Source organism: Symphodus melops, assembly GCF_947650265.1.
Source record: "Symphodus melops genome assembly, chromosome: 12".
Taxonomy (NCBI): Eukaryota; Metazoa; Chordata; class Actinopteri; order Labriformes; family Labridae; genus Symphodus; species Symphodus melops.
In genome coordinates, this window is record NC_136702.1 from 8,249,830 (window position 1) to 8,359,076 (window position 109,247).

At 41.3% G+C, this 109,247-nt stretch overlaps 6 protein-coding genes and 1 long non-coding RNA gene across 13 annotated transcripts; 3 read left to right on the forward strand and 4 right to left on the reverse strand.

Moving 5' to 3' along the window:
* The first annotated feature begins 397 nt into the window (after window positions 1–397).
* LOC306832850 (nectin-1) lies at window positions 398–22,861 on the forward strand. Of its 4 annotated transcripts, XM_079357859.1 has the most exons (9): window positions 398–570; window positions 5,231–5,560; window positions 5,655–5,957; window positions 7,750–7,843; window positions 9,092–9,246; window positions 10,346–10,442; window positions 11,472–11,580; window positions 11,741–11,794; window positions 22,746–22,861. In XM_079357859.1, exons 1-8 carry the CDS (start codon window positions 453–455, stop codon window positions 11,750–11,752), a joined length of 1,218 nt encoding a protein of 405 aa, XP_079213985.1. In that variant the 5' UTR covers window positions 398–452; the 3' UTR covers window positions 11,753–11,794; window positions 22,746–22,861. The 4 variants fall into 4 exon arrangements, with proteins under 4 accessions (XP_079213985.1, XP_079213984.1, XP_079213986.1 ...); XM_079357858.1 differs by lacking the exon at window positions 22,746–22,861 and having other exon boundaries at window positions 11,741–13,196; XM_079357860.1 differs by lacking the exons at window positions 398–570; window positions 22,746–22,861 and adding an exon at window positions 2,277–2,445 and having other exon boundaries at window positions 11,741–13,196.
* LOC306832849 (gap junction alpha-8 protein-like) lies at window positions 22,748–26,423 on the reverse strand (the record flags this gene model as incomplete). Its single annotated transcript, XM_079357857.1, has 2 exons — window positions 24,554–26,423; window positions 22,748–24,010 (listed from the first exon to the last, which is right to left on the reverse strand). Exon 2 carries the CDS (start codon window positions 23,993–23,995, stop codon window positions 22,748–22,750), a length of 1,248 nt encoding a protein of 415 aa, XP_079213983.1. The 5' UTR covers window positions 23,996–24,010; window positions 24,554–26,423.
* On the forward strand, window positions 23,035–47,573 carry gja5a (gap junction protein, alpha 5a; the record flags this gene model as incomplete). 2 transcript variants are annotated; one of them, XM_079357865.1, is made up of 2 exons in its annotated part: window positions 23,035–23,116; window positions 46,350–47,573. In XM_079357865.1, exon 2 carries the CDS (start codon window positions 46,440–46,442, stop codon window positions 47,571–47,573), a length of 1,134 nt encoding a protein of 377 aa, XP_079213991.1. In that variant the 5' UTR covers window positions 23,035–23,116; window positions 46,350–46,439. The 2 variants fall into 2 exon arrangements, with proteins under 2 accessions (XP_079213991.1, XP_079213990.1); XM_079357864.1 differs by lacking the exon at window positions 23,035–23,116 and adding an exon at window positions 45,085–45,290.
* On the reverse strand, window positions 46,054–50,983 carry LOC306832853. Its single transcript, XR_013780275.1, has 3 exons — window positions 50,916–50,983; window positions 47,473–47,594; window positions 46,054–46,186 (listed from the first exon to the last, which is right to left on the reverse strand). It is a non-coding gene; the product is annotated as an uncharacterized lncRNA (long non-coding RNA).
* On the forward strand, window positions 50,177–57,421 carry acp6 (acid phosphatase 6, lysophosphatidic). Of its 2 annotated transcripts, none has more exons than XM_079357855.1 (12): window positions 50,177–50,462; window positions 50,898–50,972; window positions 52,670–52,895; window positions 52,989–53,117; window positions 53,900–54,030; window positions 54,176–54,255; window positions 54,473–54,563; window positions 54,727–54,859; window positions 55,621–55,721; window positions 55,827–55,919; window positions 56,000–56,165; window positions 56,250–57,421. In XM_079357855.1, the coding sequence occupies exons 3-12, from the start codon at window positions 52,677–52,679 to the stop codon at window positions 56,382–56,384; spliced, it is 1,278 nt and encodes a 425-aa protein (XP_079213981.1). In that variant the 5' UTR covers window positions 50,177–50,462; window positions 50,898–50,972; window positions 52,670–52,676; the 3' UTR covers window positions 56,385–57,421. The 2 variants fall into 2 exon arrangements, with proteins under 2 accessions (XP_079213981.1, XP_079213982.1); XM_079357856.1 differs by lacking the exon at window positions 50,177–50,462 and adding an exon at window positions 50,482–50,774.
* Window positions 57,422–57,770: 349 nt separating this feature from the next.
* Window positions 57,771–85,806, reverse strand: bcl9 (BCL9 transcription coactivator). Of its 2 annotated transcripts, XM_079357854.1 has the most exons (11): window positions 85,525–85,806; window positions 85,131–85,298; window positions 83,333–83,498; window positions 67,766–68,248; window positions 65,600–65,913; window positions 64,676–64,783; window positions 64,345–64,531; window positions 63,305–63,401; window positions 61,020–63,201; window positions 60,266–60,538; window positions 57,771–60,130 (listed from the first exon to the last, which is right to left on the reverse strand). In XM_079357854.1, the coding sequence occupies exons 4-11, from the start codon at window positions 68,050–68,052 to the stop codon at window positions 59,091–59,093; spliced, it is 4,488 nt and encodes a 1,495-aa protein (XP_079213980.1). In that variant the 5' UTR covers window positions 68,053–68,248; window positions 83,333–83,498; window positions 85,131–85,298; window positions 85,525–85,806; the 3' UTR covers window positions 57,771–59,090. The 2 variants fall into 2 exon arrangements, with proteins under 2 accessions (XP_079213980.1, XP_079213979.1); XM_079357853.1 differs by lacking the exon at window positions 85,131–85,298.
* Window positions 85,807–99,401: 13,595 nt separating this feature from the next.
* On the reverse strand, window positions 99,402–108,611 carry LOC306832338 (uncharacterized protein). Its single transcript, XM_079356940.1, has 7 exons — window positions 107,146–108,611; window positions 106,877–106,950; window positions 106,418–106,646; window positions 102,660–104,617; window positions 102,136–102,354; window positions 100,481–100,621; window positions 99,402–100,357 (listed from the first exon to the last, which is right to left on the reverse strand). Exons 1-6 carry the CDS (start codon window positions 107,492–107,494, stop codon window positions 100,517–100,519), a joined length of 2,934 nt encoding a protein of 977 aa, XP_079213066.1. The 5' UTR covers window positions 107,495–108,611; the 3' UTR covers window positions 99,402–100,357; window positions 100,481–100,516.
* Window positions 108,612–109,247: the final 636 nt, after the last annotated feature.

Sequence of the window (109,247 nt, forward strand, 5' to 3'; positions counted from 1 at the left end):
TGTATTGGTATGGTCATGATATTAATAATCATAATAGTAAGGCAAATATTCATTATGGAGTAATGGAAACTTGCTTGGCTTTCAAGGGGAAAAAAAGAAAATTGCTGATGCATACCTGACCCACAAGAGGGAAGTGTGTGATCCTCACTAAAAGCAGCAGCATGCGAAGGCGGGGACAAAGGAAAGGAAATATGTTAGTAAAAAGTGGGACTTTTTTTTAAAACAACAAGACTTCATGTAACAGGGTCATATATGTTTGTGCATGTTTTAAATTTCCCAACGCAGATTTCCACCGGTTACACTCACAAATACGCACACCTGACTACAAGAGGGACTTAAAGATGGATACTGTAAATTCAGATTCCCACTAAATGCAGCACGGCCTGTAGTTCTACACTTGAGCAGGCGGGCAGACAAAGAGGAAAGATGCGAGAAAAACTGTGCGCTCACGGATGAAGGGAAATTATGAAACATTTCGACGCACGCTATGGATAAACCGACTATGTTGGAACAGGAGCACAACTATGCATTTTCTTTTGTTAATGTTGATGGTTACCACAGCTACAGACGGTATGTTGACTCATCACTTTAAATACACACCATGGCGTTGCCGTTTTCTAAGCCATTTAAGGGTAGATAGCCTACTTAAGGAAATAACAGAAATGTGAGCATAACAATTAGACTACAACATTATCTCTGTCCTCGAAAGAGTTAACTGTGTGTATAAACCTATTCTTTAAAAAGCAATCTTTACAGACCTTTCTGTAAAGATTTGGATTTTTTTTTTTTTTTGGGATTTTTTTGCATACATGTCATGCAATTAACACAACATGATATTTCTAAAAGTCAATTTGAGGGTTTGGAAGTTAGGAGGGATGTTTTTCAATCCATGAAAAAATAATACAAAAGCAGATAAATCAATGATAAATACAATTTAGCCTATATGTTTTATATAATAGCTTATATTAGCTCTTTTGTTCCTTTGAGTACATTTGGCAGATAATCTCCCTTTTACATTCGCTCAAGAAGGGTTCAAATGTTTTTGTATTTTTTCAACATGTTACATTTATGTGATATTCAGTAAAATACTTCAAACAAAGTTGACTTTGGTAAAACATCGTATTGGAAACAGTAGAATTGTGCAATGGATCAATATTGTTGGTTCTAAATCCCTTCAGGAAAAGCAAGAGCTGGTCCCCAGACCTGGACTTAACTTGCAGCAGAACCTTGACCTATGTCATGGTTCAAGCTGAGTTTGGAGGAGAGGTCAGAAGAACTTTACTCAAACTAAAGTGCTCTAAAATCTCTCAAACATTTTGTAGTGTGAGTTCATTTTCCATGTTTTCCCCCTGCTACAGGTGCATCTGAATCTGCCCCAAAGCTGTGTGGAATACAAGATGATGGATGCTTGCAGGGACACAAGTGTTGAAATTCAAACTGAGTAAGAAACAAGAGTTACTGGAAAGGAATAATGAAAGGACACATTTATGATATACTGTATAAAAACCCATTTCATTAGGAAAATCAATGCCCTCAGTTTTCACCTCTTAAATGTAACATGTTCACAACCTTACATCTTTGAAATCAAGGGCAAAATTCTGTATATCTTTAGCAGCAATGTCATTTCTAAAGCCCATCATATCATCTTATTGTCTTAACATTTGTAACATCATTGTACTCAAATTTTTTTTTGGGAAATATGAACTGAATAAACATTTTGTTCTATTATATTGTGGTTCTATTTCCTTTTTGACGTAAAGAACGTTGGATCGCCTTGTTTTTTGAATGTACAGTTCACCAATGAATGTATTGGTATGGTCATGATATTAATAATCATAATAGTATGGCAAATATTCTTCAAGTTTAAAAATCAGAGTTTTTATTATCATCAGTGTTCTATGTTGGAGCAAAACGTTGTATTTCATGGAATGAAACGTGCTTTTCTTTCAAAGAAAAATAAATAAATAAAATTGCTGATGCATTCTTGACCACAGGAGGGACACAAAAACGAATTCTTGCGTACATGGATACTGTAAATTCTGATCCTCACTAAAAGCAGCAGCATGCGAAGGAGGAGACAAAGAGGAGAGATGTTAGTAAAAAACATGTTTTGACTTTTTTAAAACAACAACCAGATTTCACAAAAACGCACACCTGACTGCAAGACGGACTGAAAGATGGATACTTTAAATTCTGATCCCCACTCAATGCAGCACGAACCGTCTGTCTCATTGGCTAGCCTACTCCATACACCACAGCAGGCGGTGCTGTGGTGTATGGAGTAGGCTAGCCAAAGAGAGACAAAGAGGAAAGATGCGAGCTCCTGGATAAATGGAAACAATGACTAATTTCGACGCACGATATGGATAAACCGACTGTGTTGCAACAGGAGCGCAACTATGCATTTCCTTTTGTTAATGTTGACGGTTACCACAGTTACAAACGGTACGTTGACTCTTCACTTCAAAAACGCATCACGCCGTCTTGCCGTTTTACCAAGCCATTTAAGGGTAAATAGCCTACTTTGCTTAACAGAAATGTAAACAGAACAATAGCCTACAACATTATCTATATCCTCGAAAGAGTTAACTATCTGTATAAACCTATTACTTAAAAAGCAATATTTGCAGACATAAGCTGTTTCTGGTAGGCCACGTATTGTTTAACGTCATCCTTTTCAGACGGAAGATTATAAATTCAGACATGTTCCCTGTCTGCTGATCTTCAAAATGTTTTCATTTATCCAATCCAATCCAATCCAACTTTATTTAATTAAGCACTTTAAAACAACCACAGCTGACCAAAGTGCTGTACAATAAAACAAAAGTTAAAAAAGGCATAATACACAGTACACAATAATTTAAAAGATATAAAAATGCTATAAAATAAGTAAAATACATAAAATAAATAAAATCATCTTACTCGGTGACAAAGGCCAGGGAGAAGAGATGGGTTTTAAGACACGATTTAAAAACAGACAGAGAAGAGGCCTGTTTAAGGGGGAGAGGAAGGTCGTTCCAAAGTTTAGGAGCCGCAACAGAAAACGCACGGTCCCCTCTGAGCTTCCGTTTAGTTTTGGGCACCCTCAGGAGCAGCTGATCAGCTGACCTGAGGGTGCGGGACGGTGTGTACGAGTGTAGAAGCTCAGAGAGGTATGGCGGGGCAAGACCATTTAGGGATTTAAAAGCAAATAAAAGAATTTTAAAATGGATCCTAAAATGCACAGGCAACCAGTGGAGGGAGGCTAAAATGGGGGTAATGTGGTCATATTTACGAGTGCCAGTTAAAAGACGTGCAGCCGCATTTTGTACCATCTGGAGACGGGCGATGGAGGACCCACTAACCCCCACATACAAAGCATTACAGTAATCCAGCCGAGTGGTCACAAAGGCGTGGATTACTGTCTCGAAGTGCTGCCTCGGAAGAATGGGCTTTATTTTGGCCAGCTGCCTTAAGTGAAAGAAGCTTGACTTGACAACAGCCTTAATCTGATTGTCAAGCTTTAGCTCAGGGTCCATTTTAACCCCTAAGTTTGTGATGGACTGCTTGGAATACTGGGCCAAGGAACCCAGATCCACATGAGGGGCCCCAGAGGTACCACCAAAAACCATCACTTCGGTTTTATTGTCATTAAAATTTAAAAAATTAAGAGCCATCCAGGCTTTTATGTCCTCAAGACACTCGAATAATACTCGAAGAGAGTATTCACTGTTCTTTTTAAGTGGAACATAAATCTGACTGTCATCTGCGTAACAATGGAAAGAAATGCCATGTTTCCTGAGTATAGAACCGAGTGGGAGCAGATAGAGAGAGAAAAGGAGAGGGCCAAGAACTGAGCCCTGTGGGACTCCACATGTGAGAGGAGCAGAGGAGGAAGAAGAGTCACCAAGGCTAACACAGAAGGTTCGATGAGACAGGTATGACCTGAACCAATCCAGTGCTGTGCCCCTGATGCCCACCCAATTCTCCAAACGAGAGATCAGGATCTCATGATCCACAGTGTCAAAAGCAGCAGTCAAGTCTAAAAGAACAAGGATAACACAGTCACCGGAGTCTGTAGCTAAAAAGACATCATTAAAAACTCTGATAAGAGCTGATTCAGTGCTGTGCAGGGGTTTAAAACCGGATTGGAAAACCTCTAAAATATTATTTTGCTCCTCCAGAAATGCCATCAATTGAACGTGAACTACCTTTTCTAGGGTTTTAGAAAGAAAAGGCAGTTTGGAGATCGGCCTAAAGTTAACAAGAACTGCAGGATCCAGACCAGGTTTTTTAATCAGAGGTTGTACTACTGCATGTTTAAACAGTTCATTTATAATATTGACACTTTTAGTTGTAGCTAAAAAAAATAAAAAAGTCATTTTACGTTGCTCATATGGACACAAAGGAAGTTGGTGAGCTTATTGATGCCAGTCCATAGAATAGTGAAAGAAATGGAAACATTAAAACTCAAAATGAGTTATACTATGCTACTAAAGTCAGAACATTACAAAATGTATTCTTATCATAGGCTTCTTAAATTTACAACAATAATGCATCCACTTCTGGTCTAATTGTGGTCAAAAATGAATACCAAAGGAATCCAAGGAATCGTAATATTAATTTAACAAAAAACAAGAATAGTGTAGTGACCAATTTTAACAAATCCAATTATGTTTAGAAAGGCCACTTTGGTGTTGAATGTGGAGGCTGTTTTCAAACGCGTGCTCAGCTCTTAAAAAACATAAGAAGGCTGTTGATATACTTTTTGATATATTCATCCATTTATTGTTCAACTTGTAAAAAATGATCAAAACAAACAAAACAATAAAGATGAACCACTACGTCCATTGGAATTAAATAAACCCAAAAAATCCACTTTCTCCTTCTCTTCTCAGGCTGACATGGTGGAAAAACTTTTTGCTCTCATTCACACACCTGTCCACCTCACCTGGAGCTCTCATTAAAAACACTTCCCCAGGCTCCCCCTAGTGCCCAGTAAAGGGACTGCATATATAAACAAAGAAAATATGCAACACATAGTTTGGCTCCAACAAATAGAGTAAGGTGTAAGGTCCATTTCCACTCAAATTGAGGTTTCCTTTGGTTTGGAGGGAAAAGAGGGAGTTAGATGTATGGGGGCAGCCCTTTATAATGTTGTGGCAATTAAAGGCAGGCATGGTGATGCACATTGAGCGGAGCTTGGGATTTTAACAGTTGTTTTGCAATAAGCCTGTTTATTCTATTACAGCTCTGGAGATCATTGGAGGAAGCGCAACAACAATCCATGGAGGGACATCTGTCTTATCCTGTAAACTCATTGACACCACAGAGAGCCTCACACAGATTTCATGGCAGAGAGTGACCAGAGGAAAACCTCAGAAGGACAATTTCGTAACAATCTCGTCCAAGGGGCCAATTTTTTTCAATGGACGGTTTAAGTTTGTTGGGAATTTTACAGACAAAAACGGTTCTCTCCAGTTATCGAATGTCACTCTGATGGATGAAGGCACCTACACATGTATCTTCACTTTGTTCCCCAGCGGAACCCATGAAACAGAGATACCTCTTACTGTTCTTGGTATGTCAATTCAAAATGCGTCATGAACATCTTAACAGTCTTGTTTTTAACTTTTGCTGGCAATGTTAATTTTTTTGTTTACTCGCTCTCTCAGTGCCTCCAGTAATAACCCTGAAGGATTGTCGTCCTGCTTTGGGTAACAACGAGGTCCCTCTTGTTAACTGCACGGCTGCTGGTTCCAAACCTCCTGTCGATTTGAGGTGGGTCACTGGTACTCTGGAAGAGAAAGTGAGGTCCTCAACCAACTCCAGCCTTCATGCCAACGGTACAACTACCATAGTCAGCTCGCTGTTTGGAGTGCCTACCAGAGAGCTCAACAATCATTCGGTCCAGTGCGTCATCAACAGTTCCGCCCTCGAGAGAGATGAGACCCGGACCTTCACCATACATATCCACTGTGGGTATACCAACACTCTGCTACATCAGTTGTTTTATCTGTGGGTGATGAACTGTGTTTTTCACACCATTTTTTAAGCTTATGTGAGTGACTCTCACAATCTCGTTTCATAATGGAACATTTTTAGATCTTTGATCATATGCAGAAATCTAAACCTGTGTTTCACAATGTGAAAAGACGAAAGACAAAGATATAAATCTGGGTCAGTGTTTTTGGATCATTTCTGTCAAAGCCTCATCAGGCAGCAGACTTGTTTAAAGCTGAACCTGCTTATGTTTTGTTTTTTAAATAGCTTGACATGTGATGCTCATAAGACTCACTTCTTAAATTTGGCAGGAAGGTCTTTGTAAACATTGTTACGCAAATATTTTATTCCATGTTAATATGTCTGTTTCTTTAGGCTTTAAAGAAGGCTAAGGCTTTACTGTATTGATCCAGAACTGTGATATTTACTGTACTCTTTTCTCCTCTCCCCTTGTCTCTGTGTTTCTCCATTAGTGTCACTTTACTGTTGTTTCCTCTATCAGACCTTGAAAAGCACATTCATCACTGTGAACTGAACTGTGAGGGAGAAAAAGTGCATGTTCATGCCATTAATGAACAGTGTAGGCAGTATCGGAAACATGCTTGGGCTAGTTAGTTTGAATGCAAGTAAATTACGCAGTACTATGATCACAATCTTTCCATATTTCAACAGCAGATGTTGCCTCAGGACTTTGGAAATATTGGACCTTACTTCTTTTCCTTTGGGATTGAGCAAGGCACTCTTTTATTCCATTGAGCTGTTTATTTGGTTTTGCACTACTGCAGGGTTGATGTGGATACATTTCATGTCATTCATACTTGTAAAGTAAGCGACCTTCAACAGTGTGTAGGTAGGCTATCCAATATCTTCATTCAGCCTCAAATAAAAGGTAGAACAGACTTGTTTGTGTTAAGATTGAAGCGTGGGAGTCGTCTCCTGGTCTTTAGAAACAGTGATAAAGGTCACAGATTTTGGGCCACCTAGTTACTGCTGCTTTTGACTATGAACTGCATCATGTGAGCCTGAATCAGCTGACCTAAGGAACTATTTTTGAATGAAAGCACTGTATAAAAGTCACAGACTACCAGTATTCCTGTCTCATTTTCTGTGAACATATCATCAGAGCTTTTTCTGGGTTTGATCGTCACAGTGGGCCTTTTTCCAAAAATGTTTATAAATCATTGTCATGCGAGAATAAGTCTGATATGAACTTGTAGAAATGGTTTATTAGAATTTTTTTTAAAGTCATCTAGAAAAAAGGAAAAATTGCAACATTTATATAGTTCCTTTGTACGGATTTTGTTTCCATCTCTCCATATGCAAGGAAAGCTGATCTCTGGCTTCAAATGGAATTCCCCTATCAGCCCACATGTGATACTCAAGTGCTCCACCCAACACCAACACCCAAAAAGTCAGTACATTTGTCAGCAGGTCCCTCTCAGGCTATATTTAACATTCCAGTGGGAATGTTTGACCCTGAGTTCTCATAGTCCTGACAAACAACAGCCTCTATCTAAATTAAAGCGTTTTTCACATTCTGCTGATGAACTGTGTCCTGCTATTCCCAGTTTTAATTATGAAGGCCATTCTGGGTTTTCTGACTTGAATGGATTTTGAGTATGATTCATTTGTCATTCCTGTAAACGTTCGGTTGTTGTGTGAAGCCATATAAGACAATCCAAGCTGGAAGAGGTTCCAAACATGATGAATGTGTGTTTCACTTTTTTTGTTAGAGTAATAACAAACCTCCTTCTGTCTTTGTCACAGCTCCTCCTCTGGAAGTGAATATCACTGAAAGATCGGAAAACTCCTTTGAATGTCAGACAGAGGCATATCCACCGGCGAACTTTACTTGGACGAGGTACAGACGACAGAAAGTTTGCTGTAGGTTGGAGGTTTAGTCCATGGGTGGAGATACCAGGGGAGGGGAGGAGACTGTCTTCCCAACTTGTGATGTCACAAACTTAGGAAATTTGAAATGGAGCACTTTTCTCTGTGAAGTAAGATTTAAGCAGACCACACACAAAGCACTGGATGAATTTATTTTACATTTTGTGGTTTGAGAGACACCCAGGTTACTCAAATAAATGTTCAAAAACCCTGTAAAAGTGGGTTTATTCATTTCCATGTTCATTTTCCGGACGAGTGCTCCTGGCATTGAAACAAACCAATGTCTAATACTCTTTTCCAATAGAGTCTTCAATCTGTTTATTGTAGTTCATGATCGGGGTTCAATAATGCACAGAAACATCTTAATCTGTCCAATACATCATAAGCATAAACTGTTGCATCAAATCAACCCGACACGCCGACATTGTCAAAAAACAATATGCTTCCAAACAAACCTGATACCTAATTACCTGGCTTTAAGCACAGCTTAAGTCAAGACTCCACCCAGTGGCCAGTGTTGGAACCACACAAACGCAAATACAGAAACAAGCATCTTGGTTCCTTCATTAGGTTTAAGAAATGTCAAGGGAAATGCTAGTTTAGTTACAGAAATGCTTTCTGTAAAGAAGCATAGTAGTCATAATGAGGCTTTTTTAAAATTTGTATCTAAACGGTCAAAATTTGTGACATTGTGACAGAAGAACAGTCTGGGCTTTTTTCTTAATAGTGCTGTGGCAAAAGTTACTTTCCTACTACTAATTTAAGCTCCTGTTGTTTCGCACTGTTGCTTTTTGTTTGTGTGCACTCTGCTCTTTTGCTCTCAGCGCTACTCCGCAGCGAGCTCAGTGCACACTGCGTCTTTTCTGAAAGGCCCTTAATGGCCTTCGTCATGGTGGCACTGCATTAATTACATTAAATATGTGCTTCTCCTTTAAAGATGAACTGTAAAATACACATAAATGGATACCAGTTTCATATTTAAAAGAAAAACGCAGCTCCAACATGAAATAGTTTAGCTTAGCTTAGCATAGAAGACTAGAAACTGTGTAAAACACTAAGCAGTGTTCCCAGCAAAGTTTCTGACATTTGAGATATTGGTCAGATTAAACAGATAACAGGTGAGGTTAACAGGTGAGATTTAGTGGCAGAGAGCAAACTATGCCTTTAGAAAGGATTCAAGAATTTGTATTTGAAATGATTTCTTTGTTCTGACTTTCAGATCTGGACAGTCGTGGCCTCAGTCTGGGGTTCAAGTTGACGGTGCAACTCTGCAGTTTCTGAGCAAATCCTCCGAGCTGAATGGCCTCTACCAGTGTGAGGCATCAAATGAGTACGGAAGTCAACGTGGCTACCTCTATATGTATTTCACCTCAGGTGAGATCCCTTGTGATTTGTCTCCAGCTATTTGAGAAGCCACATTCGTTTTTTTTTTTGTTTTTTTTTGTTACAGCAAGTTGTTCTCATGGAATCCTAAAGGACAAGATGAGGGCTACAGTTACTGTATATGTTTGCTCAGGATTTCTCTGAGACTCCTTCCTGTGTGTAAATATTTCAGCTGTTTCCAATTGTAACAAGATGGTCTAGGACCAGCTCAGCATGCCATGGTTACACAACAATAACTGCTGCACCAGACACAGGAAGGCATTTCAAGCTGCTTTAAGTGCCCTCTCTGCAGTGCAGAAAAAAACACAAATGCTTCAAGTTCTCAGACTAAAAACTACAGCTACTTAGAAAAACATTTAGCTGGGTCAATGTTTTTTAACTGAAAGGCTTTAAAAACTGAAAGTGAAAACCAGCTCATGTTTGTAAAACAGTGGACCTTTAATTGCCAAACATTCCAACATGTGAGGCCTGAAGATTAGCGACTGTTACTGTCAAGGTCTTAAAAATACAAACTGGTCTTTCACTGGCGATGATGAGGGGGTTTTAACCCTGACTCCTTCTGAACAACAAAGGACCCTTGATCAAGAAGCCAAATTGTAGCTTTTGTGGGTTGAATCCTAGCCTCAAAAAAGGTCATTCTCCCAATCTCTCCTTCCGACATCTCCTGTCTCACTTCAACTGTCCTATCCAATAAAAGCAAAACGGCCCAAAAAATAACGAAGAAAACCTGTCTGAACTCTTATTTAACTCCACACCTGTGTGCAGGAAAGAATAGGTTGTTTCACATCTTGGTTTCTTCAGCTGTACTGTAAGTCTCTCGACCAAAAGCTGTTCTCTCATAAATTTGCATCAGCTGTGGATTGAAAACAGTAACTGTAGATTTGTTTTAAGGTTATCTGTAACGTAACATATTGTCTAACCTGAAATAAAGGATCCTACCATTTTAAAATCCCTCTTTGTTAAAGTATCAGAGGATTAAAAATGCAAAATAAATTCCGTATTGGGCCGAATTGGATTTAATAAACTGGTCGTGCAAATCTATAATTCCTGTCACTAATTTACATGCTATCTTTGTCCTGTCTGTCTACAGGATCCTGCAGCGTTGGTTGGATCTTCTTTGGTATTTTGTTCACCCTGAATGTTGCTGCTGTCTTGTATTACTTCTACAAACACCCCGAAACTGCAAGGTAAGAAATATAAAAGTATCTCATACAGTCCCCTCCAAAAGTATTGGAACAGCGAGGCAAATTCCCTTGTTTTTGTTGTTCGCTGAAGACATTTGGGTTAAAGATCAAAAGATGAGTTCAGTTGTTATTTCTTGGTGTTTACATCGAAATGCGTTAAAGAATTAAGGATAAATCCCTGTTTGTATTACACCTGCAATTTTAGATGATCAAAAGTAAAGGAACAAATCATTTTAAAGTAAATAACATTTAATATTTGGTCGCATAACCCTTGCTTGCAATTACTGCCTCAAGCCTGCGACCCATCTACATCACCAAACTGTTGCATTCTTCCTTTGTGATACTATTCCAGGCTTTTACCGCAGCTTCTTTCAGTCCTTGTTTGTTTCGGGGGGTTTCTCCCTTCAGTCTCCTTCAGGAAGTGAAATGAATGCTCTATTGGGTTAAGGTCAGCTGATTGCCTTGGCCAGTCGAAAACATTCCACTTTTTTCCCCCTGATAAAGTCCTTTGTTTAGTTAGCATTCCCCCCGATTAGTTTGGATGCATTTATCCATAATTCGGCAGCCAAAATGTTTCTGTAAACTTCAGACTTCATTCTGCTGCTACCGTCATCAGTTAGATCATCAATAAATATTAATGAGCCTGTTCCAGAAGCAGCAATGCACGCTCAAGCTGTGACATTACCTCCACCATGCTTCACAGATGAGCTTGTATGCTTTGGATCATAAGCAGTTTCTTTCTTTCTGCACACTTTGGCCTTTCCATCACTTTGGTAGAGATTAATCTTGATCTCATCAGTCCATCAGATTCTGTTCGAGAACTTTTGCAGCTCATCTCTGTAATTCTTTGCAAATTCCAATCTGGCCTTCCGATTCTTAATGCTGATGAGTGGTTTACATCTTGTGGTATGGTTTCTATATTTCTGCTCGAAGAGTTTTCTGCTGCTTAGAAATATTTCATTCTATTACATATAAAAGCTTATAACTGTACATACTGTGACACTTTGTAGTTTTTTTTTTATTTCCTTGTAGTTCTATACCATGCTATGAAGGCACAAGACGTGGTGAGATGCATGCGGTTCGAACGACTTCTAACTCGCCAGAAGTAGCAGAAGAGGAGCATGAAGAAACACCTGCAGAGGTAAGACGTGTTCTATGGTACGCCTACACCGAAACGTGAAACTCCACATGTAACCTTTGTCCTTTTTTTCTTTTTCAGACTGTATTATTTCAAGATTTAAAAAAGGCTATTTGGATATAAACCAAGTTTTAAAGAAATGTTTTTGCCTTCTCTTCCTCAGGAACCTATTTGAAGTCAGTTGTAGCAACAAAAGAGGATCCCAGCGGGACTGAAGGTGATTTGCAGACTTCCAACACTTAGGGCGCGATCACACTGGCAATCTGTGCCGTGCTGTGCTCGAGCACGACTGCCCCTTCCCCATTCCCCCGCTGGCCGGCTCAGCCTGCACCTCACACTGCTCTTGCACTAATCGGGCCTAAACACGGTACGGAGCGATCATAGTGGTCGAACTGGACTTCAAGGGAGAAGCGAGCCTCGGCACGGTACAGATAGCATTATCAAAATAATAATAATAATTTTAAAAAAAACCTGTTACTCAGAACAGTCAGAAAAATAGCAAAGTCAGTTACAATCTTGAAGTAGAGCAAAACTGGGAGAAATATTACAGGAAAGAGTGTGAAAGTGTTTCCAGTGTAAAGACAACATGGACTGTGGTTTTGTGGCTTTAACTGTCAGCTTGTGCCTTATCTGCTACCAGCTGGATGGTTCTCTGTTTTGCCACCTACAGTATTAACTGCTGATCATGGCAGAGGATTATGAAGCATGCGTACATGTACACAGAACAGGTTGGAAAGGAAAGAAGAGGATTCAAACAAGATTTTGACCGTTGATGGGTTTTTTTTTTTTTTTGCATCTCAAAGTAGTGCCTATAAAAAAGCTGTTCCTTAAAGCAAAAGTTAAAACACTAACAGCCTTGTTGAGCCCTTTTAGTCTATCTGTTGTTCTGCAACTTTTCAGAGAGTTAAACAACTGAAATACACATACACATTCAAGCATTAAAATACATTGTTTACAGGTCATTAATACCTCAGTTACAAAGCTGCAACAAGGAGCGTTCATTTTGTCTTTCTTTATAAGTCCCCTCTGAACTAAATGACTACTGATTTTGTCCCTCTTCGTATCATATTTAAGTTGCATTTTTCTGTATATTGCAGAAAAATCTTTTTTGAAAGATTGGTGTTAAGATGTTCATCCTATAATGGCTATTTATTTAGTTTTTGGATCTCAACTATTAACTAACTTAGTATCTCAACTATTCACATAACGTTCCAGTTGAGCGGGGTCTGAGAAAGCTTTTTAATAGTGTGGTGCTAACCTGTAGAGTGTTTGTTTTGACTGAGAGCTACATAGTATTTTTGATTGGAAAAAAACACTCCAGCATCCTGGAGGCCTATTTGGGTTTTTTTGGGGTTTTTTTGTTCTGTACTATTAATCATCAGTAAAAGATTAGATTTTCCATTCATGCACTAGGGCTTTTTTTCTTTGTTCTGCTGTACATTTGTTATTCTTTTTGCAAAGTAAAAAAAAAAGAAAAAAAATGATGCTGTAACCCTGCTGGTATTTGTTTTTTCTTTTTTAGTTGTAAAATATTTCATTTCCTGCTTTACAGTTATTTATTGTGTATTTCAACTTTTCTTTTAACTGTTCGATTATTAAAGCTTTTAGAAAAATGTTAAGCCCAGGTTGTTTATTTGTGTACTCCTCACATGCCATCTCTTATATGTACCTGCTGTTAGCTGGGTATGTTTTTCCCCCTGTATCACACACTGTGAGGGCAAATACAAAAAAAGAACAGACCAAAGCTTGTCTTTGTGACTGGATCAATGGAAACAGCAGATGACAGGAAGCTGGGCTGAAGAAAACAACTGTTCACTCTTTGTTGTGATACAGGAATTAATTATTGTTTAATGGGCTGGAATCCTGGAATCCGAGAAGTACCTTTTTCTCAAGGTTTGCACAACTAAAGTGAAAACCCTGTTACATCTTTACAGTTTTATTATTTACTTTTGTATCACTATGCTTTGATATCAGCCCGATTTAAGGATATGTATTGCTTTGTTTTCTTTAACACTGAAAGCAGTGTCTGGTAAAAAAAACATCAATAACACTAACCCTGTCTTTGAAAGCAACACTTTTTCTCAGTACCTGTAGGTGCTGTTTGAACCCTATTTTTTCTGTCCTGGTCATAACTCATCTTTCAATCGGCTGGTTGAGGACCAGTAGAAACACAGATCTAAAAACGTACAGCAAACTTGCTCAGAATTAAACTCCAGAAAGACTGACTTAGTAATTTGTAGGTGGACAGAGTGGAACACTTTAAGCACATTAAAGGAGTAGAAAATATCAACAACAGGAAGTAGAGTCACTCAAAAGAATTGTTGAATTGTTAATGCTAGGCAAAAAAAAAAATGTCTCCGCAGCTTTAAAGAAATTATGTACAACTTTTTGATCCAGTAGATGTCGCCCTTGAGCACCAGCATTAAACCAAAACAAACACCGTTCTCCTTCAGCCGCACACCTCCAACCCTTCTCTCACGTTTGCACCAAGGAATTATCAATTAAACCGCACCAAAATTAAGCAACATTAAGAGCAAGCAGCGTATAACATTGTCCTTTGCTTGAGCTGCAACCACCTGTGGCCTGCAATGTTGTGTCAGCAGGCTAATGTGAGCACACTTTGCTTAACTCATAGCTTCATATTGCCTATATAATGACTGATCTACAGACACACACGTGACATCCAGATCAGCAGTGAGTAGAATGTGTTCTTTTCTCTGGTACTTGACTAAAACAGCTTTATAGGCAAGGCTGTCCTCTCCATGTAAACATGATGTTAACACAGCCCAGACAACAGTACACCTGGCGTGACTCGCGCTTTGCACTCATTGTAGACAGTCATGACTCCGAGAGACATTTAAAGAGGAGATATTTGATTTGTGTGTAAAATGATGCACATTCTTCCTTAAAGAAGGATTATTGTCTTTATTAGCTGTAGTACATAAATTAAGTGAGCAGTTTAGAATTATGTTTTTGCTTTATACTTTATTTCAGACCCACATGGCCATATACATAAAGCACATATATAGTTTTATGTACGTAAATTAAAGTCCAAAGTAGTTTGGGTGTGTATTTTTGCTTTTGTGCACGGTTTCACACATCTTCCTATCACTTCTCATTTGACAGTCACCTTGTTCTTTACATTTCCGAGCAGCATGTTATATCAGTGAGCCCTGTGTTTGCGACGGCTCTCCAAGCAATTTTCATAGATATCCTCTGTTTGCTCGTGCTGAAAAAAAAGAAAAGAAATAGATATTGTTCACTTTTGCATGCTGCAGCTCAATTGGATATCAGTGTCCACAAGTCCTAATGAATCTACAGACCGTATAAAAGATGTCACTGCACAATGAAACATCAGTATATTTACCATATCTCTTGGGAGCGGTTGAGTGCCGTTGCTGTGAAAGACAATGACATGTTTCTTGTTTTGGGGATATGACGTCCTTAGCTAAACATCTTTACGAGCATGTAGAGACGTGTTCAAAAGGACTGAGGCAACTTACTCTGAACTCTTTTTGCAGACTTTTAGCATAATGGTCAACGCTATTATAAAGATCAGGATGCAGACACAAGGCACAGTGGTTGCCACAGCGATCACACGCTTATTCCAGTGTTTAACCTCGTTTGGGTCTGTGAAGAAAAGAAGCGTTATAATCACTTTAAGTCTAACATGTGGATGCATTGTTCTTTAATTTATTTGACTTAACTCGTTTGACTTCAATGTAAATAAAATCAAAGCAGCATTTAATGCACTTTTTAATGTAAAGCACAAAGTTATGCATTATTGAGGGCATGCAGCTTTCAGTGCCTGGTGCATGCTGCTAACTTGTGAATATATCTAATTTGCTTTAGTCTTATCAGCGACCGACTTATTTTACTTTGAAATGTTACGATTAGCTAGTCTCAGTGTCTGCGCTCACTGTACTCAGCTCTTTCATTTGTTAACTCACTGGACTCATGAATTATCCTTGTGTATTGATTCCTTCCAACTCTACTTTTTTCTGGCTCTAAAGAAAGTAAAAATAAAAACTAGAGTGACTGTTTTAGTTGGTTTTAATGTCAAATTTCAGGCTTTAAAACAGTCCTCTGCAAATCAGTTGTTGGAACATATGATTCACTGGCTGTTTACACTATTTATTTATAAATAGAGGTGAGGTGATTTTTTTTTTAACGGAAATGAGTGGTCTCTCGAAGTTTATCAGTCACTACCACTAGAAGCCTCTAATAATAATAATACATCAGCTCAAAGAGAATAATAAATCAACAATGGCTCCATTGATTGTCGTTCATTTACAGTACTCAGATGAGGAGTCATTGCCCAAACATCCATGGCTGTGTGGCTCTATTGTGTGTGTGTCATGATAGTTGATGAATGTGTGTGCTGGAGTCAAACCTGTGTTTGTTCTTACAAGCAACCTTAATGCAAATATTAGCACTGGTTATCTGTTAAAACCTATCTGTTGCGCTCCCTGTCTCCCCGCTCCTACTATGCTGTTGAAACAGGTTTTCCTTAATCATTCTTATCTTATAATGAAGGATTGAATAGCTCACCTTTAATTATCAGTTCCCACTTCTGTTCCCAGACTCCTGTAGCTGTGGTGGTCTGACAGGTGTAGTTTCCTGTATGAGACTTCTGGGCTCTCTCTATGAAGAGTCCATACAGCTGGCTCTCTGATTCGGACATGGTCATGTTCAGGCTCTTAGCTTCAGGAGTGATGTGGATGGGTAGCTGTGGGCTAAAACTGAACAGTTGCTGAACCTGGTTCATATTCCACGTTAGCTGTGTAAGATTGCTGATTGACTCGTTGTTACACGGCAGGTTCACTGTCCTGCCGGCCTCAGCATAAATGCTTTTTCCTTCTGTAGGGGAAACACGAATTTCAGTAAATTTTCTTAATACTTTAAACGTATTTCACCATTAAACTAAACTCCAGTTAAAACAATCCTGTCTTGAAGATAATGTGAGGAGAGGATCAGCCAAACTCTGACTCTTGATTCTTAAGCCAGCAGCCGGTTAACTTAGTTTAGCAGAAACAAGAGAGACTGTGGAAAACATGTGACATGGGTCTTGCGTGGGTGAAAAGAAAACCCCCAATCTCACTTCCTAATGCCTAATATATTCCTTTTTTGTTCCACATGATAAGAATGAGTATAAAACCATTTAGTACTTTATGTTTGGCTTCCCATGAGAGTGTTGTATAGACTCTCTTGGTCATCTCCCCCCAAGAATTATTATTTTTCACAATGACGAGTACACACAGTCCTTGTCAAAGTAAAAGTGTTATAAATGATAATTACCTGCTGCTGAGAAAATCCAGAACATGTAAAGTATCAGGGACACGTTCTCCCTGATGCCCATGTATTTGTACAACTTGTCCATTGCACCTAAAAAACATAAACTGTGTCGTAAAGCTAATATGTCTGGATAACTGTGTATATGATTTTCTCAGATAAGAAATCATTAGCCCAACAAGATTTTGTTATGAAATCACAATACTGTACTGGAACGTGTGCATTTATCATTCATATTTAAACCTCACAGAAAACCACAACTTCTTAACCATTAGTCCTGTCCTAGTTATGCGTTGACTCACTTTAACTTGTAATGTTATTTGCAACATAATCGGGTCAAATATAACACAAGAAATTCAGTACGAGATTATATTACTGATGTTCAGGATTAATTTTTTTTTCAAACTGGTGTGAAATTATAAAGAATCCAAAACAATTTATAAAGAAGATCACAGCCTCTCCTAACCCAGTTACAATATGATGCATAAACTTCCTACCTGTACTTACCCATAGTGAGTATCTGCGTCTGCTGATTTTACCTGATCTTTAGCCCTAAAATACAGATTTGGCTTTAAGGCAACAAAACAGTATGTTGTCATATATAACAATAAGAAAAATGAAAAGTAAAATACCTCTTATTGGTAGAGTAGTTTGCACGCATTAGAAGTCTTAAGATGTAACCTCCCCAGACTGCCCACATAGTGCTTCCTCACAGGAAGTTGTGATGATTTTGGTTTGCTAGCCCCCAACAAGTAGCATGCTCTGTATGTGTGTCTGCCATAGAGGCTGTAAAGCATGTTGCGAGCTGGCCTTATGCAGATCTTGTTAAGAGACACTTTTGCAGATATGTAGCAAAAACTCTTTGCTGTACTTTTCTACCTGTTGTGTAGAAGGCCTTTGATTGGATCAGTTAAGTTTGAAAATGCTCTTACAATCCTTCAGTGGGCTATCAAGTACAGTGTAAAGGCAAACTGAATGGAAAATGAACCTTGCGTCTTTATTTTGGCAGACTCTGAACCACAAAAATGAAAATGCAAACAGGGCTCATATCAAATGAAGGAAGTTTGCATTATCACTTTAACAATGCCAGCTTTCTCTTCAGTTTGTCATGTGAGGTTACCCATCAGTCGTAGAGAGCTGAAATAACCTAGATATGAGTCGCTGTGTGGGAATTCAAGCTGCTCTGACATGTAGGTGGGGCCAACCAGTCAGACAGAGCTCGAATAGAGCTTCACTGTTCGCCAAAGCCACATCACCATAAATACAGACACACCCCATTCCACAAGATGTGTGTGTGCAGTTTTTAAATATCCGGTAATAGAAACCTAAAGCCCTCTGTTTTACTTATATGACTTGGTTTCAATTTGGACAGACACTCAAAGACTGCAGCCACTGCCACAAAACTCCAAAAGGACTTGGATTTTAGCCTGTCATCTTTAGACAGTCCAGTCATTTGTTAAATAATTGTATTTTCCCAGGCAACATTGAAGGCATCAGCAAGGGAAGGACTATTATGGGTCTTAAGTCCCCCGCAATGAAAAATATTCATGATTTAACAAGTGTTTTATACAAATTAAGTAGTTAAGTTGGGATATATATATTTAGAAAATGAATGACTATCAGATTGTTGACAAATTCTTTTTTGTGTAGTGATATAGTTGTACTTTTATGAGATTTAAGTTGTAAATATATATGATTAAAGTGGTAATTTACAAGAATAAAGTTGTGTTGAATTTTCCATTAAAATCTAATCTTTAATTGACAATAACTAAATGAAACTGTTTTGGGGGGTATCAAACTATTTTGATACATACAAGGCTTTATTGAAATATATTTGGCAGATAATGTCAGACAAATGAGCATTTAACACAGGAAAACTTGATAAAAATTGTTGAAATGTATATTTTCATTTCATGGGGACTTTAAAGCAGAGAGCTATGATTATCATTGGTAATTTGCAAATTGTTGGTTTATTCTGCCTGTCCATTTTTATATATGTTAAACAAGTTATTGTCATTGTGATGGATTAGTTTCAACTAAACATCTTGAGCATCATGCAGTAACATGTGTTTAGTGTCTTTGGAACAATTATGATTCTGGTCACACATTACATTACACTTATTAAACCTATAGGCCTACATAAAAAGGTGTGACAAATAGCAGCCTTCTTGCATGATCTTGATAGGCTACTTGTGAAAATGTGTTGCTGATGCCGAAAGATTAAGTATCTTTTTTTGTAAAACCTATTTCGAGGAAGGCCATAATCTCCCAGATCTGTACTCTAAAGCACAACTGCTGACAAGGCCTATAACCCTTTAAAAGTACTTGTTTAATCTTGTGTATTTTCAACAAGAGACTATAGTTTGTTTGTTTTTTTCTTTTTTTAATCTATTATTTGGATTTTGATGTTTATTGTTATTTTAGTAAACTTAAGTATTCCTTTAAGTCTTTTATAAGGAATCGAATGCCAGACTAATTTGCATATGTTGGACAGAGCTGATTCTCCTTTTAGTTATAGGTTGATTAAAACTGGTGTTTGGATGCCCACCAAAAATCAAAATGAACTGGGTTGTATTTCCCCAGTTGAAAGTTCTTAGTAAGTAAGCAGTTAAAGGTTTTCCACTTTTTTTTACCCCTAAGTTCGTTCTTTCAACAAAGTTTAAACTAATATTTACAGTTTTTGTTCATAACTCACCTAACCCCAAACCTTAAAACTTAATGGAAAGGCCAATCACGGAAAATAAATAGCTTTCACAATACTGCCCTCTAGTGGTCTTGTAACTGTAATTCAAAATCGCCATCTGAATCTTTCATTTAAAATTATCAACGTCTTTCATTATAGTTTTTTATTATTAATATTTAACCAGGAAAGAAAAAGGGGAGGGAAAAAAAACTAATAGAGATTAAAGATCTATTTTTCAAGAGTGTCCTATAGTTTTATTAACAAACCCTTTTTGAACTTTATGTCAGTCACTGTGCTTTTTTCCCCCTCACTCTATCCAAAGACTTGCAGATGGTTTAAAGTATAAAAACGATTACTCTTGGATATCAATATAGTTACGTGACATTTAAGTAATCACTGAAGTCATAAAATATAAAATCATAAACTTCTCTGAAACTGGCCACAATATGAAAAAATATACAATGTGTGATAATGAAGTGCAGTAACTGATAAAAACTATAGTCGTTCAAACAACCAGTTTTTATCTCTATATGCCATTCTACAATTTTAGCACAATAATTGTTTGCAACATTTTTCTTCTGAGTCTGAAATAAATCAGAGATCCAAACGGGCACAAATGAATCCAAGTGTAGCTGCTGTATCGATAGATAGATAGATAGATAGATACTTTATTGATCCCGAGGGAAATTCAAGCCTCCATAACAGCCTCCATCCCGCAGACCCCAGGAAGAATGGCTGCCATGTCTTTCCACACTTTGTGTGTGTGTGTGTGTGTGTGTGCAGACTCTGCAATAAAACACCTACACAACACTTCTTGACCACGTGTGACTTTTTATTGCGTTGGTTCACATTTCAAAAGAGGATACTGCCAAACATCTATCAGCAAAGAAGACTACAAGTTAGTAAAAAGAATCTTTTTTTTTCTTTCAAAAAATTAATTAAGTCTTCTTATAAACATACAGGCAATTTAACAATACAGAAAAAAAATTCATATGTTAACCATTTACACAAGGACCAGCATAAAGTTTGAATTGTGTCACTGCTAAATCCAAAACAATGTTCAACAATTTTATATATTTGTTGAAGGCTCTCTTTGGTTCAGATTCCACAGCATTGGATTATGGGGGCCTGAGGGATGGCTGGGGGTCACAAAGGGGTCAAAGCTGCCTTCTCTCTTAGAGTTTCTCCAGAGCCGTATGATCATACCCCCAAAACCAACACTGCAAAGTGTGTGTCTGTTCACACAAAGGCACATATGAGCAGAAACCTCCACTATGTGTCTCCATGTCTGCAAACATGCAACAGACTACCCTCATGTTTCTTTTACAAACATTAATATAAAACCTTACTTCAAATTCTTTCTTTTTAACCACTTGAGCTACAGAACCTAAACGTGTTGTCTTTGTGTTTGCTGGTGGAGGTGGCCAAAATGAGAAAGTCTGATTTCTTTTGTTAAAGAGTTAATAAAACATCAAGTTCATGCAGGTCCCAGAGAAAATATAAGCATTTGCTACAATCGTAAACATTTCGGAATTTACATTTACAGATAAGGCACAGAAAATCACACAGAGGTTTCAATAAACAAAGCCAGAGAATGTGAGAAGATTTGTGATAAACTTATTGCCTACTTGCAGGCGTTATGATCTTTATGTTAAAAAAAAAAAAAAAAAAGAAAGAAAGAAAGAAACATTTGTAAGGAAATAAATTCGTTTTTGTATAGATTCATCATTTTGTATTTCCTCTGTTGGGATTTTAGGTTAAATTAATGGTAAATCACACATGTATCTTGTGTGATTTCCCATAGACAATGAAAAAAACTGCACATTATGTACATTATCACACACGAGATAGGGCATTATGTACAGCGGGAGTCGCCCCTGGTTGTTTGTTACCCTCAGAATTCAAAAAGCTGTCATGAGAATTGTGTTTTCTTGCCATGTAAGGACCCACTATGGTTACACAAATTCAAGTCGAAAGATTTTTTTTCACAGCTAGGTCAAGGATGCTTGTTGTCATTGATTAGCGTGGTTTCTTTTATTGTCTCGCCTCAAACAATACTTTGTGCTGATGGTGCATGATCTTTATCGTCCGGACGCCTGTTTGTACAGCACGAAAAGAGAGGATTTGGCCTGAGGTCGCTGCCGTAGCTCATTCTCCGTTCGGACCGAATGAGCCCTGCTCTCTTGCATGGACGACCAATATCACAGTACACAGTTCTACTTAAAGGCCACGAAACATATGCGGATCTACGTTGAAGAGAAGCAGAATCACATTGAAAAAGACATTCAACATGTGGTCTTTTTTTTGTCTGTTTTTCTCACTATCTCAGCTCTGGCTCTGCTACATGGTATATAAACATGAAAAGGAGAGAAATGCTGTGATATTGATGCACGTCTCTCGTTACTTGAAAGAATCCTTACCCAATGGATGCATAGATGAAGTGTTATGAGGGTTTAAGGCCTTGCACAGAGTCGTTACCTCTAAAATTAAAAATAAGCTCTTTTCTGTCTGAAACTGGACTTGTCCATTTCAAAGAGTTCCTTACCTTTAAATATAATGGCACTTAATCGTGTTGTGAGTGTGAGCAAGAGCCCTGCCAGCTCCGCTTTGTGCAGCTATTTACTGCATATGCAACATGTCGCTGTCTGAATAGAATTGAAAGTCGATGCCTAACTACAGTGAAATATCAGGTTTGTAGACACACAAGTATAATCTAACTCTCTTTCCCCTATCTACTCAAACCCCTTGTAAAAATGTCTAACCCCTCCATTGCGTATGATTAAAACTCTTTCAATAGAAAAAGGTGTTTTAAAATTAAACATTGATTTTCATCAAGTAAAAACATTTCCCCCCCCTGCATGTGTCCCTTACACATTTTTAAATATAAGAACACGCTTAATAAAAAACCTACTCCTCCTGTCTTTAACCTCTACTAGATGTTTTTATTATTATTATTATTTTTTTATTATTATTGATTCGAGTTGTCGCCGGTGTTTTAAAACTCTTAATCTCGGCCCTTTTGCTTTGGTTTTTGACCTGCCTGTTCAACAATGTGCATTGTCTTGAGCTAGGTGTGTGTGTGCGTGTGTGTGTGTGTGTGTGTGTGTGTGTGTGTGTGTGTGTGTGTGTGTGTGTGCTCTCACTTATGTTGAACAATAGCTGAACGCAGGTGTATGTGTGCTCCCTCTCACAGGTTCATACGGTGAGATCGTCTGACCTGGCCCTGCTGCTGGCTTTGCTCAGTCGGCTCAGCGGTCTGGTGTCTTCTAGTGTATCCGTGGCCTCCATCCCTGCCTCCGCTGCAGTTACCCCCTCGTCGATCCCCGCCTCCTCTACCTCCACATCCTCCTCCACCCTCTCTGCTTCCTTCTCTGCAGGTTGCTGCACCTCCTCATGTAATATCACCCCCCCTGTCTCAGTGGTCTGAGCATAGGAGGGCAGAGCCTCATCATACACCTTAGAGAAGTCCTCCATGGGCAACACCTTCTCTGACTTCTCCTCTAGCTCCTGGAAGGGTGGGGTCCCCCTGCCTGCCTCCATGCCAACTTCAGCCAGCGGGTAGAGGTGAGTTATTTGGGGTACTTTCTCCTCCTCCAGCAGCCTATAACCTTTCACTCGCTGCAGGGAGGGCACAGCCAGGGGGGGCAGGCTCTTCCCTTGTAGTGGCAGAGGTGCTGAGCCCTCGCCTTGAGCCGGGGCTGGGGCTGGCTTGCGAAAGACAAAACGAATCTTTTTCAGGCCCAGGTGACTGATCTCCACAAAATTGAGAAAGAGCGAGACACAGGCCACAGCCAACATGAAGATGATGAACACAGTTTTCTCGGTGGGACGAGACACAAAACAGTCCACTGTATTGGGGCAGGGCCAGCGGCTGCATTTGTACAGGGGCAGGATGCGGAAGCCGTACAGGAAGTACTGGCCAACCACGAAGCCCACCTCAAAAAGAGTCTTGAAGATGATGTGGCAGATGTAGGTCCTCAGCAGAGTGCCCTCCAGCCTGAACTTCTTGCTTCCTTTTGTGCTGGTCTCCTTTGTGGTGCGGACACTGCCCTGGTCGGGTGCCAGAGGGAGACGCTCTTCGCTCAGCTCCTGCTGCCGGCTTAGTTCCGCCTCCTCGCGTTCCTTGCGTTTCTCCTCCATGTGGACATGGTGAACAGCGTGGCCCACGTACACCAGCGATGGGGTGGACACAAAGATAATCTGCAGCACCCACAGGCGGATGTGGGAGATGGGGAAGGCCTCATCATAGCACACATTCTCACAACCAGGTTGCTGGGTGTTGCAAACATAGTCGGACTGCTCGTCGCCCCACACAAACTCTGCCGCCGTGCCCAGGATGAGGATACGGAAGATGAAGAGCACCGTGAGCCACACCCGGCCGATCACCGTAGAGTGCTCGTTAACTTCCTCTAAAATATTACCCAGAAAGCTCCAGTCACCCATGATCGGTCCGTAGCACTGAAAAATGAAGGGTGGGGTAGAAAGGGACACAGAGGGTGCAGAAAAACAGAGAGGGTGGGGTCGTAGGGACAGACAGGGAGGGGAGGGGAGGGGAGGGGAGTACAAAAAAAGTAAGAAATGTAGAAGAGGAAAACTTAAACATGAGAAAAAAATGAAGCCAAACGCTAATTTAATGCTACCACATTTTATTTTAGTCGAAAATTGTAGGTAGGCCTATTGGAAACTTCGAAGGAGGAGTGTTTAAATCAACTCTGTTTTCATTGATATAGAAAAAAACTCATTGAATAGAATAATGTCATTAAACACTATCTTAACTATAGTTTTGCATTTGACAGACTGCTTGCGCTCATTGTTAACACCTTTAGCAACAATTAACATTTACCACGTAGCAAACCAAATAAATGTGCCTCTAGCTCTATAAAGACCTCCACAGAATAACCCCTTCATGGAGATTGATAAAAATAAGATCGATTATTAACAAATAGTTCCATCTTCTTTCAGGTATCCTATCAATTAAATGTTATCAAATGGGCAACTTGCCACAGCTGCGGCTCCGGCAAAGTTGAGTCCTGTCCCGTTCTCTTGGCACCCGGCGGAGAAAAGTGAACTTTTTTCTGCCCTCTTTCCCAACTAAAGCCCCGTCCTTGTCGCCCCACTGAGCAGATGTGAATGAATCGGCTCTGATGGTTGGTTTTTAGTTTGCTGCAATATTTAAGCTTGGAGCCAGACAGCCTTTATTTGCCGGGCGACGTGTGGTGACGCAGGAGACAATAGGATCAACAGGGCCAGAGCAGGGATGTATGGGAGCAGGCCTCAGGCTCCCACACCAACATGGACACTGTACTGCCGGGGCAGCGAGTCCACAGCAGAGCAGCCCAGCTACATGCATCCCACTTCCTCACACATATATATATTGTATGTAGAAGCACTGATACTGTGGATGAAAAGCAGCTGATTTATTTCCATCCTCTAGTCATGCCAGGCATTAGAGCAAAGAGGCAGGTCAGGGACGACCTATCGGCTCGAGCAGGGATAAAGGAGAAATTGTTTCCTGATGCGTTAACACTGCCCATCATTGTTTATACAATTATTCAGAACAGGCAGCAGTAGGTTCATTTCTGCTATGGGTAAACATCAGATTAATGCTCTCATGTTGAGCATTGCATTGACTTAATTAAAAGGTGGCGGTGGTATTCTGAACATTCAAGTTTTATCAGTGTGTCATACACACAGCTGGCTGTAGTTGACACATCCGAATCATTACAGCTATGCATGCATTTACAAGAAAAAGAAGGATTTTTGAAATCATCTGATCTAGAAATCCCTCACAAACGTAGCAACATCCAAATATGCGTCAAGGTTTCGTCATCAGTGCAGCAGGAAAAAAAAGTACATTTACAATATTGCAATTCCTGATTATGTGAAACAGCTCACGATATTCATTTTACATTGGTCAAAAACACACTGCTCACATAATATATAATCCTCAAATATAAATCCTCAAAATATCAAACACCAAAACAGAAGCTGACCAGAGTATTATTGTCAGTAGAGATGAGATGTAACGGCAGATTTGTTTCACATTTTGTTAATAGTTGTGCTAATTTATAAATACAAGTGTTATGTTTGTGACAAATTATTCTAAACAGCGCAGTGTTTGCATTCAGTTGATTAAGGTGTTAACTGTAGATGACTAAACACTGTTTGTGTGTGTGTGTGTGTGTGTGTGTGTGTGTGTGTGTGTGTGTGTGTGTGTGTGTGTGTGTATCATCATATCCGTGTCACTTAGCTGGAATTTGAAGAATGTGGGCCATTGAGTGAAAGAACATAGTGAAATGTCTCTTAACAGGTTTGTTAGTCAAACGTTCCCGGCTCGGGGAACAAAAACAATAAGCAGCAATCTTTGATCTTTGAGTAATTCCACAGATGTTTGAACAGATGAAAAGCTGCTGCAGAGCCCACAGAGGCTTGTTATCACTGTCTAAATAGCTCCAAATCCCACCATAAAATAACCTCCAGCTTTGCTCAAATATAATCAATTGCCCTAAATAGCCTCTCAAAAGTGATGTATAATTCAATCATTCTTGCATTTTGGCAGAATGATACATTGATAGTACTATATTGACAGGTTTGATTTAGCTATGTTTTTGTGAATGTGATGTGATGAACACAGAGGAGCAGTAATAAAAGTCTGATGCACGTAAATGTTTATCAAGAGGTTACTTGAGAAAAGGTCATTCATAATCATCCTAATGCTAAAATACAATTCAAGCTTCATGTTTATGTAAAAAAAAATCATGTTTAATGAAGCCTTTGTCTAAGACTAAGGCTGTCTAAAATGCAGAAGTGAGCTCCATGAAGTAAAAATTGCTGCTGTTTTATGTGCCTGTCTTAAATCAAATATAATGTAGTTCCTAGTTTCGATCAAATATACATAATGTAATATATATTTATGTATATATAATATATTTTCATGTGTGTGTATATATATATATATATATATATATATATATATATATATATATATATATAAATATAATATGCATCTATATTTATTTATTTATTTTTTCAATTGCATTAAAGAACATTATTTATCATAGATATAGTAAGTATATTTCTATGCAATCTTTGCTGAACTGTAGAGATAAAACTGGTCCACTTTGTGCTCGGCCAAGAATGAATATGGCTTTCTTCACCATAGAAGTGTTTTCATATGCCTGTATCAGCATGTTAGCAGCAGGAGAGACAGGATGTTGGTGTTCTATACATCATAATGCTACACATTGTGTTGTAATGCAGAACCTGAAAATTATGAAAAGCCATGATGTATATCAGCAATAATATTTCTCTGTGCTGGCGTTTAATACATTCATTAAACACTGAACTTGAACTTTGTCAAAGTTTATTTGAAGAGCTCTTTTGTTTGTCTTTGTATCTAAACTGTTGAAACTTTCTCTGCCGGTAAACCATTGACGCACCAATTAAAGGAAAGAACAAAACAAATACACCGCCGTCTGGAACAGACTGTTTAGTTACAATTAAACAACTCGTTTCCCTTAACACAAATCTAATTTCCAAGTTCCACACTTGTTCTCTTCTTCTTGGACCCGGTAAAGTTTGAACAATACATTTTTCTGTAAAGGCTGTAAAAACTCACCACTTGACATTTGAAGGCAAATTCAAGTCGTATTCTTTGAATATAAAAATAAAGATTCAACATTGATGAATTTATGTTAATGTTTTTTTTTATTAAAACAATAATATTATTCAGCTAGTTGCATAGAAATGTGTTCAATGTAACCAATATGTTTGGTATATTGTGAAAAATGTTTTCTAAGGAACGAATTGCCAAGAAAAGATATTGACAATTTAATTATCACTCTAGCTAAAGAAAGTAGTACAGCATCTTCTTTTAATTATGGTCTTAGGACATTTTCAATTATTTCTTTCTTGAACAATGGATTTGACCTTATACGGCAGGTCAAATAGGAATAGGAAAAACTATCACTCAACAAAGGCTCCTATTTTCAAAGTGTCTGCCCATCTTATGGCGGCCAGCCCGAGTTTCTCCTCCTAGCCAATGGAGTTTTTTGTTTCAGGTGACATCACTAGGCTGTAGAACTCCAGCCTTCACCTCCTGATGTCTGCACTCTGACCTGTTGGTTTGTGGCAGATTTGGCCTCCACACTGAGCATCACTGATCCCACCGCTTTTAGCAAATGGATGATGTAATCTAAGAGCAGAAACCAGTGTGCGGCACTGTCCTGTCATGTTGAATCATTCGTCAAGTTTTCTCTTAATGACATGGCGTCCAAGAACATCAATCTGATTGTTAGCTGATTGGATAGCTTTTGCTTGTCCCCGTACTGAATATCCGGGAGCATAATGTCTCCACCAAAATGTTTCTCTCAAAAAGTGCTCTCCTCTTGGCCTTGAAATGCACATGGGCTTATCCCGTTATGTAGAAGGATAGAAGCCATGTTCTGAGCACTGTATAGCATCAGGGTGTATCCACAGAGCTGGTGGACCAGAGGACTCCCTTTAAAGACCTGTGTGTTGGTATAGTGGATGCTTGCACGCTAAGCCCTACGGTGGGCCCGTGAATGGCACCGGGATTTCACACAAAGACATGATGTCATGATGCAGGGTGCGGACTCTATTGAGCACGTGCAGTGAGGCATGAGGCCAGATAAGACCTCCGAAGCAGGGCACCAACTGGCTGTTAATCAGAATGCTAACACGCTAACAAACATATCGTGTGTCGATCTGCCTACGGCGCGATGGTGCCACGCGCTTCCTGCACGCAGGGCCTTAGAAAAGCAGGAAGTAACTGAAATCATAAGTTGTACTGTGCCTTATCAATGTGATTTGATTTCATACATGAATTTTATCTAACAATATGTATTATGTGATTCTGGCAAATGTCGGCTTGGGGTTGGTTTGAGTTGGCCTTTTACATAATAAACATCTCCCACTACTCCCTGAAGAAAACACTTTGCCAGGGTCCGAAACATGTTTATGAGAAGAAAGGTCCACTATAGTTTCTGAAGGCTTTCTGATTATGGATTTAATTCTCAGCATGGTCCTTGTTGTTGAAGATAAAAGAAGAGAAATGTCCGTCTTAAAATTTTAAATAAAGTACAGCTTCAGTCCGTACAACTTTGCTCTACTTTTAGATGGTTTGCTGTGAAATTTTTAAGGGTTTGGCTGAATGCTTAAAATGCTGAGTTCATACAAAACTGCCAGCCTTCTTGCATTACATCCTTTCAGCTTGATATGTATAATCTGTTGAAGCTGATAGGGGGCATCATTTACTCAATAGAGGACTTAGAGCCAGCAGATTTGAGCCTGTCCACTAATACAAAGGAGAATAGACATTTTGAGCAAGAATAAGCAGAGAGTAAATGTTAGTTTACAGCTTCAGATGACAAGACTAAGATTACTGAAGTCAAAATAATTTGTTGCTTTTCATTTACATTTGGATTCACTCCAGGGCAAACACAGAGTGCACACTATTAATGGCAACTGACTCTACACAAATCAGTGCACATATGCTTAGGGACAACAGATGGAAAGTAGCACTTCTGCTATTATTTGGCATTTGTTACAGCTGTTCATTAATATGCACTGTCCCTAAGAAATAAATAAATAACATTTACAATATTTCAATTCCCGATGAAGTAAAACAGCTCATGGTATTCATTTCAACACAGGCCAAAATCACACACCGCTCACATATTATATAATCCTCAAATATATGTTAAAAATATAATTACATATTTGTAATTATATTATATGTATACTGTTACTTTTTCCCAATATCTAATGCTCCTCATAACATGCAAAAATAAATTTTTCTGTTTCAATGATTGGGTGACATTTTTTTTACCCTGATATATATATATAAGAAATTTATTGCAACTACACTGTATGGAAAACATGCTCAGTTAGGCAAATATTAAAAGAATACGTATTTACAAATATATTTATATTCCAACATAATATAGCATGTTTGCTCAACATTGCGCTCTATTTTCCTCTCATGAACATCACATGAATTGTCTGTGTCATACATAGGTTCACATACATAGACAGGAGACATTCACAGTGGGTTTAAAGAGATGGTATCAGCGATGCCCTTCACAGATACAGCATGACCTGGGGGCAGCGCCGAGTCCCATGACATAGCACAACGCTAAGACCTCAATGGCATAAGGCTTATGCTTAAAGACAGAGATTCACTTGTTTCTAAACTCTTGTTTGTTTAGACTGCAACATAAGTCCATACATATTTTCACCCATATGTGTGAGTCCCATCAATTCTCTTTGTCTTCCTGGTGACCCACTGCCTCAGTTACAAAGCCCTTTTTTTCTTTTTTCTTTTTTCACGAGTCATCTGTTCAGAGCCATTTCTTTTGTTTTGAGTCGAGCTAATAGACGCCAAGATACTCACAATTTACCAGCAGGTTTGTTTGTTTTATATGACCCTTGTCTTTCATTTTCAAGTGTGAACATTCTTCTCCGTCAATTTCTCATTTCCTCTGAGAACCGACAAATCGTTTCTTTCCTGTGGTGGTGAGAAAGTTTTAAACCATTCACCAAGGCATCCAAAAATCGCTGAGTAAACATCTGTGACACTGCGACTATTCACTCCAGTATCAGTTAACGGAAACGTATGATGAAGGTTGATAAAAGCTGCAGTTAAGGAGCTTAGAACCTGTGATCTGAGGCATATATGTTTCTTTGTCAGTTAGGATGAGTTAAATATGCTTTTATGTACTCACACAAGAAACACAGACTTACACTTCGATTCAAAAAAAGGTGTCACATCTGGTCATAGGCCATAGCATTGTGTCAATGAGGGCAGAGTTCTTGTCGCCCAGCTGGACTTGGGTTCCACCATTGTTTTCAGATTTGTTGAATTTGGACCAGGCCAGTGTCTCACAGACGATAGTCTCATGGTTCAGGGTCATTTAGAGCTGGTACGTGCAAATCCAGGCCTGTTAAACACACTTTACTACAGGAACTGGCACACAAAAACAGTCACAGACATGAACATTTAAAAAGTGAAATGCGTCATTATTGAGAAAAGTGTTGGTTGAAATTTTTTAAGTTTGACCCTCTGTAAATATTTTTTACCGGCCATTGTAGAGCAGTTTGTTAAAGAGTTAGATACAAATTGATTGTTAGCAAGATTACAAAAAAAGGAGCAGTTTGTTTAAATGGTGAGAATATTGGACTGTTTGGACTGACTACCTGCATTTGTGCTTAAGGTTTCCCCTTCCACGTCCTGTTACCGAACCAGCGCACACCAGGAAAACTGGGATTTTGATGAACATTCGGTTCTCATTCGATTCTTTCTTTTTAAATCGCTTTCCTGGAGCCTGTAGCTAATTTGGATCTCATGGCCAAAAAAAGTAATATTAAATTTTTGAAAAATAGGTAATTAAACTTGAACAGTACCTGGTACATTGTCATTGAAGCGTGTGTAATAGTACTTCCCACATTCGAACTCCACCCATCATTGGTGTATTTTGCTAATATACTTGTACATGTGTTGTTCCTGTTAACAAATATTTGTTACACACAAATTATTTTAATTGCTGATAACTTCGCACATGAGGAGAGATTTTTCATTTAATCTATGGCAATAATAAAGTCAAAGCCAGGGTTAGGTTTAACTGTACTTTCTTTTGCTTTGTCTTTGTGATCATTCATTTTTTAACCTTATTGACTAATCACAAATAATCACTTTGCATACACTGTACGTGCACAGTAAGTATTGGTCCTCGGTGCCTTTATCGATGCTTGCATCAGTGCAGTAGAACAAAAAGAAAAAGAAAAGTGTTGTTTCACCTGCTATCTGCTATAGCTATGTCACTTTGCCAAGCGCATACTCATTGGAAGGATGGATTGTGCTCCAACACCAACTGTAACTGAACACATGCAAACTGAAGAGATGTGCTTACTTCTGTTGCATAAACAAAAAAAAGGTAAAGGCTGCCTTTGACCTTCAGGGATGACTAACTTAGAACAAATAACAGCATGCTTGAGATTTGAGATAATCTTTTGAAACTCTTTCGAACTGTCACTGAGAAAGTCTTGTCCTGTTTTGAATATTTCTTATATTTATAACTTCTCAGAAGATAGTTTGAGAGAAGCCATCATGAAACAAAGTAACTGGCAGCTTCAAGATGTCTGGCTTTAGAGGAGAGAGACACAGGGGTGAGAGACGAGGCACGAATTGTTCTCGCCAGTGTAAGGAAGTGGAAGGGCAGCTTCCTCCCTGTGTAACGCCTGGCACGATGGGAGGGGGTGGAGGAACGTCATGCACACAATGGAGAAGCGGTGGGTGGGGGGCAGACAGGAGGCATTACTGGAGGGAGAGTATGTGGTGTGTGTGCCTGGACATCAGAGGCTTGTTGAGAAGGACATAGAGTTAGGATGACTACTAAGGCATTAACATGTTTATTGGAAACAGGCAGGACGTTAAAACACTACCTCTATTCTAATCTGATATATCAGCATTGTATTGTTTGATGTTTCCACTTTCCCACAGCTAGCCTGATAACAAAGTGAATACCTAGATGTTGCCAAACATGACACATGATCTTTCCTCGAATGCAACACAACAGTGACGGCATTGACACCATAAAATCGCTCTATCCATGATGATTTGATAGATTTCTCCTAAAAGAAATTATTGATTTTACTGGCTTCTGAATTGATGTAAAAATCTGATATTAAGACTTTGCTGGAAGCCCGATAGTGCTATTCAGTGCTAAAGACTGTGGAAACCTATTTGCAGTATTATCTTTGTGACCGTAACAGGTTCCCACTAATCAAACTAATTTCCAACCAGACTAATTGTTGCATTGAAAATCTAAATCCCAAAATAAAAACATTGCTTATGTTGTATGTCTGAGGTTAGAAAGTTGGTGAATAGATCCCAGCTTATTCAGATGTATTGGACTTGTTTATAGGCTTTTCTTTCAGTCTGTAGGGATTTTTCTGGAACTTTCAGGCGGAATATTTCTGGAATATTTGTGCATTTTTTTCTGTGAACTGTTCTTAAAAATGTTCACTTGAACTTTTGTCATGTTTATGGACAACAATCTGAGAAACTGGTTTTCTACTAGAATTTTTAGATTCGAGATATTAGTCAGGCACTTTTAGGAACTTTTTAAAACGTCTCTGTAATCTTTCAGGAATTTTCCTGTAAAGTGTAGGGACATGTTTAAAGCTAGGACTTGTTTAGGACTTTGGAAAAGTTGATAACTGTACTTCAACATTTTTTGGTAGAATTTTGGAAGCTCATGGAAATGTTCTGAAAGTTTTCCACAAGAAAAGCGGTGGGTGTACATATTGCCCAGTGCAGGAAGAATTAAATGCAAGGTTGGAGGTTGATTTCATACTAGAGTTACACCCTCCCTGTCTCTTTCAGGGGAACACTTGGCCAGACACAGGATGATTTCATGCTCCCAGGTCCTTCAGTCAACCAGTTGCCCAACACAATGTTATCTACGGATAGGAGGGAGAGCACACACGGTCAACCGTCCACTGCCAAAGACCTACAAGAGTTTCTCACACATTTTCAATGGCAAGGAGAAATGATTTATAATTTAATGTTTCCTCAAATGAAGTTGAGTCACTTTAACAATGACTAGGACAAACAGGAAGACATAAAACATTGCCAATGTAAGACAGAGAAAGTGCTAAGCTTCCGCACAAATCTAAATCCACCATTGATGAATGAATTTAATCTAATGAGCTTTTAAACTAAACCATTATATTTTCTGACACTTGATTTTAAAATTTGTTCCAGTTAAGTTCAGCAGTCAGGAAAAGACAGAGTGGTCTTTTTCCTTGCCCTTGGCAGGAGACTGCAGGTCAAATGTATACTAGACCTGATGAACAATGCAGACCTTTCATACATTGTTTGTTTTCAGGGATGTATGGTGGGTGCATAAACATACATACACCCCTTGTCTGTCTTCAGTCATCATACACGGACAAAACATGTATGCTGGACAAAGTCAATCTGTTCACACACGGCTCCTGTCTGCCCTCATGTCGGATTTAGTTGGTTGTCCTTGGTACGGGTCCTTGTAGATATCCGTCTGCCTTTTTACAGTTGCATACGAGGCTGTTTTAATTCCACCTTGGTGAAGGGGGCAAAATATGGAATTAAGAAACCATGTTTTGCTCTGGCTGTCTCTACATCTTAATAACCTTGTCCTTGGGACAAATGTGGAGTGGTTAAGTTATACTGCTCTGAGCGTGCTTTCATTTAGTTAAAAATCAATTTCTGACCATTAATAACAATTTACAAATGGCCAGGTCTAAGCAGTTAATCAATATGCAGTACAGCAATAATACTAATATCAAGTGATATGAGTTGTGGTTACCCCTCAAGCATCTTTTTGGACACTGCTGTCTTGCTCATCGAATATTTGGTTAAAGTCAGTAGATGAAGTATGAAGAGTTCAAAACCCATCTTAAGTATAGCATCGGTTTTGGTTAGGTCAGACAAACAAGGAATTTGATCCTAGGTATTTGAGATAGATTTCAAACAAATAACCAATGTTGACTTCTCTTAAGTGACATTTTGACCTTGAGTTATGTTAATATGTTAGCTGTGTCACATAGACTGCTTGAAGTACTTTACCTACACTAGTGATCCAACTTTTGTATCCTGGTACTTAAGAAAAAATAAGCTCTATTTAGAACAACAACACAGAAGTTTGGGTGGTGAAAGGAAACCAAATCACCGTCTTTGAAGTTAAATTCTTGTGGAGAATGTGTAAAATGTTGTGGGTTTAAAGTTTCATTTTGGAAAATTGAATTAGATATCACTTTTTAAAAATGACTAACTTGGTAGCTTTATTTTGAATTTACTTACTTTATTTACTTAATTTATTTAATATATACTTTATATCTGTGATGTATGGATTTGGCTGTTTTGAATTCCTTTTATCATAATTAATGTTTCTGACATAACTTAAATTAAAGGCAAGGTTGATAATTTTTTCCTGGTGCACAATATTTTGGTTGAAATTGTCTTTAGTTCTGGACAGAAATTAATAACTAATGTGCACTAAAAAAAAAAGGGATGCAGAATATCCGTCATCCATAGCAGTTGTGAGCTTTGACCAATGTCTGCACCGAGGTACCAATTTAATTAACCAATCACACCTCCCTGTCTCTCTGCTCATTCTCTACCATTTGTGTGCACTAGCCCACAGTCAAAGCATGAGCTGAGATCTGCTTCTGGACCAATGGTGCTTGTGAGTGAGGGGACTTTTGATGGAGCACAGAGGGGAGAGGGTGGGTGACGATGACTGAGGGAATGCTACTTTCAAAATCATGCTAGTTTTCAAAAACCCTGCCTTTAACTCTTTTTTTTTTTTATTAAAAAAAATGCTGCAATGAAAATGTGAATTTACAATATGAGCTTTAAAACACACCAATGATAAAATGTAATGCTTTGTGTTTTATTTCCACATTCTTACCCGGTCAGTAGAAGCAGTCCATTTCAGGTAGCAGAAGCAAACTTTAAACAGATATATATTTGTATAAATTCCAGTCAGAAAAAGCCAAGTGAACTATGACTTCTTCTGTTTATCCTATAAAGTTTAATGAAATTCTTCTGATGTCAGTATCAGTTGTATAATGATCGTTTCAGCGTATTGAGCCAAAACAAATTTAGAAAATTAAGAAAACGTTTATGGTTGTTTTTATTTTCTGGTTTAATGTTTTTTAATGTTAGCAGTCATTTACATTTGGCTGGAAGAAAAACAAATATAGGGAAACAGCCCTCCTTGACACACATAATAACACACGCATGGCCCATACAGTATATGCTTCCACCACCAGTGCTTCCAATCTGGGGCAGTATTTCAGAACATTGTGAGTCAGAGTTCAAATGGCAAGAATAGCATCAGTCCAAACATCTAAACTTAAACAGTGTTGGGAACAGAAGGAGTATAAAGTGTCAGCAGTCCGAAATACACAATGAAAACCTGAACGTCAACCATGTCGGCTTCCCAGAATCCCTCACCTGTTGCCTCAAAGCTTTGTCCCCCTTTACCAAGCAAACACTGTGAGTAATCATTTACTGCTTGTCTCGACGTGTTCTGTTCTCTGGGTCAGTTTTTCAAGAGAACAGTGCTGGTGTAATAATAACATAGTTCCTAGTTCTAATGCCAGAGATGCTGATGAGATGAGTATAATAGTCAATTTTACTTCATATTTACGCTGTATAAATGAAAGGAACTCACTCATTCAACTTGAGTCAGATAGAGATGCACTGTTGAAGTTCAATGACACATTTTGGTCATTAATGACGAGTTTCTTCATGATAGGAAATAATAAATCAGATGTTACCTAATAATTTATGAAATGTGGGAAATTTAACAGCAAAAGAGAAATGTAGATTTTATTCACGTTTTTTTTAATGGAACCAACCTGTAATTAAGAATTAACTAACTTTGTTTTATAAAATGTTTGAATATATCACTACATTTCAAAGAAATACATTTTGTTTAAGATGATATGCAGCTTAACAAATGTAAAATAAATGTATGTAATAAACAAAGTAAAGGAAAACATCAAGAGAAGCAAAGAAAATAGGGTCACAGTAAATGAATACCACTGAAAAGAAGATATACAGAAAACGAATGACACTTGATGACTGAGTGCATGTCAACAGTCAATGGTATGTACAGTGAATATGTCTGAGTGACAGGGAGTCTGCAACAGCAACATGCCATTGCTGTGGATCATTTCTGCCAGTGACGTTGACATAGTTTAAGCCGAAATACACAAGTGACAAGTGACAGTATGTATACGTGTGTGTTCGCTCAGCTAAAACAATCTTCATTTTCTCTTCTCAACCTATAGAGGAGTTTAAAGTAGCATTTTATTGTCACAATCTCAGGCAGGCACTGGTGCACTACAGAAATGAGCTGGCGGCTATATACAAGGTTGTGATGGCTGCTCAGTAGCACGTGTCCATCAAGCCTGGACCCTCTCAGACACAGGCGAGGCCGGGCTCATTGGAATCATGAGCAGGAAAGCAGGCAGAGGTCAGGCTGCTGGGCGGCCAGGGTGGGTTACTCTAATGCATCCTGCGGCATTGTGAGCATTTTCCATCAAACACTGAAGAACACACACTCACACATTAATAAGGCACATTAACACATGCAGTCATCACATCCTTTCGCCTGCTCTTGATCTTTCTGTAACATATTATGGCCTAATCCGTGTAACTGCTGAGATCAGGGGAAATCAAGGAACGTCACTTTTCTGTTAAAAAGCACTTAATGCTGTTATTTTGTGTGCATGCTGTTCCATCGCTAAATCCAGCCTGATTTGCAGTACAATTGAAACTTCAGAGTCATTTTTAACCAAGAAACGCAGCCTAATTAGGAATTAGCAACAGCTTTTCCATCATTCAAATGCTCCATTGATCGTTGTCACTGAGGCCTGAGGAGATGGTAGCTCCATGGGCTTTTTTTGGAGAAAGTTGAAAATGACTGAAAACTTTTTAAGCTGCATAAAAAAATAAATGGCGTTTTTGTCTCAATATGAAGGTGGGAACCTACCTGGTCTTTACTGTTTGGTTTTGTCTTGTCAGACTGGAAGGGAACCGAATTAATACAAGATCAACAGACATCCAGAGAAATGTTTTTATAGGAATACAGCAAAGCTGATGATGTTGCAGGGTTTGTCAAGTGATCCTTAATACTGGTTTCTCCCACTATTTATACATGTAAAACACGCTCTCTACTCTCTGGTCAAAGGCACAGTTGTTTAAAAGAAGAAATTGGCCTTTCACACCACAGGTTAGGCCATAATATTACCAGGAACAAGAAACTTGCACAAACCAGCACAAGAGCATGATGGATGTATTTGATTGCACTTAACAACAGTTCAGTGAAGTTACATATTTAAGTGACTTTGATAAGATTTTTTATTTTTATTTTTTAGTTCAGCTCATTTAGACCACTCTTGTACAAAACCACTCTTGTACAGTTTTAAATATAAATCTACAACCAGGAGCCATTTAGCTTTTCATGACTCAAATAAAGACCCCTGATCTTATCTCACAGAAGGCGCTCTCAGACTGCAGGAACTTTTTAATCTTTCTAGGAACTGTTCCCCCTTTTTTTCATACGGCACAACAGGAACTATGAACTATTTTAGTTCCTGTTCCTAGCCAGCTGTTTAATAATCTCTAAAAGTATTTCCTGCCAACTGACTAGGTTAATGTATGAGATGTCAGGTTCCTATCAGCCGTCACCATGGCAGTGTGAATGCAGAAAGAGAATACACCTACTGTATTGCTATTGGGGATGTATGTTAACGTCAACTAACTACTTTGGTAAAAGTAGGGAAACTTTGGTTGAGGTTTATTGACTTTTCCCATCATCCAGGAGCTACACTGGGGGTGGCTGTGGCTCAGTTGGTAGAGTCGTCACCCCTCAATCAGAAGGTTGAGGGTTCGATCCCCAGCTCCTGCGAGCAACATGTCTGATGTGTCCTTGGGCAAGACACTTAACCCCAAAATGCTCCCCCTGCTGCGTCTGGGGCGTATGAATATGGCATGAATGTATAGATACTGGATGGGCCACATATCCAGCCCATCAGTGTGAATGGGTAGGTGTGATGGGTAGGTGTAAAAGCGCTTTGAGTAGTCGGAAGACTAGAAAAGCGCTATACAAGCTCAAGTCCATTTACCATTACACTGTAACTTTGAAATCCCATCCCATTTTGCTGCTTTAAGGGCTGTTTCTTAAAATCATCATATAGGTAGCCACTAAAAGACAAAAATACTGGACGTTAAATATTAGCCCCGTTTCCACCAAACGGTCTGGTTTGGTTTAGTACAGCTTGGTGCAGTAAACCCTGAACTTGCTTGCATTTCCTCAGCCAAGAGCAAACCCTTATTTGATAAGTGGAGTTTAAGTCAGATGATGATAGCCGCGTCATTTATGTTATAGTTTTACATCATAGCAGCCCAACACAATGTAGCCAGCTATTAATTAAGTTAAACATCCAATGAGAACAGGGACACAGTAAAAAGAGGGAACCTTTAGGGTCCGATCGGTACCCTTGCCACCCCAACAAAAGGGTACAACATTTGATGGTGGAAACACCAATAATTGGGTACCAAACCGAACTAAACTAGACTGCTTGGTGGAAACAAGGCTAAAATTTTACATTAAAACATTTTGTAAACGTGACTGTTTTACATGACCTGGTCTTTTCTGGTTGCAAGAACTTCTGAACTTAGCAGCATAAAACAGTTTAGTCATCTTAGTGCTAATATAACAGGATAAAAATTCTGAGAATGGATAAGATGCACCGTAATAAAAAAAAAAAAGTTGTGATTTGTTTGTGAAAAGAATAATGCAAATGCAGGATTTAAGTCACATTTGTCAGTGAAACTGCAATTCTTTGTTGATTTGTTAATTCCATGCATATTATGTGCCCAGACTACATGACTGCATTTATGTGAATGTCTTTAAATAAGCATTGACCATTAAGCAAAGAGGAATCAAACCTAAAAGACTCCTAGTACATAATGAGGCCAGTAACAGGCAACACCTGCAACAGGTGTGAAAAGTACAGAGATCTTCCAGGGCTTTAACTGGATGTAGAACAAACACAGTGAAGAAAGGAAGGAAGACAAAGAGAAGAATAACTTTATTTGATTTTTTTCTGTGACTCTCACATCCCAAATCCGTAGCAAAAGCTTCAAGAGGAGAAGAAACGCCAGCGAGTCGGAGTGATGAACAAAGTGTTAACTGTATCACCACCCAGGCCTTTAAGGTATCATGTGACTTTATGACTGTGTCTTCTGTCTATTGGGGGTTTTTTAGGTTTTAATGTGTCTCTTAAATCTCATTTGTCTTACATGTATCGCTTTATTCATTATGATGCACATGCTTGAACCAAAACATCTAAAAAACAAAAGCTGATTTATTTCAAGATTTACTTGTTTAAAAAAAATAAAAATAAAGTTGAATTTAGGATGGACTGGTCTGAACGACAATAGAGCTAAACAGGACCTCGAGAGAGAGCACTGTGGAAGTTGATTGTGAGCGGAATTGCCATTGATCCTAGAAAACAATTCCACTTCCCCTCCTGTTGCCGGAGAATGCTTCCCAGCAAAAAATAGAGCACCAGGGATGTAAGAAGAAAGGGGGAGTTGTGGGGGAGAAAGAGGAGGAGGAAAGACAGAAGGGAGGGCCACTCTTGTGATGCCCCTGCTTTTCTTCTCATGCCCCCCTCTGTGGACTAACAGTTTGGTGTTGGACACTTAGTCAGACGAAGTTCTCGACAGCCAGATCCTGCTGAGACTCAACAAGACAAGAAAGTCATCCCCTAATCGCACTGCCGAATGCTGTGATTGTCTGCTCATCTCCGCATCATCACCTGCAGCTTCTTGGTTGAATTAAAGGAAGACTACTCCCCTCAGGAGGACGATACTGAGCCTCTACTTGATCAGTAACATCCTTCCAGACAAGAGAAAATCAGGTAAGCCTCTTCATGAACATGAACTGTAACAGTTAATTAAAAGTGAGAACTTTTCCTGAAGTCAGCGTCTAAGGATGCAGAAATGTTGGTACACTCTCCAATATCCTTCAAATGCAGTTTATGATAGAGCTCTGTACGTATGTGAAAGAGTGCCTTTCCTCCCCTGTCACTCTATCCACTATTTCTCCTTTCACTATTACTCATAAGAGACAAATACATTTGAACAAAACACTGTACTGGACGGGTTAAAACATCAATGACAGAAGCCAGCTGTGTGAACAAACTGAAGAGTTTGAGAAGCTGTATATCTGTTCTCTCTCTGAATGGTTGGAATTCTGCTTAACTTTTTAATCATAGTAACTGGTCTCTAGACAGAAATGGCACAATGAAAGAGAGCAAGATGTTGTTGTTTTTTAAAGACATACTGTTGATTAGAATCTGAAAAGCCAAATGTGTAAAGCAAACAAGTTAATTAAAGTGTAAATGACAACTGTTCTTTTAATAATGTCACCAATGATAAAAGAGAGAAAGAAGTACTCAGATTATTTTTTTTGACTTAACATGTTAATGTCATAGAGTGAAAATGCAACATTACAAGTCAAAATATTGAAATTCATGTACAGCAGCAATAAAAGATAAATAGATAGATAGATAGATGCTTTATTGATCCCGAAGGAAATTCAAGTTTGGTACAAGAGACCGGTTCTGCAGCGATACAATTCGCGTTGATTTGGCTTCATCTCGGGAGCTGAAGCAAATAGGTTTTTTTTTTGGGGGTTTTTTTTAGAAGTAACAGTAATTTGAACCTTAAGTTTAAAACAAGAAATACTAAGTAACGTAATTCGAATTTTCTCATTGTTAGGTTTTTATTACAGCAGAATTATTCTTTTTTTTTCTTTTTTTCTTTAGCAACTGTGGTGTGGATGAATCTCCCTATTTTATGCTGTGTTCTGAAATCATAGATTTCAATATCTTTATTATAACTGATAACTATGAAACAGCAGATTAAATAAATGGAAAAAGAGGTATCAGTGTTACTAATATTCTGGGACAAACGCCATGGGTTTGAACCTTCTGTGTTTGTGTTTGAAACAGGACGCATCAACATTTAAAATACATTGCATGATCTCATTTGCGTGTATCCAAACTTTCAGGACGGTCATTAAAGAAGAGTTAAAGTGGAACTCTAACTCACTAACAATAAAAAATTAACAAGCTAATCTCCCGTGGAGATTTGTATAATGAGACCTCATATTAAAAGACAAAAGATTACAGGCTGACATGTTGAGTGATATTTTTGTTGTTTTAAAGTAACGATTAACTTAATTGATCAAAAACATAACAGATCAAATTAAGCCAAACATGCAATCCACCATCTTCCCCAGAAATAGCAACTGTTCAGGAATCTGAATCAGGAGTATGTTAGTCAGAATTTTCCTCCATGAAGCACCTTGCAGCTGTCCTATCTGACAGCTCCACTGTAATGCAGCTAAACAATAGATCATACCAGGGCTGTGGGTCTGTGTACAATAGTGGGCAGATGAAGAGCCATGTAAGGTAGCAGGCAGCACATCGGCCCGCCGCCTTCTATTGCTGTGACTGATATATGGTGGCCGAGGTCCATGCTGGTCTGTTGGTGGTGGCAACAGGTGACCCACATAAGTGGGAAATATTCTCCCTCTCATCCCGCATCAGATCCACTCTGTAGGTCACTCTCTCTCACCCCTCCACCAGGCCACTACTGCTAAACTTAAACACGCTCATCCTTGATCGTAATCCTGACCCTCTTGGGAACATTGCACACGCCACCACCCCTGCAGACCTGCACATAAACAGCTGCTGCAGTGCAGACTGTGATTGACCCTTAACGTGTCAAAATTCAGATTTAAGCCCATGATTTGAATTCAACACACTTCACATCAGCAGATATATTTGCCAGTCCTTCTGATCAGATAATTACAACTTTTTACTCCCATCTATCACTCTGTTGTTTAGAAAATCGCCTCATGAAACAGCTTCATCACCCAGAGAGTAAAAATAACAATGGCTAAGCTGAATAACTGCAGACTGGGTATGTTTGGCATCCTGCATGCAGCTCTGTTGATGTAAACTGAGACTGATGACAATTTTGTATTGGTAGAGCTGTTGTCTGGTTGGTCTGACATTTTCCTAATGCTCCACTGTGGCTTTTCCACTAAGATGCTGGAGATCCTTTTTTGGGTGATGTGGTTTAAACGAGTAAATTAGTGGTTTTAATTTTATTTTAGCAGCATTGGGGGTCATAATGTTTGTGGCTTTTGCTGACAAAACTTTTTTTTTTTTAAATTTACCAGATACTGTACGGATAAATGAGATCAGCTAATGAAGTCATAGCATCTATGACTTAAAGGGATAAAGACGTCCTTTACAGGCCTATTAAATTTGGCTCCCAAGAACTTTTTTCGACATCAACAACTTGTCCCTCTAGATTGTGTCACATACTGAAGACATTTTTCTTTTATAGAAAATGGCTTACAATGTTTTACATCTCAATAAAAACTATGACTAAGATTTCCAGGATTTTGGATTTTTCTTTATCCTTGTGTTGAGTTCCTTGTCGAATGTACCTAATTTCCAGCAGTATTCTGACAATACAATGAGGACTACAGACATAGCCACATGTTTACTTTACCTCCACATAGTCTAAACATGCCCTGTTCAATGGAAGAAAGCCATGAAAATGTACATCCTGGCAGCTAATTGTCCCGAGTGTTTATGAGGACAAAGCAGAGCATGCACTGAATCTTGCTCCTCTATTAGGGTCCAGAGGCTGTCAAACACGGCTCTGTGCTGATGAAAGGTGAAGATCACTGACGGTGAGTTTAAATCAACCCTGCCCCCTGCTGTTCCTGACCTGGGGATACACTTAAGAGGGGGAGACCAGGGTGGTGTTAAGAGACAATGGAAAAAACATAGACAAAAGAGTCTAGTATCTAGAATCAATGGTTCAACCGGAGAGGAGAGATCAATTTAATTTTTATATTTTAAGCCTCTTATATGTTCTGAAGGTCTGTTTTTCTGGAAGTAGAAAATAAAGTCTACAACCAAATTATAGGGTCATCTAAATCTACATCCATTGTTGTTTTTTTTGCCATCATGGATGGATGGATGGATTGAGATGCTGCCTCAATCCTCAAGATCCTCAGATTTTTGAATCTGACTCACTGCCCGCTAAAGCGACACTGAAGTTGTTGCAGCAGACTGGAGGAATTACTGTTGTGTTGCAGCACAGCGAGAACATGCAGCATTTTATTATTGTTGCTCTGCAGCAGCCATCTCTGCACACTGATGCTTTTTTGTAACTGATATTTCTCCCTGCACTCCTCTGAGCCTACTGGCTGTTGTCCAGAACAACTCAGTGTCAATGCATGCGCGTCTGACTTTAAAGTAAAATAGAGCCACATTTGGTAAGACCAGCAGAGAGGTGGTGAAATAAGTGTTTTATCCACACAAACTCACAAGGAAAGAGAGCGCTCAGAGAGAAATAACTCATAACATAAAAAATACTCAATTTGTATAGTTTACTGTCTGAATAGCTCTAAGTTAAATTGTCCATAACTTTTCCATTACTCTGCCACAGAGATTATCAAAAAAATATGCCATGTTGGTCTACAGGGAATCAGGAGCGCAGGTATGATAAGCAAAACGGCAAAGAAGTTCACTGGAGGAGCTCTGGCTGGAACCTCACTGTCCCATAAACACCCCACTCCTTTTAATGTCTTGTTCCTTTTGTCCTTCGGAAATCATATTGTTTGAGATTACTTCCTCTGAGAATAAGAAGAGGAAGTCAGGGGAAGGAGACACAGACTCAGAAGGTTACTTTTCCACTGTGCAAAGAAGAAAAGCTTCCATTCCCATAGAAGACCCATGGAAGTGAGTTTTTATACTGTATTACTTTATGACCACAATTCTACACAGTAAATACAAAGTACTGTTGTGTTGTGTTAGGCTACAGAGAATTTCTACTTTGGTACTTTGTATGTCAATCCATTTGCCTTTAAAGTAGAATATTTATGGTCCACAGAGGATAATTCCTCCTGGCTTTGGTTACATCTACTTCTCCAACACGAACAGGATGAACAAGCCCTAAAGCATGTATTTCCACTCAGGAGGACTTGTATCAATTTGTCATTTTGCCATGCTGTTTACATAATGAAGTCATTGACTAAAAAGCAGCAAAACCTCAGCTAGCTTGAACCGTAGGCCTACTGTTAAGTAATAATTGGCTGGTCAGCATGCTAACAAGCTAAAATAAGATGGGAAAGATGGTAAACAACCAGTTGAACGTTAGCATGTTAGCATTAGCTGTTACTGTTACCATGTTAGTGTGCAAGCTAAGGCACAGCAGTGCTCTCAGCCTTATTCTTTAGGGTTGCTTCATGCTTGTCTACAGAGATGATAATAGCGAGATTATAATGTGGCATATCTCAAAAAGAATTGTTTGAAAAATTAGCCTACTTTTCATGAGGTTTTTGCTTATGACAGAATATTTCACTGACATAGCTTCTAAATGATCTTAATATCACTGTGTTTCAACAGGAGTTTATTGCCTTCCAACTCAACCATGTTGACTGTTGATGATGTTTAAACACGTGGATGCATTTATTGGGACAAATTAAAATTATGTTCTTTACGTGACCTTGACTTTGACCAGTACTCTGTCTGTGAGAAAAAGTGTTTTCAGGATTATCTGATAAAACATGGCGGTTGTAATATGTACACCCTGCTATTGTGCTGGCTGGACTTTTGACTCCCTTCCTCATCCAGCTCACTGCCTGTTTGTGATTTATTTTCTGTAAAGATCATCAACTTTACCTGAGGGCAGCTTTTGGCAAGCTCCCTGAGTGGAACAAGGACCCTTATCACAAATTAATGATCCAAGTGTCAGACCACAAACTCCCACATGTTGTCAAGAGGCTATTTTGCTCTCATCTCTCCCTGCTTTACAGATAAAGAACACAACACCCTGATTTTCCCTTTTATTGCCTTATATATACTTCGCAGAAGCACTAAGGGAGGGGGAGAGACGGACAGAAGGACAAATGGTCATGGTCATTTAGACTCTCTCTCTCTCTCTCTCACTTCGGCATAACCAGCGTCAGTATCAGTAAGGCGTTCAAAACCCTGCACAATGGGAATAACTTATTATGGAAGCGCCGGCTCATGGATCACACTCAGAGGAACATGAAGGATGGTAAGAAGGAGTTTTAACTCCTTTTTTGGCTTTTTTTTTTAACATACAGTGATTGTAGAGATTATACTGTATATCCTACCTTGCTCGCCATTAAAATAACAGTTTGTGTTAAGGCGCAGCTTCTGAGGAATGTATACGTTTTATAAAAGGGCAGCAGCTATGTATATTTGACGTGTTGAAAAAAGCCCTGTCAAACTGTTACTTTCAGCTATCCATATTTGAATTCTATAACTCAGCTTTGATGTCTAATTGCATAGAAAAAGCTTGCAGTATGCATACTTAGCTACACAGAACCCATAGAAGTCAGAGGTTACCCCTGGATGAAGTTTGATGGTCTTTTGTAACCCCTTAGTGACATGGGTCATTTATTGCACCCATAAAGCGGTCTGCTGAAATGCCTTATAGGGTCTTTCTTAGCTGAGACTTGCCGGCCTTTCACTGCCATGTTTGGGTCTCGCTAATGCCATAGTCAAGAGGTGAAGAGATGGAGAGATGTGATTGACAGATAGGTTCAGATCTGCAGTGTGTGGGAGGTTTTCTCCACAGAGGACAGAGGACATCAAAGCAGTTGTTGTGTCATTTAGAGTGAAAGTGCTGGTGATGGTCCAGAGGCGAGATGAGGCCAGGTCACACAGCATTCAGAGGACAGAGTCTCCTGGCTTTGACTTGCCCTGTGGTGGCCTGTTCGCCCCTCTGTCTGTTTTTCCTACAGAGCTCGGAGCCAGACATAGGGAATGTAGACACACATTTTAACATTTTCAAGGATTTTTCTGAAAAGACCTCTTTATTTACTTTAGCATGACTCCTGAACTTCCTCTCTTGGACTCTGTCTCTGACCGTTTCTCTCCCTCTGGTGGGAAAATTGTTGTTCTCATGCCAGCGCCCAGCGTCCAGTCCTGAAGCAATTCACAGACAGAGAAGCTATTTTTATGCATATTATACCACCCACACACCCACCCACACACACACACACAGGTCATTTCATCATCAGAGGACCTAAAGCTTTCTGTGACTGATAGTGTACTTTTTTTCCCCTCCCCTCTTTTGTCTCCATCTCAGTGACCTCATCCTCTAACTCCTAGTTCCCCTCTTCATCTCCTCCGTCCCCAGTCTTCGTGTCTCAGGTGTGTGTTTGCGCTGTGAGCAGTGATGGGGGACTGGAGTCTCCTTGGGAATTTCCTAGAGGAGGTCCAGGAACACTCTACCTCTGTTGGGAAGGTCTGGCTCACTGTCCTCTTCATCTTCCGCATCCTGGTGCTCGGAACGGCGGCAGAGTCATCTTGGGGCGACGAGCAGAGTGACTTCCTGTGCGACACCCAACAGCCTGGTTGCACCAACGTCTGTTATGATAGCGCCTTCCCTATTGCCCACATCCGTTACTGGGTGCTGCAGATTGTTTTTGTCTCCACACCTTCACTAATCTACATGGGCCACGCCATGCACACAGTGCGCAGGGAGGAGAAGGAGCGGAGGAGGGAGCAAGAGGAGAGGGAGGCACGAGGGGAAGGTGGAGGAGATCTGGAGGGGGAGAAGGAGTACCTCCAGCAGAAGGTGAGCATTAGAGCAACGAATATAGATGCAGGTGGTCGTGTTCGCCTCAGAGGAGCGCTGCTGCAAACGTACATGTTGAGCATCGTGATCCGCACAGTGATGGAGGTGACTTTTATCGTGGTGCAGTATCTGATTTACGGAATTTTTCTTAAAGCGCTGTATCTTTGCAAGGCCTGGCCATGTCCAAATCCGGTAAACTGCTATATGTCCCGGCCCACAGAGAAGAATGTCTTCATCATCTTCATGCTGGTGGTGGCTGGTGTGTCCCTTGTCCTCTCTGTGCTGGAGCTCTATCACCTCAGCTGGAAGAGCATGAGGAGGTGTGTACGCAACAAGATGATACAAAGGAACAGCCAAAAAGCCGTGACAGTGGCTGTGTCTGCGCCTTTAGAGCCCAACAGTCCCCCTAGGGCCTTGGCCTCCTGCACCCCACCCCCTGATTTCAGCCAGTGCCTGGCAGCCCCGACCCCCATGACCTCTCATCCCTTCAACAACAGGATGGCGCTGCAGCAGAACTCAGTCAACTTAGCCACCGAGCGGCATCATAGCTGCGACAACTTGGAGGACGAGGAAGACTTCCTGAGGATCAGATATGACCAGGGGCCTGCAGAGCTTTCCAACACTTACTCACCATCGCCTCAGCTGCACTCCGGCTTCGTAAGGGAGAAACGCCGAATGAGCAAGAACAGTGGGAGCAGTAGTCGAGCTCGCCAAGATGACCTGGCAGTATAGACTCAGAGCCAGGACGTGAGGCTGTCAAAGGAAGGGAAGGGACAAAGAGATCAGTTTATAAGACGCAAAAAGGTGCCAGAACATGACTGCACAGGCTAAAGATGCAAACCACCACTGAAGCCAGGCACTTGAATACAGAAAGGGGAAGAAGTCCATTCTAAGTGGAAACACTGTGATCTGTGTGTGGACATTGCAAACTTGACATCCGTTAAATCTTTGATAGATAATGTGTGTGAACCAGTACGTCTTGAAAACTTATAACCAAAATGCAAAAGAAAAAATATATATATTTTGAAAACCGAGACCAGGGTAACAGATGTGATACCAAAATATTGTAAATTTTATGTTTTGGTTAACAGTATAAGCCAAAGAGTAAGATGTGATTTGTAGAGATTAGAGGTGCAGAGACTATTTCCTCATGAGCAAAATACAAAAATAATTTAAACTATTTCATCCAGTTATAGTTACAAAGATATAAAAGATAGATTTTACAAATCAGGGATTTGCCGTTCATATGCAGTAGATGTAAAGAATCCTTTTATGCAGTAAATGTTTTTTAGTGAGTCGAGGTAAAGTGCCTTACAAAGGAGGAGCAATAATTTCACATCTTACATTTTTCAAAAGGCTATGGCAAATACTGTGACTATAAACAAAGCCATATTTTGCTTTTTCAGACTGTTAAAACGGGTCAATGGCCATAAAATGTAACACAATAATCTCATCACACCAGTGTGTTACCTTATTTAGAAGTTATATAATTCACAGGATGATTTGTGTGCAGCACTGATGAGAGAATGTAGCCTGTTTCAGGATTTTCCTTTTGAAAGGGATTCAATGGAAAAGAGAAAAAAGAGCTCCTGCTTGGACACAGCTATGAAGAGATCCAGCCACTGGGTGGCAGCATTGCACTTAAATGTTTTAGTTTCTTTCCTTGAGCCATTGTGTAAATATTCAGTTTGTCCCTATGCAATGTATGATTCTGGTGATATCGTTGAATGTATTTTATTCCATTTCTGGTGTCTCATTATAACTCTTTGCAGATTAATATTACATGTTAGTATGACATCGCCATACACCCAGCCTGCCCTATCACACACTGTAGTTTTTATGTTGTTGTTCATTTCACACAGACCTGTATGCAATAATTGTCACTTTCCAGTCAAGTCATTAAATCAACCGTACAATCTGTTTTGTTGTCCTCAAGGTGTGTTATCCATTCAAGTACTCCCAGATCTTTCTGCTTTTCAGATATTAAGATTTTTGCATGCTACTGAGGTGTTGTGTTGAATATAGAACAGAGTAGCTAACACTGGGTTAAGAACATCAGAATCTATGTGAAGCAAATAAAAGAAAAACCAGATTTTATTACGATTGAGGAACATGTTTAAGTGAAGGGTGTCTTGCATTTTTTTAGATCAGTGTCATCTCGCCATTTGCATTTTTTCCAGTCTGTTCTCGGAAAGAAAGGACCTGCGGGAGACATGCTGGGAAGAGATGAACAGTATAATGAACAGTATTTACACAAACACAGACTGTCACAACATCTCTGCCAGGAAGCTGAGCGGATGACATCCAACAATTTGGTCTGTCTCAAGCTGAGGAGCTGAAAACAGTTGGTGCTGCCATTTTGTCTGTTTGTAACAGATCTGATTCAACTAAAAAGATACTCCAAATAGTTTTTAATATATTTTGAGTATTTTGAATCCATGATGATGACTTCACTATTCAATAAAATATTTTGTCATGAGAGGAGGTGAGGTAATGAGTCCGTACAGGTCAAATTCCTTGTCTTATATTACAAATACAGAAAACATCCTGGATTTTATATTTGTCAGGTGTCAATTTTAAGTCTATTAACTCAACTCAACTCAGCTTTATTTATCTAGCACCTTTCATGCATAAAACATGCAGCCCAAAGTGCTTCACAGAAGAAAAGAGCACAGAATATAACACACAGAATGCCAATTATTTGTATTGACAAAAACAAAAACAAAAAAATTAATAATAATTATATATATATAAAAAACGTTCTTGTCCAGATTGAAGTATTTAATTGGAATATAATAATCTTATTCTTTAATTTTTTGGGGGATAAGTTGGCCGTAGCAACATATTTCCTATGTTTTCATGCATAATATTGAATCAGTTGCAGTTTTATTGGATTTTTTAGAGTCCAAAATGTCACTCTGGAATTTTATGAAGAAATAAATAAAAATGAGATGTGATAAAAGGTAACCGTATAAGCAAATAAACGTTTTTTAATTCCTAAAAATTAAGTAAAACATTATATGACTACATTTACCATAAATAATTATATATGCATAATCGGCATACAAATTCTGAATTTTCAAATTATTGTTTTACTTTAAACAAGATAGTTGGCTTTGAACTTAATTATGTTTGTCTAGATTTAAAAAAAATCTTAAATCTTAAACGAATTCATTTTAAAAAGTATAAGAAAAGTATTATTATGTAAGAAATAATTTCTGTTTGGATTGCTCAATAATCAAGTTGCATAAAAAAACATGTTGTTTACTTCAGAAAGCTGTATGAAGCATCGCATATTACTTACTCCATCTTTGTTATGTAAAGTTTCGGCAGCGACACTCACACCCTGAGTAGGGCACGAGTGCACTTGATGCTCTTATCCTCCACCGCAAATCGTTATGAGGAAGAAGAAAGTCCGGCTCTAATCAGGATGCTGGGAAATGTAGTCATTTTTTGCTAGCGTTCACCTTTACTCATATTGTAAAGTGGCCTCTATTGCCCTACAGTTCCCAACATGTCTGCGACAGCAGCAAGAGTTGCCGAATGACAAGTGAATTTGGCATTTATTTAACGCTCTGTATTTTCATCTGAAGAGACAGCCAAGAACTTCGTTTGCGGAAAGTAAGCGGTTTGTTTGTAGTTTTTTCATCCGTAGCTAACAGTTAGCTCAGTTTACATGGTACAGTAAGCTACAGTAGAAAGAGTTAATGCTAGCCGTGTGTCAAAAACTGGTTTCATAACGTGCTAAAGTTGTCAATCGGTCCATGTTGAACGACTTGAGTCATACCTGTCGGTTAACCTGGGGTTCTAGATGTGTGAATAGCCTTTATCTTTAAGTCCTATCATAGCGAAGTAGAATAGAGTCGCCTACATTTCACAACAACGAAGCTTTTGAATGGGGACACTGATAATGTTTCATTTCGCCCCCTGAAGGTCTCGTTGCAGCAGTGCTCCCTCTGTTAGCCTTTCTCTGCTCTGTCACAATGTCAGTCTCGTCTTACACAAGTTATCACACCAACTATTTGAGGGTCTTTTTCTCCCATCTACTTTTTGCAGGTGTTAGCTGTGCCTTACCTCTACTACTGGAGTCTGCTGCTGCATCAGGAAGTTTAATTGTACACGTTCAGGAAGGTAAGTAAAGTCTTAATATGTATAATGTATTTGTCAAATATTAATTATTGCCAGATCTATTCATAATTAGCCAGGAAATATTAAAACAATCTGTGAATAAATGCCATATCAAGACATTTTCTTCACCTATGTGTTCCTAAAGGGGTCTTACAACACTTCCAATTCAACTCCTCCTGAAAGTTTGACAGCTCAGAACCTTATTGGTAAAAAAAAAAAAAAAAAATGTTAACCTCGGTCTAAGGCAAGGCAAGTTAGTTTCTATAGCACAACAAGGCAATTCATAGTGCTTCACACAAGACACCAAAAGCATCATGACAGGGAAGAAAAGAAAAATGAAAACAGTAGCTTGTGAGGAATCACACTGAGTCTTTCAGGATACTGAATCCTGTGCAAGCCTTTGTTTTACACAAAATCCACTCCTTGTTGGATAAACAGCAATGCTGACTTTCGTGCCTTAAAAGTAACTTCATTTGTTTTATTTTAATATACTAGTTAAAATTGTGCTCCACAGTGTCAGACGTTTAGGTCTGAGTTTACATCAGTGTAGAGGCTGGGGGGTCGTGAGACACGCAGGGAGGTCTTGAGATGACTTCTATAACCAAATAGACATTTTAAATTACAAACATACTAACTAGCCATCACATTTAAAATAAAACTACACTGGAGACAGTGCTGTGCAGCTGCACCCTCTTTTGGAGGATGAATTTCTTGTTTCATCAACCCAGCCTCTGCCTCCTGCAAGAACATGTATCAAATTGCAACTAAAATAAAACCTAATACTGGTGCATGATATTTGTGCTGGAAAATTGCAATACCAGGTCTTTAATGTCTACAGATAGAAGCTCGCAAAAACGTCACAGTGACATCCGGCTTACCAAGACCTCCTGCTTTGATTTACAGATTTGACCAGATATGATGCATTTGGCATGAAAGGCTAAATTACCTGATGCATTCATGCAGCAATCTCAGACTTTTCTTGTGAAGGAATTTATTCCCAGATTGGCTAACTATCTGAAATAATTCCCTGATTCAATTGGGAATGTTCTCACCTAACCAGAGTTAACCACCAGGCTCTGAGAAACATTTAATTGATCCAACCATGATTCACTTAAACAAGAAAGAAACTGTTAAGAAACTTAACAAAAGAGAAAATGCCAGCTGAAAGAAGCTGTTAGGAAGCATTGTTGTTATTCTATCGGTTGATCAATTGTTGGTTTGGTTCAGAAAAAGAGACAAATGCTGACCAGTATTTCTCTAAAGACGACATCTTTAGATGTTTTACTTTTGTTGACAACAACAAAAAGGATCTGCAGGCCTTTCTTTGACCTGGCTCTTTGTCTGCTCCTCTTTGTTTAAAGGTTCTCTGTTGTAAGGGTTCAGCTGGTTTCAGTTAGCAGTACATCATAATAAACTGAATAAACGTTGTGTTTTTTCATTTTAAACATTGGTCCACTCGAATAAAGCTTTTTTGGATGTGCATTCATCTGACACCTCCAGGCCACCGTACTATCACGCTGCATGAATGTGTCAAAGTACTCATCAGAAAACTGAGATTGTTCTTTTTTACTCTTCATTTAACAGACAATAACAATGACCGATCAATCAATGAAACAATAATAATAAATCCTCCTCACCTTCTATGAACCATAATGCACTTCGTATGTATTCTAACACATTTTGTCTTACTTCGTTTACAGCACCATCATGAGGTACCTTTGGCCCAAAGTGTGTGCTTTAGGTTCAATGTCAGCGGCTTTCGGTTCGCTCCTGTTGTCCGAGGAGAACACTGAACCAGACCGTGCTACACTGAGCAGCTGCTCCGCTGACACAGAGAAAAGCTCTGCCTATGAACTGAAGCTGGTCCAAGTCTTGTTCCGTCATGGTGCTCGAACGCCACTGAAGTCCATACCTGATGTGATGGAGGTAAAACCTTTTTTTTTGTTTTGTTTGGTTCTGAACTCGTTTGGTGTTTGATTAAAAGATGTGACAAACATAATGTATAATGTCTCTTCAAAGGTCCAGTGGGTTCCAACTCTATTAAGCCCTCCTGCACACTGCCACATCAACTATGTGGTGACAGATCTTAATGGTGGTCCCAAGCCCCCGGCCCCTATAGAAGACAACTATCGGAAGAACATACTGGCTGTGAGTAGGTGTGTTTATGTCGTTGAGATTGCAGTCCTTAATGAGAAGTGTTGCAGGGATATATTCAGGTGCGGACACGACCAAAGTTGTGTTCTGTGGGTGTGATAATAACTACAAATTAAAGTGAACTGGCTCATGTTATTCTATTTTGGTGTACCTTTGCCAGAGCTCGGATATTGTGCAATCAAACATTGTTTACTTCAATGACGGTCATCAATAATATCAGTTACTCATGTGGCTTTTCTGCTGTGACAACTTTATATCTGCTGTGGTTAAATATCTGTAGTGTAAATGTCATTAGGGTAACTGTGTATAAACAATATGTACAAAGTCATTTCTGATAAGATAATTTAAGTATGTCAAGATATTCTGTGTGCGAAATGAGTTGAGGATTTGGAAGTTACTTTGCCCATTTGTTCAGATAGATCGCCTCCCTCTAGTGGCCACTTGGATTAATTACAAAGCTGCGCAGATGTCACTAAAGCTGTTCCTTTCATTCACCTTCTCCCTTGTCGTGTGGTTGAAGTGTGTGTAGAGCTTTCCAGTAAGATACGGTGTCCTGTTTGGCACCCGCGGTGTCCATGGAGATGAAAGTTCCCTGTGCAGAGTTAGCTGTTTTGAGAGAGAATGAGAGAGAGGTTTACGGCTCCGGATTTAGCTCAGAAAAAAAAAAAATCCCACAATATGGGCTACTGCCACCCTTGTTCTCTGACTTTGGCAAGTGTGCGTCTTTTCGGCCACATCTGTGAGTTAAAGTTGATCTTGTTCGACACACTTGACAGGGTGGCTCGTTCCCCGGTCAGCTGACCACAGTGGGCATGCAGCAGCTGTACGAGCTGGGCAAGAGGCTGAGGCGGAGATACGTCGAGGAGACTCATTTCCTCAACTCCACATTTAGCCCAGCCGAGGTCTAGTAAGTAGTGCACTTTAAGTGACAAAAACACTTCTTTTAATCCACAATTGCTGTACATTGAGTTGAAGAGTGCCGTTACAAACGATATCAGACTTTACTATTTTCTAGCTGGCTGCCCTCAGTGACCTATTTTTTCCATTTTTAGTGTGCGCTCCACTAACATTGTGAGGACCATTGAATCTGCCAAATGCCTGGTAGCAGGGCTCTTCCAGCAAAAAGAAAAAGGTAGGGTTTGCATCCATCCATATATGTGTGTGTGTGTGTGTGTGTGTGTGTGTGTGTGTGTGTGTGTGTGTGTGTGTGTGTGTGTGTGTGTGTGTGTGTGTGTGTGTGTGTGTGTGTGTGTGTGTGTGTGTGTGTGTGTGTGTGTGTGTGTGTGTGTGTGTGTGTGGTATGTATTCCATTCTGGGTCTTGTCTAATCTTTTTTTTCTGCTCCACTAGAAGACCCTGTGCCAATATTTACAACAGAGGCAGAATCTGAAATCCTGTATCCTAACTACCATGGATGCAAGCTGCTCAAAATCCTTGGCAGGTATGTAGAGGAAATTTGCCTCAAACATCCTGTGCACTTGCTCCACAAAACTGGAGAATTTAATCATGTGCTGTGCAAAATTATAAGCCGGGCTGAGCCGACTCTGACAGGTTGTCACTGTGTGTCTGTGTTTTGTGCCCGACAATGTTTGTTTTCCTCACAGCCACCGCTGGGCAGAGTCGTCCACTCTGCCAGACATTGCAGCAGACCTGCAGAGAATCCAGAGCGCGCTGGGCATCGCTGCTCACCAGCACGTAGACTTCATCCTCATTAGGGACGACATGGTTGCCAGAGAGGTGACAGTACTGCATCATGATTCACCACAAGCTATCAGAAAACATACCACTGGAATCAACACTGAGCCTCAGCCGAGGCGACAGCTAGCTGTTTGCTCTGTGGGATGAAGTTCCATAATATAGCATCACCTCATCATCAAGTATCCAGAGGTTAAAGAGCAAAACAAGCAGAATCTGGATTTTAGAGTGTCAGTGTTTACTCATTGCAGTAATTGAAGATGTGTGGGTTTTTTTAAAATTAATTTCCCATTTGATTCATGATTTAATTGATTTTAACTCTAAAGAGTTGTTATTGTGTATGATGGAATTTGCCTTTAGGGGAGAGAGACTGAGATCCTTGTTGTGCTTCGTCGAATCAGGAGGGTAATATTCCACTTCAGAGGGGATTCCCAAGACAGTTTTTGTTTTTCCCTCATCAGCCAAATTCAGAAGCCCCACCTAACGTTTCTTATCTGTTTAACAAGTCATTCTAAAACGTCACAGAAATGAGAGCAACACACGTCTGAGTCAGTACAGCTGTTATCCAATTAAACAAAAAAAACAAAACAGAAAGCTGTGAGAACATTACTATATCGAGGCTTAAAATTGACTCCCTCTTCTCTGTCAGTTGCAAAAAAAATAAGACCACCTGAGAAAACAACTGATCAAAGGAGAAGCAGCGTTTTTTTCCAAATATAAAAATCAGCTCTGAAAAAAAACAAAAAACAACCTTAGGTCAAGAATAATATTTGATACCGTGTTAAATCTCTGCACATTGACAGACACATGGCCTGCCCTGTCCACCAGCGCTGGACACCTGGAGGAATAAAGTGGAGCAGAGAGCTGTGGACATGATCTGTCATGTGTACGAACCCAGCAAAAGGTTTGAATACACAAATACAACGGTTTATCAGCCACAGTGAGGAAACGTTACCTCACTCTTAAGGTTTGAGTTCAACATTTCAACATTGCGGGTTCTTTTTGTCAGTTTGAACTTGCAGCTGTGCGTGGGTCCCCTTCTGCACACATTGTTATCCAACATAGACGAGAAACTGCAGGGTACCTCCTCAGAGCTGAACAGGTAGGACACTTAGCGCAGTATTGTGATGTGCACATACTCGTTTGAATTAGTTTCATTTTTTGAATTCTTCTCTCAAACAGAAAGCTGTTTTTGTACTCTGCACACGATACCACTTTGATTCCCTGTCTGATGGCTCTGGGGGTCTTTGACATGCAATGGCCACCTTACGCTGCTGATCTCACACTGGAGCTTTACCAACACCATCAGACCAGCCAGGCCTTCGTTAAAGTGTCATACACAGGCAAGGTAGGGGCCACACTGCTTATATATCAATGTTAGTTAATAGTCCATTTCCTGATGTTTGACTCTACAATGCTTGTCTTTCTGCAGGATCTACTCATACCTGGCTGTAGTGGGCTCTACTGCCCCCTGGAGGAGTTCAAACAGGTCCTCTCAGGATACTCGCTGAGCTCTGAACATTATAAGTCACTCTGTAATAACACAGAGGGCTTGACGAAACCATAAACCTGCAACAGAGCAGCACAACACCGACCGTTTCTATCACTCATCATGTTTTTCCATCCTCACTTCTCACTCCATCCAGCAACCAGCGGTCATCATACCTCACAGGCACACTTTAGCAGGAGAAACTGTTTTTATGCACACATCATGGATTACGGCCTCTTTTAAATATTGCTTAGTTTACATCACTCGTTTGGTTTATGATTGAACATGTGTTACCATGGCAATAAATTGTGTCATATAGATAATTAATTGCAGTTTGACATGTTTTGAAGGATTTTGCTCCACAGTACATGCTTTACATCCAATGCTGCTTGGATAGAGATAAATGACTTAATGATAAAGGCCGGAGATGTTAATGTTTCTCTATTGTTGACAAATCTCAAAAACTGAGAGTATAAGCCTCTTGAAGAAGATATCATTTTCTAAAAATGGCTAAACCAATAACTCCTTCTGGAGTCATTTGTCTGGGACGATTTTTAGTGTTACATTTACACTTTGCTTTTCAAAGATTTTTTTGGGGACTTCATTTGTTAGGAGAGATGCTCTATAGATATACAGTAAGTGTATGTTGATGGGGGGTGGGAGTGATATGCACCAAACAGCTTCAGGTTTGGAAGTTGAACTTGCAACTAGTGCAAGGAGGAGTGTGGCCTCTTTTTATCTATTCCTGCATCTTAATACTGGTACATTTACTCAGTTTGGATTTGTTTACAACAGATCTGTAATGTTCTACCATTTCATTCCTCAGGGGAGTACTTCTAAATGAATGTGCTGTATTACATGTTAATGACCAACTGGGAACAGCAAGTAGATTGAACTTTAGTAAAAAGTTGAATGTTTTCATAACTGTGCCGAAAGGGATCAAATCTGTGGCACTTCTGAGAAGTGAAATATTAGGATGGCTTATTGTGGGGATAAGACTACAGTGATTATAAACTGAGGGGTATGGTTTTACCATAAAACATTCAGGAGTAACTTGCTTCTTCAAACTTTATGGGTTTAAATTGGTAAAGAATAAATAATGATATTCAAATTTGTCTCTTGGCTGTTTTTTACCGAGCTCTGTACTCATCAGCTAAATCCAAACATTAAACATGTAAGGAAAGCAAAGTCGGCAGAGAAACGATCAAATGCATTTACTTGCTTGGATATATATCTGAGATACGGCGTCCTCTGATAGCTCTCAGTAAGTACCTGGTACTACAGCATGTCAACTTTACAGTGCTTCTGGTTTTGCCTTTCTCTCTTTGTTCAAGGTAAATGTGGCTAAGCTGGTCTGACACGAACAATGACAAAGACACCACCTGTCCCCATAAGGGACTAGATGTGAATAGTCTAGAGCCATGTGGACACACATGCACGCACACACACGCCATAGACAACATGTATATACCAAAACAATATCTTTTATTTGTAGTCCATCACCACAGCCCTGGTAGGCTATTTTTGCACCAAAGCCAATGGAGAAACACATGACAAGCTTATACAATAGAGAAAGAGAGGAAGTCAACTGGATGGTAAGCAGTACGCGTTTTACATTTGTGTCTCTCTTTGGACACCACACCTGTCTTACTAAATTTAACCCAATCTACCTAGCTCTAGTTCTATAATACCTGGCATACCTGCTGTGCCACTCCTGTCGCAATTTGCTGACCTTTTGGGGGATTATTGCTGTGGGAATGATTATTACCCAGAGTCAACAAGAGTCAAAACAAAACAGGAACACAACAGGAACAAGAAGAACACACATAGCACATCTGGGTATTAGCAGTATTAATCACGCTTGGGCGAAAGTTGAGTCCTGAAAGAAGGATCCTCACACTAAATGTGTTGCTCTCAATGGTAAAAATAGAGAAAGAAGACGCTCTCTGCAGACGGTCCATGTTTGTGCTTTTTTTAATAATACTATTATCTTAATGAGGTCATAGTTTGGTTTGTTATACACTGGAGTTACAAAGGAAATTAAAATAGACTAAAATTCGAATAGCCCACCAATGGTAAACAGTACAGTATTTTTAGGGGGCGTTCCTCCCCCAATGAAAGTTGGGTAAGAGGAGTTGAGAGGTCACTGATAGAATGCCTATACAGACAGACACATACATACATACCACACAAACATACAGGTCTGTCAAGCACACACGCAGTCTCACACGTATATACTGTACAGAAACAGTCAAAACGATGGAGCGAGAGACAAAATGGAGTTCCACTAAAGTCTTCACAAAGCACAAATTCGTATTCCTTTCTCTTGTTTCACACCACTTTTGTGACAAATTTTGTTTTTTTGTTGTTTTTTTTTTTTTAATTTGAAAAAAGTAGACATATACTGAAGCATCTCCACGCTGACTTGTTAGGTTGATTCCTCTTTGATGTTGAAGTCGTCTTTATAGTCAGATAATCAAAAAACACAAGAACAGTTTGTTTGCGAAAATGATGCACAACAATCTCATACATTCTGAAGTTCATGAGTCAAAATTCAATGTTTTTGTGGCAAAAGTACTCCAATCTGGGCTTGTCCGAGTCTCCACTAGAAGAGTTCCCACAGGACATTACTATGTGACTGGTATGCTCCATTTTGTTCATATCTGGGTAAATCCTCCTCTACTATTATACTTCCTTTGTTTAAGTCCATTTGAGTTCTCTCTCCACAACAAGGGACCTTTGCTCCATCCTATGTACTGTCCATTGACATTCTAGATACAAGAATTAGAACATTCCAGGGCCTGGACTGAACCCCATGTCCATGTCACGCGGCCTCATCTGACCCCCCATCATCATTGTCTGCTGAGGGGGGCCACCCATGCCTTGCAGTGACATCATCATGTTAGGTGAGCCGCCAGGGCCTGGGTGGGCCATTTGTCTCCCCTGCATCATACCTCCTGGTCCCCCAGGGGACATCATCCGGTGTTGGGGTCCCATCATGCCTTGGCCCATAAATCCTGGTGGCCGCATAGAGTTGTGGCCAGGGTTGCCCATTGGCATGTCTTGAGGACCCATTCCCCCACCAGGGCCCCCTGGCATCCCCCCCATCCCCTGCATGGACATTCCCATCCTTGGTGGGCCGTCTCCCATCATGCCCTGCATGGGGAAGCCAGAGGGGTGTGGTGGTTTTCCCCCAGGGTTGTCTCCACCACCTCGAGGGAAATACGACAGAGTCTGGCTGGGCTTCTCTGACGGGATTATCCTGGACAGATCAAACTCAGGAATGCCTGACGCTCCCGGTCGCATCACCTCATGAAGGTCTGCATCACTGAATCCACCTTGCATGTTGTTGAACTCTGAACCTCCAGGAGTGTTGGGCTTGCACATAACCCCATCACCCCCACCTCCATGAGGCATGTTCCCCATCCTTCCACCCAAAGGCCCTCCCTCTCCCTGGAAGCCCATTGGATGTCCGGGGAAGCCCTGGGGACCAGGACCATTGTGCGGGGAGAAAGGTCCTTGCTGGGATGGGGACTGGGTGAGGGGGTATGGTTGACCTCGATGAGGATAACCCATGCGTCCCTGGGGCATCATTTGAGGGTTTCCCATAACGGGGTCTTGGGGATTTGGTGGTATCATCATGCCATGAGGCATCATGCCTGGACCCATGTTTGGAGCATTTGGAGAGGGCATCTGAGGGGGCATACCATGAGAGAGGGGCTGGGATCCCATTGGATTCATCCCCAGGGGGCTGAGTGCAGACATGGGTCCGGGGTTTCCTGGTCCCATCATACGAGGATTGCCTTGGTGATTCATTGCCATACCTGTAAGTGCAAAATAAACAGAAGTCATTATGGATTTAATTTCAATACACTGTGTATATATCTTGAGTTGCATGTTAAATGTAGGTTAAAATAGGTATGGATTTCAAAAGCTTAAAGATATTTCAGATTGCATACCATTGTTGTTCACTGATGGCAAGTTTGGGGAGCGGGCCGGGGGCGAGTCATCATCAGAGCTGGCGACAGTCTTTATGGCATCATGGTAGAGTGGGGTGGAGCTGGGCATTGCAAATTTGGACATGCGTGACATCATGATGGAGAGAGGATTCTGAGAAAGAGTTGGCTCAGGGGGGATGGTGTACGGACTGCCAGACGGGACATTGCCTGGGTGGGACATGGAGCCAGATGGAGCCCCTGATGAAGGAGGGACTGAGGGAGGACCATTACCACCTGGAAGAAAAAATGATGAGGAAGAGATGACACAAAACTGAGATAATAAAAGTCAGAGCATGAAACTTAATGTCTAGTAGTTTGTGTTAATCTGGGATCATGTATGCAACAGTATATGGTACTCTATGATTATTAGGATCAGAAACACATTGCCACAAGAGGGAGCCACTGGACCATAACCAATTCAACCCCACCCCTTATACAGATGTGTTGACTTGAATGAGTGTTAGATTTAACAGATAACCTTTTCTGTTATTGCATTTCCTTTTGTTTTTCGATTAGTTATCTAATATCTCAGAACTGAAAAGGGACAAAGTCATACAGTTAAAGATGGATATTTTCATGAGATCCGTCATTCAAATTGCAATACAAAAGATAAATAAATACAATAAATATAATAACTATCAACTAAGCAAAGATAAAGAAGAATCAGTAACATCTTCTGCTTAATACAGAAAGAAGCTGAAAAAAAACACTATACCTTGCTCCATGCCCCCCATCATGTTTGGTGAAGTGATACTGAGGGGAGGCTTGCCACCCTGAGGTGGTACTCCAGGACTCTGCATTGGTGGTTTTGGAGAGGAAGCCCATCCCGGAGAGGGGTTAGGAAGAGAAGGAGACCTCATATGAACCGGAGAAGCACCAGCTGAGCCCATCATGGAGTGGGGGGACTTCATGGGTGCTGACGACGGAGGAGCCGGAGGGGCATTGGGACCTGTGGGACCAGTGAGCATGCCAGCCAGCTGGGACGGTGTTTGAGGGGATTTCAGGTTTCCAGACGGAGAACCCATCATGGGGGACTGCACTTGCCTCAGAGGAGGCGATTTGAGTGGGTTGACACTGGGAGAGTTCCCGCCTCCTGCTTGGACATTCAAATCTGCTGGTTTTCGGCCTCTCTGACCTTGTGATGGTCCACCAGTAGAGGGAAGATGGTTCATACGGCCATTACCTCCTGTTGGTGTAGATCTGTGCTCTGGACCAAAGGCTGGGTCTGCATGTGGACCTCTCATTCCTCCAGGACCACCTGGAAAGGGCCGCCCAGGCCCCATGGGAAAGTCTCCAGGCTGCGTCTGCTCAGGGAAGGGAGGACCCTGCATGGGTCTTCCCTGAGGAACCATGTTCTCCATCGGTGGTCCTCCACCGCGCATTCTCATTATCTCGTCAGGACTCATGTTCATTGGGGCATCGCGTAGTTTTGAAGCGTGCATATGAGGCCCAGGTCCAGGCCCCATTCCAAACTCAGGTCCCATTTCCCTGCCCCCAATTCCCTGGAGCCTAGAGGAAGGACTCATAGGACCATCTCCGGGCATTCTGGGAAACATGCCCATACCATTGCCAGGTTCCATTCCTCCTCTTTGGTGACCCATCATCCTTTGCATGTCCATCATCATCCCTGGAGGGAGGCCCTTCTCTCCTCCCATACCTTGGTGAAACATTGCCTCTTGTACAGATTGAGGATTTGGGAAACGCTCACCTCGCCCACCAGGACCAGCAAACATTCCCCCAGGTCCTCCAGGGAAGCCTCGAGCATCGCCCATCCTGGGTGGCATATCATCAGGCCAGCCCATGCCAGGCCTCGGAGGTCCCTCCATTTCAGGGTTCATCATCCCAGAAAAGCTGGGCATCCTCTGCATATGTGGGGGCATTCCCCTGGGGCCAGGAACAGGCCCGGGGCCCATTCCCATGCGCTCCTGGTAGGGCTCTGGTGGACCACCTGGCCCTCCCCACATCTCCCCTGGACCCATCTGGTATGGAGGAGGGGGGCCTCGCATTATACCACGTGGACCATGGGGGTGCATCATCATGTCCGGAGGAAGAGGCCGATGTTGCAATTCTTGTTTCTTCCTCTTCTCTTCATAAAACTCCTGCTGCAGCTTCAACCAAGCTACCTGTTCTGGGGTCATCTGATCTCCATCTCCACAGCCCCCCGGACCCCCCATGTGTGCACCCATTTCATCTTGTGGAAACGGGGGCATGTCCCTGGGACCGTGGGGTGGGCCAAAGGGTGGACCTTGTGGACGTGGTCCTGGCCCACCTGGTGGTCCGAGGCTCTGAGACTGCGCCATCATAGCTTGTAGAGGGCCCTGCTCTGATCTTCGGGGTGCACCATCAGGGCCTCCGTCATGGGGTCCACCATGAGGCTGAGGGGGCCCAGGTGGTGGTGCATCACGGTCATCAGGAAAAAGCATGCGCTGAATATCTCGCAAGGTCTGCAGAGAGCGCTGGCGATGCTCCAACTGTTCTTGGGAAAGACCCTCTGTGTTGGCCTCCATGTTTAACAGCTCCTGGGCCAGTTGCTGCTGTTGTTGCTGCTGCTGTGGTGTCAGACCTGCTCCACCAGAACCTCCTCCCTGCCCTCCTTCAGCTACTGTTGGAGGGTTGAGGCCTGCCTCGGGTTGGGTAACAGGGGCCTGGTCAACCGGGGCACTATTGTTACCGGGGCTACTGCCAGGAAGATTTTTTGACTCCACGCCTGCAGAGGACGGCCCCTCCTGTGGAAGAACACCAGACTGGCTCCCCTGGTTTGAAGACTGGGATGGAGTTGGCTCTGACATGCCAGGTAAGGACTGCTTGGATCCAGGCTGGTGGGTTGGGTCTTGGGAATGGGATGGGGGCTGCTGGGGAGGCTTGGAGTCATTTCGGAGAGCGCTAGCTGCATTGTTCTTAAAATGGAGAGAAATAGAAAAAGGATGTATATACTGACACTTTCTCAACATATTTTAGTGCATGACAGTAGGTGTGCAATTATATTCCGTTTGTATTTACCAGGAGGAGGTGAGCTTTGTCCTTGCTGTTGGAGATGTTTTTCATGTGGAAGGCGATGATGTTTTCTGTGTGGCCAGTTAAAACCGAATCAGCTGCCCTGAGGACAAGAAGGCAGACAGTCAGATATCAGTCATCAGACACAATAAAAGTGTTTGTGCAGCAGCGTGTGTGAGTTTGGATGTGTATACTTGAGAGACCATGGGCTGGATGAATGAGTACTAGATGGGACCATGAAGGTAAATTCAAGGTCAATCGTCTGAGTAAACTCCTGCACACGTGCCTTCTACGGAGTATCCACATCTTTGATCTCTAACTCCAAACAGAGTGTTAATCTAAGTTGAGTTTGTGTTCCCACTGAGAAAAAACACTTGTGTTTATACACACAATGGATTTAGGCCATAGCTGCAAAGGTTTTGGCAAGAAACAGATGGGGCTGGGAAGCAAAAATCTCAGCTCAATACACACAAACAGCTTCAACAAACATCAAAGACAATAACAATCACTAATGAGGCAATTGACATTGTGAGTAACTTAATCAAAATTTTAAACGCATCTCAACAGAGGGTTTCTCTGTGGTTGTTTCACTTCTGTAGAACACAGTCTAAATATTGAGATTATTAAATAAGCCTGTCTACAGATAGATATTTAAAATAATAGGTAGAGATAAACCAGCTGATGTCAACTTAAAAGTTGAAATATCTTTACGTATACGCTGCCTGTTCTAAAAGGTAAAGTTGTCAAATTACATCTAGGTAATAATTAATCAATCTGTACTGTATATATTTGTATAGCGGTAAATCATAAGTAATACCTCCTGACACTTTACAGTAGAGCAGGTAGAAACACCACACTCATTGTAATGTTTGAATTGCCCCCCAGGGACAAATAACGTTTTTTGAATTGTTCAAGAAAAATAAAAAAGTAAAAAGACCTCACTTTTCGCTTAATAAAATGTATCATTCACAAAACTGAAGGTAAGTATCGAGGTATTTAAAGAACATTAGAAAGGAACAGAAACATGAACTTTTCCCCTTCCTTACTTGTTGGCCATTTCAGTTGTGAAGACATAGACGAGTTTTGAGCCCGGTTTCTGACCACCAGTGGGTTCCGTGGTGGAGCCCTGGCCTCCCAGTGTATTATGGGAGGGTGTTGAGGAGCGGCTGAGTCCGGTGTTGGAGGTAGAATGTGTGACAGAGTCCTGGGGCTTTAGGTCACTGGAGTTACAGTCTATAGTAATACAAGGAAAAAAAGCATGTTTTTGTAGGACCAACAGAAGCTCATGGGCAATGTAGTTCTACTAAAGCTGTCATAAGTCAAGTTGATCAACGGAGGGACTGGTACATGCTTGGATGCATGCGTTAAACCACTTACTGAAGAATCCTTTGTCATCTTCGTCACTTTCTCCCCCAGAGCACCAGTCAGCTCCACTGTACGGCTGCCTCTTCTCTGCCACACACATCCTCTTCACCCGGCTGCTGTCTGCACGCACACAAACACACACACACAGACACACAAATGAGTGACAACAAGGGCCTGCAAAGAGTATTTCTTTGAGTCTCTTCTTAAAACATTATTTTAAGAAAAAACATCCTTGTTTTACTTACATCTCTAATTTAGTTTTCTTTATTGTGCTTCTCTCCTCCATCCTTGTCTTTCGAAATATAATTTCTTAATTGCCCCCTTACTTGAATTGACTATTTTCTTTTAAAACCGCTGGATTGTAATAAATATCTCTTTGATTTTAAGACCTTTGTGAAGCAGCTTGGATTTTTAAAAGAGAAGAATCGAGAAGAATACATTTTTCAGAATTGCTTTACTGATCAGATCTTTAGGTAAACTATCCTATGCCACTAACTACCATACAGCACACGACTAAATAAGTTATACAGTGGCACTTCGTGTATTTTGTATTTACGCTTCATTGCATAACCAAGGGATTGTTTTGACACACAGAAAAATCTAAGATAAAGCATATCATGCCTCAAAGTCTGTCGGCCCACCGGGAAAATGCCCGGTTTCCTGGATTACCAGTCCAGCCATGATTTGCACATAAACACAAAACACAAGCACAACAGACACTGCAGTACCAACAACAAACAGAACCACAGCGGGAATTCTAATGCCAAATCTACAATGCCCCCCCCCCCACATACCGCATCTTTTAAAAAAAAAACACGAAAAAACAAATAGTGCCTAATAATTAGTCACTAAAAACATCACTTACTCGGGTATCTTTTACCTACCTAGGTTGATATTGTCACACCTCAAGATTTGCAGGAAAACCATGGTTCTTACCTTTTTCTTCACAGGTGGGTGTGCCGCCCTCTGGCTGTTCAAACGACTCCACTGAGGTGCTTCTCTCCCTTTTTACTTTAACCTTGGAGCTTTGGCCAGAGGTCAGGCCCTGCCCATTCTTCAGCCCCATGCCCCCTGCCACGTTTTGAGTCCCTTTGGCACCCAGGGTCTTGGCGTCGCAAGGGGAGGGCTGTGATTGGCTGCCAGTGCTCCCTGGTTTACTCTGATTGGGCATTTTAGAGTCCATCTGTGTGGCAGTGGAGGGGGACATAACGGGAGGTGAGCGTACCATGGCCTCCGTCTTGGGTTTAGGGCTGACAGAGAGAAAGAAGACATAAGATCAAAGACATATTTCATTACACCTCCCAAATACACTCAGAACAAAAGACTTCTTTGTTATTCAAAACATTGCAGAATGAATACAATATATTTTGAATTAAAATAAAAGGTATTTATGTGAATCTTAGATGCTACAACACATTCAGCAAACTTACAAAATGCTATATTTTGTCTTCCAAAATATATTTATGTACTTGTTTGACTTATAAAACATAAATAGCTGAGAGGAAAGGGGGAGCATCAGAAAAAAAAAATCTGGGGCTTGAAATCTAGGCAAAAATCAGAGGATGGAGGGGTTTCATACTCAGCTTGTCTGGTATCCACAAGCCCCCCACAATAAGATTTACCCATGATACCATCTGGTTTACCCATGACAACAATTAAGAGGAAGGACAGAAAATAAAATGTAATTATTCTTTTTTTCCCCCTTTTTCTTCCTTTGCATTTCCCCTAGCACAATTTGATTAAGTCATCCAGCAGTTGGCATGGAGTTTTTGTGAATTCAAGATTAGGTTAGCGGTACAAGAAAATTCCTTGCAGCTAAACAGTAAAACCTAGAGGAACAGACAGTAGAAAGGTGGGCCATCTACAAATGACTGCTGCTTACAAGTTTTGAGTTCAGTTCAGGCAAGCAGGACACATCCAACTGGCAGAGAACAGCCTTACCACACCCTAATCTCTGCTTCTCTCTCTCCTTCACAGACACACAAACACACTTGTACAAGTAGCATGAAACAAATGCCAACATGTCCAAAAAGCACAGCCGCAGCCTCGCACACTTCATGTACACACACACAGAATCCCTGTTAGCAGAAAAAAAAAGGCCAAAGCCAGAATTTTGGCAGTCCAGGCAGCAGTTTCCAGAGGCTCCAGAACCATGAGTCAGCAGGGAAAACCTCCAAGCTCAGTGCACTCTCTGACCCTGGAACAGCCCTGGATCAAAAGTCAAAACCTTTCAGGTAGAATAAAGACATGGTGAAGCTGATCTCAGGTCGGTATTATACTCAACCTCCATGTTTGCTCTTAACAGCACAGAAAGTAAATGTCCAAAGTGACTTGATAGGGTTTGTAAACATCTTAACCACACTGCATGGGACTCACCTCTGATCCCATTCATTATACATGCACACAGGAACAACTTGCCATGGCAGCAAAAAAACACACAAATAGTCAACACCAAAAACAATAATTTCATGGCGCGTTCATGGCATATTCGACACAATTTTACGCATTCGACCAATCAAAAGTGTGCATGTTAAGCAATACGAAAACATTCTGCAGAAACTGACCAAGCAACTATGTCCATAAATTCTTGGAATGATGTGTCATTTAATCACATCAATCTGTTTGAACAGAGGGATGACTGTCTGTGTCTGTTCTCTCTTCACAACTGTTGAATCAACACTGACACTCGGTGTTTATTCATTGGGACATTGTGTGAGGTTTCTAGAGTATTTTAAAACAGGTTAAAGTACGAGAGAGCATCTTGTAACTGTGAGACATTACTAAGTACTGAAGTCATCAGCTGTTAGTAGCACATAAAAACAATACCCTGATTAAAGCATTCACTGACACAAAGTAAAAAGTACAAAAGTTGTGCAGCTGTGAGAAAAAAAAGTGTTAAACAAGGAGCAGATGAGAATAAATGTCGACTCTCTGTGCAGTTGTGTAGCTGTTCAGAGAACGACTGAATTAAATGTATACATTTAATCAGCATCAGTCTTCGACTAATTAGGCTGTAAACGAGTGCTTGTTTAATACAATCACAGTCCTGCGTGACTAAAATAGCAGCAGATCTACAGGTTAACAGTGTGTGAATCCACTCACCTTTGTGTGTTGGTGGACGGAGAGTTCTTTAACCTATTGGAGTGCATTGAAGGGGCTCCCAGAACTACAGAACAGGGTGGAGTGATGAGCTGGTGAGGACTGCCTGTGTGTGAGAGAGGCGCTTTTGTGCGCACGTTCCTGGAGCCAGGAACTGGATTACCGATGTTGGAGAGGTTTCCCCGACCGTCCTTGGCCTCCTCTCGCTCTTTCTTCCCTCGCTCCTTCTTGTTGAAATGTGTCGCTGCTGTACCTGCCGCCGCTGGCCTCTCCTCTTGGACCTCCAACATCCTCTTTATGTCCTTGTATGTAGGTGAGGGTGTGGGCGCCTGTGTGTGCGTCAGTGTAAGTGAGTGTATGTGTGTATGTGTATGTGTGTGTGAGAGAAATTGTGTGAAAACAATAATAATATTCTTGGAGTTTCTTCTCGTTCAGAGTGTATTTCTTAAACTCCCCCAAGGGGGCTTTCAACGGCCCTCGGGCACACTGTGGAGAGAACAGAGGGGAGAAAAAGGACAAAACTGGTTAACAAAAGTGGAAAAGAGGGACCCAGTCCGAACACATTTAAAGAAACAAAACAGCTCCTTTTAATTCCAAGAAATCCACAAGTGTAGGCTTGAAAGGTGGCTTTTAAAAGTTGGAGATTTCGTCTTTTGTAGAGCTTTGGTCCACTTTAATCCATGTCAGCAGGATCGGATTCAAACAGGTCCTTTTTCATAGCAGACATTTTGACATTCTCAGAATGGAAGAAAGGTTTATAGAAAAAAAAAACTACTGGACTTGAATAAAAACTACATTGATATTGTTATGAAGAGGGAGAGTCAACATGTCAGCAGTGAAAATCCCCACAGTGAGAAATGTTCGCTGCACATGTGGTATCGAAATGCAAACAGACTTTGATCAAAGCTCCCCTGAAGCATCTTCTCAATAAGCGCTGTTGAATTGTGTGCTATGTGACTAGCCGCCAACAGCTACTGACCTAAAACAGTGTGTAGAACTGTATTAGTTATAAAAAATGTACGTCTGTCGCATGCTGCCACATTAAAACGCCACCTCTGAAGTTTATTAAGGAGCTCCCCTGATAATTTACATCCTTTGATTTCAGCCTTTTTCTTGTAGTCTTCTATTATTCCTTTTAATTGTCTCAACTTCTTAGAAATCTCCCAGTTCGTTGATTTGAGCGGCCTTGTATTCATCTTGTTCTTTTGGGGAGTTTTTTGTTGTCCGTCAATTGATTCTGTAAATGAGGGTTGCCCCTCAAACATCTCTCGTGCATACTGTAAATAAAGGTTGTATGTTGTATGATGAGCACTTTAAAAATCACAGTAGCAAGATACTAAATATGTATATTCTGGCCCAGGCAGAGTAACCATTGATTCAAGTTTCAGCTGTCCTACTTAGTACATATTGGCATTTTTTTCTAGCGGGTAATACATTTAAGACCATCACCAGATGGCCTGAAGAAAAAAAAAAGGTCCTTTCAGCCTCAAACATCCCTATTCCATTAACTAACAACATGCGCAGCCCTTTAAAAACCTCCATGAGAGGCTAATTATGGTGTTTTCACACATGCATAAAACTCCTGAAAGTTTCCTGAAGCTTTCAGATGGACCTGCATGTGTGAACTCAAACGGCTCCATTTTTCAGACATTTTCCAGCCAGCCAACAAGTCGAAGTCGGGTGAGTCAATGTGAGAACACCGCAGGGAAACATTCAGGAAAATTCACCTCAAGCAAGCAGACGGGGGTGAAGAAGTTTATATCACGCCACCAGTGCAATCGTTACAAACAAACAGAAACTGCTTTGTGATCTTTTCCGCTGACTGAAAACCACTTCAGACACTCTCTTACAGTATCTGGAAAGCTGCATTTCATTATATGTTTTGGGTACATTTACTGACTTATGACTCCACTAGATTCGGAGGTGTGTCTTTCTCTAAATGATCATTTCATGATCAGATGTATTATAATATAAATATCTTCACTGGTATTGGCTTAAAAAACCTCAGCATCAATTACGTTTTGTCTTTGATAAAACAAGAGATTTTAGTTGGGATATCATATTAAAATATTAAAATACACGCTCCATTGCAACAACATAGAAGTGTGCTGGTGGAGTTGGAGAGTTGTGGTTTTGTTGTAAACCCCACCACTGTGCGTTTCTGTGTGCTGGTGGGAGAGCAAAGCAATCGCATGAGAATCGTGTTTGCAAGACAGCGGCCCAGTCAGTCAGATTACATTGTCATCCTGAAAATATTTAGGAGCTCTTCCAAAACACTCAACATTGTAACTGGCTCCAGAGTTCCCCTGGGGAGAAGGAGGTGGAGTGTTTGGGAGGGGGGGGGGGGCTTCACTGGGAAACCAGACAACTATACAGACTCCTGCTACAGCAGCAACACTTGTCTCTCGCTGGTCTACAAGAGAAGTGATTTACAGCCGTGGGGGCCACAGATCAGTGCTGCACACGAGCAGAGGCTGGCTTCTAGACAGGGACAGAGAGAGAGAGAGAGAGAGAGAGAGAGAGAGGGAGAGAGAGAGAGCGAGCATGGAGGAGTCGTGTGTATCCGAACTACAATGATTAGACTACTACTATAAAAAATACACTCAAACAGAAGCAGACGGCCGATTCATTCCAATGACTGTGCATATGACTGTAAATTATTTAAACACAGCGAGCTTGTATACAGGACTACAGCCAAATACAAAAACGTGAAAATACATACATGTGTAATTGTGCAGCAGTGATGTACGACAAACAGAAATGTCCTAAAAAAGAATTAGCTTTACACAGTGGTGGTTTGAGTGAAATATAAGACCCTTCCCCTTCGAGCACTCAGAGGATTAAATAATGTGTGGCATCTCTTTTCACTCTACAACCCCCCCCCCCCCAAAAAATAAACATAATAGAAAAATCACAGAAGAGCCAAAATTTCAGCTTAAATAAAAGTGCATAACCACCGGTAATATCCATTTATTACAATTTGTTTTAATATGAAGCCATTTGGGGCTTTTTAAAGAGTGAAGGGAGTTTGATATTTAACATGTATTGTGATGCGTGCACTATACGCAATTTATTTACATCTAAAATACACTTTACGACATCACTGAAATGACTTTGAGATATGTGTCTTACATTGAATGCACTACTGCTATCATGAATATTTCATGAAAGATATTTGAGAAGAAAACATTGAGCTGCTTTATTGCAATATTCCTACATACAAAATTTCAGAAATCTTACAGTTAATGAAGCGTAGTATCAGCACTCCACCGCTCATCTGCTGCACTCTCTCCCTCTGTCTTCTCCGTCTTTATCTATAGCCTCATTGTGTTTCTCTCTCGACTCTATTTTTCATCTGCGGCTTCCTGTCTGTCTGAACTGATCACAGAAAAGCAGGTTGAGTGCGTTGGTAAAGTAATGGCATGCTAATTACACAACAGTGTCGAGGATCACGATGAAGAGAACATGTTCTTGAGCCGACTTTTTTTTAGGAGAAGTTACCTCAGCGTCTGACTTCATACTCTTAACTTTCTACTACTTTTGGACCAGTTAGAAGAGGCTGACTTGGGTTTTTTTTTTCTGCAAGGTCATGAAAGCTTTAACATGCAACTTCTCCTCCTGCAGTTACTGGTGTGTGTGTAGATCGGAGTGTTCTTAACACAAGTGATGAGTGAGAGAGAGAGAGAACACTAAAGTCACGTTGAATAAAAGGAGAGGCAGAGAGGATTTGCCTAATGGTAAAAAACGCCTATGGCTTTACCTACGGACCCTTGGACCTTGTAAAAAACATTTGCAGTTTACATTTATGCTGCTGAAATAGAAAGTGTGTGCAGGAGTTTGCACTTTTTGGCAATTAAAAACAAGAACTGGCCCAGTATTGGATGCTTAGATTTTTGTTGCTGTGGTATCAAAACAGGGATTGATATTCTTCAACTTTTAATAAAAAAAATATATCCACTGCAAGTTTAAAGATCTGGTATAGTGGAAATCTTACTGGCTTGTTTAACTCTCAGCGGAAAGGAAATGTATGTCTCTCTGAATAAAAGGCATCTCCTAAATGAATCAACACTGTAACCTGCAGACAGATGCATTAAACAACCCGTTTTCAGAAACACCGAAAATGTGAAGCAAAGTGGACGGTGTGCAGAACCCCACCCCCGAGTCAGCACACAGAAATCCTTTTTACACGACGTACACTTCGCTGATTATTTTCTCCAATGCAACTAGTATCTCATTTATCTCTTCAAAAACTACCAACAGCTGATTATTTCTTCCGTAAAGGGAGAGATCCGACTTTTTGGGCTGCTGGTGTGGATGGGCAGTGACCCTGCTGTCCTGTATTAGGAGGAGGTAGACAGATTATTCCTCCTCTGTTGGGCAGACATCGGGACCATTCAGCCATTGGAGTCCACGAAAATCTATTTGGCTCTTCCACAGTGATTTTGTTTTATTTCGCCAAAATAGCTTGCCTCCTGTTTCCTTCAGCCGTATATATCGTACATGATCTCAGGGGACGATCTCTACCTTTAAACCCCAATCATACACGCGTGTGCAAACAGCGAGTATGTGCATGCATACAGACACAACAGCAGGACCTGTCAATCACCTGCTCCCTCCAATCGCATGCTAACGAGACACTAATTGGGAAGCTTGCTGACATGACTGTCATAAGGAAAACGCTGACACAGAAACACACTTCAGGGGTGCACACTAAAGCCGACCGCACGCACACAGAAACACAACAAAGCAGTGTGCAGGTAATCACAAAGATTTTTACTTCTATCTCCGCGAAAGATGCTGAACTGTCTATCATAGAACACATGAGGAGCTGCAGCGCGTGCAAGTTAATGTGAAGACAGTATAATGAGGCTCTAAAAATGAGCTTTTTTTGCCTCTGCTATCAACACGAGGTTCCAGATGAAAAAAGGGCAGAAAATAATGCAATTCAATTAGATTTGGGTTTCAAATACGGGTGGCACTAAAGAGAAGCATTTTCATTTCATGCTTATGTAACAGTCATCGTACGCTGGCTGAGCGCAGGGGAGAGAGTAGACCCTTTCCTGCTACGTCACCCAAATTCCTCTGTAGGGAAGATGGGTGCTTTATGGCCGGTGGAGGATCCACTTCTATAGGAGGGATTCAAATATGCAAGATCAAAACACATGAGAGGATCCCCAACCTGACAACCAACCAAGGATACCAGATTCAGTTCTTAACACAACAAGGCTGAGGACGCATTATTTTCAAAAAGAAGGGGGAAAGGCATGCTCGAGTGCAACACACGTGCCAACTCTCTCCCCTCGTCTCAGCCCTGCAGTTGGCTGTAAAAAAAAAAAAAAAAAAAAGGGCCTGCTGATGTTTCAGCCTTATTTATGCAAATCCCATTTTGCAGTTCAGTCACAATGGAGTATTGCTCCCTCTTCTTCGCTCTCGAGCTCCCCTATTCGCTCTGTGTCTGCTCGGCCTCCATCTCAAATTTTTCTTTACTCATTTATGTGTTTGAGGCAATGATATTAATAGCCACCTTATATCCATCCCTCTTTTTGCCGAAACAACTAAACAATCCATCGCCATCAGAAGGCAAGCATTGTGTGTGCAGCTGATAGACATATCAAACACAAAGGATCTCTAACACGGAGCCACAACGTACATGTACTTAACATGCCCTCTTATTTTACACTTCTACTGATGAGGAATCAGGTCCAAGCTTTCCAAACCACATTTATGTGAAAAGACGATGTATAAACTGAATGGTTAGTCCAGACAGAAATGCTTTACATTTTCTCTGATGCCTACAGTTTCTTCACACTTTTCCAAAGCATTGCTTTTAAAGTAATGGACAACAAACAGAACCTGAGTTGAAGAAGGATTATCGATATCTTCTTTGCGATATTTTGAATATGCTACCTGCTCTTTCATGACTTTCACACATCAGCTAACATTAAAGACTTAAAGGGGACATATTATGAAAAATACACATTTAGACTCTTTTTGAATATTTTATAACCTGTGTGTCTATCGTCCCACAACATTTGAAAGAAATCAACCCAGTGCTTTGTTTGTGGTCTGCTTTAATCTTACCACACAGGGAAAAGTGCTCCGTTTCAAAATGTCTCAGTTTGTGACATCACAAGTTGGATTCAGGTAAGACAATACTCCTTCCTTCCTACTTTTATTTGTGTTTACTTTGTAAAGTTAAAGATTATACCATGACATATTTTAGAAGTAGATAAGATTAGTGGGGACAGTTCAGGTGAATAAATGAGTCATTGTCTGATTTAAAGCCGGGAATCATTTCCTACTGAGATCAAGTTCATAAAAATAAACAAAAACTTTTTTAAAGATCTGGATGGATTATTATTTTTCTGAAATTAAATCCAAATCACAGTGTTTCAAAAGTCATGTGTTGGTCGACAACTTTCACAGTGTATTTGTAGTCTAAGAGGATCAGGCCATAGATACTCCTGTGTGTAAAATCAAGCCAGCAGATGAGTGAGAGCTGTCTTGTATCGTAAATGTTTCAGAGAAATCCCCTTTCCCTAAAAGGAGCCGATAGAATATGGCGTAACGAAAAGAAACTATATCCTGTGGCTGCGTCTGAGGAAAAGCTTTCAGGATATGTGTCAGTCAGTCAAAGAAGAAGAAGAAGAAAAGTCGCCCTCTGCCTCGATGGGAACACACGAGTAGAGCAGAGATAATGCTCCGTCAGCGGAACTCATTAAAGACGGCCACGATCTGCTGAAACAAAACCAGTGCACATAAGTTACCTTCCTTCCATACATGAAGTATTTTTCCTTTGAGAGGGTACCTCCAGATACATGATGAGGGGAAACACTGGTGTGATATCTGACACCTAGATGGCCTTTTGTTTAGTAAATCGTCCGGCTTATATTCATGTGAAGAACTAGTTGTAGTTTGCTAAAATTGTGAAACGTGTTCCCTGCTCCTGCTCGACATCCACACCCCAAATAAATACACAACCCAAAACAAATACACCAATAGGAAACACTGTCCAATAGAAAAGACACCTGTACGCTCTCAGCAGTTAAGGTGGCCTCCTTAAAGCACCAAATCAACATGCCACACCCTGCAGATACCGCTCATGACTCAGGCTTGGTACGTATACAGAATGTGAGGAATGCTGAGTGTCACTAAACATAGTCGCCGCTGTGACGCCACTGATGCAACATTTGACACAGTGCATCTCCACCACCACCACAGGAATAAGCGTGCTCAAGCTGCAACGGGCGCACACAAGTTTCACCGTCTCTGCTGAAACAAGGTGAACGAATCTTTATGAGGAACGTTCGACTTTCCCCCCCCTCAGTCTTAAAAACAGCTGCCATCGATCAAAAGTTAAACATCTCCACACACGTTCTGTCATCTGCTCACCTGAGTGTGTTTTAGTGCTTCCCCGTCAAAAACTGCTACATTTCTACTTACAACCATCTGCCCCCGCCCTCGCTGTATCCCATCCTCTGGTCGGCAGACGATGCCCCTCCATCCCTGGGGGGGCAACATGTGTGTAATGTCACATTTGGTCATATCCTGTCAGAGTGACATGAGCCTCTCCGTGTCCATCACAATGATGGAAGCAGCAGCAGCAATCAAAGCGGGAGGATGGGTTAAGGGTGTGATACAGATAGACCCGAAGGATGAGATGGGGTTATTACACAAGTCGTCCTCTTCACAGAGAGAGCGGGTGGATGTCCGTGTCTCACACACAAACACACTCACAGCTGACTCACTAGTGACACATCTGCTGGCGTAGTCTGGGCGCCGTGCCATGTGTGGCGGCCAGCTCCGGCAGCAGGACTGGCACTCAAGCACTCCAGCCTGCTGTGAACTCCGTCGCACACACGCACACACACACACACACACACACACACTCCTCGCCCTGCATCTCTGTCGAGCTGTGTTCTCTCTCCGTCTCTGCATCTCTTGCTAAGTGGGTGTGTCTTGCTTACACACCCACGCAACTCACCTTTCTACTCTGTATGAGACAAAGAGACTGAGTAAGTGGCAACAATGGGCCGTGAGACAGCATGGCTGCAGATCAGGGGAGTGCCAGTATCTAATGCTTACATAAGTGTACAACACAGAGTTTAACTTAGCTGCCTTGAAATACGTAAAACTGAAATGTGTGACTTATTGAAAGTTTGGAAAATTGTAAAACAGCGCTGGTTGTTAATAGTTACACTATAGGCCACACTCTCAGTCCTAAGCACACTATCATTAAAAGTGTGTAAAAAAAGGTACGTTTATCTCCCTCTCCACCACGAGGAGGCGAGGTACAAGTCATTAAAGTGAACTTAGAAACAATAAAGGACAGCCAAATCTAATCTGTGAAGAGAAACACCTCAGCACTGAGCGCAAACTTGAGGAACATGAAATCCTGCGATCTCGGCCTTAATGTTAAAGCTTTGCCACCACAAACTGGGGCAATTTGATAGTTTGACTGAAGCGACGCAAAAGTTTGCACATTGAGCCATGAACACGGCAGCTTCCGACAGAAGACACAGTTTATCTATCAAAGTCTCTCAACGGCAGAGGTCTTTAAAGGTAGACGAAGAATTAAGTGTGACAGCTCCAGGTCGGGCCAGGTCTGGATCACGTTTATTCAAATCTACAAAAATCTATGTGGCTAACACACACATGTAAATGTGCAGTCCACCAGCTCTGATTGTGATGTAATATACTGCAGATATATAATTTTTATTTTTATTTTTTTCTTTACTTTTAAAGACTATTAGTCGTAGAGTCATGACACATCATATAGCACAACCAATCATCTGTCTGTGTCCTCTTTTTGGGTCTTTCCAGTTCAGCAGCACTCCTGATCCAGACTTTATTATCCCATGTTTTACAAGAGGGCAAATCTTTTCAGGATACCTTTCAGCGAGGGTTGATCTAAATTAATTTAGGATTTCCAAACTAAAGGATCACACAGTTCGAAGCCTTGAACACCAGGGGTGCACTGCCATTTATGAGGAGAGAAATAAAGCTTTACATTTAGACGTGAGTAATGTGCTGAAATCTATGAACAACTGAAACCACCAGTAACATCAGTAGCACAACCAGCAATTATTTAAATGCACCCCGAGTTGAAATACATGCACATAAAAACATATATCCACATGATAAAGTCCTGTAAGTTTTTCTCATTTCAGGCTCAAATAAAAAGCTGAAGAGGAACTCTGCCGCCCTCTGCACAGACCCCATCTTTCCTCTCTTCTCTTGACCATGCTCTCTGGTCCGTGACTCCCTCCCTCCATCCCGACAGTTGCTCCCACACTCGGGCCACATTCCTCCCTCGCTCATGCTGGGAGGACGTCTCCCTGTGGCTAAAAGCATTGTGGGAAATCCCAACGGCCAGGCCCTCCAGAGGCCATAGAGACCATTGTGGTGAAGCAGAGAGCAGGCCTGCCCTCCTTTGCTCACTGGTGGAAGGCTCTTCTTGCGTGCAACTTGCAAACATTTTGCACAGTTGCCACAAGTGAAAAAGAAAGGAAGCCTCGATTTTCCTTAAAGTCTTGATTCTGAGCCTCACAACCAACAGCACATTCAACATTTGAGGCATCTGGAAGTAGAACCCGCTCTGTGCAGACCTCAATATACAGCACTAAAACCGCAGGGGGGAAAGGATTTACATTTTCAGATGTGCTCTAAATATATTTTTCCGATTTTTCGCTACCAAATCAGCACGCAACAGTAACAAAGTGACATCTCAACCTGTCAGACCATGTGACACAGTTGAGACATCTACTGACCTGGCACGACATCAAAAACAAGCCCAAACATGTTTGACTAAAAGCAGAAGAAAATGTGTGCGCCTTCTCTGCTCCGCTACAACACAATTAGCCCTGTGCAGAGAATATGAGCCAGATTGGGTCCCTGAATTACCCCAGTTTGCCCTCATGTGTCATTGCCATGGAATTTTAAACACACCGGCTAAGATCTGCCCAATTAAAAATACAGGCACAGAGCATTATATGTGCACATAGTCATGCCATTGCACATGGAAGTACCCACATGCTGTGGCACTTAACTGTCCTAATAATGTCTGAGATCCACTGACGACTGCGCTACAAGTTTATGGCATCTGTTCCCATGAGTCCCAGCTTTCTAACTGGTGTACATTTCTGTCTTGGCGTCCGTTCTGCTAAAAGCACGAGTGGTCTTAAACAAGACATGTCTACTCCGACATTACTCATATTGGGATATGTTGAAAGCGTGCAGTGTATTACCCGATGGAAAGCGGGTAAGGTGGCTTTAGATGTAATCTGCCAATTAATCCTGATAGAAGAGACACAATGAACTTCCTCCCTTCCACTTATCAGATTTTTATTTTGAGAAAAGAGGAGATTAAGTCGTTGCGCACACTCTTTATTGTCACACCTTTTTTTCCATATTGCCCCAGCAGCAAATAGTTTTGTGTTGTATGTTGGAGGGAAATAATAATTAGCATTTCATCTCATTTAACATTGATCAAATAAATAACGTCTAAAATCTAAAGATGCGGCTCTATGTCACAATCACAAAAAAGTCTTGAATTAAAATGAGACTTCAGCTGTTTGGCAGTAAAAAGTCATTCATCCAGATCTGCAAACACTGAAAGAGGAACACCTGTAGATTTTATTCCCTACCCAACAGGCTCATGATGCATCCCTCGTGTGTGACACACAATGAAGGTTAGCATTACCTACAAATTCATATTGTACTCCATTGAGAGGTCGCTGCTGATTGGTACTGGTAGCTAGGATTGATGCGTACACGTCTATAGTCATTACATTAATCTAAATGACCAACAGGGTATCCCGTGCACAGCCTTTACGCTCTCAGGTGTGCGCGGTAGCCTGGGCCAACCTGAGGAACAGGCTACACACATTATTCACTCAAAATAAAACACAGTGAAGTTATTTTCAGTGTGCCATGGTCATTAAATGCAATCTGAAATAATTATTGAATCACAAACGGGCTCTATGAGTTGAGTCACATGCTCCATGGTTAAATGGTACGTTCAGAGGAATCACAGTCGTCTTTTCTTCTCCCCCGCCTGAGAGCCACATGGACGACATCGACGTCCACATCTTTGGAATAACTACACTGTCTTTCTAACAGTCTTTGCATGCTGCATGTTAGCGCTAATTGCTATCAGGTGTGTAGAAGCTGAAGGTTGTTAAACCTCTTTTTCAAGTAGAAAAACGGGCCTCATCGGCTATCTCATCCGCAGTGAAGCCATGAATGATGGGTATCAGGAGGAAACAATATATTGCATCATTTTATTTTAATCTAAGGAGATGTGATGGTCCACATCTCAACCTAAAACATTTTCAGCCTGACTCCTAAGGACAGATCAGGATTATTTCTTAGTACCATCACCGTGCAGGGAATTTAATGAGGTGTGATAACCAGAATATAACAAGCTGTTTGCTGCCCGAACATCTGCAGATTAGCATCGTGTCATTTGGCTCCATTAAACTGCTCTAACTAGCGACGGCAGTCAATCTTCTAGCAGGACAGGACCTTCGCCTGGCTGGCAGCTTTAAGCACGGTTAGCAGAGTTGACTGCAGGTCACTGCCGCCTCCAGCTTCCACCTGAGGAGTGGCTTTGTTGGAGAGGACCCCTCCCCTCCGGTCAGTAGGGGCAGCCTGTCTGAGCAATAACTGTCAATCACAGCCGAGGAACCATGAAAGCAGAATTATAGGTGCATTCTGACTCAGCCAGACACGTCCCTGTGGATCCTGAACGGGCAACAATCCCACCACATATGAGACTGAGACCTCCTACGCACACGCACACAAACACAACACATTCAGATTTAGAACTGAAAGTGTCTGGACAGACACAGAGAGAGAGAGAGAGAGAGAGAGAGAGAGAGAGACTATGATGTATGAACTGACAACGAGAGGTTTGTTTCTTAAAATCACGTTCTGCAAAGCCTTGTGGCCGACACTCTCTACTTTATGAATTCATTCATCTGTATTCTGTTTCTACTGTTCCATATTTGTTAAGTTTAATGAATGAGTCTTTAGCACTTCAACTGTTTGGAATGAACCATTACATTGTTTAAAAAATACTGTTGTTAACTAATGTATACAAAGGAATTCAGCACTCGTTTTGAATAATTGTATAAGAGCCTTAAATCATGACTGAACATGTTTTAGATTTTATTTCTAATATCACAGTTTTACTATCCATTCATCATCTATCCCTGTGTGTGTTTTTTTAATGTAGCTATTACTGATGTTTGCCTTTAACAAGCACAGTGACATTATAATGTGGAGTCCATTCTCCCCTCTTTATTTACTGGCTGCTGGAGGATGAATAGTTCATCTCTTCGTGTCACTGAATGAAACTGATTCACCGCTTACGTACTGATCAGATGGACTGTGTAAGATGTTCTGGATAAGTGTGTGGTCAGAACATCACGCTGGCTGAGGAATGGTCGGACCAGGACAAAACTTTCCATGATAGTACAACCAGCCATTTTGACAACCGGCAAGGCCTAATATTCAAAGAAAACCAATATATTCATGTTTTAACATCCCCTACCAACTACTCTACAGCTCATTTCATGTTATTAAACTTTAAATATTAGAGATGCACAGATTGTTAAATAGTTATTTAAAACATTGATTTTCTCACATTGCAAATTCTGATTACATTTTTTTTCCATTCCTTCTAATTCTTCACGTCATCTTCACACAGTCCCTCAAATGTCTGAGGAACAGGTCTCACATACTATGTAAAGCTGATCTTTACCAGAGTCCGTGTAGGACCGCCTCACTGTTTACATTTGACCATGAAAACAAATCAGCGTCCAGCAGGGGACCTCTTCTGCCAAATAAGAAGCCTCTTGACTGAAACAGCACTGAGGTATACCAGTGAGCCAGCGTTACATTGAGACAACAAAACAGACAAACATCAGCTACTCAAACTGCTGCGTGCCAAATTATTTCCTAATCAGCCGGAGTTTGGTAACAGATCAGATATTGGCAGATATCGATGTAAAATCAAAACATCTGTGCATCCCTGTTAAACTGTTTTTCACCCTTTCCATAAAAGCTCATGAATGTAAAACTGTCCCAGCCAAGCCATATGTTTCATGAAGCTGGAAAACATCTACAGGTAACATCTATGTGGGGGTTTTTTGTAGGTTATATAAGAAACATATTTTAGTGCTCTGTGGGAATTATCAGAGTGCAGTATGACTGTGCAGGATGGTTTAGGGTTTTCTGTACATTACAAGAATAAATCTACATTACTCTAATCTCATCTTTGAAGGGGGTTTAATCTTAAATGTGTAGACCAATTATGTTTAAAAAGCTCAATAGTATTTTTTTCCCAGCCCTCTGGAGGAAAGGGCATAATTACTGCAGTGTGGATGTCTGACTATAAAAGGACTCATTCAGCAGACGAATCCTTAATTAACTGGGAATATAAATATAACCCCGTTTTCGCACATGCACAAAACTCCTGAAATGTTCAGGGTGAGCTGAAACCCCGTCCTCTCAATCCGATGTGAGGGTCAGGAGTGCAAGAGTAATACAGGAGGTTTTTCAGGGGCAAACAGTCTTAATATTTTCTATAAATCTAAAGAGGGAAAATGGGAAACACGTGCGTGCTTCTGCTTAATCTAAATACTGTTTGGAAAATCAAAGTGCCTAAAAAAGAGAAATCAGAGTGAAATACAGCTTAAACTAGAGAAAAACAGACATTTGGGTCCAACCAACTGTTTGAACTGTGGAGGGGAGCTTCATGCATCCCACTACAAAGACTATGAGACCCCCCCCCCCTCCTCCCCTCTATGTCATCTCTGCATGTCATACACAACACACGCCTTGCAAGTTTTAATTAGAAAACCCATGAAGCAAACAAATGCACAGAAACATGAGAGGCCAATGCACAGAGGAGAAAATAAATCCTTTTCCACTTCACATCAATATCCATTCCCCCGCATCCTTCACCTCGCTGTGGTTTCTGGTGAACACGCTCCAGATTAGATGGCAGATAAATAAACAGCGTGGACTGTGTTCTATGATCGAGTCCTGTCCTCGGCATGTGCAGATCAGAAAATAAGACCAAACACGGCGCTGATAGTCCAAAGCAGAGCAGCCTTGAGGTCCTTTCAAGCTGCTTACCTGAACATCAGACTCTGTAGGTTTCTTGACATTTTTATGAAATTTTGATTATTAAAGTGTAGTGTAATGTTACAGATTTTTGCACCTAGAAAATTTACTCGAGGACACTCAGGCTAGCTAAACCTCAGACGACGATCTAAGGCCCGATTTGTCAACACCCCCACCCTAATGATCGGGGGTGTGGTTCGATTGTAGGCTTCGCCCAAAGTATCCTCAAGGTTGTGTTGATGCGATTATTTGCTCCTGACCGAGTCAGAGCCTCCAAAATCTCAAATTGAAAATCACAAACAGGTTTGATATTTCCAATTCTAGATCAGGCTGCCTTCGACAGAATACCCGCGATAGCCAATAATAGCGAACAGACCGGGAAGCACCAGCAAGCGGATGTTGCATACTCACACAGCTCTTAAACACGGCAGCGAACACAAACACGACTCTGCAGTGAGTGAAGAGGAATATTTAAAAAAAGGAGACCAGTGTGTGGAATTATGATAACAACACCAGTGTCTTTCTAACTTCTCATGCAAGACATCCCACAATAAGGCAAGAGAGCCCGGAGACGACGTCGGTAGTCCTCCACGTTTGTTTTTCTTCTAAAGCTACGTTTGCTCGCGCATGTTTCCGTGAGATTTCATGTGTGTGAAATCTGACCGAATGGTCTCGTCTGTGTGATCAGAGGATTATAACGTTAAAATCAGTAAGAACCGTCTGTATGTCTGTGGTCTTTATTTAGTTCATCTCTCGAAATGATTGGATACGGTGTGACTCTTACTCGTATCATATCTAAGTTTGAAACTGTAGTTATGGGACAACTTTAAGTACGATCACTGCCTTGAAAATTGACATATTTTGTATCAAGTATGCATAAGAGTTGGGCTCAATTCTCATCCTAACATCATGCCTTGAACTATGACACAGTCTGTAGGTTATCTGTCACAGACCTCATTCCAAATTTGAATGTTGCTAAAAACAAAATGTAAAAATCGGTGGCACTGAAGACAGAAGAAAACCTCCCCAAGATAACCAATCAATGAGACAAATGCTCTGAAATGTAAAAGATGTAAGCTCAGAGACGCCCAGAAAGCATGAACAGGAAATGACAGGACATCCTAGATCTGACATGCATGTATGTAAGGACATTTGAAATCTTTTTCTGGCTTGCTGAATAGCTTGGCAGTATGGGAATTGAACCGTAGCCAGGGAGTGATTATAGACACACCACTTATGTATCGTCATAGCTTACAGTGGTTGTCTCCCAGCATTTTTACAGTCATCTTCATGAAGATGTCAGAAATCTGGAGACGTGTAAGCAGTGTGCCATGATTTTTTGGGGTTTTGTTTGTTTTTTTACAACAGAGAAAATGTTTGTATGAAAGAAACGTGATAATGTGGGTCAAAAGAAGAAAAAGTGTTGAGCTGAGTTACCTCAGAAGCCCCCCTGCCCTTTCAGCAGGGCCTCATATGGAGAACCAGGTCTCAGGTCCCCTGGGCACTGATGTCTGCACTCCACTTGACTCCTCCCAGTCAGCCACGGAGGCTGTGAAGGAACCTGGCCCACTCACGACACCCTACAGCCACAAGTCATTCACACCTGGAACAGAGAGAGAACTTTGCTCATCGGTCGACACAAAAACAAGCAAATCGGCAAGAAAAAGCACTCAAGTCGCTCATGTTAACAAGACCCACGTGTTGCAAATACATAACCGGTGCAAAGCTTAGGTCATCAGGGACTACAGTAACCGTGTCTTCTGGCCTTCTTAACCCGGACACTCATTTATACTTCAGTTATCGACGAGTGTACACATAAGGGACTACAAAACAGTGGATGATACTCTATCCAGAGATTTAGTTGGGCTTGCGTCGAATATGAAGTCCTCTGAAAAAAGAACTCTGGGAGCCACACTAAACTCCTTCAATGCAAAAAAAAAAAAAAAAAAAGTGTATGTGTTTAGGTTCCTCGTCATCCAGGACATGGTCAATTTGAAGCTTGATCAAGTTTCGAAGGATAAGAGTACTGACCATGGTTGTCAGTACTAGGCTGCCTTGAGACCATATGCAATAGATGCAATTTCATTGTAGACAGCATTGTTGCCTAGCAATTGAGGAGACCAGAGTCCTGTGATAGGAAGGTTTACAGTTTAATATAAGCAACTATAGCAGATATGATTGACCCCCCGCCCCCCCCCCCCCATGCTAAGTGAGAAGTGTCTCTAAATAACAGCATCAGACGAAGAAGTAAACTGCTAAATATTTTTTTCTTTACAATGACAAGGAATAAAACTTAAAGCATGAAGTCAACTTGAAAATGGAAAGTAGTTTGAATTGAATATTTGACGTCCATGTATAAAATGGATAATAAATTACTTAGGGACACTTACTTTATAAGAGATTTAAAAAAAAGTTTTGAATTCATTCATGGGGGGGGGGACATTTCCAGGTATCACAGGTCGTTTAAAGAGCTTTTTAACTCTATGGGTCTGAGACAATGCAGCCTACGGTATATAAAAATGGTACAAAGTAAAACAGTAAACACATTCTTTGCCATGTTTAGCTCTTTGAACTTGCTAAGGTAACACAGCACAATGCCACACAAGTTAGGCTACTCACGAAACGGGCCAAATCGAGGAAGTCGTCCTAATACAACGACATCTCCAAAGTCTAAAAACTCTGCAAATAAACGTAATGCACGCATCTTCGGAGACTAGACTTCCCCCCTCTCTCTCTCTCTCCCCTGAAATCTCAGCGCCTCACTGGACTTCTCTTGGCGGACAAAGTAATTCCATGGCGCTTGAAACTCCAGGAACTTTTTTTTTTCTTTTTCCTAAAAGAAGTTGTTCCTGTTTCGCCAGAGAACTGGAGGGGGGGGAAGGGAGGACTTCAGCACTTGCATTCATGGAGCGTCGGCCAGCGCAAACAAAGTCTTTCCCGAAGAGGGAGGCACTGGACGGCGGCTGAGAGCGAGAACAACAGCGTCGGGTTCAAACACACAAATAAAATAAAAAACACACACAATTACATTCATTTAAGGGCTTTTACTGGCAGACAAAGAATTCAGTCCCTCCTTGCTCAAACGTTCAAGTTGTGCTCGCTCCGTTAACAATGTAACAATTAAATCGCTCAGCAGATGATAGGGCTGGCCGACACAATCACCGGTCGAGGCCTGTAACATTGTTACGCGTTTATAAAACATACCACACACATTTTAATGAAGGTAATACAATACCAGCGGTGTAGTACTCCCGAAGAATGCAGAACATGCATGCTGCATTGTATCCTTTTTTCATTTTCACCGAGCACGGGCGGTCCTCCAGTATAATGGGGTAAAAACCAATATTTCTCCGCGGGTTTTACACCATGCTGAAAACATCGTGAATAATCCGCTTTCGGTGCGCTGTAAAGGAAAAAAAGGGCATTCACGCTTGAAAGGGTGCTCACTGTCTGCCGAGGCCAGACACGACGTGGTTTGTGCTTAGCCAGCCTTCGGGGACAGAGGCAGAGAAGAACGGATACCGGAGTGAGATGTCCCCGGGTAGGAGGACCCGCGTGTGCCCGTTGCCAGGAGCTCGAGCTATGGTAGCGACACTTTCCACCTGGATATGAAAAAAAGGAGCACTCACCTGGAAATGATAGCGTAACGCCAGTTTTCCTCGAATGACGTATTCATACCACACGCTTATTAAATCACAACATTTTCACGGTAACATTATAAAATAGAAATGTGTCTCCCCCCTTTCGCCCGAGCTTTCCAGTGGTCCTACTCCATTACATCCCAGTCAAGATTTCCTGTCGTCTCTCTCCCCCCCTCTTTTCCAGGCATGGTTTAGTCCGAATTCTAAGTAGCAATTCTAGGTCAGGTCTGTGTGCCAGTGAGAATGTAACTGTCCGACAGCGAAGAAACACCATCGTCCACCTCACGTAACACTAAAAAAGTACATACGATACCATTTTTAAGAAAGTCAAATGCCCACACACTGACATTTAAAACTGTTTAACGTCATATTTAGTGGGATTATAACATCATGTTTGTGTTGGCAAACTTCCTTTAGTGAAAGTAGGCTGCTTGGTAGTGGTTTCGCATCAGTGATAGGTAACAGGAAAAGTTAGTAAGCACTTAACCTTTAAAGCTATTTTGATGATGATGCCTATGTGCTGAAACAATTTTGAAATTCAAGTAAAGTTGGCCACTACAACCGAAATACAGGATAGATAGATAGATAGATAGATAGATAGATAGATAGATAGATAGATAGATAGATAGATAGATAGATAGATAGATAGATAGATAGATAGATAAAGGTTCTTTATTTGTCCCTTGATCTATCTATCTATCTATCTATAGATATAGATCTATAGATAGATAGATAGATAGATAGATAGATAGATAGATAGATAGGGTATTGAGGCCCATCTTCCGATAAAAAACAACAAACCTTCAATGTCAAGAAAATCTATCATAGGCTACATATAAATGTACATATAAAATTACTTGACATCAGCACAATCACCAATATTTTTTGTCATGTTATAAGTCTTCCTTAATTAACACATCAGTCCAGTGGCAAGTGTAGGCCTATTTAAATTCCTGGTATTTTTTAAAGCCTTACTTCACATATTCAGTTGTATAGGCTTAAAGGAGAACTTCTACTTGTACAAGATGATCATTTTATACTGATACAGTGCTGAAGAATTGTGTGGACTATATTTTTTAGACTTGACATAGTTTCAAAGGGCCTCAGAAGATGCTGGTCAAATTTTCAAATGCCTTTTTGACGTTAATGATGTAAAAAAAAACAAAAAAAACAAAAAACAGAAATTGTAAGCTTGTGTTTTATTTGCTATGTGAGATTTGTTTCATCCCCCATCCTTTCAGAAAGATTTCTATCCATGCCTGATTAAGAACAGGCCAATCCAACATGTTTAATGCTAGGGAGGTTTAAACACCATTGGAGCAGTTTTATAAACAAACAAGATGGCTGCCAATGATGTTCAAAGTTCTTACTCTGCAATTGCATCAGTGTATTGGTGTTAGTTCTCATATGTACTTACTAAGAATTGGTGACTATAGAGAGTCAAACCAAATGTCTGTCTTTGATGTTTATAATGTGTAGGAAGCAATAAGAAGTTGTTGGTACACCACTATGGAAAATACAATCTAAAAAAGCCCTCTGGGAGACCAGCTGCAAGCTGCTTGAGATGCAATGTATAAACTGGTAGCAGAACTGTGTTATGGCGCTGTTGTATAATTGCAACATGCAATATGGCTATTGATAAAACCTTTTAAAAAATAAAATAAAAAAAAAACACCTGAAAAGTTTCACACTTATTTGATTGAACAATGTCTCACAATTTCAAGCTTGCAAAATCTAATACATGACAGATGAAAAAAAGAGGAAGATAAAGGAGAAGCTAATTATATATATTTTACAAATACAGATTTTCAGGAAGAAGACACATGAACATATTTATATAAGAGTATAAAAAGTACCTCTCTTTAAATGTATGTGTGTGTGTGTGTGTGTGTGTGTGTGTGTGTGTGTGTGTGTGTGTGTGTGTGTGTGTGCGTGCGTGTTGTGTTTGTGTTTGTACAAGTAAGAGGATGTAGAAGAATTGCTTTTATATTAGAAATGTTCTGATAACTTTTCCTTCCAGTCAATCAGGGTTGTTATTTATGAGGCACAAGGATAACAATTGAAAGAAAATAACAGACTATCAGTTCATTTTCTAAAGTTATCCATACCCCCCACACTTAAACTCAAGACTTAAAAGTGTGTCCCCTTTGCAAAGACACTGTTGTAATTAGAATATTGACGGATGCTGCTTAATAATACAATTATGTTCAGCTACAACACACATACACATTTGCAGACTCTCACAAGCCTCAGAGGAAGAGTGAAACATTAAGGACATGCAATATGAGAGCGGTCCTTCTCAATATTTAATTAAGTTACATTTTAAATCTAACCCAAATGTATAATCATGACAACTGGGGATAGAATGAATTGGTGTTTAAGTGCATGTGTTATTAGCTGGCCTGATTATGTGTGTGTGTGTGTGTGTGTGTGTGTGTGTGTGCCATCCTGTCTATTAGAGAGCAATGGTTTGGTTTTAAATTTACGACGACAGAGTTTTGTGTGCATTCGGCCCACAATCTCAAAAACGGTCCCATTCTAACAGCAAATTTAGAACTTATGACTCAGAAAAAGTAAATTGTTTTTCCTCTTTTGCCAGGAATCGCAAAGACTGAAAACAACAACAATTATTCAAATTGACAAAGATTTGTGAGCAGGACTCTTTATTTTTAGCTTGAGAATAGTTTCTTTTTCTTAAATCTCTACTTAATGTGGCTCCTTAAATCTGTGTGAACCCAATTAGTGAAACTCGCTTGAAACTTTGTTTTTCTTCCTCCTTTTCTTCTTCCTTGTCTTAACATACCATATGTCACTCTTCCTATTTCTCACAGGACTCCAGAGCTTCTGCAACATGGAAGCCTTTTCCGGCAATGAGCACTGTGGGATGACAAACTGTATGGAGGACACAAAATCACGGGATGAAGAGTGCATATTTGTGACTTTTGACAAGCAGACCATGGCTACGTCAGACATGTTTGTGCATGCTAGCAGAGATCAGTGACACACCACAAAGCTTTCTCTCTCTCTTTCTGTATTTCCCTCTCATGCACATACATACACTCCCTCCTATGCTGTTTTTTTGTGTGTGTAAGTGTGTGTGGGTGTGTGCATGTGAATGTGATAAACCCCACTGCTGGAGTAACAGTAGACTGGCAGTATTCCCAGACTGGTTTGCATTAGACATGCACACTAGTAAAGCTCTTCAGGTCGATGTTCTGGCTCTCCAGCCCTGCAACTCTGTGGCATGGCTTGCCATACTTTAGGAACTTGAAAGAAATAATATGCACAGTTTTCCTCAAAATATTGCATTTTAAGAACTGGAGGAAAGCTGAATATATATATTAATTGCACCGTTAGCGCTAGATACAGTGTGTTGTTGTTTTTGCCCATCTCTCTGTTTTTTTTCGAATGCAGAGGGGGACTGCATCATGTATGTTTGTCTAAGCAGGACACCCACATTGACTGTTCACTTATCATATTACCATCTGCATTATTTAAAGCTTCGATAAACACACTTGTGCTTGGGTGAAACACTGTAAGTGTAGAGTGGAGGAGGTGGACCGGAGGTGTGACACCTTATATTGATATAGCCAATTGTGACAAATTAACATGTCAAATATTTGGAGTAAAACAGCTGGTAAAAAGACCTGAGACTGTGGGAAGACTGTGAAGTTTACTGTTTCCTCGTGTGACCTGTGTAGCCCCACAGCAGGACACACTTTTGTACCCAGCTATGGTAATTAAAAGTCTTGGTGACAGTTCTGCACAGACAGCCAAAACGGCTGGGTTATCAAAATACTGAGACAGTGAGCTCACTCACACGGCGGTGAGGTCACTTACCAGAGAATGGCAGCCTGACCAATCATCAGTCAGGCTATTATCATGGTATGCAGTGTTGCTATGAGTAACAGAGGCAAGCAGTATACCGCACAGATCTCTAATGATGGTTGATGCACAGAGATGCTACCACTTGGCCTCTTCATTTCCATGGTTTCCTCCTTTGCAAACACTGTTTCTTTATCTAAATCTCTTGCACCAACATAGCTGAAGTTAAACTTAGATTTAAGATTGAAACAAGTTTCCACATCATTCCTTTCATTTTTCTCCGTTCATTTCCTCCCTCCTCCTCCTTGTTTACTGTCCCCTGCAGCAGTGTTTTCTGACTCTTCCACGTGCCAGCTGAATGTAAACAAGCAAAGGGACTGAAACAATGTTAATTAACCCATCATTAATGAGTCAAGGCAAACCCCAGAGAACTGAGCAGTTGCCCACCCACCTGTGTCTCACCATTTCACTAACCGGACCGTTAATGACTAATCAGAGACAAGAGCGATTAGATCGCCTCCTAACAAGAAGGATTTATGATTGCAAGAGTCTATTATGTTTAAATGGCTGAGTTCAAGAACAATAAACAAATACTCTCCTACTCTACTACTACAAGCAACAGCCATGCACTTAAAGTAATAGGGCATATGTATTAGCAGTTCAATGTATAATTCAGGAGTAAAACAGACAGTTAAACCACAATTCGAGATTGTTATACTGATGCATCAATTTTTCAGAAACATATTTTACCATGACAGATTCTAAAATTCTTATATGCAGTATCTTCTTGTAGGTACTGGAGTTGCATTAATCTTCCAGTGTGCATTAAAAATAAACTACTTACTAAAGTGATTTTATAAACTAAGCCTGTATGATGTGGAAAAAAATACATAGTTACTGTTCAGTATTGGGATAATAATATCAAGTGTGATAAATTCAAATGGAAGAGTGCATATGAGCTCCCAGTTTCTATTCTTCATGTTTTACAGAAACATGTGTTTGTATGCATGTTTTCAGTGAATCCAAAATAAATCAAAGAAGACGTTTCCTTTTTCCTCTCTTAATTGGCACCAATTAATCTAAGGGTAGCGGACTGCTTGCTTGGATTTTTTTGACTGTATCAAGAGTGTCTGAAAGTATGATCATATTTCCCAGGCCTCTATCTAAAAGATGAAATAGAGGAAATACATTTTTGGTTAAAGTTTGGTTACATTTATTTGATCAAATATTTAAATGTCCTCACAACCTTAAAATAGAAAACTGATCCTGTTAATTAATTTTGCTCTGTGGAGTAAAAATAGCAGAAGGCAAAAACAGTAACTTAAAATTGTACAATACTGAAGTTAATGTACCCATTTACTTATAACAGTTGCTGGTCTTTGGGGAGAGCGGGGTGTGTGTGTGTGTGTGTGTGGGGGGGGGGGGGGGGGGGGGGGGGGTTTCGATTTCAACAGTTGTGTGTGTGCACCCACCTTCAAACGCCACCCAAACAGACGAACAGCCTGACTCACTGAGCATACTCTTTCTTCCTCTATGCTATCTGTGTGTGTGAATGCTTACCGAGAGGAAACGATAGATGCAGACATTCCACTACCCATATTCTCCCTCACTCTATCTTGTTGCCATGGGAACCAAAGCAGACGGGAGACAGGTTCATATCGGCCTCCCTCAGGTCTCCAGTCACAGTCTTCTCCTTCTCTCTCCCTCTCTTTTTCTCTCTCTGTTTTTCTCTCTGTGCTGTCAGAGCTGGCTGCTCCTGTGTGGGCCACTGATACTCGCTGATTAAAGGAAGTTATAATTTGATTTTCTCAGCAGGCGCCGTTTAATAGAGCAGTTTAACTAAAGCTGTGCCATCCCCAGGGCTTATAGAAGGAGAGGGGAGCGAGAGAGAAAGAAAGAAAAAGAGGGAGATATATACAGAGAGAGAGAGAGAGTGGGTGAGAGAGTCATGCTAATCCCAAACATTGAGCAATCACCCCACTACTAAACTCTCCTACTCACTTTCCCATTCTAATTCTGTTTGCCTATTTTACCGTCTCTTTCTCCTCCCCTCCCTCTCTGTCTTTCTCTCTGTTTCTCCTGCTCTTCCTACGTCTATTAATCTGTGCCTCTCCTTTTCTTTTCTCTCCCTCCCTCGTTCCTTCCTCTCTCCTTTTAGTGAGGCAAACATGGGAGGGCTGGCTCCTCTATGAACAAGCTATAGCTGTATTACCGGCCCATTGTGATAATAGCGTTTAATTATCCTCTCAGCTAAAATCAGCCCCATCACTCCTCCCCCCTTCTCCCGTCTGTGCTGTCTCTAATACTTCCCCTCTCCTCTTCTTCTCCACCCCCCTCCCTCCCTCCCTCCCTCCCTCCCTCGCCCCGTTCTCCAGCTATTTCAGACCCATTTAGCGGGATAAGCATCTTGAGACAGACAGAGGGGTTTTTGCTCCCTTTCAGAGGAGAAGCGAGGAGAGGATATGGAGACTGGCATCCATGGTGCCCGCCTCAGAATACCAAACAGGGGGGCCCGGGCATCTTAATATGCAGTGTGGGACAGAGGCTGAGATCAAAGAGAGGCACAGACAGACAGAGAGATGGGTTGGAGGGGGAGAGAAGGAGGAGAGAGAGGTGAGAAAGGGAGGGAGTGAGTCCTCTCATTTCTCCTCATCTGAGCATCCTTTCCCTCACATCATCATTTCTGCTCGACTCTCCTGCGTCACTCCCTTGACCCTAAGAAAAATCGACTGCTTAATTACCCTGGAGTGAAAATCTGTATGCCTGTACATGCATGGAGCGAATATATGTGCATTTTGTGCACCTTCCATTGTTTCCTCCTTGTTTGTGCACATTTGGGGGGCTCTGCCACCCACCTCAGCCCCTCTATCTCCTCAGTCAATTAAGATCGTGAGTAGCTGTCCCTGAAGCGGTGTAGACAGGCTAAATGAAAAGGCAGTGGATGTGAAATATGAATCATTAGAATACTGCAAGGACGGGGCTGGTGGGGGGGATGGGGGAAGAGGGTAGGGGTTTGGGGGGGGTCTGGTGGAGAGATAAGGAGAAAAAGGAGTGGAAGAGAAAAGGGAGAGAGGAAGAATAAGGGAGAAGATAATAAAAGATTAACGTCACGCCTCTCAGAGTGGTGGAATTTCAAAAAGCCCTCCAGATCAAATTATTTATCCCCGTCTATAAAGAGAGGAGGAAGAGGAGGGAAACATAAGTGAGGAAGGGGGAAGTGGAGTAGAATGGAAGAATGGCGCCAAGACCTCTCTCACTCTCTTTGATGACGCTGCTGACAGCAAAACAAATATGTGCGCGCGTGTGTTGGTTCGAACACAGAAAGAGAGGGAGAGACAGGATAGAGCAGGCAGGTGTCTGCGTTCACTCTGTGGGAGGCTCAAGGCTGTTTGCCGAGGATGAAGAGAAGAGAAAAGAGGAAAGAGGAGAGGAGAAAAAGAAGGAAAGATGGAGGGTAGGATTAAATGAAACCTGCTTCCCTTTGATTCTTCACTAATTTGCTGTGAGATGGAGAGCACACAGAACAAACCACCTACGCAGCAGTGCCACACCAAACCATTCGCATCACTTGTCTCAATAGAGTTCACACTAACACACACATACACACACACACACACACACACACACACAGAGTTACATTCGTCTTCCTTGTGCCCTTCTTACCAATGACACTGACATTTTTCTGCATGTTCTGTGTAACCCCTGCTTGACTCCCGCTCTCCTCTATTTTTAATTTCCCACTCATCCTCATGCGCGCTCGCCTGGAATTTTTTTTACTTATTTATTTATTTCCCGAGCCATTATACCACCAATAACTCAAGAATACCAGCAGACCGTGTTGCTCAGATACACATTGAACGCCCGCGCACACACGCAGGCGCAAAGTCCTTCCTCATTAGCCCTGATTCCCCCTGAGTGACATCTTTAACAAAAGGATGCAGCCTCTGCCGCCATGGCAACAGCCTCCTCCATCTCTATGCAGTGCTTCAGACTGTTTACATGATGGGATCCCACTCTTTTCTTCCCGCTCACTCTATCCCTCTTCCCGCACTCTATCACCTTTCATTCTTTCTTTTTCCCTTCTTCCCACTCTTGTTTGTCTCTGTCATGTTTTCGCCTGCTTCCAATCCCTACTTTTTTCTTAAGTTTTCTCCATCCTCAAACCCTAAAGGATATACAGTAGAGACCACCTGCTTGCCAATCTCACAATGTTATATGCATGTCAGAGAGATAGGGGGACAGGAAAGAGAGAAAAAATAGGAACACATGAGTTTGTGCATGGGATTAAATGTGTGTTTGTGTATGTGTTGATGAAACAGAGTGCGAGGGGCTTCCAGGAGACTCTGATATCTAGGCCACGGGAGTCCAAGGCAGCCAGTGTGTCTGGTGTCACAGCAAATCAACTGTCAGCTGTACACCACCTGCCTGCCCACACATGCTCTCTCTCTCTCTCTCTCTCTCTCTCTCTCTCTCTCTCTCTCTCTCAAACACAGACACACACACTTGCACACACACACACACACACACACACACACACACACACACACACACACACACACTGAGTCTGAGGAGCAGAGACTAAGAATAGAACACCCAGAGAGTGTTGCTGTTTCTCCCTCCACCTCCTCTTCCCTCTCTCTCTCTTTTTTGCTCTCCTCCTGCCACAGTCAGTTTTTTTTTCACATGCGGCCTCCAACACGATATGTGGAATCTTTTTTTTTTTTTTTTTTTTGTCCTCCACCCCTCTCCCCCCAGAGCTTGGCCAAGCCCTGCCCGTCTCTCCCAGAGTAAAATGAGTCACTTGCACTCCTTTGCTCCTCTCCTCTTCTAAAGGTACACAAGGTAGCCGATGAGGTCTTTTTTTTTTTTTTTTTTTCTCCAAGAGGAAAATCAACATCCTCAGATCTCGGGTTTGTTCTTGCTTTTATTGACAGAGCAGGAGGCAGGAAAAGGGGATACGAAGCGGTGAAATCACAGGAGAGATGCTTCTGAGGTGGGGATTCGATCCAAGGCCGGCAGGGGTGCTTGCGGTTTCGGAGGCCTCAACCGCTAAACTGTCTCTGGAGAGGATTTTCAGGTGTCTGTGTACATGTTAATGTGTGTAAAGTGGGAGATATTAGACAAGAAGGAGTACACAAGGAGTGGTTAGACCCAGTGTAGCGTCATCTAAATCCACATATAACATACATTCTGTGTGTGTTTGTGTGTGTGCGCATGTGTGAGTGTGTGTGGTATGCTGCTCCCAGTCTGGTCCCTCTGTTTCTCTGCTGTCTGTGGCCTCCTCTTCCCCATGAATACTAATGTGCTTCAAACCCCAGAGATCAACCCTCCTCCCTTTCCCTCCTCCGCCTCCTCTCCTCCCTCTTTCCCTCTCCATCCCTGCCTTCCTTCTCTTCTTCACCACAGTCTCCATTCATTTCTCCTCCCCTTTTTTACCTTTCAACTTTCCCTCTCTTTCATCTACCCCATCTTTTTCTCCTCCCCTTGCTTCCTCACTCCCTGCCTAATTTCCTTCTCCTCCCTCTCCCTTCGTTTAGTCTTTTCCTCCCCTCTTTTTGTTGCTCTTACTTTTCTTTTCATTCTCTCCTCCTCCTCTTTATTTCTCTCCTTACATCTTCGTCTTTCCCCTTATTCATTTCACGTCACATTGCACGACTTTTCTTCTCATTTAAATTTCCTCCCTCGTTTTTTATTTACTCCACAAGCCTCCTCCTGTCTCCGTTCTTCTGCTCCTTATCTCTTTTCACCTCTCCTCTTCACCTCCTTTCCTGCCCTCTCTCTTTTCCTTCCTCCTCTCTATCACCTCACACCTCTTCTCTCTTGTTTTCTTTTCCTTTCCGTTCACACCCTCCCCTCACCACTCATCTTTATCTCTTCCCTTCTTTCTTTTCCTCTTCTCTTCTAGCATGTCCCTTCACCTCATCTGACATTCTCCCCTTCTCTTTCTCCTTGTTCTCTCCTCTCCTCTTTTCTTCTCTTTTCCTCTATCTGTCCTCTTCACCTCACTTCTTCTGTCCTCTCCTCTTTTTACCTCCCCCCTACCCTGTTCACTTCCTTTCTCTCCTTTCCTTTCCTCTAACCTCTCTTTTCCTCACATCATCTTATGTCCTCGATTCTCTTCCCTCTTCTGTCATTTCTTCTTCCCCTCCGCTTCCTTTTCATCCCCTCTGCTCTCATTTTGGTCACCTCTTCTCAAAGCTCCCCCCCCTCATCTTCTTCCTCCCCCTTCGTCTCTCTTCTTCTTGCCTTGTCCCTGACGTTTTTTTCAGCACATCCCTAAGAGGACATTTAAATGAGGTCAGCTCAGTCTACTACATGAACTGCATCACTCAGGTGTATGTGTCAGTGCACCGACGCATACATGCACAAATTAAGCATCTAAGTCTATGTGTGAGTATTTATCATGTGTGTGTGTGCGATGTGACTGTGTGTTGTGTTCCAGTGGTAATTAAGAATTTCCTCTTTAAAGCTGTATACCAGCACACCAAGTGCTCCAATTACATAAACGCCTTCACCCCGATACATTTTGACATCCTGAACATTTTTCACGGCCTACTTCATTTAAATCTGCATCCCAAGCCTTGGAAACAGATGATGAGAGGAGCTTTCACATCCTTGTGTAACCTAGAAGCTGCTGTTGACAGGACATCCTCAAACTTCACTGCTTTACACACACACACACACACACACACACACACACTAGATGAGAGTGGAAATAAAATAGAGGAAAAGAGTATTCAGTAAATATGTCCAAGATATAACATTAAGGTCAGACTGTTGTTACCGGTATAATATTCTGGTCTGGCATGCAGGAATGTGTGTTTTTGCACGTTTGTTCAGCGAAGACTTTGGGAATAATGAAGCCAGAGGGACGGAATCCTACAGGAGCCCATTTCCAACTGTGATTCCACCCGATGAAGAGCAAAGTCGGAAGCGAGACAGCAACAGGCTTCTTGAGATTGACCCTAGCGCACAAGCACATCAACGCACACACACACACACACACACACACAGTGATACTGAAACACAACACACATTCTTAGGACAATAACAGCCTCTACTGGGGAGAAAACACATAACATGACCACACTCGACTGCAGGCAGACACCCACCCACAGACTGGTCTTGACACACACACACACGCGCAAAGACACACACATAAATAGCATAAACAGACAGAATACACACTAGATTGTTAGTAAACAGATTAAATTGGAGAAGCTATTCACACTGGCTGGCATGCAGAACCACACGCACACACAAACACACAATAAGACAAACATTCAGATGCACGTATGAGCAAACACACAATTCACACTGCAGGACCACTTCAGGTTTCATCATCTTCTTTTCCTTTTTTTTTTTTGCTTTCTTTCTCTTGAGAGCTGGGGAAAGGAGGAGGGAGGAAGGGGTGGCAGGGGGTGTCTCATACCCTCTCTTTTGTTGCTGCTGGGGAGAGCGAGAGAGAGAGAGAGAGAGAGAGAGAGAGAGAGAGAGAGAGAGAGAGAGAGAGAGAGAGAGAGCACATATCCATACAGAAACGCTCTCTCCAGCCCCTTTCACACCCACACACACTCACACAGATCCCTCCCTCCTCTCCCCACACACACACACACACACACACCACACACACACCACACACACACACACACACACACACACACACACACAAGATACAACATCAAAGAGCCGACACCGCCGAAGGATTACTTCAGCCACACACTGGCTCTTCAATCCGGGGTCTGTTCCTCCTGCGGAACCCCCCTCTTGCCTTGCTGCACTTGGTACAGTCCAAGCATTCCTGCCAAGTAGCTTTCACACATGGAAGGGAAGCTTGTCTCAAGCAATTGCTGACAAGCTACAAACAAGACAGCCTCCTTTTCCCTCTCCTCCCTCCTTTCTTTCCTCCCCACTCTCTCTCTCTTTCTCTCACCCCTGTCTGCTGTCTCTTGTCCACTCCTTACCCTTTTACTCTCCCTTAGTCCCCCCTTTTCCCCTCTCTCCTTCTCCCTCCCCCTCTTCTCTCGCTCTCCCTGAGAATGTGGGGGCCCCACTAGCATAAATTGTCAGCTGTTCCTGGGCGTACTCTCCATGGCTCCCTAAACTCACATAAGCCCACATATGCAGTCAGTGGTGGGACAAGGGTAACCCAAGTAAGCCCTGTCGGTTATGAGTCTGAAAAAGTATACCCAGGCCCCCAGATAATGCTGCAGTGTGAGGGCACTGAGAGTTTTACTCTATAATAAGCTGCAACATATGCTGAAGCTAATGGTATTCTCAGGTTAACATCTCTATATTTGCTTTATAGCCATTTGAGTTATCATTACAGCCAGCAGGACACTATTAGCAGTGTAAGTCTTCTTTATGCTCAAGTAGTGTATTAATGTAATATCAGCTATAATTGCTCAATTCATTCACTCTATGCAATCATATAACATTCAAACCCCAAACTCAAAAAGCAGCAGAGTTTAGTGTCCATAATCATTTTTAAATGTTTTATTTTCAATTTCGATTAAAGAGTATACACTTTCAAATTAAAGAATAAAAATATATTTAAGCAAACGTTTGAATATTTCAGGCTCAACGTGTCTCAAGTTTTTTTTTTTTTTTCAAAAGTAGGTAACTGGCTGGAACCATTTTGCATTGTAGTCTTATTGTTATGATACAGAAACCGTACCCTTTAGTGTAGGCTACCATCTAGTGTCAGGTGAGGGTACTGTTGGTTTAAAGGACCCAGCTTTAACGTTTTCATCCAAGTCATTGATAAATCATGAAAGCAGACAAAAAAATGAATCAATCAAGTATCAATCTCAAACGTCACAAGAATTGGGATATAATTCACTCGTCAGTGTTGAAGGCAGGGAGCGATCACGAAGGGGCGACAAAATAAACTTGAAATCCATCTTACACATCTCGTCCTTCCATACCATGAGCTCTAACAGCTTCCAGCATCTTTGGCCTATTAGACTGCAGTTAATCTTTAGTATGGATAGCAGATCAAATCCTCACTAATCACACAAAGTCTCAAGCGTTGCATCCATACAATACCACCTGGGACTACTTTCCCAATCCCCAATTTTTTCTCAACAATTTCCTGAGTTTGTTCATAATTTGTGACTGTACCTTTTGTGATGATGGGCTTTCAAAATTCTTCGTTTCCCTTGACTACTCCTTTCCAGAGGTACAAACTCAGTTTTGGATCTGAAACGATGAATTTCGCTTAAAGGCAGCGAGTGCCTTGCCTGTCTTTCACCCTCTTGTCATTCTTTCACATTTCCTTGCCCAACATGTAGCTGCTTGGAACATTTTTAAGGGATCATCAAAGTTTCATTTTAAATGTTACTTATAACATTGTCTGTATGAGCGAAAAAAACCTTTTCTTTTTTTGCCACAGATTATTAGTCAGTCAGAAGAGAGCAAGGAGAAATGATTCAAAACTCATCCTCATTCCTCCTGAATCACTTCCTAAAGAGGGTCGTCGCTTAAGTTTTCATCCTCCCTCCTGATGTGTAATGTTCTCCTGAATCCTGAGCAGAAGCATCAGATCTAAACTGTCAATTATAGCAAAGTCTGCCAAGAAGAGATTAACCAAATTGCTATTTTGGATGGATCTATTATTCTGTACAAAGACAAAAAAATCATATTTGCAGTTGCATGAATCTAATTCTCCCCCAATGTTGTTTATAAAGCTTTAGAAAAGCATTACTAATGACGTCCTGCATCTACGACTGTTTAATTTTTTTTTCCTGATCCATCAGAACAAGAGTCCAAAATCTACAGCTTTTAAATATAAACACACAATTACCAAACAAATTTGTTCTATTCTGTAGTTTCTGTTAACGTTTGGCAACATAACAGATGAATCCAAACAAAAGGTTCATCCTGAGATTTTTTGTTTTGACACGTTGGTGATCCAACATGGCTACAGTCTGGATCTCTCTATTATTTATACATCTCTTGTAGGAAGGAACTCTCCACACTTTCTTAGACTCACAGTGTTTTATACATTTTGTAAAAAATGTAACTGAAGAATAAAAGGATATAAAAAGCAAACATTTATTCAGCCTTTTAACAGATAGCAAGAGACAGCTTGTTTATTTGTAAAATCAATGAGTGAAACATAAACATCTCTTGATGTGAACACATTGCATTTAATCAGCAGGAGGGGGATTTGAAATCCATGGCTTGGATTGAAGTGGAAGGGGAGATCAATTCAAAGTTTGTAATGACACATCAGTGTGGGTTACTGCTCAGAATTTCACATTAAAAACGAAACACGTTTCCCTTTTTTAAATAGGCAGACGTAAGATAGACAGTGGACTACAATAGCCTGCAGATACACATGCAGCGGTGTCACCATACCAGAGTCAAATATCCACCTCTTGGGCTTTGAGAGACGAGCAGATCACGAAAGGAGGAAAACTAGTGGGGTCATTAAAAACGTTAGCACACCTTCAAAGACGACAAAAATCCACTTATACACCCAAAGGACCATCTCACTCCCCAGACCCCCCCCCGCCCCCCTCCTCTCTGACTTCAAGTAATCCCTCGAGCGCTTCCATCACTTCAAGTATTCCCGCCCTGGACTTCAAAACTTCAACACCACTTTCTTAGGTTTACCACATAAGCTATGATATAAGTGCACTCAAAATTCATCTATACATAGAAAAATAACATTAAAGTAGCAGTAACAGTTTTAACAATCACTTTACATTTCATTTTATACACAACCGTGATGTTAAATACCGTGGCATCACAATCCCCACCCCCTGAGTGTAATGTTCAAGTTTAACCTTCTGTGTGGACGCTAACAGGATCGGCAACCTTAGCTGGGTTATTTAAATAACATTAGGAGTAACTGACAGCTCCAATGATTAGAATCGGAGTCACTATTCCTTTCCACAGACCCTTGTGCTTGTGTGTGACGGATGCATTATGTACAAGCTGCTGCATCGATCAGCCTGCTCGCTGCAGTCAGACACCGACAGCCTTCACCCTAGAACAAAATAAAAACCGGTGTTAAACAACGTTCTCCAATCAAATCTGTGCAGATGTTGACCACATGTGATTACATCGTGCTGCAGTGTGTAGGAACTTGGAAGTGGTCACCCTCCCTTACCTTAGATTCTCTGATGGAGCCGAGCGTCCGGCTGCCTCAGGAGCCGGAAGCGATGCAGCTCCGGCATTTGTACAACTTGGGGTCATGGGTGCGGATGTGGTTTCTTACATTTCTCAGTCGAAAAAACGTCTTACTGCAGAGCTACAGAGAAGAGAGGGGAAGAGCATGTTTTAATATGTTTGGAAGAAGTCAAGGCAAGTATCCCCAACCGGTGCAGAGAGTTCTGATGAGAAATAAAAATTCTATATAAAGAGATCAGTCCGGCCTTTTAACATCTTTCAACTATCGATCGTAATCAACCACATTTTACAAAACAAAGAAAGAACACTTTAAAGTCATCTGCAACTGTTTAAATATAGTTTAAATTGTAACATACAGGTGCAGCTCAACTGTTAAGTTTATTTTGTTCCTATGTTTTATCAAAAAGTGAAACTTTTAAATATTCGAAATTCATGAGAAAAAAAGTGAAAGATTTCAAGCCTTCTTTTGTTTTAATCTACATGATTACAGCTCATAAAAAACATAAAAATCCAAAATCTCAAAATATTTGAATATTACATCAAAAACAGGAAACGGGTTATGGTGGTTATGAAACAGATAAATTCATACTAAGGACGTCTATTTGTGACCTTCAGAAGCAAACAAGACCATCAGTGAGGACACTGATCATTTCTATTTACCGTAAATTTCGGACTATAAGCCGCTACTTTTTGTCGCGGTTTTTAACACTGCGGCTTTTAAAACGATGCGGCTTATTTATGGATTTTTCTTGCGGGACAATGAGCTTGTGCCGCAAAAACATTTGACTTCGTCACATCGGATCTTAATATCAGTCATTTTGCGCTTTATGCACGCACCCTCATCATGGAAAACACACGGAGAAATACATATGATGCCGCTTTCAAGTTAAAGGCGATCGACCTGGCTGTCAAAGAAGGAAATAGAGCTGCTGCACGTAAAGTTGACACTGACAGCGACAACGAAAAAGAGACTGAGGAAGTGAGTAATGAAGTCATTCTGAGGCAGTGAATGGATGGACTTTTTCCTGTGTAATCCTGTGTGATTACCGTAATATATTACGGTAATCTTTTTCATCAGCCGCGTTACAGACACTGTTTGATAAAGGATTTACAGTAGGCTTCATATTTGCGGATGTTACAAGTAGTACGTATTTCATTAAAAGTTAAAAAAATGTCTTTGTGTCACGTCTTTCTGTGTAAATAGCTCTTGTTATAACGTGGACACCTGCGGCTTATAATCAAGTGCGGCTTATATATGTACAAATACATTTTTTTACCTATTTTTAGCCGGTGCGGCTTATATCCAGGTGCGCTCAATAGTCCGGAATTTACGGTAGTTATTTTTTAATGTCAGAAACTGCTGCTGCGGGGAAGGTGTCAGACGATAGAAGAATGTTTGTCTTTATTTTCTGGAGCAAATATTCTGGAGGATTTAACTGTTAACAGCCGAATGAGCTTTTTGTAAGAAAAAAAGAAAAAAAAAAAAGAAGAAGAAGAAGCAAAGTTACCCGAGTACAGGACAAAACCAGCAAAGAGACTGAGGAGATAAGGTGTACTTTGTGTTCACAGGGGTTTGCCAAATTCGATGCAAAGCAAAAGTTCCTCACAGGAGCTTAATGTAAAACCAGGGCTTACCAGACAGGGCCAGTGCTTGCCCTCGATGTGCCGGAGGCGATGCATGATTAGAGCGTCGCAGTCGTTGTAGGAGGCCGGACACTGCACACATGCGTGGGCCGCCTTGGGGAGTTTGGGGACTTGACTGCGAGGCCCGCGGAGCTGCTTTAGCCTGGCCCGACGTACAGAATCCGTGATGACACAGCTCCTGCTGCTCACAGGGAGCGGCGCAGCTTGTTGCTGGAAATCAGGGGAACAGAAAATCACGCATGAACTTACTGAAGTTCTTAGATCACAGATGTCTTCTTCATGAGGAAAAACAGAAACGATGAAAGGAAAGAAGGCGAAGGCATATCTTAAAAATCAATTCCAACAGTAATTTGATAAATAATTCCAGCTACGTGTACAGATTATACTGAGGTTAGGTGAGGTGGATTGTAGGATACACCAGTAAGATCTAGGGTTCTTTTATACTGCCTTATTCCTGGCTGGCTAATGGTTCATTAAAATCACTATCAAGGAGAAGTTCCAACTCCTATATTTACCTTTGGCTTAGCAGCTTTGGCCTTTGAACGGACAGCCTTAGCTGTGTGATGAGTGTTGTTTCGAGAGTTTGGCCTGGCTCTCTGCGCCTTGCTCTGACTCACGCTCCTCTCCTCCCTCTCTCTCTTCACGACCGACAGAGTGGGGGGCGCTCTTGCTCTGAGCGTCCTGTGAGGAGACTCGCCGAACTTCTCCCTGACCTGTGACACCGAGCGCGTTAGGCAGATATCCACGCTCTCCTCCTCTTTCTTCAGCACGGCCATCGCACCGCCTGCTGGCCGACAGAAGCTGAACAGGAAGCCCGAGTCCAGCAGCTTGATGGGGGGCTTGCTCTGGCGTTTGCCCAGGTCTGGGGACGGAGGATCAGAGAAAGGTCCACCCACTGGCACTGGGTCTGCTGGCTCCTCTTTGATGACTTTGTAAAGAGGGTGGTTGTAGATGGAAGGTGGGGGTGCCTGCTCTGTGAACTGGAATCCACACGGTTCATCCACCTTTGTTCTCGGGCCGCTGTCCATGAACCCCTTCTGTCCTGGACCATCTTCCTCTCTGGGCTGACACTTTGTCTTCTCCACCTCCCTCATGAAGCCCCGCCTTAGCTTCGCCTTTCCTGCTGGTCGGCCGCTGTTGTAACGCAGCACTCTTACCGTCTCTACAGGGACCTTATTGCTGGCCTGCGTCCTCTGTGTGGGCGGGGCCTTCTTCGGCGTGATGCCACAGCTACCGTTTGATGCGAGTGAAAGACCTGAGATGGAGTAGTCAGCCGGCTCTTGCTTGATCCTGACCATGTTTCGCACCAGAGTTTTGTTGCTTTTGTGCCGTAGAGGCTTCTGCGCTGGAGGTTGGGCACCTTCGCCCTTCCTCGCTGATCGTCTGAGCTCCCTCCCGCCAGGACACGGCAGAAACATGTCAGGTAACGCGCCTTTACTCCGCATGCTTCTGTCACTGGGTGGGACACGTCTGGAGATGATCTTCGGCCTCTTTGCACTCACCTGATCGGCGGTGAGACCCGCGAGCTTGGGCTTTCCCGACTTGTTGAGGAGGCGAGTGTTGACAGGATTACAGAGAGGGAGTGACAGCGTCACATCCCCGTACGGAAGTCCCGGAGAAGTGGAGCGAGGTTTCCGCCTCTTAGTTAGGGAATAATTGTTAGCCTTCAGCTTCCTCAGCCGTTTCTTTTGTCTCCAGCCGATCAGATCTTCAGGTCTGGGTAGGAGGGCGGTCCTCTGCAACCCGAGAACATTCATCAGCTTGTATTTCTCCTGTGCCCTCGCATAATCCTCTTCGTCCACTCCGACCTCCTCTACCTCCTGCTTCACCCTCACGGGGCTGCATGCAGCACCCTGCCTCATCCTGGACGGGCACAAAAGCCGGCTGATGGGATGTGGTTTTTTGTTCCGTCGAGGGGTCTCAGGCTTCGGCAGCAACCTCTGAACCTCCTTGGCGGCTCCAGGAGTTGAGCGCAGCAGACGGGTGTTTGATGGTGACTTGGGCAAGTAGTTGTGAGACTGTGGGGAGCATGTGCTGTGTCGGGGTGTAGTGGCTTTCTTAGAAGAGGGAGATTTAAAGTCCATAAGCTTCATCCTGTGTGTTGGACTCAGAGGGAGACCGTTAGGGCTTTGGGGTTTTGGTGTCCTCCGCAAATTCCACCTTGGACTTCCATCGAAAGACTCATCTGATGCCTCCAGAGTTAGACCAAAGCTTCTGTCCATAGTGTCCCCGAATCCCAAAACCCCTTTCTTCTTGCTTTCCTTCTGCTGCCGGTGACAGGCAAGAGTGAATCCTTTGCCATGTTGGGGTTTCTGTTCCTGCTCCTTCATGAGAGCAGAGCACGCCTCCACGGCGGGCCACATGCCCAGGTGGCGGGCCATGGCGATGACCTCCGGTAAGTCCTCCTGGCGAACGCTGAGAGTCGAGGAGTAGGAGAACTCCAGCAGAGACAAGAGGCTGTCCTCACTGAAACCTGAAGGAGGTAAAACGGAGCTTTCATTAGACATGCTGAACCCTGCTGGTCAATCAGGGGGTGAGATGAAGTGGGCTCAGTATAAACAGAAGGACAGAGAGATACACTGGGAACGTGGTGGAGGCGAGAATAGCTGCTTTTAATCTGCTCAGATTTAATCTGATCTGATGACACACGTCAACGACACAAACTACGAGCAGACAGACTTTGGTTGTGTCCCAATTCAGAGCAAACAAATCGACAACCTTTCTAAAAAAATAAAATAAAAAAAAAGGAACAGTACAGCTGATATATGCAGTAATCTTTAACCTGTATTATCAGTGCACTGTGTGTCTCTCTCTCTCTATTTTTTTTTTTTACAACAGATCATTGATAACGACTGATGACCTCAACTCAAGTCAGGTGTTCCATCATGTGACTGCATTCGAGTGGAGATTAATCAGATAGCTGCTTCACCAATTGGAGGGCCAATGCATAGGTGAAACATTATTACATTGATCATGACATCAGTCAACGGACAGACGGGTTGATCAACAGAATAAAAATCAGCCATTTACTTTTGAACTCTTACAGAAAACTTTCAGGATGGAGACAACGTTTAGAGGTGGTCATAAGGGAACGAGAGCCTCCTCAAGACATCTGTGCAAAACAGTATGTGGAATTATTTACTGCTGCAATATTTCCTCACGGTTTACCTTTACTTTGGTGAGACAAGAGAAGAACACAGTGTGTATGGAGTCAAAGAACTGTGAGATACCTAATGGGATCATCGTTGACACTTGAGTTTTTGATCATGTCTTTTTATCGATTAACCTTTTAAATTACGTTGTGGGAATTATGGGTAATGTATTCCCGAGTAGGAGTTTAGTGTTTGTATCCTGTTGTTTGTTTTGGGATCATTTTGTTGCCCGAGTCATTATTGCTTGAATTCTGATGTTTGGGTTCTGATGTTGGCCCGGTTCTTGTTTGGGTTTTGTTGTTGTCGGTTGCGCGTCTCTTCCGTGGGTTGCACAGTTGTCATGATTTGCGTGTAACATGTGTTGTTGTTATGTTTGCTCCTGCGTTGTCAAAGCACTTTGTAGAATAAATGTTTTTTTTTTTTTTTTTAAAGTGTGATACAAATAAAGTTTGTTACTCTTTTTGCTAAAACACTGAAGTGTTTGATCATTACAAATACCTACTGACGGCTTTGATTTACGGCACCTGACTTTTTTTTCCCATCTCTTTAATCTAAACCTCACTAGTAGCCTCAACTGATGACAGCAGATGAAAATTAAAGCCAGAGTACACTACAAGAATACTAGTTTCCACCCATGTTGCTGGCGTCAAAAAACAAACAGAAAAAATCCCACAGCTGTTCAGATTCTCAGCACTTAGCTATTCCAAACTGAGTCCTTATCTGACACAGTGAGGTGCATGTATAAAAGAAAAGTTCTGGAAAACATCAGGGCCTGTATGTCCTGGAAATGTCTAGAGCATGTCATCTGTAAACAGCGCTCTAGTGTTGCAAAAGTTTAAAGACAAAAATAATTCAGAAAACATTAAGACAGTAGTTTAAACCCAATATTTTTTTAACCTACACACATATGGCTATTTTTTTTTGCTTTAAATAGGTGTAGGTTTATAGATACTAAAATGCCAAAACGGTTGTTACAGTTCCTGTCCATGGCAGTGGACTGACTCAATCAGGGCACGAGATACAGACTCTTTAAGGTACTTTAACTCAGGCCCTTAACTGAACAAAAACACAAGCTGTGGTGTTCCCTGGTCTTATTTTGGCCTTGAGTCATCTGATCTTACCAGTGAGATCTATGTCTGCTTTCATGCTTGAATCCATGTCTGTGAAGATTTCCTGGAAGTGATCGCTGACTGCTGCCAGCACGGCTCTGTGGGCCGAGTAGGATCGCCCGTTGGTCCGCAGGGTAATGTCACAGAACAGCCCCGCCTCCCGCTGACTCCTCAGCTTGCTCAGCATGTCGGCGCTGTGCGATGACATCGTCTTCGTGACACATCTTCTACGACCCTGCGCCTGGGGGCAACGACAGAGGCAGGATTATACGAATAAATGTGAGAAAGCACTTGTTGGGGACTTTAAAGTGTGAGTGCAGCGTTTACACAGTGTGTGAATCAAATTGTGATAGATGCTGAAAAATGGTAACAACCAAAAGTATTTAAAAGTTTTAAAAAAAGATGATGGAAATGATCACAAGGAGAGTTTGATGTTTCAGATCAGCCAATGGGCCAATGACATGAATTTACCTCTGCGTTTTTGGTGCGCTGCTTCTGACACTCTTGACAGGCTAAGACAAAATCTCTGATATGGAAGTACATCCCTGTTAAGAAAACACACATCAACAATGTCAAGACAGAGATCAAATTTTGTCTCATTTGAAAAAGAAAGAATTCATTCATTCATTTGTCCTAATCTATGACTGATGTAATCATTAGTTATCTAAATGTTGCCTACATGTCAGAAATGAATAACCCCTTTTGTTAAACATGTGTAAGGCATGCAGTGATGTCCATACCCTCCCACCAGTAGTTTTCAGCCACACATTTGTAAGTCTCCTCCAAGGAGAGGTGAGGCTGGCCAGGCCTCCTCCTCTTGTGAAAGGTGGAAAGAGCCTCAAGTCTCCGGTCCTCATCCAAAACTTCCCGGTAGTTGATGAAGCCCTTCTCCAGTTTTTTTCGGTACAGCAACCCCTCTATCATCTCAAAGTTGGAGGACCACCGTGCAGGGGGTCCAAGCCCTGCACAGTTCCCGGCTGCCTCCATCACTCCGGCTCTCTCTCCGTCTTCATCCGACCAGGGTTTGGATGGACTAAACGTCTCTGCGGTCGCGTAATGAACGGCGGCATGGGCACAGTCCCCGGCCATGTTAAACCGGTGTTTTCCTCTTTTGTCCAAAACTGTGAAACGGCTTCTTAAAGTTTTTTAACACTAACCCTTAACAAGACCCTATTGCGTGAGGGTGGAGATAGAGCCAAACACCTCTCACTGACCTGATCCACGTGGATCAGGTGACAACAACAACAAACCAGAGACCCCCCCCTTACAATAATTCTGAAAACACTTCTGGAAATATTAAGGAAAGGCTACGAGTCAAGTGGTTTCGTCATTATGGCTTATAAAAGCTTGTTTTGTCACCTAGGAAGAAAGTGTCCATCAGGTTGGAGGAGGCAGCATTAGACTGGGTGGGGGTCTTGCTTTGTACCCTGTCTGTCAGTCAGTGAAAGCATCACTTTAACTACCTTTAAGACGTTTACATCCCAAAAATACTATAATCAATGTCTTCTGATAATAAAAAAAACATCCAGTAACAATTCTGTACAAATATGTGGTTTAACTGGCTGAACAACATCAATAGAAATGTGTTTAAGTGTCTATCGAAGTGAAGATAATTAATGCAGACTATCGCGCCAACTGCTCCCCAACCAAGTGATGTAAAAGTCTCCGGTTTAAAACGGCAACCACGTCAACACACTTCACCGCCAACCGCTCCCCTGCAGCCCGCTTTCCATCCGATCCACGGGTCGGGAGTGGCCCTCCGGGTGCTGGATGACGGCGGGCAGCTTCACCGCTAGCGTTTAACTTGAGATTTCTTTTTGCCAACTCGAGTAGGAAGCAACATGATGACGCAGCTATCAGCCCAGCATCGCCACTTCCAACGACCTGAAACAGCGAGGTTTGCCTCCGCGACAAGCCCGTTAATGTTACAATATTCACCGCCGGTTCCACCCTCCAAAATAAACCTTACACGCTCTCGTTAAACACCCGACACAGCTGGTACCGCTCACGTAGCCGTAGAGCCAGTCTGGCCGTCAAATAGTCCAATTTCTAAACTCGTAACCTTCTGTTTGTTGCTAATCAGCAGCCTAACCGAGCAAAGTCTTCCCCGCCTTCACACAAAGGCCATTAGCAGAAGTCCTAATGAGCCCCTTGCAAGACGATCTGCGATTGGCCGACAGAGCTGCCAGTCAACATAGTTTTCTTCACCTCGCAGCAGGGTAGGTTGTTCGCGCACGATGCCAATAGTATTATTCTCGCAGTCAAGTTATCCATAGTGCATATCTGCTGTTATGTTTGATCAATGTAACGTTTTACAGTTTATATATTTCTGAATGCATATACCAGTCATCATTTCGAAAAAAAAAACCATTTTATTTTTATCTTAAGATGTCAATGTCAGTTGAAAATGTTTTGCAATAATCAGTTTGCAATTGTTAAGAGCCCATTTTATCAAAATGATTTACATTCCCAAAATGTTGAACCTCCAGCTGAACCCCGTGGATGTACACCTCTGTATTTAATTCACCATCAAGTTGCCTGTTAATACCAAAATATCACCAACACAAATCAGGATAATTTCCTCCAGATTGAAAAAAGTGAGGAGAATTGGAAATGTGTAATGTAGGGTAATGATTACTTTTATTTTTAGCTTAATAAGTAAGTTGAATGGTTTTAAAGTTGACCAGGTCCTTGACTTTCAGTGTTTTCAGTTTGATGAGGAGTGGGTTTGTTGGTTTCTTTGTAGTTAGAGTTAGTTAAAACTCTTAGGTTTTTTTTCTGGAGAATGAAGACTGGTTCTGTTTGTTGTGTGTGTTCCCCAACACTCCTATACAGTAACTAA

Excerpts from the sequence above, each read along its gene's own strand:
- acp6 (XM_079357855.1), top strand. The coding sequence starts at position 52,677 with ATGAGGTACCTTTGGCCCAAAGTGTGTGCTTTAGGTTCAATGTCAGCG. Across the intron at positions 54,256-54,472 it reads CTTCCAGCAAAAAGAAAAAG|AAGACCCTGTGCCAATATTT; the intron begins GTAGGGTTTGCA and ends CTGCTCCACTAG. Across the intron at positions 56,166-56,249 it reads AAGTGTCATACACAGGCAAG|GATCTACTCATACCTGGCTG; the intron begins GTAGGGGCCACA and ends GTCTTTCTGCAG.
- bcl9 (XM_079357853.1), bottom strand. The coding sequence starts at position 68,052 with ATGTTGGAGGTCCAAGAGGAGAGGCCAGCGGCGGCAGGTACAGCAGCG. Across the intron at positions 65,914-67,765 it reads CCGTCCACCAACACACAAAG|CCCTAAACCCAAGACGGAGG; the intron begins GTGAGTGGATTC and ends TCTCTCTGTCAG. Across the intron at positions 63,402-64,344 it reads ACAACTGAAATGGCCAACAA|GGCAGCTGATTCGGTTTTAA; the intron begins GTAAGGAAGGGG and ends TCTTGTCCTCAG.
- LOC306832850 (XM_079357859.1), top strand. The coding sequence starts at position 453 with ATGAAGGGAAATTATGAAACATTTCGACGCACGCTATGGATAAACCGA. Across the intron at positions 9,247-10,345 it reads CTATATGTATTTCACCTCAG|GATCCTGCAGCGTTGGTTGG; the intron begins GTGAGATCCCTT and ends GTCTGTCTACAG. Across the intron at positions 10,443-11,471 it reads AAACACCCCGAAACTGCAAG|TTCTATACCATGCTATGAAG; the intron begins GTAAGAAATATA and ends ATTTCCTTGTAG.
- LOC306832338 (XM_079356940.1), bottom strand. The coding sequence starts at position 107,494 with ATGGCCGGGGACTGTGCCCATGCCGCCGTTCATTACGCGACCGCAGAG. Across the intron at positions 106,647-106,876 it reads AGCGCACCAAAAACGCAGAG|GCGCAGGGTCGTAGAAGATG; the intron begins GTAAATTCATGT and ends CGTTGCCCCCAG. Across the intron at positions 102,355-102,659 it reads CCAAAGCTGCTAAGCCAAAG|CAACAAGCTGCGCCGCTCCC; the intron begins GTAAATATAGGA and ends CCTGATTTCCAG.